This window comes from Canis lupus, chromosome 8, assembly GCF_048164855.1.
Source record: "Canis lupus baileyi chromosome 8, mCanLup2.hap1, whole genome shotgun sequence".
Taxonomy (NCBI): Eukaryota; Metazoa; Chordata; class Mammalia; order Carnivora; family Canidae; genus Canis; species Canis lupus.
In genome coordinates this window covers 34,331,183-34,450,949 of record NC_132845.1, presented here as the reverse complement: position 1 = coordinate 34,450,949, position 119,767 = coordinate 34,331,183, and the positions used below count along the sequence as shown (strand labels likewise).

Here is a 119,767-nt window from a genome sequence, read left to right as displayed (position 1 = left end):
TGAGTTCAGACTCCACTCTGTCTTACTCTGGGGCCCATGCTCCCCCACTGCAGGGCGATCCTCAGAGTTCAAAAGAAGGGTCTTTCACTGGAGGATTCAGGTCTGTGCTATACCACCTGGTAATAAGTGAGGGGAAACTGTCAGGGAAAAGTTCTCCTGACCTTTCACTTCTCTTTTTTTCTTACCTTGGCAAGAAGCTGACAAGATTTCGGACAGAATCTTAACTGACACTTTATAAACATTGTAAAGTTTAAGATGATTTTTATTGAACAGGTATAAGATTCACCTTTACATTATTACAAATACAATAAAATTTTCTTGTAAAAAAAATTTCCTGGATTTATAGTTGTACAGTAAAACAAAGAAATATATAAATATGAAGGTCATTTTCCAAGTATTAGAACAATACTAATGGAATCACTTCCATAACAATTTTTTCATAAACATTTACATGAATACGCACAAGTATATTAACTTTCAGAATAAGATGTATTTCCAAAAAACAATCAAACAATATATCCTGTGTTCCTCTGCATGGGATTTGGTCATTGACTATCAGCAAGAGAGTTCTGTTATATATGTAAGATGAACATAAACACTTGTAAATGCAGACTATATTGTCTGTGTAAATAAAAAATTTTGCCAGCTTTATCATATAGGGAGTAGCTAGAGACCACCTACATGACTATTTAAAATATACTGTGTATATATTCTCTTAAGAAAAATCACATATATAAGGTAATAATAAGGCCTTTATTCCAGAGTAGTCTTAAAACTTATATCATCCTTTATATTTTTAGAATTTATATTCTTAAACATCTCAGCTATTAAAATTATGCATAGTACCTAAGCCAACATAGAAAGGGGCATTAACAATTTCAGTTACAGTACTTGAATATATTCACAATGACGTACCATCTAAGAGAACCAACCAAGTATAATTTCTGAACTGTCTCAGTTAGACCTGTTAAAATAAAATGCAAGCCCATCATATAAGCCCAGTTCTTCCAAGCATTATTATAGAGGATTATGTAAGTGTTAGGTAGTCTAACACTTCAGAGTACTTAAATGAAGTATTTAATAGTGTTAGCTTGAGCTTGCAAAGTGGTCTAGTTGGCATGGAAATCACAGTCTAAAATTACTTCTGGAGCAATGTTTTGGCTGGAGGTTACTGAAGATTTGTTTTCCTTCTAGTAACAAATGGGCTAAGTGGTGGAACTCGATGGCTCAGAGTTTTCCTAAAAAGTGAAACAAAATAATCTAAGTTTGGGTATCATTACTCTGATGGTATTTTCCTGGAATGAGATGATGGACTTTAGGATTCTTGGTCAAGACGTTCTCAGATTTTAAGTACTAATCCACACCAGGTGGAAGCCTGCAACACTACAAAGGGGACTCAACCATCAAAATGCAAACTGGTGGCCCAGGGCTGCTGGCAGATGCCTTTACATCTGCTCTGGTCTCAGTTACCAGCTCCAGTCACGGGAAGTGTGACCTTCACAAGAAGGCTGGCTCTGATCAAGTCTCTGTATTCCCCCAAATAGGGTATTTAAGACTTCCTTATCTGACCACAAATAAATAGCTTTAATATATCATTAATCTTTGTCTAGGATAGAATTAGAAAAAGACTGTTATACATTTGTAAATTCTCCAAGACTCAGTGATTTGAAATTTGACTTTAATATTTAAAGATCAATTTATTAAGATCTAATTTTTCAAATCCAATTTCCTAAACTCCAAATGGAACCAAAAGGGTACTTAGTATTTAAAGAGCATTTTTTTTTTAAACAGCTACATGGTTAACATATAGCTACACAGTACATGCTCTAAGAAAACGCAGTAAAGGGAGACATTTATGCAAACTTTAACAAGTATTTCTAGCGGACTGTAAATAAATGTGATTGCAAAGTATGCCAATGCCACACAAAATAAAATGAATCCAGACTTGTGCTGACTTTTCCATAATCAATGTATCTATTAAAATGATTTTTTAAAATAATTCTATATCTTTTTAAATACTGAGAGCCAATCTTGTATAAAGGTATCAGGCCGAGGGCAGGCAAGGATGAGTAAGATGGACAATGCCTGGATTATGGTATCTTTTATATATCTGAAGAATGTCCTCACTGAGCCTCGCTTACAATTGTTTTTATCATTTTCAATAGCTTTTATCATTTCAAAACAGCAAAATTATTTGCAGAAGTGCTGATAAAAAATATAGCCTAGAAATAATATTTTGAAAATAGAAAAATATGTTCTTAAAACATGTCATAAATACCTCTAAACACTAGTTTCATATCTCTATTAAAAACTTTTACTTCCCCCCACCCCCCATAATATATAATGGATGGATCAACTCACTTGATAATCATAGAGAGCAAGCAAGTCTTTTCTACTTAAGCTAACATTTTCCTTAAGTGGTCAGGTAAATTTTTTTCCTCTCAAAATAAAGTAACAAAAGTATTACTAATGACTCAGAAACCCCATGTCTCAACATTCAAAAGATTCTAAAATGGGGTTTCACCTTTTTAAAAATATCTATTTGCTACAGAACTGGATTACTTTAGAATACCCAATCCTTGAAATGTTAAAGAACTAAAAACCCTAGCATGAACTACTCAAAATTTTCCAAAGCTCTACATTTGGACATTGAAATATTCTCTTAATACATTTTCCCCTTACTTTGCCAACACAAAAATACCTAGACCAAAGTTATTCTAACATATCACATTTTTTTGGGCTTAGTTGTGAAAGTAAGGTCTGGTTCTATAGAATCTGCATTTTTCTTCAGTGACTGAGTGATTCCAAGAAAACTAAAACTTGTCATATAAAACCAGAAAAACTTCCCACCTGATTAAAAAAAGATGGTCTATCTGCTGAGCTTGTTAAACTGGATCCAGATCAGATATTCTTACTTTAAAACTATACTAGATTATGTTATATTCTATTGTTTCAAAACAGCTACTGTTATACGAACGAAAAAAAATATAGTATCCCATTGTGGGGAGTTATGTCCATGTCAATAATGTCAAGCTGCTGTCCCCTGTCTTATCTGCACCTCCTTGGAATAATTTTCAGTTTCAGTAAGTCTGAACTGACACAGAAAAGGCCACTGTTTCCGATCATGCTACAATTTTCCTCCTGTCCTGAATTCTGACTCCTGAAACCAGCAGATTTATTCAGTTAGACAGCTAATAAGGTGCCTTATGGGAGCCTAACCTATTAAATATTAAACTTACTTTGAATCTCATATATAGTGCTAGTAGTTCTCCAGCTCATTTAACATTAACTAGTAACAATACGTATTGCATAATAATGGCATTACACTCATTCACATAGCTCAGACTTAAACACTTATTCCATTTATGACGGATACGTTTAGAATTAAGCATTCTACACGTTTAAATTGTATAACATTTTTCCCAAAACATGAACACCCAAACTTTATATCAAGTATTCAATCAGGAAGAGTTAATAATCAGTACAATAGTGTAGGTAGTATATAATATGGAAGGTTTCCTTAAGAGATTATAACTATCTTGACAGAATTTATAGGGTTCAAATTATTCACTTATTACTTCCCAAACATTAAAATTAAATAATTAAAGCCCAAACCTGTTGAGCACCTCTACTACAGGTTTTACACTTCAGTACTGAACTATACTCAGATGCATAGTGTTGTTTTCCCACCCGGATATTTTGAAAGAAAAAGCAGGCTTCATTATCCTGGGCTGTGACCACAGAAACTGTGTACCCCTAAAGACATGAGGCACACCACCTTGATACTATGGTTCTGATGCTTCCTTTTGGTGGGTGGGACAGGATGGTGGTGGGCACTTTCAGAGAAGAAATCAGTGTTGGCTTTCCTCTAAATCGAGGAACATGCTTCTTTCATAAAATATGTTCATTTTCTCATAAACGCTTGAATGAAGTGCCTCAACAGCTTGACCGCCCACGTCACAAGCCCCCAGGGAAACTTCAGTTTACCAGCTTGACTTCTAGCGTTTGATCACAACTTGTTCATAAGCTCCAGACCCCACTCTACAATAGGAGGGAAAAAAAAAATCAAAATCTTGAGCTGTAATGCTTGAAGTTGTTCCAGTTAACCCTGTGCTTGAAGAGATGGTGAATTAGGCATTTTCTACTAGCTTTGGTTTCCACAAGGTTTAAAGATATCACAGATAGAAAATACTTGAAATATTAAATGTTTATAAACAGTACATTGGATTAGTCTAGTCACATTTATTCCTACAATAATCTAGTACTGTTCCTAAATCTTGACCTGTGGCAAGAAGTCTTCTCTTGAAACATGTTTATATATAAATCTTAGAAATCAGTCTCATCCAAGAGTATATACTGACTGGCAATTTATCCAGGCCTTGCAGAGTTAACGGATGATCATTTTTAGGGTGTAGTGTCTTAATTTACCTTTCTAGAAAGTACAAGAATCCTTTTAGTCAACATGCCAACCCCTTTATTTTTATTTATAAAGGATTTTATTTGACAGAGAGTGAGAGCAAACATGCATAGCCATGAGCAGGGGGAGGAGCAGAGGGAGAGGGAGAGTAGGCTCCCAACTGTGGGGCTTAATCCCAGCACCCTGGGATCATGACTCAAGCTAAAAGGCCTTGGCTTAATGAGCCACCTAGGGGCCCTATGCAAATGTCTTCATATTTGGTCAGTAATGTAATTTATACTGGTGTAAAGATTTAAAGTGATTTTTTAAAAAAGATATATTCATTTATTAGAGAGAGTGTGTGTGAGAATGGGCAGAGGGGCAGAGAGAGAGGGAGAGTGAGAGAAAGAAGCAGACTCCCTGCTAAGCATGGAGACTGGATCCCATAACCCTGAGATCATGACCTGAGCAGAAATCAAGAGTTGGACACTTAACTGACTGAGCCACCCAGGTGTCCCTAAAGTGACTTGAGGAGGGGTTTATTTCCTCATTAGCTTAGTCTGGCATACTGCTGGTTGTCCCCCTAAATCTATCCTCTCCTTCTTCATGGTTGCAGCTGGCTGTAGGCTGTACAGGCTTCTCAGCTGGAGGCCACATTTCCTAAACTCCTTTGTTGACAGGTGTTGCATGTGACTAAGTTCCCCGCAAGGAACATGAATGCAGATCTTGTCAATTTCTGTTTCACTTGCTTAAAGAGAAGTTGCTTGCTCTGGACTGGTAGCCATCCAAGTTTGACAACAGGTAGGGAAGATGAAGAACAAAATGGAGGGAATCTGGGTCAGTGAATCACCTTTTGAGGCAAAGCTGTCTCATCAGCCTTGGCCATTGTATTTTGGTTATCTTTGTTATAGCAGCTTAGCCTTTGCCCTGATATTCCAGATACTGACTGACCTCTATTAACGAAATATGGAGAATACTAAAAACTTCAAATTTGCAAGCTTTGTGACTAAAACATTTTTTTAAAGATTATTTATTTATTCATGATAGAGAGAGAGAGAGAGAGAGAGAGAGAGAGAGAGAGGCAGAGACACAGGCAGAGGGAGGAGCAGGCTCCATGCAGGGAGCCTGACGTGAGACTTGATCCCGGGTCTCCAGGATCAGGCCCTGGGCTGAAGGCAGTGCTAAACTGCTGGGCCACCCAGGGATCCCCTGACTAAAACATTTAAACGAAGTACTGGCCTCATCCACATAAGGTTTGTTACTGCAGGTGTACCTACGGCCTTGGCCCTATGTTATAATGGAATGAACACACACGTTTCCTGTTTCTTCATCTGGGAGGATAAAGATTTTCTACAAGTCTATAAAAGCACAGTGTCTTTTTGATGGCAGGTGAGTTTATTTTTAGATGAGGATCCTCAAGCCCTCCTGAGTAGTCAGGAGGGGAGCTGAAGTAGTGGTGTTGCATGGAAGGGAGGGTATTATTGCTTCAAGTTATCATCAGTACCCATCTCCTCATGAGTCAAGATGCCAGGGGCTGCATTACCTGGCCATTTCACTGTGAGTATGCCCGAGATCAGTAAGACCAGAGGCAGCCACCATGACTGGTCTCTTCCCGTAATGGAATTTTAAGAGGAAATTCTAAAAAAATGGGAGTAATGTAGTGGTTACCAGCCCACTGTGGACTGAATTGGGACTTCTCAGTTGACTGCTCAGAGGCTCCTGTTCTTACAGATACATTCTGCAGAAGAAACAGGAACATCGTCAACAGAACACCAGTGACCAATCATTCATAGCTACAATCAGAATTTGAAGGAACCTTGGTGAGCACTGCCCCTGCACACTGGCTTTCAGAAGCCCTTAAACAGTTCTATTCTGGCAATGATGGAGTAACAGGATCTAGCTTTCCCTCCTGCTTTTTTTTTTTTTTTTATTTTTTATTTTTATTTATTTATGATAGTCACACACACAGAGAGAGAGAGGCAGAGACACAGGCAGAGGGAGAAGCAGGCTCCATGCACCGGGAGCCCGACGTGGGATTCGATCCCAGGTCTCCAGGATCGCGCCCTGGGCCAAAGGCAGGCGCCAAACCGCTGCGCCACCCAGGGATCCCTTTTTTAAGATTTTATTTATTCATTTGAGACAGTGGGGTGGGGGGGAGAGAGAGAGAGAGAGAGAGAAGAGAAGACAAGACATGGGAAGGGAAGGGAGAGGAGGGGAGGGGAGGAGGGGAGGGGAGGGGGAGGGCATGAGCAGGCAGAGAGTAAGAGGGAGGAGAAGCAGACTCCCCACTGAGCTGGGTGCCTGACATGTGGCTTGATTCCAGGACCTGGAGATTACAGCTTGAGCCCAAGGCAGATGCTTAACTATCTGAGCCACCCAGGCACACCGCCCACCCCTTTTTAAAAGATTTTATTTATTCATTTGAGACAGAGGGAGAGAAAGAGAGAGAAAGAGAAAGAGAGAGAGAGAGCATGATCAGGGGGAGAAGAAGAGGGAGGAGATCCCTCTAGCTCTAAATAACGAACATTTTTACAGAACATGTAAACAGTTTCACACCCTGGACAAAAGGCAGTACAGGACTGGTCCTGAGAGAAGGGAAAGCAATGAAGAAAGCCCCAAGTTTCCTTCAGGGTCTTTCCAGCCTGCAGTGCCGGGAGGGCCCAGACATAGCCAGGTGGTCTTTCTGAGTGCAGGAGTCAGAGCTCATGGAGGCTGGGGCTAGAATCTGTAGGTTAACAGAAGGAGGGGTAGAGAGAAATAATGTCTGGAAAACTTCTAAATTTGATGAAAATTGTAAACCACAGATCGAGGAAGCTCAATGAACCCCAAGCAGAATAAACACAAAGAAAAACACACCAAGGCACATCATAACCAAACTGCTAAGAACCAGTGATAAGATTTTATAAGTGGCCAGAGATGAAAGAAAAATCATATAGAGGAATAGAAACAAATGAAAGCAGACTTTTTTTGGTTAGAAACTGTCTCAAAGGCAAGCGGGGAGGGGGAACCCTGCAACTTCCGTAGGCATCGCTGAGCTGGTCAGGCTGCATCCGCTAAGCTTCAAGTGGATTACCAGGGATGTTCCTCCCCAGGTCTCCACTGCTTGTTGCTCTGTTCTCTTCATTCTCATGGGTTCCCTTTCTTAACTACGTGTGTGTGGTTCTTGTGCCTCTTCAGTGCCTGAGTAAACGATTCTAGTTTCCTCCTATGCTGCCAGTTTCTCTTTCAGAACAGATCTACTGCTAACATATTACTTCTTCTGATACACACCGACTAGTGACGGAGAGCCTATGTATCCAAGTATTGTGCTAGGCACTTCAATAGATGGTTCTCCACAATAACTCTTCAAGAGACCCTTAATGAGTGCATATTAAGTACTTAATGTTTACTGTATGCCAGATTTTGTTTTAGTCATTTACATGTGTTACCTCGCTTAATTTAAGCCTTACAACTCTTATGAGGTGGGTTCTGTTATTGTCACTATTTTGTATTTGTAGGTGAGGAGACTGAAGCAGAGAGAAGAACTTATTGAAGATGCACAGCTGATACTTGGTGGAGCTTGGAACCGAACCTGGGGATCCCAACTCCAGAGCCTGTGTTGTTAACCCCAGCAATATGTCTTTTTGGCGGCAAGTAAGAGATGTGGTTTGTCAGGATCATAGCCAAGCTGGGTCATGATGGCTAAGCCAGGAATGAAACCCATGTCTGACTGCATTGCCCATTTTCTTTTTTTTTTTTTTCTTTTTTTTAAATTTCATTTATTTATTCATGCGAGACACACAGAGAGAGAAAGGCAGAGACACAGGCAGAGGGAGAAGCAGGTTCCACGCAGGGAGCCCGACGCGGGACTCGATCCAGGACCCCAGGATCACAGCCTGAGCCAAAGGCAGACATTCAGCCACTGAGCCCCCCAGGCGTCCCCCATTCTCTTTCACCACGATACACTGTCTCTAACATTCCTCAGCCTTTCTGTGGCATATGACACTAATCATTTACTTCAACTTCTAATTATCACTTTAGGATTTCATGCATTGGGTGATGATTCTTCTAACATTCATTTGGAAAGGGAGTGGGACTCAGAATTATGAATGCCTTTATATCCTAGGTTCTAGATATTCTCTCAAATGGAAATTATTTTTCTTTCTTTGAAAACAACTATATATACACAACTAGTCTAACAATGAGAGCTGTCTGTGTCTTAGGCGCTGTGTTAAATGCTTTCTGTAAGTTATCAAACTTAATCCTCTGCAAAATCCTATGAGTTAGGTAGTATTTATCACTCCCATTTTTCAGGTGAGGAAAGTAAGCCTTATAGAGGTTATTCACATCAGTGAAGCAGATAGGGGCAGAACTCTGCCTTAGATGCTGAGCAGCCTGAAATGAGAGTAGAGGAAGCCTGTGCTTTGGGGCATTTACCATTTTGGTCCCTTTTGGTTGGAACTGTATTGTTTGCTGTTCTTCTACCTAAATAATTGCTAGAGCTTATGGAGTACATTATGTCATTTACTCTTTAAGTCAATCCTATGATTATTCCCACTTGTCACCAGGGGCAACTAAGATTCCACCAAGGTTAAGAGATTTATTGAGTCCCCAAAATGGTCTGGCTAGGATATGAATTCTTTAACTCAAAAATACATGTTCTTTCTACCATACCTATCACTGTCCTCATAAATGTTATTTTCTACCTGTCCCTGTCCTCGCTCCACTCTCCTCCCCACCTCCAAATTATGGCTAGTTTCCTAAGAACCCATTAGATAGATCACTTTCCTGCAAAGAATGATCAAACTGTACATGTGATAAAAAAGGATAATGAACTCTTGGTTGTGGTGATAGAGGCCATTTACAATGTGGCTTGGAGATTGTTGTCAACTCAGGTCCCACAGCTCCCTTCATGTGCCCCTCCTCCGAAGTACCTGTTTATTGGCAGCTCCCTAAGTAGGTTATACTATTCACAAGCAGCAAGGTATGATGGTTCAGTACCATGAATGTGTTTGGACTCAAAGAGACAGCAGTTTGAATCATTTTTTCCCCCAAATTTTTAATGATTTTTAAAAAAGATTTTATTTATTTATTTATTTACAGAGAGAGTGGGAGAGAACACAGGCAGGAGGAGTGGCCGAGGCAGAGGGAGAGGGAGAAGGGAGCCTGAGGCAGGGCTTGACATGAGCCAAGGCAGCCACTTAACCAACTGAGCCACCCAGGCGCCCCTGAATCTTGGTTTTATCACTTATTAGTTTTAAGGTTCTGGGAAAATTAACCTCTTTGTTTTCACTTTTTAAATACTAACAATAGTACTTTGTGAGTAATGAAAGAGATAATGTAAGAACTGAATGAAACACATACATGTGCATATATAAAAGCTCAATAAGTGTTATCTAAAATTTTTCTTTATTTATTATTATATGATTATATATTATGATTATTATGCCTATAAGTTCATTCTATTTGAACCTATTACCAGGAATATTTGTCTTCCTCATATCTACCTGTTAAGCCCCACTTACCTTTTAATTCTCCCCAACTCTCTTCAGGTGTCAACCTTCTAGGAAGTTTTCTCTGTGTCAGTGAGGTCCCATCTCTGTCACTCAGAGTTTCCTCTACTTCTCTGTATTATAGTACTTACTATATTACTATGAATTTTAGTTTGTCTATCTCACCTGCTAGAAAGAGTCAGATAATAAATATTTTAGGCTTTGTGGGCCATTGTGGTCTCTATTTTACTACTCAACTCTGCTACTGTAACATCAAAGCAGCCATAGAAAATATATCAATAAATAAATGCTGTCTTCCAATAAAACTATTTTTACAAAAATAGGCAGTGGGCCAACTTGGCTTACAGGCTGAATTTGCCAAACCCTATGTACTAGGAACAAAAACTAGCTGAGGGTGAACTGGGTCTGTTTTGTATCCTTACCCATGACTTGACCTAATAAATAGTTACTGAGTTTAATGAATGGATAAGTCAGTGAGAGTTAACGAAAACTATAAATTGTGCTTACATCCTCCATAAACCCCAGTTCAATATATTTTTTAATTTTTATTTATTTATTATAGTCACAGAGAGAGAGAGAGGCAGAGACACAGGCAGAGGGAGAAGCAGGCTCCATGCACCGGGAGCCTGATGTGGGATTCGATCCCGGGTCTCCAGGATCACGCCCTGGGCCAAAGGCAGGCGCCAAACCGCTGCGCCACCCAGGGATCCCCATAAACCCCAGTTCAAATTAACTATTTCCTCACAGTCTCTTTATATGTCCCTCTCTTATTTACTTATCACATCTGATTATAGGAATTTACTGTATCTTTCATATCTTTTAGACCTTGCAATGTGCTGGACACATAGGAGGTACTCAATAAAATGAGTACTGGTGGGGAAAATGAATGAGAAATTTTTTTCAGGTTCTGAGCATTAGAGAATAAAATAACTGTCTTGGACTGACCGAGGGGGCACCCTAACACAACTCTGACTTATTCTGGAACTCTACATAAATATTACACAAAAATACTGAGTATCAGGGATGCACATAAGGGCAGAGATCAGCATTCCTAATGTGTTCTGAGCACTTGTGCTCACTAAGATTTGCTGCAGTGCTGGGAATCAATGATAAGTCTGGCAGGTGTCTTTTCTTCATCTGAATCTGAACCTCATGTCTGCTTTGTTTCCTGAACTTTTTTTAGTAGGTATGTTAGAATCTTGTAGGGTGGAGAAAAGAGGAGTACAAAAAAGGTAATATTAAGTGTGTGCTGCTGAGTGGCTGTGAAACTGCTCATAACAGACAAGGTCACTGACTGAAATGCAGTTCTGCTTTGCTCTTTCTAAAATATAAGACTGAGAACCCTTTCCTTTTTTTTTTTTTTTTTTTTTTTTTTGAGAACCCTTTTCTAAACATCTTTTTTCATTGCATCTTGCCCAGTGCTCTTCTGGTCCTCTACTAATACACTCTAAAAGCACATTTAAGAACACCAACAAATAAACATATAAAAAAATTTCAAACATACTCAAGATAAGGAAAACTCAGAGTTGCAGTTCTTCTCATGGAAGCAGTATATGTGTTTTCTAGCCACAATCTAATGTAAACTTTGTAACCTTCATCTTTCACTCAAGAACATTTAAAAGAAAAAGTCAGTGTATTCTTTATTTAATAAGATATTATCAGGACCACATACCTGTTTGGAAGATGATGGCTGCCGAAGGTTGTACTTCCCCCAGGACCCACAAATAACCTCAGGCCTTCTTCTGCAATTCATATTTAAAATACTTGTTTTAGGCACACTTGTTATATTATTGTCAAATAATATTCCTATTATACTCAAAATTCATATTTCATGTTTCAGTTTCATTAATGAAATATAATTTTAAAAGCTACACGCACGTTTTCAAACAGGCAATTTAGATATCTTAATAGTTATTTCTCTTCGACTTCCTTAAAGCTTTCTTTAAAACTGAGTAAAGAAGACATCTTTTCCTATACATTTCCACAAGTAAGGTTTAATTATTTCTCTTTATAACCAGTTACATAATGAAACTAAGTCCATTGTTAACTCTTCTCTGTTCACACCAGCCTGAATAATTACACCTTTCACTGGTAGCATGTAAACTTTCAGCCTTCGTGCAAATGCTGAGGAGGGAATAAAGTATTCTATTATTCACTATCATCTTAAGATCACCACCTAACCCTCCAAATTGCACAGTGATATGAAGTACTTGTGTCTAGTTATGACACAGCAGATGTAGACATCCACCATAAGGTATATGAACATGGTGGATGTTGATGCAGACACAATAAAACCTTTCTTTAAGATTGATATTCTTAAACTAAAGTTCGTTATTCCAAATTTAAAATCCATTCCTGGAAATAAATGAGCTATGAAGTTATCCTCAGATTTTCATGGGCAATTAACTTTATTTTACACATGTCCAATAGTCAGTGTGATGTAGAGCTCCTTTCCTGCTGAGCACACGGACCACACAACCCTGGGGTGCAGACATGTATGTACATTTAATGTTATCTACGCACCTTCTGCACTGGAATCTAGGCTGAAATCTTGACTCTGTAGTATTTTCTCCACAATATCATCTGCATCCACTCTGGTGTCATCAACTCGCTTCAGCTGAGATTCTACAGAATCTTGCTTCACTGCGCATCTTTGCAAATAAGTAAAAAAAAAAAAGTTTCCTCCTTTTTCTTATGTTATGAAGACAAAGTTGTTTTTTTTTTTTTTTTCTCCCGCTTTACATGCAGACTGAAAGGATACCTGCTGAGCAGTTCTGAAGCTGTATCTTCTCTGCCGGCTGTATCAAGATTTGGTTCGGCTATTTTTTGCTCAACTTCATCACACGGTTCTAGAATGCTTTCGATTCCTGTTGATGTGCTTCCCACTGACGTGTTTCTCCTGTGGCAGAGCTCCGAGAAACTGGATGACCGGGAGTGGCATGTGCTATACCCTGCCAGAGAAGAGCGCTTTGGATAAACTATGGCTATCAACTACAGTGCAATCAAGTTTTCTTCTCCCACACCCCAGCAGTTTCAAGTAATCCTCTAGAGTCATAAATGTCAAGGGAATTCAACGGCTCCGTTAGCCTCTACCTGATACTTTCGACTGCTGGCTGGCATAGCTTGATGTTCTAGAATGACCACAGGCACCAAGTTCCTCGGGAACGGAGGCACTCTTCGCTGAAAGATCTGCAATATGTTATAATGCGATGTTACTATTACTGTTGACAAGTCAATGGTCAGTTTGTATTCTTATCTGCAGATTTTAGAAACTGCCAAGTTCATTATCCAGAAAAATTAGTTACCAAGTGAAAGAGACCCTTTTAAATTGGCACAATTAAACAACCGCTTAGCAAGAAATACAAAAAAACTTAAATACCTTAGTTTATTAAAGAAATAGGTTTTTTTTTTTTTCATAAGATTTGACAGCACTCTATCTTAAAACCATTTCGCTTCTTACGTTCAGTATTTCTCTAATAAAAATGAGTCAGATGTATTCTTATATTCACAAAATAGCCAGGTTTGGGTATGCTTTTTGAGGAAACCTTGCTCTCAGAAACCCCATCACGGCAGTAAACTAAAGAGTACTTTGTTACTTTCATGTTAGTGTTGCTAGTGCTAGGCTATAATTTGGGCAAATGTCTGTGGTTTAAATCAACACAGCATGGAGTGTAGCAGTGACAATAAAAGAATAAAAGTTCTCAGGAACTGATTATAGTATTTAGTTTCAAAGTAAATGCACCAAAAAAAAAAAAAAAAAAAAAAAAAAGCCCCCAAAGCCAACCCAGTGTCAAAGCCATTCCTAGCAGTTCCCTGATAATATGCATATTCCAGATGCCAATTATGTCTTTCCAGAATCAGGTTCCCCAGAATGCAAAACTGTGGCCATTTCCATTATCATGAAATATTTAGAAACTAGAACTGATTTTTCACGTTAGAGGCAATTGGAAGCCAACTGAGTAACACAGCAATGATAGCAGCAGTTCTATAAATGATATTGGATGCAGCCAGACCAAAAAATGCTGCCAAACAAGGAAGCTACTGGGGCGACCTAGCCCTTCTACAAAGGTTTCTCACTTCTGACAGGCCAAAAGATAGAAATCCAAACCAGCAAATCTAGTCCTGTGTTTAGGACACAAAAGTGAGCTACAGCAAGATCGAAACCCAGTATTGGCTCATATTGAGAACTATATAGGACTGACCATTTACTCCTAGAGTTGGCTCAGATTTTAATTTATCCATTTATCTATTGGTTTTCAAAATTTATTCATTCAATAATTATTTGTTTTCACCAAGTCAGGTGCCAATAGACAAGACATAGGGGGTACAAAATGCTCAGGGCACCTGGGTGGCTCGGTGGTTGAGCATCTGCCTTTGACTCAGGTGGTGATCCCGGGTTCCTGGGATGGAGTCCCACATCGGGCTCCCCAGGGGGGAGCCTGCTTCTCCCTCTGCCTATGTCTCTGCCTTTCTCTGTGTCTTTCATGAATAAATACAATCTTAAAAAAAAAAAAAACAAAATAAGGGGCAGCCTGGGTGGTTCAGTGGTTTAGCGCCGCCTTCAGCCCAGGGCCTGATCCTGGAGACCTGGGATCGAGTCCCATGTTGGGCTCCCTGCATGGGGCCTGCTTCTCCCTCTGCCTGTGTCTCTGCCTCTCTCTGTGTGTCTCTCATGAATAAATAAAATCTTTAAAAAAAATAAAAAAATAAAAAAATGCTCAGAGGTTAGAGGTAGAAGCAGTTAGAATACAATGTGGCAAGCACTAAAATACAAGCTTCAAAGGACAAGTACCCTTGAACACTACCTGGTGGTGGGGGGGGGCACAGCTTCAAAGAGGAGGTTAACTCTAGGTCTTTAACAGTGTATACGAACTCTAGCAAGACTTGGTTGGGAAAAGGATTCCTCATTTGCAGTGAGCAGACAGTCTGGTACAGTCAGAACATTGGGTAGTTGGGCAGATGACTGAAGGGAAAAGAGAGATGAACAGATGCCTGGTAGTGAGGGCTTTCTACGGGTTTAATGAAGGAAATAATTCAATGGCTTTCAGCAAGGGTGTGACATGACCAAATCTACATCCTGACAGCAGGATGAACAGTGGGTGAAGTGAAGGTTTTCAGAGTAACCCAGTTGAGAGTAAGAGGTGGTCAGCAGGCACAAGTGGCTGGGCTCGACTTGCTAGGGTAAGAAAGACAAGATGCAGGAGGAAGAGTTGGGAAGACTTGTGCCAGGTGCGCAGACCCTGAGGTGCCTGAGGACATCCATTTGCTATGCAGTGAATTTTTCCTGTGCCCCTGGCATTATGCTAGAGGTACAAAGACAAAACCTGATTGGGAAGAACCTGGAATCTAGCCGAGGAGAAAGGATCTCTGGGATCACACCCCGGGCCAAAGGCTGTGTTAAACCACTGAGCCACACAGGCTGCCCTTAGCCGAGGAGAAAGGAACAGATGGATTTCAGTATAACACGGAAGGAACATGAAGTGGGCCTTCCCAAAAAGCATTTGGTAATGTGCACCTGGAGTTTAGGAGGGAGGTCTGGAGGCAACACAGATCTGTAAACCAAAGCTTTTGATTTATATTCACTTTTACATTTATGTGATAGTTAAATCCAAGGCTATAGAGGATATTGTGCAGGGACAGTGAGTAGAGGGAACAGAACCTTGTGAAACCTCAGTATTTAAGAGGAAGGTGGAAGAAGATGAAGAGGCCTCTGAGGAGCTAGGGAAGGAAAGGTCAGAGAAGTGGGGACAAAGGGAAAAGAAGGCTTCAAGAAAGAGGCCACATCAGTTGAGAGCAGAAGAAATGCCCACAGGTGGTTTTGACAGTCATGTTACTGGAGGCATCACAAGGCAGGGCAGAAGCCAGAAGCCAGGTGGCACACGTATTTAGGGATAGACACCCAGCAGGTTCTTCCTAGAAGTCTGGCTATAATAGGTGTGAGAGAGGGGAGGGGAAGACGGGAGAAGCAGGGGAGGCAAGGCCACAGAAAGAAGAGCACAAACCCACAGAAGAGCAGTAGACAGAGGATGTAGGGTCAGTGAGTTTTGTTTGTTTGTTTTTAAATAAAGAATTCAGAATATTTAAGTACTGCAGAGGAGGAGCTAATGGAAAGGTTGAAAGTCGAAAAGGATTCACTGATCCTAAATCAGGAGATTTGTAGTCCTTATTATCTGTAAGAAACCTTATCTTTGCATATCTGGAAAGGTGGTGCAAGTGTTAATCCGCATCACTACACCCTTCTTTTTGTTCTTACAAATAAGAGCCCTCCTCACATCATATGAGAGAAGGAAGGAAACTCCTAAATCCTTTTTCTTTCAGCCAATTTAACATTTTCCCCGCCCTGTTTGGCTCCCAGAGCCCACTCTGACTGTGGCTGGGAGTGTCCCGGTGTGGCCCGGGGCCCAGCAGCATCAGTGTCCCTGGGGAACCAGGTAATGCAATTAGGCCCCAACCCTGACCCACCGAATCAATTGTCTGGCTGCAGGTTTAACGGGCGAGCACACCAGGTGAACTCTGATGTCCACTCGTGTTTGGGAACCACCGACAGACAAACGTGATCCACGGAGGAGAAGCAACATCTGACAGCTGGCTGGCGCAGTGGGCCAACTACTGTAGTATCCTGGGGCGTCTGGAGGGCCGCGGTACACAACGGGGGCGTGTGTCACTGCAACATCTAGCTCTTAATCTGTCAGGGCCTAACGTTTTAGACAAATGAAGCATTGGCTTAACCAAAAATTACATACTTAATACTGCAAAATTAAAACTCTTTCTGGCACATTTCAAGCCATCTACCCACAGAATTTTAAATGTGGGTGGGTCTCTGGGAATCTTTTAGGGTGTCTAATAGGGAAAAAACAAAACAATGAGCCACACACCCATACCTGCTATTCCAAGATGGATTTTGAGAGTCTCTCCACCTTTTCTGTCCTCTTCCAGAGATTCAGATTCACCAGCAATTGGTATAGACATCGATGTAGAAGGAGGCCTATGAGTAAATAGTTCTAAGGATCAGAACTTGATTGACAGGTGAATGAATCTGAAAGCTTCAGTGTTAAAGACTGGTCGTGAAGTCAGTACACAGCCTTAAGTAAGGTGCCTGCTTTAATGTTACCTTTTTGAGGGTGAGTGTAAGAAAAATCAACAAATACAGGAAGCCCGGGTGGCTCAGCGGTTTAGCACCGCCTTCAGCCCAGGGCCTGATCCTGGAGACCTGGGATCGAGTCCCGCATCGGGCTCCCTGCATGGGGCCTGCTTCTCCCTCTGCCTGTGTCTCTGCCTCTCTCTCTCTCTCATGAATAAATAAAATCTTAAAAAAAAATCAACAAATACTTTATGTAACAGCATCCTCAAAACTGGCATAAGATTCATGGGGGAAGAAAAGGATTTTTGCTCAACAGGAGCTGTGCGGCTAGAAAAGGGCACTGCCTTCACAGAGTCTGGGAAAGACAGGGGGGCTCTGTGTATCCCCAGCACCATCGGGTAAGATGCTTCAACCGTCAACTCTCAGAGAAGACAGGGAGGTGTCGGAGGCAGAGAAGGGCATCAAGCCCCCCGTATGTGAGGTTGGCAGAGGTTGGTGGGGGGAATACCTCATGCTTCCTGCTCCATGGCCCAAGTTCCCTTGCTGGTACCCATGGTTTTAACTTCTGCCTTCTCTGTGAACAGTTTCCTTGCCCCAGGGGGAGTCTGTAAAAAGCTCCAGTTGTATAGATTTGCTTTTTGGGCTGGATTCTCTGGGGGTAGGTGATGGATACATTTTCACTGGCTAATTCAAGGCTCCTATCTCCATGTGGAAGCTGTGAAGCAGGGAGGGGCTAGTTTGAGTTCTAACAAGAACTTTTCTTCATTTAAAAAAAGAAGACATCCCTAACCTTTTGAGGTTGATAGTCTATAAAAAACAAACAAACAAACAAACAAACAACCACACATCTTGCAGCACCTGGGTGGCTCAGTGGTTGAGCATCTGCCTTTGGCTCAGGTTGTGATCCTGAGGTCCTGGGATCAAGTCCTGCATCGGACTCCCTCTGCCTCTCTCTGTCTCTCATGAATAAATAAATTAAAAAAAAAAAAAAACAAAAACCACATCTTTCTAGAGACTATCCCTGGGTGACCTGAGATAAAATAGGAAGGTGGCTGAAGGGATCATGAAGCTAACCTACTACTGCAATCCTTTTTTTGCTTCTGTTATTCTATATTTATTGAAATTCAAAACAAACCAGCAAAGTACTGCCAAAACAGAGATAACTAAAATAAACTAGGAAAGAGTTTCCAAAATAAAGATGACCAAAAATTGGCCTGAGTATATTAGTTCTCTCTTGTTGCTGTAACACATCACCACAAACTTAGAGAACTTAACACAAATTTATTACCTTACATTTCTGTAGGTTAGAGGTCTGACATAGGTTCTACTGGACTAAAATCAAGGTGTTGGAAGGACCACATTTCTTCCTGGAGGCTTTAGGAGAGAACCTGTTCCTGTCTTTTACGACTTCCGGAGACCACCTACATTCCTTGGCTCATGGCTCCTTCTTCCATCTTCAAAGCTAGAAAGGTTGCATCTCTCTCTGACTGTTCTGTATTTCACATTTCTCTCTGACTCTGACACTCTTCCAATTACCTTTTCCCTTGGGTTATACCTCTTCCCTTTAAGGACGCTTGGGATGGTATTGGGCCCATCTGGAAAACCCAGAATAATCTCCTTATTTTTAGGTCAGCAGATTAGTACCTTAATTCCACTTGCCACCTTATTTTCCTTTGCCATTTAACCCAACATATTCACAGGTCCTGGGGATTAGGAGGTAGATATCTTTGTGATAAGGGGTGCGGGTGGGTGGGTGGACGTTAAATGCTACTCTAATGCCACACATTAAATACATCACAGTTTAATAATTTCATGATAGTTCAATTGTCATTCAGTTGCCTTAATCTACAGACTTTATCTTTTTAACCTTTATAAAACATTAAACCAGATGAAACAGTAACAAAAAAATGTAAAGCAATACAAAATTGTACATTACAATTGGTTACACAGATTCTCTCATATTTTTCCTATTCATCATCTCTTCTCAGCCTCCACTAATTACTTCTGTTTGGTCTTTGTTTTGTTTTTAATATTTTATTTATTCATGAGAGACACAGGCAGAGGGAGAAGCAGGCTCCCTGTGGAGAGCCTGATGCAGGATTCAATTCCGGGGATCGCAACCTGAGCTGAAGGCAGACACTCAACCGCTGAGCCACCTGGGGGCCCTCTGTTTGGTCTTTGTACCTCATGACCATAAGAGTCTCCTAGCTAGTCCGCCTCTCTCTACCCATGCTACTGTCACTGTGCTCTTTCTGAAGTGTGCACATGAACACGTTACTCTCTGATTTAAAACACTTCAATAGCTCCTTCCAGATAAAGTTCAAACTCCTTAGAATGGTAATACAAGGCCCTTTGCAGTCTGGTCTTGGCAACCTCTTAAATTACCAAAGGCTGGATTTTTAAATAATGTAAAACGATAGTAGAACCCTCCCCCAGCCCCACCCCGCATTTGTATTCCATAAGAAAAAGTAATATGCAAAACAAATACACTTGGAGAGTGTATTTTATCATGGATGGTGACTCATGCCCACCTGTCCTATCTTTTTAATGCCAGGTACTTTGTTTTTCCTTTCACAGGTGGCCTCATTTTCTTTTTTAAGATTTTATTTATTCATGACAGACATAGAGCGAGAGGGAGAGAGAGGCAGAGACACCGGTAGAGGGAGAAGCAGGCTCCATGCAGGGAGCCCGACATGGGACTCGATCCTGGGTCTTCAGGATCACGCCCTGGGCTGAAGGCGGCGCTAAACCGCTGAGAGGTGGCCTGATTATAGTATCTCCATCCCTCAACCTCTTTGACCTGTTTTCCAACCTTCAGAGCTCCCAGTCTGTGGCTTCTTTCTTTCTCCCCCTTATCAGTCTCCCTCTGGCTCCACTCTTTCCTGTCCAGCCTGACTTCAGGGCCACACCCCTTTTAGCAATTGACCTTCAGTTTGGTACACCTTGTTCTGCAGGTTCAAACAACTTAAAGAACCCCAATCTTTGATAGATGTTAGCCTTTTAAAAAAAATTATTTATTCATGAGAAACACAGAGAGAGAGGCAGAGACATAGGCAGAGGGAAAAGCAGGCTCCTCGCAGGGAGCCTGATGCAGGAATCAGTTCCAGAACCCCTGGATCATGACCTGAGCTGAAGGCAGACACTCAACACTGAGCCACCCAGGTACCCCAAATTTTAGCCTTCTTCATTAACTGCTCAAATACTGGGGCAACTAAGCATTATGGAGAAAATTAATTAACCATGGGGACTGATACTAAGGCAGACTTACAATTTAAAATCTTAGCTGGGGGCGCCTGTGTGGCTCATTCTGTTAAGCGACAGCCTTTGGCTCAGGTCACCAGCCTAGGGTCCTGGGATGGAGCCCTGCATGGGCCTCCCTGCGCAGCGGGGGAGCCTGCTTCTCCCTCTGCCCCTCCCCCCACTCGTGCTCTTTTTCTCTCTCACTCTCTCACAAAAACAAATAAATAAAAACCTTAAAACAAAATAATAAAAAAATAAAATCTTAGCTGGGCCTTGAAAGCTCTAAGTCTCCCTAGACAACTCAGTCGGGTCTAATAATCACTGAGTACTCATTACCCCTTTTTGTTCTGAAAATGTATTTGTATCCCTTATCAGAAAGTGTTTAATATAGCTGAATTACACAATGAAAGAGATGGGATTTCAACTTCACAGTAATGTTTAGAGTATGTGAAAAATGACCTAAATGACAATGTATTCATGTCCTGTAACAATGCCACAAACTCATGCAAGCCATTTTCTTTTCCTGGAGTGTCTTTACCTACCTCTTCTGCTGCATAATTTCCTATTCATCCTCTTAAAATTAGTTCAGTGTCACTCCCTCAGTGAAGACTTATCCTGGCTTTCAAGAAAAAGTAGTCCTCTATGCCTTGATAGCATGATGTTCTGTGTCCATCTCCCACATTATTAGTGAATCCTTCAGAGCAGGGGCTTGTCTTACTTAATTTGGTAAATGTTAGCACATAGTAGACAATGCACGAATCTTGGGACCTTGGACAAATTAGTACCTTAACCTCTGAGCCTCAAGGTCCTCACTTAAAAAACATGGATAATGCATCACAGTTGTTTCGAGAATTAAATTGGGATTTAATAGTCATTAAATCATTTTGACAAATAGTTAATTTCCTTCCTTCTAGAATCTGAATGCTCCAGAGCCCTTGCTGCTCAAGAGGATTACATCATCCCCAGATCTGCTTTACCATCAAATTGTCAGGTGCCAGGGTAGCATATAATTTCTCTCTCGAACTATCCTTTTTCTTTATTAGCACTAGTGGTTGGGCTTTCTTTTCTGCCAGTTTCATTCTTTTACAACAGTTAGTGGATATTTGATGAGTTGCAGAGAACTACAAAACGGAGTTTAGGGCAGGTAGTTAGAGGCTGACTGACCAGCTGTCTTATCCATAAATACAGGCCCTAAGGTATGAAATTTGTCTTTCAGAAAAATAATTACAAATAATTACAAATTACGTTACAGATCCTCTGCTCATAAAATATCAAAACTAGAGTTTTAAAGCTGAGAATGCTAACAACCTGCTGTCTTCTCGTTAGTTTCTCCAGTAGGTTTTTAAAAACTTTACATCATGAAAAATTCAAAGACAGACAAAAGCAGAGAGAATAGTAGAATGAAGCTTCCCAACATCTAGGTCTTATGGACAAATAGTTGTGTTAGTCAATTGCTTTGTGCTTTAGCTCCTCATCTGTAAGATGAGAACTTGGATTTTATGATACTTTTAAAACTGGCTTTGTGAAGGTCCCTTAGAGAGTTTAGGGGTAGTAAAGTACTGTATCTTTTTGCTCCTCAACAGAAAAATGTTACATACCAGGATTTATAATATTCTAGGAAAAATAAAGTCCCTGGACTAGAAAACTTCCAACATTCTTTTTAGCTCTAAAGTACTGTGATTTTACCTTTCTGATATATACTGAAATGTAATCTAATAAAAATAATTTACTTTTTATATCAGAGGTTTAAACACTTTCCTATTCAGTCCATACTCAGCAAACGCATGGAAATGTTACAGCTGCCCTTTTTCTACTGATGTGTACGATTTCAGATGTTCAGAGAAAAGAGACAATAAATATTGGGGGTTTGGTTCTCTTGAAAAATACTTTCAGGTATCCTGGGATTAGGTTTATAACGAGTTATAAACATCGTTTTCTATAAATATAAACCCTAGACTGTCAGAATTACATTCCTGGAGATAATACAGAACATAAAATGATCTATTTTTGAAACTCTCATACAGAGTTTCTGCCTCTCTGTATGTCTCTCATGAAGAAATAAATAAAATCTTAAAATTATTTTAGGGTGAAAAGAGAGCATGGGGGAAGGGGCAGAGGAGAGATAATCTCAAGGAGACTCCTTGCTAAACACAGCACCTCATGCAGGGCTTGATCTCATGACCCTGAGATCATGACCCAAGACGAAATCAAGAGTCAGACACACTCAACCCACTGAGCCACCCAGGCAGCCCTGCACATTACTATTAAAAACATGAATTTGGGGACCTGGGTGGCTCAGTCAGTTAAGTGACTGCCTTTGGCTCAGGGTCCTGGGATTAAGTCCCATGTTGGGACTCTGCTCAGTGGGGAGTCTGCTTTTCTCTTTGCCCCTCACTCCAGCTCATGCTTGTTCTCTTTCTCTCTCTCTTGCAAAAATAAATAAAAATCTCTAAAAAACCAAAAAAAAACCTATGAAGTTGATGCATAGGGAAATAATTAAGGTTTTCTTTTCTAAGTGCATTTTCTCAGATATTTAAATAATATATAATTGACTTTCTTTTTTAATTGTCTTCAGGATTGCTAATGAGCAATCCTATTGCCTCTTCCCATTCAGTTCACTCTTCTATGCTCTGAGAGGACTTTAACACATCTTTCCTCAAACCCCCACCTCCCATCTTTCCCATTCCCACCCTTCAGTGATCTTGTTTCCTATATCACTGAGAAATCAGGAGCAATTTGAAGATAGCTTCTATAGGCTCCCACTTTTCACATAACTGCATCTGAAGCCATATTCTTTGCCTTCATTCCTCTCAACAATCCAAGGACACTGTCTAGCAACTGTCCTTTTTCTCTCTGACCCACATTTCTCCTTCTCTACTGAACCATTCATATCAGTATACAAATAAGCTGTATTCTCTCCCATCTTAAAAAAACCCCAAAGACTTGACCTTGACCCCATTTCCTCTTTTTATTTGTAACTCCATTCTGTTCCTTTTTTTTTGCAACAAAATTCCTCATAAGAATTGTTTATACTGTCTCCAATTTTTCTCCTCCCAAGCCCTCTTTAACCCACCCCAATAAGGCTGCAGGCTCAGAGCATTCTACCAAAGTGCTTGTTGAAGGCACCAATGGTCTCTGTATTGCAGATCCAGAGGTCAATTCTCAATCCTCATCTGCCATGATCCACTTCCGTGGTGTGGGACAGAGCCAATTACACTCTCCTTCTTGAAACACATCTTTCACTTGGTTTTCAGGGCAGTCCTCTCCTTTGGTTCCTCCCTCCTCTCACAGTTGCTCCTTTGCTGGTTCTTCCTTGTCTCCCCAATCTCCAGCACCCTGGAGTGTCCCACTCCTCTTTATTTATACTTACTCCCTCTATGTCATTTAATCAAATCTCATGGCTTTAACTACTGTGTGCTGATGATGTCATGATTTCCAAATCTGTATCTCTAGCCTGGCCCTCCCCATTGAACTCTGTAGTGCTATATCCAACTGCCTACTTGATGTGCCTGGTTGGATGTTTAATAGGGATCTCCAACAGAGCATGTCCAACACCCAAGTTCCCAACCTCTAACCTATTCCTTTTAGAGGCTTTCTCATTTCAATAAATGAGTTACTCAGGCCCCAAACCTTGGACTACTCAAATAGCCTCCTAATTCATCTATCTGTTTCTGCCCTTGCTCCCACTGTTGTTCCTACAAATTGTCTATTCTCTATCCAGCAGCCATAAGTCAGATAATTTTATTCCCCTGCTTGAAACCCTCCAGTGGCTTTTTATTTTACTAAGTTATAAGTGGCCTCGGAGACTCTTTATCATCTGATCTCATCTCCTATCCCCCTCTTGCTTATTCTTTCTGTTCTAGACATACTAGTCTCTTGGCAGCTCCTTGGACATGCCAACACACTCCTCCCTCCAGGCCTTTACTCCTGTTTCTTCTACCTCAAATGCTCTTTCCTCAAATGTCTGCATGGCTTCCCACCCCTGTCAAGTCTCTGCTCAAATACCATCTCTGCCAAGGAAGACTTTCTTGACTACTCTATAAGACAGCAACCCTTCTCCCCACTATGTCCACCTACCCTGCATTATTTTTCTCCAAAGCACTCATTGCCATCTTTAAATTATACATTTATTTATTAGTTTGTTGTTTGTTTTCCTCTTAAGAATATATGCTCCAAGAGGTCAGAGACTCAGTCTATTTTTTTCACTGCTGTTTCTTTAGTGTCCATAACAGGACCTTACACATGGTAAGGCACGTAACAGGTATTTGTTGAAGAAATGACTAAGTCCACCAAAGTCAAATTAAAAAATTTAATTTGTATTGTTTCACCCAAAACTTGAAGATGATGAAGATGATGATGAAGATTATTTAAGATCTAGCTTAAATTAAGAGTGTGGGGGGCTCATTTAGTAAAAGCTTAATAGTAATTTCTATGTGGGTCAGGTCAGTATCTTAGGAAAAGAACCATCCCTTCACTGGTTAACAACAAAATATGAATGTAAAAATTTAAACAAAAAAATCACTATTATATTTTCAGATATTTCAGATAAATAATTCATTTACTGAGCATCAACTTACGTTTTAAAACATGGGTCACCAGACATCAGCTGCATACTGATCAAAACCTGGGTATTAGAGAAAGAAATATGATTATAAAACTTCCCTTGAGACGAGAAGCCATGTTCTGCTAATCCATGCATCCTCTACAGAACCTAGGCCAGTATTTCCTATTTAGAGATTATTAAATAAAACAATTGCTGAATTGGGTTACATCCAGTATTAAATTGCTGCTTTATACAGACACAGATTAAAAACAATTTTTTAACATTCAAACTTTGTAATGGCAAAAATTGGAGTGGGAAACATGGACATGGAGAGCAAGTGTTGTACTAGGGACAGCCCTGTGGGCACATGCTGCCCTGGTCTCGGTTCTGTCTTTCCTCCAGGTTTCCTGTGGTGCTTGCTTAAGTGTCTGGAATGTTTCTCTCCACCTTGCCATGCTGACGCTTGACGGGGTGCCTGCAGTGGCCTGTGAGAGCACAACACTTCTGGCTTTTGCTCCAGCTTTAGAATTTAAAGCTTTGCTAATGCTTTCTGAAATGCTACTGTTCTCTAGCTGCTGACTGTCTCTTAAGACTCAGCCATAGGGGGATCCCTGGGTGGCGCAGCGGTTTAGCGCCTGCCTTTGGCCCAGGGCGCGATCCTGGAGACCCGGGATCGAATCCCACATCGGGCTCCCGGTGCATGGAGCCTGCTTCTCCCTCTGCCTGTGTCTCTGCCTCTCTCTCTTTCTCTCTCTCTCTCTCTCTCTCTCTCTGTGACTATCATAAATAAAAAAAAAAAAAAAAAAAAAAAAGACTCAGCCATAGGATCTTGTTATGTTCTTTAGGGACAGATAATGATAATAGTAGTAATAATAACATTAGCAGCATTTGTGATTTGAGAATTAATTATGTGTCAGGCATAAGCTAAATGCTTTATACTGCATGATTTTATTCAGTGTTCAAAACTCTTATGAGGGACTGATCCTTTCCTTTTAAGCTCAGGAGATTAAGTGATATTTTCAAGATCAGGGAGCTATAAAGGGCAGAGCAGAGATTGGAAACTAGGACTGCATAATACTGAGACTCATGGTCTCTATGAAGAAGAGAGTATTTTTATAATGTGCATATTTTCTACCTAGTGGCTGACTTGTAGACTTTAGAGCCTCATTTCTTTACGCTAGTGCCTCCACTACTGTTTTTTTTCTCTTTGAGTGCTACACTTATTAAATGTGTGACCTGGGCCTGCCATGCTGGCATCCTTAACCCCTCCGCTTTCACAGAACTCCACAGTCTGGTTTTCCACTACATCAAAATGTACTTTTGAATATCCTGAATGTCTCAGAAGGGATGGGGATGGCACATGCAGCTTTTAAGAAATTGTGTGGGAAAGCAGAACAGAGAGAGTGGGACAGTGGCTGGAGGAGGACAGAAGTGGTTTTGTTTTATTTATTTATTTTATTTTATTTTTTTTATAAAGATATTTTTAAGATTTTATTTATTTATTCATGATAGACATAGAGAGAGAGAGAGGCAGAGACACAGGCAGAGGGAGAAGCAGGCCCCATGCAGGGAGCCCGATGCGGGACTCGACCCCGGGACTCCAGGATCGCGCCCCGGGCCAAAGGCAGGCGCTAAACCGCTGAGCCACCCAGGGATCCCGGTTTTGTTTTAAATACAGTAGATGTGGGATCCCTGGGTGGCGCAGCGGTTTGGCGCCTGCCTTTGGCCCAGGGCGCGATCCTGGAGACCCGGGATCGAATCCCACATCGGGCTCCCGGTGCATGGAGCCTGCTTCTCCCTCTGCCTGAGTCTCTGCCTCTCTCTCTCTCTGTGTGACTATCATAAATAAATAAAGATTTAAAAAAAAAATAAATACAGTAGATGTGAGTGGTGTGTGGAGATGCGAGGAGAAAAAAGGTATAAAATAGAGTATCTGAGAAACTGGGAAAGGATGCTTACAAAGGAAGTATAGTTGCTAGATGGTGGTGAGCAAGACTGTAGGAACAGCAACTGGATGGTTGTGTGATCTCTAACAATGTTCAGCAACTAGGATGCAGTCCCAGAGAGGGCAGTTGGAGTTTGAATGGGGTCAGGGATTTGCCAGGGGAGACCAATGAGGGAGATGGGTGAAGGAGCAAGGAGTATTTTTAAGCATAGGAGAATCATGGATTCTGGAATCTAAGCTGGATAAAGAGGGAAATAGAAGCAAGTGGAGGCTGGTAGAGAGTGAGAGAGCAGTAAGGTGAAGGATAGCTAAGTGAGTAGCAGAGCAAGAGAACTGGAAACATAAGAATATACTGTAGCAGAGGGGAACTCAGCTGGTGAAGTTTCTAGAGGTAAAAAAGTCTAGAGTGGCTATCGGGGAGGAATTGAGATGAATAAAAGGAAACAGTTGCTGGAGAAGGGTAGTTTAAGGAAAGGAGAGGCCTCAGGCACATAAAAGATCACCCAGAGGGGGAGAATACATAGAGAAGGCAGTCTACAAGGACAGATCACCTACCACATGGTGAAGTCACCAAAACATGATGACAGAAGGTCTGGAAAGAGAAACTGTGAGCCAGAAGCTACGTCATCAATGAGCAGGAGAGAGAGGTAACCAGATGGACAGGCGATAACAGAGCTCAGGCCGGGAGAGAATGTGAGAGCAGAATGGTGTGATCTACAAAAGAGTAAGTTATGGGGCTCCTGGGTGGCTCAGTTGGTTGAGTGTCCAATTCTTGGTTTCAGCTCAGGTCATGATCTCAGGGTTGTGAGACTGAGTCCTGTGTTGGTCTCTGTGCTCAGTGGGGGTATGCTTGAGGTTCTCTCTCTCTCTCTCCATTCTGTACCTGCCCCTGCTCATGCATGCATGTGTGACCACTCTTACTCTTTAAAATAAATAAATAAATCTAAAAAAAAAAAAAGTTTGTTGTAGGACCATGTGGGAGAGATGGTGTGAAAAGATCAAAGGGGGGCCAGAAAGAAACTACTCCAGGAGTTGGCCCTAAGGAGTGGGGTGAGGATGGGGGAGTCTGAAATTAGAAAGTCATTTCAATTTCCAATGAAAATACTATAATTCAGAGAAGGATTACCAGTCCTCTTGCACTGCAAATATGAAGAAACTGAATTTAGTGGCTTGTTAGGGGTCAGTCTAAGAATGAACAGTGCAGTCTGTTCCTCTGAGTGTGGTGCTTGGACAGCATGGAAACATGAAACAACTGCTGACCACACAGCAGAAGGTACGCATTCTGGTCTTTGCTCTGCCACCGATGACTTTAGTCAGACACTTCATTGAGTCACAGCTGCTTCATTTATTCTAAATGGAGAGAATCCACCCCATCTATCCAACACTGTTAATGTCACACAGGTATATGTAAGTGCTCTGAAATTTTTTGTTATATTTACTGAAAACAAAGTCTAGAAAGTATAGGTATAGGGTAATTCTTTGCTCCACTAACTTCTGACCATCCAGTTTTTATTCTGAATTATTTTTCTTTCTTATCATTAGATAACTTACCATCATGGGGTAACCTAACTAAAATACAGCAAAAGGTCTGTCCAGTGAGTCTTACTAGGTAAAAGGCACTTATATTTTTTCAACTGGTCTCATTTACTACCCCCAGCAACTCTGAAGTGTATGTTCTTTCTGTCACCCCCGGAACAGGAAGCTGCTGATGGTCCTTGGAAACAACAGGGTGGATGCCTAAAGTGAGCTTCAGTGTCACTTTGCTAGTTACAGGAGAGCCCAGTGACTTTTCTGCGCCCTCCACAGCTGCTTGGGAAGTCACTTTTTGAGAGCGATAAATGTGTCTAAGGTGTTCACTCATCATGTTCCTTTCTCTCAATGAGCCCTTGCTGTAGCAATTCTAGGTACTATTCCCTGAATGTTCACAGCCCCAGAAACACCTTAGGATCGCGAAGGCGAACCTCTGTTCCCTTTCACTGCTCCTGTGACTTGGGTAGCTTCTACCCCTAGATGGTGAGTGCATATTTCAGTGGCTTGGTCAGTCTATGATCTCAGGACTGATTCCCATCTTGCCCTTGACTGGATATACCTTTGCTTATTTACAGGCAGAGATTCTCATTCGTTGACATGTAAATCTCAAAACGTGCTTACTTTAAGAATGGAATTATCCTGCCTTGTATTTTTGGTATCATAGCCTTCCAGTAAGCAGCGGCGGGTGGTATTTCCTGATCCAGCAAACTCTGCCAGGTTCAGATCTGCAAAGCCCAGCTATGAAAGGAAAGGGAATCATATTAATAGAATATCTACTAGGCTTCCATCATATTCTCCTTAAAATGAACATTCGATCCATGTTCTAAACAAGTTCTCTCAAACTTCAGTCATCTGCAGTTTTGGCCATCTGAACAAGATCTGCTCTACTGGTTGCTTATTTCATGTCTTTAGATGGGCTTGTTTCTTTGTAAAAATTTATTACCTATTCTATTCTTGTCTTAAGCAATGCAATCCCTGAAATCAGATTTGATGTGCTAAATATATATATTTTTCTGTACATACTGAAATATAGAACTGTTGAAATAAAAATAATGCTTATCAAACAATTAAAATCATTGCAAGTAGCAGTGGTACTCACCCCACACCATGGGAGGAAATAACAGCAGACCAATCATGGTCATTTGCAAATTCATAAAGCACACTGATCAGACTTTCTTCTCCCTATTCTGGTTCTGGCTCCTTTCCCAGTTAACCATTGCTGACTGCAGACAGTTGCAGGTTATTAAACTCTTACTTTTCATGCAAGAAATAGAATGATTTAAGTGCATCACGTGTTTTTCTTTGGTATAAGGCTGTTCTCCTTCACCACCTTCCACAACATTTGCCCTGCTGATCACACTTAAGCTAAAACTCTCATTATGAAACCTTCTTCTCCCCTTCCCCAAAGCTGTGCCCCACAGCCACCCTCTACGCTGCTCTCCAAAAGTTCAGCTCAAACCTGTTCTTCCCTTTCGTTACTACCCAGGTTCAGTCCCCATTTTCTGCAGCTACCAAAAATTGCCCTGTAGTCTTTCCTGCGATGTTGTTCAACCCTTATTTCTCACTTCCGAGTGGTACAAGAAATATGATTTGTTTTTTTTTTTTTTTTACAAACTAAGTCTGTTCCATTTTTTTTTTTTTTTTAATTTATGATAGTCACACAGAGAGAGAGAGAGAGAGGCAGAGACAAAGGCAGAGGGAGAAGCAGGCTCCATGCACCGGGAGCCCGATGTGGGATTCGATCCCGGGTCTCCAGGATCGCGCCCTGGGCCAAAGGCAGGCGCCAAACCGCTGCGCCACCCAGGGATCCCAAGTCTATTCCATTTTACATGACTAAATGCATATGGAGTCTTTTATTATAAACAACAAAGAATGTTTTAAGTTTGCAATTAAGCATATGTCCCTGAATACCTAATAAAAAGTATTAACCATTTCTCAAACACTGCTATAATATTAAGCTGCCTGTTTTAAGATTTTAAAACACATAAACACATACTGGGCACATAAGAATGACATTCAAGATGAAGATTTTAACTACAGGCTGGAGCATTATTTTAGTAGCTTTTAACTGATACAAAGAGAATGAAAAATAAAACTTACAGGCCAGTTGAAGGGCCATGATTCCTAAACGCAATAATAAGTCAGAACATATTAGGCCACAGTGACATCTACCTAATTTTCACATGGCTCCTCTGGCCTTACTGCCTTTTAGGGGTCCAACAGATCAGAAGAAAAGTCCGGATGTATCCAGGGAAAAGCCACATCTCAATGAGCCTGTGAAGATTCATGTGGCTATTTGATCACACATCATCTGAAGGCCCTATTTCATGCATTACCCATTCCCTTTAAACCTCTAGCATACCTCCTTTTCATCCAAACTCTCTGCTGATGCTTCCTAATTCACTCAGAAGATAAAAGCAATCAAAAGAGTGCTTAACTTCCACAAGCTCTTATTGTCAGCCACACCCATTCACCTGCTTGCAGCTATACCCTGAGTACTATAAATGAACTGGCTACACTCCAATCTGACCAGACACTCCCCTCCCTCCTGCCTACTCAAGTTTGTTGCTTCAAGAATTCCTCGGTCTCTTCTGGATTCTAGTTTCCCTTCTCTACGGAGCCATTCCCATTAGCTCACAAACATGCTAGAGTTTTTACCATCTTAAAGAACAAAAGATCTTGTCTTTTGCCTCCCCACCATCATTCAATGTTCTGATACTCCTTATTAGCAGAGCCCTGATTTTATTTTTATTTATTTTTTAAAGATTTTATTTATTTATTCATTAGAGACACACAGAGACAGAGAGAGAGGCAGAGACACAGGCAGAGGGAGAAGCAGGCTCCCTGCAGGAGCCCAACGCGGGACTAGATCCCAGGACCCCAGGATCACGCCCTGGGGCAAAGGCAGGCACCAAACCGCTGAGCCACCCAGGGATCCCAGAGCCCCGATTTTATTCAAATGTCCATCCTTAGCTCATCCATGTGCAAAAGGAAAGTAACCCGACCTCTAGCTCATTGTTAAATTGTGATTAGTCTAAGCTAGCCATGCAATCCATTTCTATTGCCCACGACTGGTTTAGAAGTGGGCATATGATTCAATTGTGGCCAATGAAAGGTATGAGGAAATCCTGAGGGCTGACTAGGAAAAGCTTTCTCACTCAAAGAAAGACACACATGGAGAAGCAGCTGGGTTTTGTCATATGTGAACGTGTGGACTAAAACTCAAACCATCTGGTGACAATGAGAAGAGCTAGCCAAGAACAAAGTCATCACACAGAGAATGGAAAAATGTAAAGAGAAAAGTAACATGGGTTCTTGATGACATCCTTCAGTCAGTGGATTAACTAATCCTGGAGCAGCTCTACCTCACATCTGCAGCTCCTTGTCATACCTACTTGCTTTGTGAAATTAAACAAACAAAAAAAGTATCTCTAAGTGAAGAGGATATTCTGTTACTTGTAGCAAAGACCACCTGACACTGCAACCAAGTCCTTTTAAGGAGTTACATACTTTTTTTTTTTTTTTTTTAAGATTTTATTTATTTATTCATGAGAGACACAGAAAGAGAGGCAGAGACACAGGCAGAGGGAGAAGCAGGCTCCCTGGGGGTAACCCGATGGGGGACTCAATCCCAGGACTCTGGGATCATGCCCTGAGCCAAAGGCAGACACTCAACCACTAAGCCACCCAGGCGCCCCGGAAGTTAGGTAGACTTGATGGTTAAACTAGCGTCCTGGCTCAGGTGACTGAATTGACGGAGATACTATCAGAGACTGAAAATAAAAGAGGAGTCTGCGCATTTCTGGCAGTATTACTAATTACTTCTATTTGGCAAAAAGGTGAGCATACTCATTAGAAATTCCACATAGCTAGTAAAAGTATAAGGATAGTAGTGGTCATATATTACACAGTGCTAAGTGCGCACAGAGGAGAGGTCCTATTCCACTGGGGGGTGGGGGGAAATGGGATTGGTAATACTTCCCAGGGGAGACCGAATGAACAGATGCGATTGCTTAATGGAAACCAGAGATCATCTTCTAGCAGGGAAGCTGAAATATAAGAATAACATCCCCTAATCAGCTTTTAGAAAAAATGTGCTTATAATTTATTGCTGGATCCAACTGTTCAATCTCCAAGTTGCTTTATTTAAAAACAGCCAACTTGGGGCACGTGGGTGGCTCAGTTAGTTAAGCCTCTGACTCTTGATTTCAGCTCAGGTCACTAGGGTCGTGGGATCCGGTGCTCAGCAGGCAGTCTGCTTGTCCCTTTCCTTCTGCTCCTCCCCCACTTGCACTCTCTAAAATAAATAAATAAAATCTTAAAAAAATAAAAACACCCACTTGAATAGCAATTAGAAGAGCAAACTATTTGATTTTTAAGCTTATTTAGTGAGCGATATAAGTTCCAAAAGAGTTAAAGAACATCTACTTACCTTTGCATAAGCTTTTCCACCTTTCAGTTCCTGCCAAAGATAAAAAACACTGTAAGACTATCATATGATTAAAGATTTAAAATTAAACATATGTCAAATAATTCTGAAGTAGATATTTACATATTTACATGCTGGCAAATACTGATAGTAAATTTATAATAATCTTAAATTCAATTATTTGGCTATCCCACCTCCATCCCCCAAATTATCAGATTTTAATTTAGAATTTAACTTAAATCTGAAACAGGTAAATGGTAAGAAGACAAGCTAATTTTTCTGTTGAAGAAATTGCCAAAAAGTGTCCTTGACATATTGTAAAGAAATTAAATCACTGAAGAAGTGTTAAATTGCCTATTTACTTAGCAAGTACATGAATGACATTGTAGAAAGATTTTAAGCGTTGAAACCCCTACCCTAGAGACGACTGTTACCAATTTTTAGGAACAGTCCAAAAAATGCTATGTGTGTGTGTGTATTTCCCCCTTTACTCAAATGTACCATACTACACACACTGTTCTACGTATTTTTCTACTTTATGTATGTATCAATATAATAGCGTATTTTTTCTACTTTATATATGTATCAATAGCGTATTTTTTCTACTTTATATATGTATCAATATAATAGCGTCCATGTTAATATATAGATACATAAATACATGTAATATTGATGCATGTTAGTATAATAAAATCCCTCTTCATTAATGCAAACAAGACTGGCAAAAGTGAAAAATAATAAATATACAGCGATCTTAACATTTTATTTTATTTGAAATATATAACTGTACACTAATTTGCTAAATCTCTGGATTTAGGACACCACACAGTTGTGAGAATTAAGTGTAAAACACTCAGAACAAAGCCCAGCCCACAGTGTACTCTGTATGTGTGCCTGCCACATTATAATTAGGGTCAAAATCTCCTCTCCCTACCCACTTAAAAAAAATTAGTCTTAGGTGTACAACACAGTGATTTGACAATTCTAAACATTATGCAATATTCATTATGGTAAGTGAAGTCACCATCTGTCACCATACAATGCTATTACAATATTAGTAACTATATTCTCTATGCTGCACTTTTCATCTCTGTGACTTATTTTATAACTGGAAGTTTGTACCTCTTAATCCCCTTCACCTATATTGACCATCCCCTCATCCCCCTCCCCTCTGGTAACCACCAGTTTGTTCTCTGTATTTATGATTCTGTTTCTGATTGTTTGTTCATTCGTTTTGTTTTTTAGATTCCACATATAAGTGAAATCAAATGATATTTGTCTTTCTCTGACATTTCACTTAGCACAATACCCTGTAGGTCCATCCATGTTGTCAAAAATGGCAAGAGTTCACTCTTCTTTATAACATTTCCATCTTTAAAGTGGTGAATTTAGGGGTGCCTGGGTGGCTCAGTGGTTGAGCATCTGCCTTTGGCTCAGGGTGTGATCCTAGGGTCCTGAGATTGAGTTCTACGTTGGGTTCTCTACAGGGAGCCTGCTTCTCTCTCTGCCTGTGTCTCTGCCTCTCTCTCTGTCTCTCATGAATACATAAAATCTTTTATTTTATTTTTTAAAGATTTTATTTATTTATTCATGAGAGACACAGAGAAAGAGAGAGAGGCAGAGACACAGGCAGAGGGAGAAGCAGGCCCATGCAAGGAGCCCGACGTGGGACTTGATCCCGGGACTCTAGAATCACGCCCTGGGCCAAAGGCAGGCACGTAACCGCTGAGCCACCCAAGGATCCCCAAATAAAATCTTAAAAAAAAATAAAGTGGTGAATTTAAGCTCTCTGCTTCTCCCTGTTTGATAGTCAGCCACATCTTATAGTTCAGTACCAGCCCTGTCCTTGAGACACAATGGTAAAGGTCAGAGTAAATGGATTTGGCCTTATTGGGCACCTGGTCACCAGGGCTACTTTTACAGCCCGCAAAGTGAATATTGTCACCATCAGTGACTCCTTCATTGACCTCAACTACATGGTCAACATGTTCTGGTATAATTCTACCCACAGCAAATTAAATGGCACAGTGAAGGCTGAGAACAGGAAACTTGTCATCAATGGAAAGTCTATCTCCATCTTCCAGGAGCAAGATCCTGCCAACATCAAATGGGGTGATGCTGAGTATGTTGTGGAGTTAACTGGAGTCTTTACCATGGAGAAGGCTGGGGTTCACTTGAAGGGTGGGGTACCAAAAGGGTCATTGTCTCTGCCCCTTCTGCTGATGCCTCCATGTTTGTGATGGGCATGAACCATGAGAAGTATGACAATTCCCTCAAGATTGTCAGCAATGCCTCCTGCACTACCAACTGCTTGGCCCCTCTGGCCAAGGTCATCCTTGACAACTTTGGCACCATGGAGGGACTCATGATTCATGACTCCATGCCATCACTGTCAGCCAGAACACTGTGATGGCCAAGGGTTTGGTCAGAACATCATACTTGCTTTTACTGGTGCTGCCAAAGCTGTAGGCTAGGTCATCCTTGAGCTGAATGGGAAGCTCATTGGCATAGCCTTCTGTGTCTTCACCCTTAATGTGTCAGTCATGGATCTGACCTGCTGCCTGCAGAAAGATGCCAAATACAATGACATCAAGAAGGTGGTGAAGCAGGCATTGGAGGGTCCCCTCAAGGGCATCTTGGACTACAGTGCAACTGTCTCCTGCAACTTTAACAGTGACTCCCACTCTTTTACCTTTGATGCCTCCATTGCTCTCCAAGACCACTTTGTCAAGCTCATTTTCTGGTATGACAATGAATTTGGCTATAGCAACCTTATGGTCTACATGGTTTCCAAGGAGCAAGAGCCCCCTTGACCATCAGCCCCAGCAAGAGCAAGAAGAGAGAGGCCCTCACCTGCTGGGGAGTCCTTGTCCCAACTCATTCCCCAATACACTGAGAATCTCCTGACCTCTACACAGTTTCCATCCTAGACCTTGTGAAGAAGGGGAAGGACCAGGCTTTCGTCCTCATTTTCCCTTTGTAATGGCTCTTTAGATGACCAATAATGTCCATTTTTGTTAAAGCCCAAAGGCTGTCTCCATCTTACTTAACCCTCCAACAGCATCTTACAGGCTTGGCTACTCCACCTCCTTTCCTACATCTTTTTCTTTTCTAACCTTCCATGGTGCTGTAATTGCCTGGTTTTACTCCTGCCCCACTGGCTGCTCCTTCTTACTCTCATTTGCTGGACCTACTCCTGTATTCAACTTCTGCAGAGAGAATGCTAGTTGTACTCCAACCATCCATTCCCCTGCTCTTCAAAGTAGTAGACACCTGTATTTTTAGGTGGCCATCTGGCTATGTAAAATAATGACAATTTTCTTCTTTTTAAAAGTTTTTTAAAATTTAAATTCAACTTAAATACACTGTATTATTAATTTCAGAGGTAGAATTCAGTGACTCATCAGTTATGTACAACATCCAGTACTCATTACGTCAAGTGTCTTCCTTAATGAGCATCACTCAGTTACCCCATCCCCTCATCCACTTCCCCTCTAGCAACCCTCAGTTTGTTCCTTATAGTTAAGAGTCTTTTATGGTTTGCCTCCCTCTCTGATGTCATTTTATTTAATTTTTCCTTCCCTTCCCCTATGTTCATCTGTTTCGTTTCTTAAATTCTACATGAGTGAAATTATATGGTATTATGACATTTTCTACCTCCCTTTTGTGCCATGGCAGTGTGACTAAGATCTGGCCAAAAGGATGTAAGAACTGACACACACGAATTCTTGCTCCTCTCCTGTTAACAGTAATTCATACTACCTTGAGTGTTAGAGTGATCCAGGATTTGGTTCAGGGCCTCTTGTATTCTCTATCTACACTTTTTTCCATTCAGTTCTGTTGCCTTTTTTTTTGGATTTCATTTATTTATTCATGAGAGACATACAGAGAGGCAGAGACATAGGCAGAGGGAGAAGTAGGCTCCTCATGGGGAGCCTGATGTGGGACTCCATCCCAGAACCTGAATATCATGCCCTGAGCCGAAGGTAGATGCTCAACCACCGAGCCACCCAGGTGTCTTTTTTTTTTTTTTTTTGAGAGAGAGAGAGACTGTGAACAGGGGGAAGAGCAGAGGGAGAAGGGGAGAGAGAGAGAGAGAGAGAGAGAGAGAGAATTTTTTCTTTTTTGAGAGAGAATTCTAGGCAGGCTCCACTCAGTGCAGAGCCCTACATGGGGGTTGATCTCACAACCCTGAGATCATGACCTGCGCTGAAACAAGAATTGGACACATAAGCAACTGAGCCACCCAGGTGTCCTAATTCTGTAGCTGGTAACTCTCATGTCTCTGTCTCTAGTCTGGCTTCTGAACCTGAGTGCAGACCAGTATCTTTAAATGACTACTAGACATTCCTACTTGGTATCTCATAGAAACCTTCAAGTTAACATGGCCAAAATGGGCCTGCTGATCTCTGCTTACCAGTCCCCAAAATTATTTCACTCTGAACTTTTGCCATTTCAATAAATAGCACAATTATCAACCGATATGCTCAGGCAAAGGTCTAAGAGTTATCTTCAATTCTCTTCCCCTCATTTACATCGAATCCATTAGTGGGGGGTGACCTCCAGAAATACATCCTAAATCATACTGCCTCTGTGGTTATAGTTCCATGCTGATACAAGCTTTCCTCACCTGAACCATCCCCTCCACCTATGTGGCCTATCTGCATGCAGCGGCAAAAGTGATCTTAGAAGATCCTATCTTCCCTTAGTAAAATCCTCAAATGGATTCCAATTATAATTAGCATAAAATCCAAAGTCGTTACTGTGTCCTTTAAGGCCTTACCTGATCTAGTGCCTCCATCTCATCTCACCAAGAGCTTTCCCTCTCTGTTTTCCATATTCCACCCAGGCTGGTCTTCTGTCATTTAAACATGACAGATTTGTTGTTTATCCTAAATAGGGTTTATAATATTTTTGAATCTGTGGCTCGGTATTTTTTTCATCAGTTTTAGAAGAGTCTCAGCCACAATCTCGTTCTCCTCCTTCTAGGGCTCCAATTACAGATATGTTGTATCTTTATGCCGTTTCCCATGTCTTATGCTCTTTTTTGTATTTTCTACTTTTTTCCTGTGATTTTGTCTGGATACTTTCTTTTGTCTTACTTTCCAGTTTATTGAATCTCTCTTCAGTTTTGGTAAACCTGCTGTTAAATCCATGTGTTGAGATTTATTTTTATCTCTTTAGCTTTATTCATTTTTTAAAAAATTTTTAAAAATATTTTATTTTTTTAAGTCATCTCTATACCAAAGATGGGGCTCAAACTCACAACCTGAGATCCAGAGTTGCATGTTCTACTGACTGAGCCAGCCAGATGCCCCTCAACTATTTAGTTTTAATTAGTTATTTTCTCAGTTCTAGAATTTTTTTTTAAGATTTTATGTATTTATTCACGAGAGATACAGAGAGAGAAGCAGAGACGAAGCAGGCTCCATGCAGGGAGCCCAATGCGGGACTCGATCCCAGGACCTCAGGATCACTGCTCCAAACGAAGGCAGACGCTCAGCCACTGAACCACTCAGGCATCCCTCAGTTCTAGAATTCAATTTGCTTTTTGCTTTATAGTTTCTACTTCTCTAATAAAATTTCCCATATTGTTCACTCATTATAGTTACCGTAAAACTTTGTCTCTGATCTCCCCAAAACTTGTATCTTCCATGACTCTGTTCTTATCTACTTTCCTTTCGATTTTTGGTCATGCAGTCAAGTCTCTTGGTGTGCTTGGTAATTTTTGTGCGTGATAACTTGAAGTAATTTGAGGCTTAGAGTAACATTATTTTTCTTTACAGAAAATACACATTTGCTTCCGGCAAGCTTTGAAAGGGGCAGATACCTCCTCTAAGCAGGGGTTAAGCTGATTAGAAGCTGAGTTTCAATCTTTATACAGGCTGATCTCTATCCACTACATTCCTTCTAGGTTGAAACTCTTAGGAAGTCCCAATGAAAAGTCTGGGATGTTTCCCAAGGCCCTTCATGCTGATGGGTCCTGGACTCCAGTTCTTCTCCCTTTAGTCCTATAAAACTGCTGGGATCTCAGCTAGCTTCCTTGCCTCTCAGCCCCTGCTTTTAGCTCAGCTTTTTCTTCCTCTTCTTCTTCTTCTTTTTTTTTAAATAAGATTTTACTTATTTACTAATGAAAGACAGAGAGAGAGAGAGAGAGAGAGAGAGAGAGAGAGGCAGAGACATAGGCAGAGGGAAAAGCAGGCTCCCTTCAAGGACATCATGACCCAAGCCAAAGGCAGATGCTCAACCACTGAGCCACCCAGGTGTCCTAGCTCAGCTTCTTAACCACTGCTTGCAATTTAGCAAATGATTTGAGGGAAAAAGCAATGCCAAATATCAGGCTCAGCTCTTTATACTTCTCTTGTATATATTCTAAGCTTAAGTCTTTACTACCTTGGTGGCTTCTGATGACTTCAAGCAGCTGTTTTTAATATTTTGTCCAACTTTTCTATTGTTCTCAGAGGGAGAGGTGGTCTTTAATAAACTGGTCCATTAATTTCAGAAGTATAAATCTCCAGGTTTATTATAATCTTAAGGCTTGTTATGGATTACATTGTACATTTCTCTCCTCTGACCTCCCAAGATATTTTGAAGTCCTAATCCCTAGTACCTCAGAATGTGACCTTATTTGGAAATACATAGGTAATCTAGGTAAGAATGAGGTTCTAATCCAATATGACTGGTGCTCTCATGAAAAAAACAAAGGAGATGCGAACACAGACACACACAGAGGGAAGATCATGTGAAGACACAAAGGGAGAAGGCAGCCATGTAACTGGAGTGATGCATCTACAAGCCAAGGAATGCCTGAAGCTACCAAAAGTCAGGAGAAAGGCATGAACAGTTTCTGGAGCCTTTGGAACATGGCCCTGCTGACACCTTGATTTTGAGGACTATAAGACAATAACATCTGTGTTGTTTTAAGCCACCCAGTTTGTGGTACTTTGATATAGCACCTCTAGGAAACTAACACAGAGCCTTTTTACTTTCAGGTATGGTATGGTTATGTGCAACTTACTGGGTCATGGGGTGCCCAGATATATGGTTAAACACTACTTCTGGCTATGTCTGTGAGGGCGTTTTTGGATGAGATTAACATTTTAATCAGTCAACTGAGGAAAGCAGATTGCTTTCCTCAGTGTGGGTGGGCATCATCCAATCTGTTGAAGGCTTGAATAGAAGAAACAGGCTGAGAAAGGTTAAATTCTCTCTCTTTAACTCACTGTTTGAATTGGGACATTGGTTTTCTCCTGCTTTCAGACCAGGACTTATACCATCAGAACTCCTAATTAACTCCGGCTTTGACTTGCACTTACACCATTGGTTTCCTGGTTCTCAGGACTTTGGACACAGACTGGATCCACACCACCAGTATTCTAAGGTCACCAGCTTGCAGATGGCAGATTGTGGGAGTTCTTGGCCTCCACAACTGTGTATGCCAAATTCCTTATAACAAATCTATTTCTATATATATAGCTATGTCTCTACTCTATATTGATTCTGTTTCACTGGAGAACCTTGCCTAATACAAGGTCCTACTCCTTTAGGATAGTCTTTTCCTAGATTTTTACATGGGTGCCTCCTCTTCAAATGCTACCTTTCAGAGAAGTCTCCACTGGCCGCTCCCCCTAATTTTCTAAGATGATTTCCTCTCCCTGAGTTATTCTCTATTATCTCATTGTATTTCATATACAACACTTACAACATCCACTTATTTGGTTACATGGTTAGTCTGTCTTTCCTACCACTCTTCCTCCCAGCTCCAATCAGAAAGCAGAGTCCTTGAGGGCAGGAGCCCAATTCCAGTTCACCACTGTCCTTTCAGTGCTTAGAATAGTACCTGGCAGTTTGTAGGAACTCACCTATTTGTTAACAGGTGATGGACTGCTTCCCTGTGTCCTAGGCAACAGAGTGTATCATCAAACTTTTTGATCTTTGTTAAATTTATAGGTAAAAAAATGGTGCCTTATTTGTAGTTTTAATATACATGAGTGAGACTGAGTAATTTTTTATAGATTTGAAAGCTATTTATATTTTCCATTTTGTAAAATATATATTCTGTCCCCTGCCTATTTTTCTAAAGGGCTATTTATCTTTTCTTCTTGATTTATTTGAAGGAGCTCTTTCTATATCAAGGAAATTAGTCCTCTGACATGATGTGCAGATGTTTTCTCTTATAGCTTTGCTTAAGGTATTTTTTTGCAATGTAGAAAACGTTTATATAGAAGAGTTTTCTAATTTTTCTTTATGGGTTCTCACTTTTATTCTCATGTGGCCTTTTCTCTTTTCTCATTGGTTGAAAGATACCAAGACTGGAGTAATTCTCTTGGATCTAAAAACGTGTACCATATGGTGAAGATGGCAGAGCTGCTCTCCCAGCCCTGGACCCCTGGGCTATTACCCAAGAGAGACAGAAACTCTTATCCTGTTTAAGTCATTGCATATTTGGGTATCTGCTTCAGCAGCTTATTGTACATGCCCGAATACACTGAACCTCACAACCTGAGGAACTGGATTATTTCACATGAACTAGTCCTACCTTAAATTACAAAAAATTAGGTTTTTGGTAATAGACTCTGAGGGTTTTTTTTTTTTTTAATTTATTCATGAGAGACACAGAGAGAAAGAGGCAGAGACACAGGCAGAGGGAGACGCAGGCTCTATGCCGGGAGCCCAATGTGGGACTCGATCCCGGGTCTCCAGGATCACACCCTGGGCTGAAGGTGGTGCTAAACCACTGACACCCAGGCGTCCCAACTCTGAGCTTCTTATTATTGGCAGTTAGCTTTACTCTAAACTAATATTATAATGTTATTTATATGTTATTTATATACATACATACATATATGTATATATTATTATTATTTTTAAAGATTTTATTTATTTATTCATGAGAGAGACACACACACAGAGGCAGAGACACAGGCAGAGGGAGAAGCAGGCTCCATGTCGGGATCAGGCCCTGGGCTGAAGGCGGCGCTAAACTGCTGAGCCACCTGGGCTGCCCATATATATTATTTTTTTTTAAATTAAAATTCAAAGACTGGTCATCTTACAAAAATCATGACTAGAATTCCATTTATAAAAGTTTCAATATAAGAGCTACAGCAGCAATTAAAGCAGAAAGAGAAGAAGGTAGGATGCTTTACTTATATCTCAGTTAATGCTTCCAAATTCTGGAGAAAGCAATTATCATAACCATAGTTTGGGTGGAAAAATGGATTTTTTAGAAAGTCAGGAGAGAACTACCTAACGTCTCACAGTTAGAAAGCACGTATCTGGGACTCAAGCTCAGGTCACTACAATGACACATACACTTTCATTGCATTGTACTTAAGGGAAGCTTTGATGCAATTATTGCTGCTCCAAGTTAGACTTTTTTCTTTCTCTCTTTCTTATTTTAAAAAATTTATTCATGAGAGACACAGAGAGGCAGAGGCATAGGCAGAGGGAGAAGCAGGTTCCCTGTAGGGAGCCTGATCTGAGACTTGACGCCAGGACCCCAGGATCATGACCTGAGCAGAAAGTAGACACTCAACCACTTAGACACCCAGGTGCCCCCAAGTTAGTCCGTTCTAAAGGTCTACAATCATTAAAGGCTTAAAACCTATAAAATGTTTATATGTATTTACGCTATATCTTAACTGAGTAGATTAAGCAATGTAAGAATTTAAAATATAGCCACATACAACATGGTGCTATCTGCTCACTCAAAAAGCAAAGAAAATTAAAAATACAACTTTTTATCTCATTAAGAAGGACACAAGACTAAAATGGAAAATAACAAGGCAACGGGCTCTTGCTTTTCATTCTGAGTCCTTACCTTAATTTTCGAACAGGTACATGTATTATTTTGGTAACTTAAAAAATGTATATAAGATATAACATAAAGGTTACATTTTATTTTTTTTTCTTTTAAAGATTTTATTTATTTATTCACGAGAGACACAGAGAGAAAGGCAGAGACACAGGCAGAGGGAGAAGTAGGCTCCTCACAGGGAGCCCGATGTGGGACTTGATCCCCAGATTCAGGATCACACCCTGAGCCAAAGGCAGACACTCAACCGCTGAGCCACCCAGGCATCCCATAAAGGTTACATTTTAAAGCTAATAGTTTCATTCACCTGTAGTGGTGACAAAAGGATTCCCTCTTTTTAACTCCCCAAAAAGTAGGATCATATATTTCTACATATATTAAGTTGATCTACTTGAGATTACCATCTTTGTAGATCATTGGTAACATGCTTCAACCTAATACGTGGAAAAGAAATGATATAAAAAACAAAACACGGCCTTAGAATTAGAAAGATTTGTATTTGAGTCCCCATTTTGCCATTTCCTAGCTATGTGATTTGAGCAAGTGACAACCCCTCTGAACCTCGTTTTCCTGAAATTGCAAAAAATAATACCCATTTTCACGTTTGTTGTTAGACATAATATATGTAAAGTCCCTAAAATAATGCCTACAAAGAGAAATTTAATGAATGGCAGGATAAAGATCAGCCTCCCAAAATAATACAAATAGAGTTAATACTTAAATGTATATCAATCGATAGTGAAATAAGGTTCTTGAGTAATACTTTATAGCTTCAAATTTTCCTAAATCATATTTGTCACAGTAAATTAAATTATTGATGCAAGTGTAAAGTGGAATTACATGTAACAGTTCTAACGATGAAGTAGAGCTAAATAAAATGAGTCAGTGACTATGGAACTAATTATGGTTTCTGAAAGGGGAGACGTAATTGGCTATTTTTATACCTTCCTCACAGATACTCTGTAGATACAAGGATCCAGGATGCCTGTGGTGGCACTTGCACTCATCTTGCACATAAATGAGAACTTCTTCCTCCAGTGAACACAGTTGGCTTGTACCACTTCCCTGAAGAGGAGACAGAGAGAGAGAGAGAGAGAGAAACAATTATTATTGATGACAGGTTAAAAAAAAGTACACACACTCTTTCACTCAGGTCTATAACGCAAAAGTGATATATTAAAAGGCATGGAGAAAACAAACTTCTAACAATGTGATCTGAAAATCCCTAGAAGGGGGGATCCCTGGGTGGCACAGCGGTTTGGCGCCTGCCTTTGGCCCAGGGCGCGATCCTGGAGACCCGGGATTGAATCCCACGTCGGGCTCCTGGTGCATGGAGCCTGCTTCTCCCTCTGCCTGTGTCTCTGCCTCTCTCTCTCTCTCTCTCTCTCTGTGACTATCATAAAAAAAAAAAAATCCCTAGAAGGTTTTAATTACCCACAGAAACTCAAATTTTTAAAAAAGTGAAATTACTCATCAATTGAATCAATATAAATTGAAGCTTCACTACTCATTCATTCAGCACATAAGACATGTTTATTTTTGGTGAGCTATGTGCTAGATGTCTGAAATATGATGATAAGAATGACAGTGTTCCTAATCTTGTAGGGCTTATAGTTTACAGGTAGTATCAGAGACTATGAAATGTAAACAAATACTTATTCTGTCATTCCACTGAGCCACCCTCCTTTTTTTTTTAATTTTTAAAAGAGATTTATTTATTTACTTGAGAAAGAGAGAGAGATGGGGTACCTGGGTGGCTTAGTCAGTTAAGCATCTACCTTCAGCCCAGGTCATGATCCTAGGATCCTGGGATCGAGTCCCACATTGGGCTCCCTGCTTTGAAGGGAGCCTGTTTCTCCTTTGCCTCTGTCTCTCTCTCATGAATAGAAGAAAACAATCTTAAAGAAAGAGAGAGACAGTGTACGTGCGTGAGCAAGCGCAAGTCAGGGCAGGAGCAGAGGGAGAGAATCTCAAGCAGACACCTGGCTGAGCATGGAGCCCTTCATGAAGCTAGAGCTCATGACCCATGAGATCATGACCTGAGCCAAAATCAAGAGATGGTGGCTCAGGGTGCCTAGGTGACTTAGTGGGTTAAGCATCTACCTTTGGCTCAGGTCATGATCCTAGATTACTGGAATCAAGCCCTGCATAAGGCTCTCTGCTTCTCACTCTCCTCCCCACTCCTGCTCTTGTCCACTATCTCTGCCTCTCTCTTTCTCAAATAAATAAATAAAATCTTAAAAAAAAAGAGATGGATGCTCAACCAACTGAGCCACCCAGGTGCCCCTCGACTGTATCCAGCAAGAGTGCAATTTATTTGTATGGTTACAACATAGGCAGAATGAGCTATCTGGCAAAGAATGGATCTGGAGGTATTTGTCAGGCAACGTGAAGCATCCTCAGTAAGATACGCAGTAGCTAACGTGCATACTAAAAAATAAATGAATTTTTGAAAAAAAAAAAAAAGCAACAAATAACAATGAAAATAACAAGGAGGAAAAAATAAAATTAGAATTTAATTTTAAAAAATTGTTTCCCTCTCAACATCTTGGGGCCTTGAGACTTGATGGAGGCATCAGTCATGGCCTCTGGAGCTCCCAAAGAAGGTGTGAAGGTATACTAAAGGCTGGGCCCTTTAGGAGCACCCTCTGCTTCAAGGCACTTGGTTGTTTCTGTCACTGAGGTCACTGATGTATGACCAGGAATCACACATTTAAAACAAAAACAAAAAACAAAATCCCTGTACTTTCCTACATAAAAACTTCTGGTTGAAGATAGCCGATTGACAGCATGTATTAACTTACCTCTGCTCTCACCCCAAAACATTCTATTTAATTTTTAAGGCATCATATAGCAAGACAAAGAGAACCAGAGAGGAGACAAAATAAAAGGTCAGGAATTAACAAGTGATAATGACTTAGCAAATTAAAGAAAGCTGAACATTATGCTGGTAATGGTGAAAGCTAAGAGCAGGTATCTTAAATTAGCATTGAAACAGAACAAAAGAGGGACAAATTGCAGAAGAACTGATCGAAAACTGTTTTAGAAAGAGTCCCTCAGATCTTGCTGACCCCTGCAGAGGACAGATTTATTCTCCTGATGAGGTACAACAGAGGGATCTCTGTATTACCTGACCTGAAGGCAGGTATTGAAAATAGCACCACGGGTTTACCATATTGGGTGGGGTAGGGGGCTAGACACAGGATGAAAGATGACTTACTGAATGCTGAGACTTTTTCCCCTAACGTGGCTTCTCAGGATATATTCTTTAAGAAGATGTAAGAAGAACATTCTCCACGGAATCCAACCAGACCCAAAGAAAAGTCTATTAAGATGAATGTTGAGGGTTACAAAATGACTTCGCCAGCTCAATCTACAACCTGAATCAATGAACACTCTCCACATGCACCAACTCTCAAAGCATCTTTGACTTCTTCACAGCTAAATATGAGCAAGCACTTGAGTTAGGTCTTTCAATATGAACAAACTGAGGGGGTGCCTGGGCGGCTCAGTTGGTTAAGGGGCTGCCTTTGGCTCAGGTCATAATCTCAGGGCCCTGGGATTATGGGGGACTCAGGTCCCCTGAGTTGGGCTCCTGACTCAGCAGGGAGTCTGTTTCTCCTCCCTCTCCCTCTGTGCCTCCCCTCTGGCTCACGCTCTCTCTTGCACACACACACACTCTCTCTCAATAAATAAAACCTAAAAAAGAAAAAAAAAAGAAGAAACAGACCAAAATGAATAGCAAAAAGGAAACTTTTTAAAAAACAGAGGCTATGGTGGAAGAAAAAAAAAAAGATTCTCAGAGAGAAATTTCATCTATCATAAAAGTATAGGAAGGAATAGGATACTATAAAACAACATACAGGGAACTAAAAAGTACTCATGGAAATCAAAACTAATTGAGTTGATTTTTTTAAAATATTTTATCCATTTATTAGAGAGAGAGCAAGCACAAGCAGGGGGAGCTCTATCCCTCCACTCTACCCTTCTCTGTGGGCTTTTAGGGACTATGTCAACCAGGCTCACTTCCCCTCTGCCACTGAACGTAGTAAAGGTACAAACATCAGAAGGATGGAAGGCTGCAAAATCCTAAAACTCTGTCTTATGTTCTGCTACTTTTCACTTGTTTGTGAAATAACAATAATTCCTCAACAATACTAATTAGAGAAACTATTTATTTATTTATTTAGCTCCACGCCTAGTGTGGAACCCACTGTGAGGCTTGAATTCGAGACCTGGTGATCAAGATCTGAGCTGAGATCAAGAGTCAGATGCTTAAGTGAATGAGTCACCCAGGTGCCCTACAGAAGCACCTCTTTGGACTTTTATCTAATTTAAAACATCCTTATAAGACAGCAGCCTTTACATACCAAAAAGTATATGCTATCATTTGCACAAATGGGCAGCTTTGGCCTGAGTAACAAAAGTAAAAGAAGTCAAGTGAACTCTGTATGTGAGTGTTTCTCTAAAAAAACAAACAAGCAGGGGTGCCTGGGTAGTTCAGTCAGTTAAGCATCTCTTGGTTTCAGCTCAGATTGTGATCTCAGGGTCGTAAAATGGAGCCCTGAATTAAGGCTCCGTGCTCAGTGGGGAGTCTGCTTCTCTCTCTCTGTCCCCACCATACCCCACCCCAGCTTGTGTGTGTTCTCTGTCTCTCTCTAAAATAAATAAAAATCTTTAAAACAAACAGGAAAGGAATATTTATAGAAATAGTGATCTAGTTTGGCTAGAGAGTAGAGGAAGGCAATATTAACTCTGGTGGGCTTGGGAAGAGATTACAAAACTTAGCACCGCATCATAAATGTGGGCAGAAATTATAGTGTTGAACAGAGGTGAAGAATGTTTTCATAAAAGATGTGACATTAAATCTTAAAGGAAAAAATACATCTCCATAACCCTACGTTCCCATCATGAAAGCATATGGAAGTATAAATCTCACTGGTAAAGGTAAATATTTAGATAAATACAGAATAATGTAATATTGTAAGAATGGTGTGTAAATCACTTTTAATGCTAATATAAAAGTTAAAAGATGAAAATATTAAGAATAACTATAACCACAAAAATTTGTTAATAGATACATAATATAAAAAGAATTAAATTCTGACATCAATAACAAAGTCTGTTGGGGGACATAGAAGTGTAAAGTTTTTGTATGTAATTGAACTTAAGTTGCTATCTACTCAAAATAGACTGTTATAAGAAGTTTTACACAAGCCTCATGGTAAACACAAAGAAAAAAACCTACAACAGAAACAAACAAAGAGGGTAAAGAATCAAAGTAGATCACTATGAAAAAGCTAGCAGGTCATATAGGAGGACAGCAAGAGAGGGTGAGAAGAAAAGAACCACAAAAACTGATAGAAAACAATTAACAAAATGGCCACAGCAAGTCCTTACCTATTAACAATTACTTTAAATGTAAATGAACTAAACTCCCCAATCAAAAGGCACAGAATGGCTGAATAGGTAAAACAAAAACAAAACCCCAAATAAGACCTAACTGTACCTTAGCTGTAAGAGATTCAGTTTAGATTTAAGGACACACATAGACTGAAAATGAAGAGGTAGAGAAAGATATTCTATGCAAATGGTAACCAAAAGAGAAAAGAGGTGGCTATATTTATATCAGACAAAATGGACTTTAAGTCAAAAACAAAGACAAGGTCGTTGTTTAATGATAAAACAGTCAATTCAGTAGGAAACTATAACATTTATAAATGTGTATGTACCCAACACCAAAGTACCATCAAAGTACCTAGATACATAAAGTATCTTGGCAGATCTGAAGGAGAAATAGACAATAATATGGTAATAGTAGATTTCAATACTCCATTCACTATAATGAAAAGATCATCCAGACAAAATCAGTAAGGAAACAGTAGAACTGAACAACACTATAAAACAAATGTACCTATTCAGAGCTTTTTACCCATTAGAAGAATACACCTTTTTTTCTCAAGTGCACACGTAATATTCTTTAGGACAGATTACATGTTAGGTCACAAAAGAAACACATTTAAGAAGATCTAAATTATTACAAGTATCTTTTCCAACACAAAGAATGAAACTAGAAAATAACAATAAGAAGGTGGGAAAATTTATTAATACATGAAGACTAAACAATATAATCTTTTTTAAAAAAATATTTTTATTTATTTATTCATGAGAGATACAGAGAGAGAGGCAGAGACACAGGCAGAGGGAGAAGCAGGCTCCATGCAGGGAGCCCAATACAGGACTCCATCCCAGGCCTCTAGGATCACAACCTAGGCCAAAGGCAGACACTTAACCACTGAGCCACCCAGTTGCCTAAAAAACATACTCTTGAATAACCATGAGTTGAAGAAGAGATCGAAAGAGAATTAAAAAAAAAATATCTCAGCACAAGTGTAAACTAAAATACAACATACCATAACTTATGGATTGTAGCAAATGCAGTACTAAGAGGGGAGTTTATAACAATAAATACTTACTTCAAGAAAGAAGTTAGGGGTGCCTGGGTGGCTCAGTCAGTTAAGTGCCTTTGACTCAGCTCATGATCTCAGGGTCCTGGGATTGAACTTCAAACCAGCTCCCTGCTCAGCTGAGGATCTGTATCTACCTCCCCCTCCCCTGCCTCCATAATTCTTTATTTATTCATGAGAGACACAGAGAGAGAGACATAGGCAGAGGGAGAGAGAAGCAGGCTCCCCAAGGAGGCTGATGTGGAACTCAATTCCAGGATATCAGGATCATGCCCTGAGCCAAAGGCAGATGCTCAACCACTGAGCTCTGCCTCCCTATTTGTGCTCCTACAAAGTTCTCTCTCAAGTAAATAAATAAAATCTTAAGAAAAAAAAAAAGGATAGAACTTAAATAAACAATGTCACTTTATACCTCAAAGCTAGAAAAAGAACAAGCTAAGGCCAAAATTAGCAGAAGTTAGAAAGTTATAAAGATGAGAGCCGACATCAATCAAATAAAAATAGAAAAACAACAAAAATAAGTGCTTTTTGAAAAAAATAAACAAAATCAAGGGATTCATAGCTAGATTAAGAAAAAATAATACAAAATAAAAAATGAAAAAAGGACATTAAAACAGTTGCTTCAAAAAATAAAAAGAATCATAAGGGACTATTATTAATAAATATATTCTAACAAATGCTAGCAAACTGGATAATCCAGAAGAAATCAATAAATAAATTCCTAGAAACATACACTTACCAAAATTGAATCAAGAAGAAATAGAAAACTTGAATAAATCAGTAACAAATGAGATTGAATAAAAAATCAAAAACTTTTGAACCACCACCACTACAAAAAGCCTGGGACTAGATAGTTTCTTGGATGAATCTACCAAACACTCAAAGGACAATTAATACAGTCCTTAAACTTTTCCAAAAGACAGAAAAAGAGATCACTTTGAAATTCATTTTTTGAGGCCAGCATCACTCTGATACCAAAGTCAAAGATACCATTAAAAAAATAAAAAGTAAGAGAAAAAAGAAAACTAAAGGCCAATATCCCTGATGAACACCGATGCAAAACTTCTCAATAAAATACTGGCAAACTGAATTTCCTAACATGTTACAAGGATCATCCTATGCAAATCAGTGTGATAAACCACAGTAAAAGAATGAAAGATAAAGACTACATTTAGATAAATAAATGCTTTTTCTGCAACATCTACTCACGATAAAGACTTTCAACAAAATTAGTATAGCAGCAACTTACCTCAATAAAGACCATATATGAAAAGCCCAAGCTAACATCATAATCAGTAAGGAAAACCTGAAAGTTCTTCCTCTAAGATTTAGCATAATACACAGATGCCCTCTTTCACCAATTCTTGACAAGTATGCCAAGAAAACAATAGAAAAAGGATAGTGATGCTGGGAGAACCGGTTATTCACATTAGAAGAATGAAATTGGGCCCTTATACTATATACAAAAATCAATACAAAATGGATTTAAAAACTTAAATGTAAGACCTAAAATAGAAAGAAAAAAAAAAAAGACCTAAAATAGTAAAACTATTAGAAAAAATAGAGAAAAAGCTTCTTGATGACACTGGTCTGGGCAATGATTTTTTTGGCTATAACACTAAAACACAGGCAACAAAAGCAAAAATAGACCAGTGTGATTGCATCAAACTAAAAAGCTTCTGCAGAGCAAAGGAAATGATCAATAGAATGAAAAGGCAACTTATGAAATGGGAGAAAAATATTTTCAAAGCATATATCTGGTAAGAGGTTAATGTCTCAAATATATAAGAAACAGAAACAACTCCATGGCAAAAACCAAAATCTCCACATAACACAATTAAAAAATGAGCAAAAGACCTGAAGAGACATTTCTCAAGTGAAGATATAAGGCGAATAGGTAGAGGATTGTAATCACTAATCATTAGGGAAATGCAAATGAAAACTACAATGAGATATCACTTCACACACATTATCAAAAAGACAAGAAGTAAGTATTGGTTAGAATGTGGAATAAAAAAGAACTCTTCTACATGGTTGATGGGAATATAAACTGGTATAGCCATTATGAAAAACAGTATGGAGGTTCCTTAATAATTGAAAATAGGGTGCCTGGGTGGCTCAGCCAGTAAAGCATCTGCCTTCTGCTTAGGTCATGATTCCAGCATTGGGCTTCCTGCTCAGTGGGAAGTCTGCTTCTCCCTTTTCCCCCCTTCCCTGTGCTTGTGTGTGTACTCTCTCTCTCTCAATTAATAAGATCTTTAAAAAAAATTTAAAAATAGAATTACCATATGATCCAGCAATCCCACTACTGAGTACATAGCCAAAGGAAATGAAATTGACATTGTAAGACATTTGCACTCCCATGTTCATTGCAGCATTGATCATAATAGCTAAGATATGAATACAACCGAAGTGTTTGTCAAGGGATGACTAAAGAAATTGTGTGACACACACATACACTGAGCAATGTTATTCTGCCACAAAAAAAGGTAAATGTGATAACATGGGTGAGGATGGAAGACATTATAATAAGTGAAGTCAAACACAGAAAGACAAATACTGCATGACCTCACTTATGTGTAGAATCTAAAATAGTGGAACTCACAGAATAGGATGATGGTAGCCAGGAGTTAGAAAGTGGGGAAATGGAGATGTTGGCCAAAGGGTACAGAATTTAGTTAGGCAAGATGAATAAGTTCTGGAGATCTAACGTACAGCATGGTGACCATAGTTAACAATGCTATATTGCATATTTCAAATTTGCTAAAACACCAGATCTTAAATGTCCTCATCAGAAAAAAAAAACAGGTAATTACGTGGGGTGGTGGATATAATTAGCTTGATTGTGGTCATTTTACAATATATACATAAATCTAAACATCAAATTGCACATCTTTTTTAAAAAGATTTATTTATTTATTTGCAAGAGAGAGAGAGTGTGAGAGTGTATGCATGAGTAGGGGGAGGGGCAGAGGGAGAGGAAAGCTCAAGCAGACTCCCCAACTCCCCGTTGAGTGTGGAGAACAACACAGGCACGATCTCAGGACCCTAAGATCACGACCTGAGCTGAAATCAAGAGTTAGATGCCCAAATGACTGAGCCACCCAAGCGCCCTATCAAGTTGTACATCTTTTTAAGCATATTTAATTAATTTGTCAATTACACTTCAATAAAGCTAAAAAATAAAATCAAATATTATGGATGAATGCTTTGTGCATATTTTTGTATATATTGTACATATTTTTCATGACCTGTATAGGTGCACCCAGGGAAGCCACAAATAAGCTCAGATCTACTTGCTGGAAATTAAGACACTATCCAGACACATGAATATTGTCTCCTAAGTAGCAGACTGACATATATGCCAAGACTCTGGAACACAGGTTCTTTTTTAAAATTTTTATTTATTCATGAGAGACACAGAGAGAGGCAGAGACCCAGGCAGAGGGAGAAGCAGGCTCCCCACAGGGAGCCCGACACGGGACTTGATCCCAGGACCCTGGGATCATGACCTGAGCTGAAGGCAGATGCTCAACCCTTGAGCCACCCAGGTGCCCCTGGAACAAGTTCTTATGTGAGGATAAGAAAGTCTAATGAGCCAAGAGATCAGGTTGGGATGAACTAAGGCTATGAAAAGTGTAATTGACTCATGATGTCACACAACAAAGAATCCTTATTGGAGGAGGAACCCAGAAATGATGAAGGCAAGAAATAAGAGCCCAGCATAACACTCTGGACAATACACTGCCAACCACAGTAACCACTAGATAAATATTCACTGACTGAATGAATAGATGTCACGAATCAGTCACAAATAAGCAATCCCAGGTACCAATTCTTGCCTATGCTACTTCACAATCATTCCTAAATCAACCCCTTTTCTGGGTCTAGGACCACTACCCTAATTCAGTACCTCAAGAGGTCTTCCCTGAAATATGGCAACAGCCTCCTATTTAAATGGCCCTCACTCAAACCTACCTTCCTCATTGCTACCAGAGAGCTCCTTCTAAAATACAAATTTGATAATGTCATTCCTCTGTTAAAAATCCTCCACTGAGGGGATCCCTGGGTGGCTCAGCGGTTTAGCGCCTGCCTTTGGCCCAGGGTGCGATCCTGGAGTCCTGGGATCGAGTCCTGCGTCGGGCTCCTGGCATGGAGCCTGCTTCTCCCTCCTCCTGTGTCTCTGCCTCTCTCTCTCTCTATCATAAATAAATAAATAAATCTTAAAAAAAAAATCCTCCACTGATGGAGTGCCCGGGTGGTGCAGTCAGTTAAACACCCGACTGACTGGGTCATGGCTCAGGTCATGATCTTGAGCCCCGCATCTGGCTACCCGCTCAGCACAGAGTCTGCTTGAGATTCTCTCTCCCTCTCTCCCCATTGCTCTAAAATAAATAAATAAATCTTGAGAAAAAAATCCTTTACCACTTCCCCATATTTTGGAGGATTAACTCCAACCTACTGAACACTGTCATGATTAGGTCCCTGCCTATCTTTGGTCTCTTGACCCTTTCTGTCTCATACTGATTATCATTCCCCATTTACTTCACACTATTTCTCCTCTGTATGCCTTTGTATGCACATATGAGATTTTCTTTCCTCTGTATGCCATATACTCTCCCTTTCAACTTCCCACATTTACCAATTTAATTCTTGGTTTAGTCATTACCTGCTCTAGGAATCAAGCCCCAACCCAGCCTACAGGTGAAAGCCTGGTGTCAGGTGTGACGTGGTCTGTCTGCTTCCCTGAGTGCCTGGCTGTCTGCCGTTCTGTATCCTGGAGCACTGCCTTCCACAGAAGGGGCTGGCAAGCGCTGGCCGAGTTGGCTTCCTCCATCATTCCATTTAGTTCCCATCTCCCAGGACGTAGTCCCACTTTCCTTTTATTTCTGCTTTGTCTCCGACAGATGCTCTTATGATTACATACATTTCAAATGAACCAATATTTGCAACAAATTTTTAAAATTTATAAGCTTAAATATAGCGATGTCCTTTCTTAAAAGGAATTCAAGTAGAAATAGATAATTTAGGTAATCTTTCTGATTTTATATCATCAGAGTAATAGCCCTAGAGTATCAGACAATTTCTCTAAATAAAGAAAAAATTTTGTGTGCCCAAGGCAATTACTCAGAATTTTTTTGTGATAATCTTTAATGTGTACACATGCACGCAAATATACATGCACATCCACACAGCAGCTGCCAGAAAGCTGTCCAAAATACACAAACAAACAAAAAGTGGCAAAGCTATTTCGTGACAGTTCGTTATACTGATGGGTTACCATGGAAACAAACTCAGACTACTTGGCAACTGAGACAAAAGTCACATTAGTAATGTTTTCCGTTATGTGAGTCATTAATTTCCTATGAGTTTTATATGGTTGCTTAACCACTTTCAAGAAACAAAGTAAGAGAATAGGATTTGTGTTGATACTGTGGAAAGCCAAGTATTTCTAAGATAAATGATAAAGTTGCTGATTGTGAAATACATAAGCAAAGGACTTAAAAGAAGATAACTGTTGCTATCGCCATGGTTTATTCTTCAAGAGTAAAAAAAAAATTCTAAAAAGTCTTTAAAAATTAATATAAAAGAAAGTGAAAATTATGGATCCATTTTCTGTGACCTACTGTGCCAGCAAACTACAGTACTTAATATTCTAAGAATAACTTGCATATGTATACCCTACACATATATTTAACATTATTCCATGTCTTGGTAATTTGAAGTATTTTTAACTTTTTGGAAACAGTGATCAAAAACTGCTGTGAGGAATGCAAGCTGTTTTGCCAGACAATATTATTGCAGTGCTTGTATCCAGAGGCAGTCGGCTTGGGTTCAAATCCTGCCTCTGCTATACTTGCCACCTGTCACACTGGACACATTCCCTAACGTCTCTGCATTTCTGTTTCCTGCTCCATGAAACAGGGGTGGTAATAGTACCTACATCTCAAGAGAGTTTTTGGAAACTAGGTGAATAATTACACACAGTGTTTGGAACAGTGCCTGGTTGATAGTGGATCTCATAATAAATTTTAGAAGTTGTTTTATTAAGAATATAAGTAGTTCTAAGGCTACTGACATTTGCCCCCACCCCCCCCCCAGAGAGAAATAATGATTAAATTTATAAGTAGAGAATTTCTTCAACAATCAATGGAGGTTTCTATTTTCTAAGAGCTAGAGATTCGTGAGAAAATAAACCTTTGGGAACTGAAGCAAAATAAATATCTTAAGATTCCAAGGATAAATTAGATCTATAAAACTGTGACTTTTAATTACAACACTAAGTGTACATGAATCTCTCACGTTTGAGAGGTATTTTTAGTTTGTATAACTGGGTGGACACTACTAACATTCAGTGGAAAAAACTGAGTACAGAGGATTTTCATTCACTCATTCACTCATTCATTCATTCTGCTGGTACTGTTAGACATTGAAGGAAATTGGACAGTTTGAGGTTGAGGAGTCTGAGAGTCCCTCATTTGGAAATGTCTAGTAAGTAGATAGATATTGAGACCTAGGACTCAAAAAAGAGGACAGGGCTGAAAACATAAATGCTAAGTCCTTGTGACTTAGTGATCATTGAGATCATGGGAATGGATAAGGCCATTCAGGGACAGTGGGTAGAGAAGGAAGGGGAGAGGGCAGAGCCTGGAACTCTAGGAAACACTGATATGAAGGTATAGGAGGAGAAGGGAGCAGCAAAGGAGACCACATGGTAAATGGAGAAGCAAAGGAGATCATGTTGTCCCCAAAACTAGGGAAAGGATTGTAAAGAAAGTGTTGCCCAAGAATATCAAATGTGGCAGAGAAGTCAGGTAAGATAATGACGAAAAGGAAGCAACAATGAAGTCACTGATAACACCCACAAGTATAGTTTCAGTGCAAGGCTGAGAGTGGAAGGCAGATTACTATAGGAAGTAGAGACAGTAGTAATAAAGTAGAGAAAATGAGGGTGGAGGTGGATGGGGACTTGGGGTAGAAAGAAGATTTCAACTGACATGCAAGACTTAAGCATGTTTTGGTGCTGCCAGGAAGAACTACTAAAGAGAAAGAGTCAAATGTCTACAGATGTGAACTGTGGGTTCCACACCCAGCCCAAACTATGCATATGTATGGAGGAAAAAAATCTTCTGTCAGACGTGCAAAGACTAAGAAAACACAAAACAACAACGAAGCAAAGCAGAGCAAAAAGTGATCATTCAGGTACCCTTTCTAAATAAGACACTTGAATTACGCAAGAATAAGAAAAATGAATTAAAAGAGCTTAAGAATCAAAAAAAGGCAAGAAAGAAACCAAGTCAGTAGGTTACTTGCTCTTTCAAAAATAAAAAAGATTTTTTTTATTTATTCATGAGACACCCAGAGAGACAGAGACACAGGCAGAGGGAGAAGTAGGCTCCACTCAGGGAGCCTGACGCAGGACTCGATCCCAGGACCCGGGATCATGACCTGAGCCAAAGGCAGACACTCAACTGCTGAGCCACTCAGGTGCCCCCAAAATGCCTTACTTTTGGACAAAAGAACTTTCTTGTTCTTTCTAAATTGTCTAAAAACATGTGTAAAAATAACAGCTATAAACAGCTTCTTCTATCACATATTCTGTTAGCCAGTGCCTAGATGAGGAAATGCATGACTCCATTTTGTCTGTAAATTAAATGCCAAATTCTTCAGCTACATACTCAGCCCTCTCTGGCCTGCCCTTAAATTCTCAAATTTGATGCCCTATTATTTATCTTCACTGACTTCACTAAACTAAATTACCCACTATTCCCTACCTGGGCCCCATGTCCCTACACTACACACCAGCCTTCAGGATGCTCTCTCCCTTGGGGTGCCTTCCAAACATGCTCTGTCCTCTTCCTACCACCCAATTTCATCTACGTGGATTTAAGTCTAACTTTTTTCTGTTTTTAAAGTAGGCTCTGCACCTAGTGTGGGAGCCCAATGTGGGGCTTGAAATCACAACCCTGAGATCAAGACCTGAGCTGAGACCAAGCGTCAGATGTGTAACTAACAGAGCCACCCAGGTGCCCCTCAAGTCTAATTTTAACACTGAATGATGTGGAACAAATTACATTCCTCTATATAAGTTTCCACTTTTATGAAATGTTTTGTAGTCAGCTACAGAGTGGTAAACATGTCACCTGAATCTATAAAATGGTATAAAAACTTACTTCAGAGGTAGTTTGAAAGTTAAATATTTATTTAAGATTTTTTCATGAGAGGCACACAGAGAGAGGCAGAGACATAGGCAGAGGGAGAATCAGGCTCCCTGTTGGGACCCCAATGTGGGACTAGATCCCAGGACCCCAGGTTCATGACCTGAGCCAAAAGCAGATGCTCAACCACTGAGCCACTCAGGTGCCCAACAAAATTTTTTTTTTTGGAAAATGTTAACAATTTTATGTTTAGACACCAGCACTAGAAAATTCCCAGAAATTGCTATTGAAATGTAGTTGCAGTCTGTGAATAAGGAAATGTATAAACTTTTAACTGGAAAGAAAATGTCACTAAATGAGTTTATTTTAATGCTCTAATGATGACTCACTAGAATGAAATGAAGCAAACATGTAAGGTCCAAAATCAATACTACGGTTACTTCCTCATTTCATTAAGATAAAATAAGACTTGGGTATAAACTAGTTTCTAAGCCACAATGTTTGGAAATAGCATTTGATTAGGAAAAGCCTGAGAATTTCTTCTGAAACCAGTAAACAGATTTCAGGACAGAAAATTCTTCTTTTCTTTGAGATAACAGAAAAGGGTTCAATCATGGGTTTGTTTTAAATATTTCTATCCCTATTTTCTCTTGCACTGTTTCTTTCCCCCAACCTAGAATCATGTTTGGGTCTCAATCCTAGAAATAAATACACAAAACGATTGTTTTTTTCCTATTTTCCCCCTTTCACTTAATTCGCTTTTCTCCTTTTCATTAACAAAGTTCCCAAAAGAACACTTACACTTAAGACTTCTGCTGCTTTACCACCTGCTCACTCCCTAACCCCTTGAAACTTGGTTTGTGCTCCTATGACTATAATGAAACTACATTCTGAAGTTCACCACTGGACAGCAACACTCGAAAGAATAAAATCAGAGCACTATCCTACATCATACACAAAAATTAACTCGAACTGGATTAAAGACTTGGACATAAGACTTGAATCATAAAAATTCCAGAAGAAAACAGGTAGTAAGCTCCTTGACATAGGTCTTGACAATGATTTTTGAGGTTTGACTCCAATGATTTTTGAGGTTTGACAAAATAAAAAATAAACAAATAGCACTACATCAAACTAAGAGCAAAGGAAACCATCCACAAAATGAGAAGGCAGTCTCCTGAATAGGAGAAAATATTTGCAAATCATATATCCAATAAGGGGTTAAGATCCAAAATTAGAACTCATATAACTCAATAGTAAAAACAACAACAACAAACCCAACCTAAGAATGGACAGAGGAAATGAGGAGACATTTTTCCAAAAAGACATACAGATGACCAACAGGTACAGGAAAAGGTACTCAATACCACTAAATATTAGGGCAATGCAAATCAAAACCACGATAAGATATCACTTTGCACCTGTGAGAAAGGGTAGATTCAAAAAGACATGAAATAATAAGCACTGGTAGGGATGTGGAAAGAAGGAAATTCTTGTACACTATTGGTGGGAATGTAAATTGGTGTAGCCACTAGGGAAAACAGTATAGAGGTCCCTCAAAAAATTTAAAATAAAACTACCATATGATCTGCAATTCCACTATTGGGTTTTATAGAAAACAAAAGCAAAAATTCTTTATAATAACAAGCATTACTTACAATAGCCAAGATATGGAAACAGGCTGTCACTGACATATGAATGGATAAAGAAAATGTGGTGCATACATGCATACACACACACACACACACACACACACGCAAAATACTATTCAGCCACAAAAAAGAAGGAAATTTTGCCATCTGTGCCAACATCTATGGACCTTGAGGTCATTATAAGTGAAATAAGTCAGATAGAGAAAGACAAATACTGTATGATATCACCTTTTAAAAAAATATTTCTTTATTTCAGAGAGCAAGAGCATGACAGGGAAGGGCAGAGAGAGAGAGAGAGAGAGAGAGAGAGAGCAAATCTCGAGCAGACTCCTCACTGAGCACAGAACCAAACTTGAGGCTGCATCACACAACCCTGGGATCATGACCTGAACTGAAACCAAGAGTTAGATGCTCAACTGACTGTGGCACTCAGGCACCAATGCAGGGCTCGAACTCACGACTCTGAGATCAAGACCTAAGCTGAGATCAAGAGTCAGACGCTGAACTGACTTAGCCACTCAGGCACCCCTGTATGATCTCACCTTTATGTAGAATCTTAAAAAAACAAAAAATCCAAACCAACCTAACCCAAATTCATAGATTGAGAAAAGACTGGTAGTTGCCAAAGGGTAGGGGTAGGGTCAAGGGGTTAGAGGGTGGGTGAAACAGGAGAAGGGGGTCAAAAGATACAAACTACCAGTTATAAAATAAGTCACAAGGATATAATGTAGACTGTAGTTAATAATACTGTATTGCATATTTGAAAGTTGCTAAGAGTAGATCTTAAAAAGTTTTCATAACAAGAAAAAAATTTTTTTGTAACCATGAATGGTGGCAGACAACTTATTGCAGGGATCATTTTGTAACATATACAAGTATCAAATCATTACATTGTATATCTTTTTTTTTTTGTATATCTTAAACTAATATAACGTTACGTCAATTATGCCTCAATTAAAAAAAGGTTCACCAGGCTTGCTGATTGTCAAAGAGAGCAGCTCTTACACCACTCTGCTCTCACACTATGGCAGAGCTGGACACTCTCTCCCCTGGAGGTTTTTCCTTAGCTTCTGTGATATCATGTTCCCGAAAATTCTGCACTCATTTTCCTTAATTAGATCTTTGTCTACCAGGGTTCTATCCTCAGGCCTTTGTGTTTTGTTCTATATGCTATCTCTGGCTTTAACTGCCTGTCCATGTCCATGTGGATTATTAAAAAATCTAGTTATGCCATCCTGACTACCCTGCTCAGGTCAGACATAAACTTCCAGCTGCCTACCATACATCATCACAGACTTTGCTTGTACTTTACATTCATATGTTCATGGGAAAGAGCTCATAATGGGAAAGGGAAAACAGGACAAATATCCAAAACAGAAGAATTGTTACTTAATTTATATCCCATTCATGAAAGAAGATTATGTACGGCACTACTAAAATAACATGATAAAGTGTTTAATAGTGTGGAAAATGCTTATAATGCTCAGTAAAAAAAAAAAATCAGAATAAAAATTGTGTATGTAATTTGGCTTCAACTGTGTAAAAAATGAACTGGAAAAAATAGGAAAAATACATTTCAAAAATTTAACAGTAATTATCTCTGATGGGTAATATTTTCATCTTTGTAATTTCATGTGTTCTTATAAATTTTCTATGCTGATCTTGAATTAATTTTAGGATCAGAAAAAAGGGGGTAGTGGGTTCAAGGTCACATTGCATACAGAATTAAGATTCAGTCTTCACAGAATGGTATCCAAGGCCTGCCAAAATCCAGTCCCTGTAGTCACTACAGGGTGCTGTCCTGTAGTTCACTACAGCCCCAAACATTTTGTTCTGCTCCACTACCTAGACATGTTCTCAACACTGTCCACTTTTTAAAGATTTTATTTATTTATTTTTTAGAGGGAGGGAGAGAAAGAGAAGCCAGAGCACAAGAGCAGGAGAAGGGAGAAGCAGACTTCCCACTGAGCAGATGCTTAACCAACTGAACCACCCAGGTGCCCCAACACTGTTCACTTTTATGGTTCTGTGCTTCTGCTTATCAAGTCTTGTTTTTCTCGCCTACCCCAAAGCAGGACATTTTGACCTTGAAGACTTTTACTTCCTAAACTGTAATGCAGAGCTGGAGGACAATGCTCAAAATTTTCTCTTGGTTTAGCTAAGAAAGAAAAATTCTGTAAGTTTTTAAATCCAATCCATAATGAATAGTATTGGTATCAATAATAAGCATAAAAGTGGCTAAAGGGATGCCTCAGGGCTCAGTCTGTTAGGTACTGACCCTTGGTTTTGGCTCAGGGGATGGTTTCATGGGTCTTGAGATCAAGCCCCATCAGGGGCTCTGTGTTCAAGGTGGGGTGTCTGCTTGAAGATCTCCCTCCTTCCTCTCCCCTCACTCTTGGGCATGCATGCCTGCTCTCCCTCACAAATAAATCTAAAAAAAAAGTGGCTAAAGTAACTCACTGCCTAAAATGGTTGATTGCTTTTGACTATATTAATTCTCACAAAAATTAATTCTTAACAGTTTTATTTATTTATAGATTTTATTTATTTATTTGGGAGAAAGAGAGAGAGAGAGAGACAGCATTTGCACATGAGCTGGAGGGGAGGGACTGAAGGGGAAGGAGAGGACAAAGGAAAGAATCCCAAGTGGACTGCACAGAGCACAGAGACCAATGCAGGGCTCTATCTCACAACTCTGAGATCATGACCTGAGCTGGAACAGAGAGTCCCTATGCTTAAAAGAGGCAGCCACCCAGGCACCCCTTAACATAGTTTAGATATGTAAAATCTGATCCTGAAAAAATTGGATTTTATGAAAAAAATTGCCACTATACACATTTTAACATTATGATTAATAAAAAATAGGATATTATAATTTTTATACTTGTTTTATAATTCATGTTCATTGTAAAATATATAAAGAGAGAATAATAACCAAGGAAAATAATTTTATGAAAAATTCAAGTGAAAAGTAATAAAAATAGTTCAACTGCCTGGAATAGTGCCTGGCACATAGTAGACACACAAGTATCTGTTAAATGAGAGAATGAACTGTATAGAAAATTGTCCAAAGACTTAATTTGATTGGCTTAACAGAATTTTGTTTTTTAATTAATTAATAATGATATTATTATTTGAGAGAGAGAGAGAGCACGCACATGTAAGCATGAGCGGGGGGAGAAGGGAAAGGCAGAGAAAGAGAATCTAAAGCAGGCTGGAGCTGACACAGGGCTCAATCTCACAACCCTGAGATCATAAGCTGAGCCAAAATCAAAAGTCAGACACTTAACTGACTGAGCCACCCAGATGCGTGCGTGCGTGTGTGCATGCTATCTATCTATCTATCTATCTATCTATCTATCTATCTATCTATCTATCTAACTAATTTAAAGTGGGCTCCATGCCCAACAAAGGAATTGAACTCATGACCCTGAGATCAAGAGTTGCATGCTGTATGGACTGAGACATCCAGGCATACCAGAAAATGCTTTTTAAAAACGACTTTATTGAGATATAATTCACACACTATACGATTCATCCATTTAAAATGTAAAATTCAATGTTTTTTTTAGTGTATTCAGATTGTGAAACCACCACAATCTGTTTTAGAACATTTTTATCACCTCTGAAAGAAACCTCATCAGTAGTCACTCCACTTTTCTCTCCAACCCCTGGCCCTGGGCAACTACTAATTTACTCTCTGTCTCTATAGATTGAACTTATATGAATGTCCAGAAAGGAAATCACATAATATGCCGCTTTTTGTGATGGTTTCTTTCACTTAGCTTGAACAGTACTTCATTTTTTTATTGTTGAATGATGTTCCATTTTATGGATGTCCCACATTTATCCATTTGATCAGCTGACAGACATAGGGGTTGTTTTGAGTTTTGACTATTATGATTAAGGTTGCAATGAAAAGTCACGTATAAGTGTTTGTTTTCTCTTTCTTTTTTTTTAAGATTTTATTTTTAAGTAATCTGTACACCCAGTGTGGGACTTGAATTTACATTCAAATCAAGAGTCACATGTACCACTGATGGAACCAGCCAAGCACCCCCACAATGAGTTGTTTTCATTTCTCTTGGGTATATCAGAGGAACTGTCAGATTGTATGGAACTCTGTTTAACATCTGAGGAATTGCCAGTCTGTTTTATAAAGTGGTTGCACTAAAAAATGTCTTTCTAATGAAGATTCCGTAATAAGGTAGTGCTCTTTAAAATGGTCTTTAATGATAAAACACAATTCAAAATTATTGAAGTCAAAATATCTGACATCCTATCATCCCATTTCCCCCCTACTGGATAAATCCTACTACACTTTCAAAGCTTAGTTCACATGCTACCTCTTTTAAGGAGTTTTTCCTATTTTCTCGGTTTCCTTTCTGCTTTGAACTGCCATACAATTTTATTTGTACATTTACTGTATACTTTGTCACTCTGCCTTATATTGCATTTAACAATATATGTGTTAGTTTCTCTCACTAAAAACTGCAGGCTTCTTGATGATAAAAATTATATTTTATACCTATGTTTATAGTAACAATTAGGCTATATTATTATATATTAACACATTATTTTAATATATTAATAAATTGTTATAAAAATATAAAAGGATATATATATCATTTGAGATAATGAAAAGGGCTCATGCAGAAGATGAAACTAAATGTCCTACATAGTATTTTCATAGAATAAATTTATTAAGGTAATATGTTTAATACAATATAAACTTGAAATAATATCAATAAATGCTATTTGTTGATGAACAGATAAGATATATCTCAAGACTTACAGTATAAGCAAAAACGGCTTAAATAAGCAGAAATACAAGTAGGGAAAAAAGGGACTTGCCTAAAATTGTTAAGTAAAAATTAATTACTACATAAACCTATATCTTAATTTTATTAAATCATATTAGCTTCCACAATGACTGAATGGGCTCATCAATGCTATTGCAGAAAATTCATGGTAAAATGCTCCTGTATTATGAAATTTAAAAAGCAGAAAATATTCTTCTTAATACTAATCAACTTTACTTAAATATACTAATATGTAAATAATTGGCTTGATCTAATAAAAATTGAGGTGGGGGCTGAAACACTTATTCACTTAAAAACTGTGGTAAAGGGGCACCTGGGTGGCTCAGTCAGTTAAGCATCCAACTCTTGGTTTTGGCTCAGGTTATGATCTCAGGCTTGTGGGATCAAGCCCTGTGTTGGGCATCATGCTTAATGTGGAGTCTGCTTGAGATTCTCTCCCTCAGCCCTTCTCCCTCACTTGGTCTCTCTCAAAAAAGAAAAACCTGTGGTAAAATACACATAACATAAAATTTACTATCTTAACAATTTTTAAGTGTGAGTTCAGTAGTCTTAAATACATAACATATTGTATCAAATCTCTAAGAACTCTCTTCCTTTTATAAAAGTGAAACTCTGTATCATTAAACAATTTCCCACAGGGTATAGAACACCAAGAGTGAACCTGAATGAAAATCATGGACTTTGGCTGATAATGATGTGTTAGTGTAGGTCCATTAGTTTTAACAAACGTACCCTCTGGTGGGAGATGTGGTTAATGGGGGAGCCTGTGCATGTGTGACACAGGGGGTATATGGGAACTTTCTATACTTTCCACTCCATTTTATCGGTTTGGCAGTCCCTCAACAGAAGGAAGAACATTTATCCTCTGAAACATGGTGACAAGATTAGGGAAAGTAAAGATCAAGTCTGAGACAGAGAGAAAGAAACACAGATGATCAAGCAGAGGGCCTCCTAGGAAGTGGAAGTCGAGACACACATGACCTTGCTCTTGTACTCCTAGTAGTAGAGACAGCTGGAGCAGCTGTCTTGTATTACCTTGGCCTTAGATAGAACGCTTAATTATTTCACATCCATACTGGAAATCTTCAGGGCATTCAGTTCTATGCACACCTCTTATTGCTGTAATCCACAGGAAAAGACTAAGATGCAGGTAGGTCCTGGTCATCTAGCCTCTCGGATTCCCTGGCAGGCTCTTTCCTATTGTTCTATTCCACCTTGCTCTCATTCATTCTCCTGCTGCTGCTCTTTTTCCCAACTAATTGGACCACGTCACCTAAAACCAGATCCCAGAGGGTTAAGTAAGCTCCTACAGTCTCAACCTCTTCATGTAACAACACTCCGCTCAATGCCTAACCAAAACCACCTATCTCATGAGGACCTTATTTGTACTGAAGCCTTGTAGGAGGTGATGTTTATTTTCCACCCCCATCTTCTACAGAAGGCAGCACGAGCATTTCCCTAACTCCTCAATGTTATTTGTAGGCTATAACTCTTCTCCTTCCAAGCTTGAGGCACATAATAACATGAGGATACACTCTTCCTCTTCTAGCTAATGTCCCAATGAAGGACCTCCTTTTTCATCTCTTTTCGTCCCAACATCTGTAATCATGCTAGCTATTTTAACACCATGCAAAAGAAACAAAACCCTAAACCTCAAAAGGACCCTCAAAGCCTCAATATCCTGTTCTCTGAGCACACCTCCTACTCCAGCAACTCTGTCACAGCCTCATTCCTTTCACATGTACCACAATCACCGAGGCCTGCATCTTCTAACCAGTTTATTTTCCTAATTTATCTTCCTGGCCTGATTTCTTTCCTTATGAAGTGTGGACCCTATTAGTGACTGCTTAAATTCCTTTCTCACCAACACTCTAATTCCCTTGCATCCTTGGCCTTTCTTTCAAGCCTAAGCCTGAATCAAACCTTCTATTCCTCCCCCCCCCCCCATTTCAAATCTACAAGCATGGCTGGAGAAAAATGCATGAATATACACAGTGCTGTCACTAAAATTCATGTGTTTTTTTTTTTTTTTTTTTGAGAGAGAGCAAGCGAGCTTGGGGGAAGGGGCAGAGGGAGAGAGATATTCTTAAGTAGGCTCTATGCTCAGTACAGAGCCCGATGCAGGGCTTGATCTCACAACCCTGAGAACATGACCTGAGCTGAAATCAAGAGGCAGGATGCTTAACCGACTAAGCTACCCAAGTGCCCCTAAAATTCATGTTTTAATTTCCAATTGGTCTTTTGGCTTTGTCTTTGGTCAGCTTTCTCTCTCATCACTTATAGAAGCTTTTCTGATCTTTTATCATTATCTTCATGTTCCTTATTTCTCCCCTTTTCGTTTGCTACTGAGAAAGCTAAGGTCATCAAATAAGAATTCTCTTAAATTCCAGCCTTAAGCCAACCTACTAACTTTGCATAAGTCACTCTTCTGATTTTGGCTCTGTAGATCCTACAGTATCAAACAGTATCAAAATTAAGTCCAGACTCCTTGTAGAGACTATTCTCTCACCCTCTCTTTATGTGTCAGCAGTAATATACAATTATAGTACCACCCTTCCCCTCATCTGTGGGGGATATGTTCCAAGACTCCCAGTAGATAATACTGAACCCTAAGTGTACTATATTGTTTCCTATGCATAAATACTTATGAAAAAGTTTAATATGTAAATTAGGCACAGTAAGAGATTGAAAAAGATAATAATGAAACAGAACAATTCTAACATACCATAACAAAAGTTATGTGAATGTGGTCTCTTAAAATACTGTACTGTAAAAAATAAATAAATAAAAAAATAAAATATTGTATTGTAGTCACACCCTTCTTTTTGTGATGGTGTGAGATGATGAAATGTCTGTGATGAGTGAGGCAAATGACATAGGCATTGTGATATAGCCTTGGACTACTACTGGCCTTCTGACCATACGTCAGAAGGAGGACCATCTGTTTCCTTATGCAGTTGACCTCTGGTAACTGAAACTTCAGAAAGAGGAACCATAATAAGGGTGAAAAATCCCACACACTGGTATTCCTTACTTTCTGGAAGTCTGTGTCGTATCACTTCACATGTAGGGAAGACTTACATTAGTGCCTGCTAATTGCAAGAAATCTGAAAAGGATTTTTGCTTTTTTTTTTTTCTTTTTCTTTCTTTTTTTTTTTTTTTTTTTTTTTATAAAGCCCGCTGAGCCACCCAGGCTGCCTGGATTTTTGCTTTCATAAAAAAAGCTGTTATCACAAGGTAGATCTTTCCTAAATGTGAAGTGGTGTAATGTGAACTTTTGGAAGGGGAAGTTTGTTACTCTATGCCATTGGCTTACGAAAGATTTCATAGGAATGCTCTATGTTCTGATAGCCAGGTAAACCTATATTCAGAGTGCTCCCAGTATACACCATGCTGCTCTTCCTTGCCACTGTGTATATGTACTATTCTATCATTTCATTTCCTTCTCCAGCTAGACTTTTTTCAAAACCTTGCTAAGGAATTCTCTTTCATGAAATTCCCCTGCCCTCCACCCCCATCCCCCAAAACAAACACTTGTTTCTACCTTTTCTTGTATTTATTTTTACAACTGAAAATTTTACACTGCATGGAAATTTTCATAAAGGCAATTGAAAGAACAAATCAGGTAAAATCACTGGTAGGTAGAAACAAGAACTATAGGAATTGAGTTAGAGATAAAATCTGAGTGGGACAGTGAGGAGAAATTTCATTCATTCAACAGATAACCAACATTTATTTAGGACATCGTATGTGTAGTAAACATTGCAGGAAAGCAGTGGGTGGATTGTAGGTTGGGACAGGTACGGGCATAAAGCTGATGAAACATTTGATTTAGCTCTTGAGGAATGGCTGGAATTCGAATCAACTACAAGAATGGTGAAGAGGTGGGAAAAGGAGAGAGTACCACGGAGACAGAAACACACGAACATCTGGCTACCATAACTGACCAGTCTTGGCTAAAAAGGGAGACTTAGGAAGAGTGGTATCAGGAAATACAACTGAAAGCCTAATCATAGAATCCTGGAGTCAGAAAGAGCCATGAGAATCATCTAAGTCACCAAGCCTTCTAATAAAGGATGTCACTGACAAATGGACAGGGTACTGAGGTAGCCAATTCACTACTGAACTCTCTTCTAAATATTAGGGATTATTTTTCTTTTTCCTTTTCTGTAAAGGTTTTATTTATTCATTCATGAGAGACACACAGAGAGAGGCAGAGACACAGGCAGAGGGAGAAGCAGGCTCCATGCAGGGAGCCTGATGTAGGACTCAATCCTGGGACTCCAGGATCACGCCCTGAGCTAAAGGCAGACGATCAACCACCAAGCCACCCAGGCGTCCCTCGAGATTACTTTTCTCATGTACTGGATAGAGATATGCCTTCTTTAACACTTCCCCACTAATCTTAGGCTGTGCCCTCAGATGCACCCTGCATACGCCTATTCCCTCTTCATGGGACAGTCTTTTAAATATCTTTCATTTAATTGATTTGTGACCTTCAACAAATTATGTGCTCTTTTGAGGATCAACTGTCTCAATTCTAAAACAGTGATGTTGACAGGGGTGCCAGGGTGGCTCAGTAAGTTAAGCATCTGACTCTTGATCTCAGCTCAGGTTTTGATCTCAGGGTTGTGAGTCTGGCCCCGTGTTGGGCTCCATGCTGGGCATGGAGTCTACTTCAAACGAACAAAACAGTGTTGTGACAGAGCCTGTCTCCTGATATCTATCCTCCCCTTTTCTTTATCATAATTGAATCCTTTTCTGGGCCCGTGGACATCCAGCAAAACTATATTTCTTAACCCTTCTTGGGGCTAGATGTGGCTTTCTGCTTAAGTTCTGGTCAATGGGCTCTGGGCATTAGGGACCTCCCCTTCCCCTTCCCTTCTCTCTAGTGGCTAGAATTCAGATGTGGGGTGAACTAACAGTCCCTGTGGATGAGAACAATACCTGGGCATGACAGAGCAACAAGATAAAGCAGGGCCCCTGACAGCTTGACAGAGCAGAGCCACCACATCAGCTTGGAATTCATATAAGAGAGAAATAAACTTCTACTTCTTTTAAGTCATTTACTATTTTTTAATATATGCATTACAGCACCTAACCCAAAAGGAGGTAACACTTCTATAAAAGGGACTTTATAAGAATTAAATAAAATTAAGAATGTAAAATACACACATACATTTTTGTTTTAGTTTTTGAAGACTATCATCTTTCTCTTGAGACTCACCTCAAAATTCAAGATTCCTCAGAATCTTTTAAAAATATTTATTTATTTATTTGAGAGCAAGCGAGGGGCAGAAAGGGACAGAGAGAGAGAGAGGGAAAAGAGCAGATTCTATGCTGAGTTCAGAACCAGATGTGGGGCTCGATCTCATGACCTTGAGAACACAACCTGAGCTGAAACCAAGAGTCAGATGCTTAACCAACTCTGCACCACCCAGGCACCCCAGATTTCTCAGGGTCTTAATATATTTCTCTAGATCTCTATTTGACAGTATCTCTCAAAGGCTGATATCCCAAACTGAACATTAATGCTTTATAAGCTATGTACAACAGCATATACTTCCCCAAATGACTTCCCCATATATTTAATTTAGGGGTCTCTGTGTTATTGTCATCTTTAGCAAAGCTACAACAGATCTTCTCTACAAATACCTCTTTTCCTTTTCCTTCTTTCTTTCTTCCTTTCTTCTTTCTTGATTTTTAATTTATTCATTCATGAGAGACAGAGAGAGAGGTAGAGACATAGGTAGAGGGAGAAGCAGGCTCCCTGCAGGGAGCCCAATGTGGGACTTGATCCCAGGACCCTAGGAGCATGCCCTGAGCCAAAGGCAGATGCTCAACCACTGAGCCACCCAGGCATTCTGTATTCTTTCAATAAATATAATTATAAACTGCTTACTCTGCAAGACTTAAGTGAAATAATAGTGAATATCAACTTACTGGTATAAAATGGTATTAATATTATTTTTATAAGGCACAACTACCCAGTAATGAGATTGAGCGTTGAGGACTTCCAACTGGAATGTCACATCTTGGGGGGAAAAAAAGCATATGCATGAGTAGTTTGTTTCTCATATACAGTAATTTGGGGGGAAATCTAAAGGGACCTGTTTAGTGGTGTCACATATGGGAACCAGTTTTCTGGGTCTAGCTTTCAGAAGAAGTCATACCATATATATTTACCTACAGTTTTGTTAAAACATAAAAATGAGAAAATAGGTAACATAAAATTTGAAAGACATCAAAATTTAGCGATCAAGAGTATACTCTACCTCCTACCTCTCTGTTGCTTACTAACTGCATAACTTTCAATGCCTCTCTGTACTTCTGTTTCCTCAAGTATATGATGAAAGTAGTAACATTCATAATGTAATAACAGTAACTTCCTACTAGGGGTATTCTGAGGATATAAAGGCTTAGAAAAGTTACATGGTACCTGGGAAAAGTTACATGGTACATGGGAAAAGAGTACAAAAAACGTTAGCTACCATTATTATAATATTGTATTGTAATATGTGAATAGATGACCCCATTTCTGGTCAGGGTATAAAGAAGTCTGTGATACATACTCAATGGCGAAAAGCTGAAAGCTTTCTCCCTAAGCTAGGGAACAAGACAAGGGCAATAACACTTGTATTCCACATAGTACTGAAAGTCCTAGCCATAGCAATCAGACAAGAAATAAAAGGCATCCAAATTGGTAAGCAAGAAGTAAAATGTCACTATTTGCAGATGACATGATACTATACACAGAAAATCTTAATGATTCCACTAAAAAACTACCAGAACTGATAAATGAATTCAGTAAAATTGCAGGATACAAAATCAATATGCAGAGACCCATTGCATTTAAATACACTAATAATAAAGAAAAGAAATTAAGAAAATCCCATTTATAATTGCACCCAACAAAATAAAATACCTAGGAATAAACTTAACCAGTGAGGTGAAAGACATGTACTCTGAAAACTCTAAAACAATGATGAAAGAAATTGAAGATGATACAAACAAATGGAAAGATATTCCATGCTCATGGACGGAGAGAAAAAACACTGTTAAAACATCCATACTACACAAGGCAATCAACAGATTTAACGATCCTAAAATTTATATGGAACCACAAAAGATCCTGAATAGCCAAAGTAATTTTGAAAAGAAGAACAAAACTGGGAATATCACCCCAGATACCAGGATGTATTACAAAGCTATAGTAATCAAAACAGTATCAAGAGTAATTAAAGCCCGGATAAAAATGGACAAATCAATGGAACAGAAGAGAACCCAGAAATAAACCCATGATTATATGACCAATTAATCTTCAACAAAGGAGGCCAGAATATGCAATAGGAGAAAGTCTCTTCAACTAATGGTGTTGGTTAAATTGGACAGTTACATACAGAAGAATGAAAATGAACCACTTTCTTACACCATACACAAAAATAAACTCAAAATGGATTAAAGACCTAAATGTGAGACCTGAAACCATAAATATCCTAGAAGAGAACACAGGCAGTAATTTCTTTGATATCAACTGTAGCAACATTTTTCTAGACTGCTTCCTAAGACAAGGAAAACAAAAGCAAATATAAACTATTAGTATTACATCAAAACAAAAAGCTTCTGCACAACAAAGAAAACAATCAACCAAACAAAAGACAATGTACTGAATGGAAAAAGATATCTGCAAATAATATATCTGATAAGTGGCTAGTATCAAAAATATATAAAGAACTTACACAATTCAGTTATCCCAAATAATCCAATTAAAATGGGCAGAAGACATGAAAAGACATTTCTCCAAAGAACATACAGATAGCCAAAAGACACATGAAAAGATGCTTAACATCACTCATCATCAGGGAAATGCAAATCAAAACCACAATGAGATACCATCTCACACCTGTCAAAATGGGTAAAATAAAAAACACAAGAAACAAGTATTGGTGAGGTGTGGAGAAAAAAGAACCTTAGTGCACTGTTGGTGACAATGCAAACTGCTGCAGCCAATATGAAAGAGAGTATAGAGGTTCCTCAAAATATTAAAAATAGTACTATCACATGATCCAGTTATTGCACTACTGGGTATTTACCTAAAGAATGTGAGAACACTAATTTGAAAGGATATATGCACCCTTAGGTTTACTGCAGCTTTATTTACAATAGCCAAATTACGGAAACAGCCCAAATGTCCATCAATTGATGACTGGATAAAGAAGATGCGGTGTATGTGTGTGCTATAAAAAAAGAATGACATTTTGCCATTTGCAACAACATGGATGTATCTAGACAGTATAATGTGAAATAAGTCAGTCAGAAAAAGACAAATACTATATGATTTAACTTATATGTGGAATTTAAGAAATAAAACAAACGAACAAAGAAAAAAGAGACAAAAAAAAAAAAAAACCAAAAAAACAAAACCAAAAACCCCAGAGTCTTAAATATAGAGAACAAACTAGTGGTTACTAAGGGGAAGTGAGTGGGGAAATAGGTAAAGGGAATTAAGAGTACACTTATCATGATAAGCACTGAGTAATGTATAGAATTGTTGAAGCACTATATTCTATACCTGAAACTAATATAGCAGTATATGCTAATTACACTGGAATTTAAAAAAAAATGAGTAAAAAAAAAATTCTGTGAGTGGGGTGGTGGGAGAATCCAAGATGAGAGCCTAGGAAGATCCTGAACTCACCTCCTCCTAGAGATACACCAAATCTATAGCTACATATGAATCCTTTCTCTGATAAAGATCTAAAAACTAGATGAAGTACTCTTCACAACAAAAGGAAAAAAGAACACATCAAGATGAGTAGGAGAGGCAGAGAGATAGTCACACACACACACACACACACACACACACACAAAACTCACTTCTGGTGTGGTGACATAATAGGGAGGGATCTCCCCAGACAGACACTTCTGGAGGAGTTAGGCATTGGTGCTCCACAATGGGCAACTAGTCCCTGGGATCTGAACCATGAAGATGAGCCCACAGAATGTCTGGTGTGTAAAACCAATAGGACTGATATCTGGGGGTTCCAAAGTGTTCTAGGAAACTGAGATTCCCCTCTTGGGGGGCTCACATATAGTCCTACTCACCTTGAGACCTTATGAAAAAACAGCAGTTTAGAAAGAGGCAAGGTTCTGTGTGAGAGAGATTCATCTGCTGATCTGAGGGCACTGACCAGAGTAGAGGATGCTTCTAGAATGCTTTAGATGCTTCCCAGATATGAAGGCACTGGCAGACGCCACTGTTGCACTCTCCACACTACCTACTACCACAAGTGGGTGAGACTAGATGCGGTACCCTCTGACTGCCTTGCTGGGATGGGTTGGGTGAGCAGTCATGGCACCTGCTGAGACCAGGGAGCACAGTTGTGGAGTTCTCCTGCTCCTTAGCTAAGGTGTGCCAGCCCTGGCTGCAGACTGGTTGCAACCGTCCCCTACTCCCTGGTTGGGGCTGACAAGCGTGAGTAGTTGGGGCATCTTTCCCCTCCCAAGCCTAAAGTCAATGCATATACAGACAAGGCATTCACTCTCTTGCTACATTGCTAAATCATATGAGTCCATTAAGTCAAGACATTTTCCCACTGCTTTACTAAAGCTGGGGAACATGTCCAACCCTGACACCAAACCTTCCAGCTCCTTTACTAAAGCCAGTGGGCATGTGCCATCTATATAGCAACCTATATAGGGAACATCCATTGATTGTCTGAGCCTGGTGGCCAAGAGGACTGGTATTCTGAGCTCCACAGGACTGTAACAGTCCAAAAGACAGTTCTTGGCAGGTCACCTTGCCCTGGACACAACAAAGACAGCAGACAAAAACAGAACCCTAGTTTTCCTATAAAAAAGGCCTATTTACTTAGCCTGGAGCTTTAGTCTAAGGGACAGGCTTCATGTTTCCCACATATCTAGATATAGAAGCTAAGGAGGCATACCCAGGGATGTAAGCAGGGAAATACCATCTTTGCGCATCCTACTAGCCTTGCTACAGCTCAATGAGCCTTCCTAGATTTTTACAACTGTTGTTCAGGCGGTACTCAAGATCTCCTGGTCTGGAAGCTAATAAGCTGTGGAGGAAGTTCCACAGGATTGTATATATTTGCAAACCGTAAAAACTCCTGCCTGGCTTCCAAACTAGGTACTAAATGAGATTCCTCCCCTTGGATCCCTCACTAATAGGTCTTGGCACAACCTCAACAATAGGGGCATATCAGGACTAAATCAGGTGGCTTAGACAGTCACAAAGGTTTGAGAGACAGCCAAGAGTTAGGGCAAATTTGAATGAGAAGGATCATCACTTACACAAGGTTACTCCTTCAAGATAGAAAGGTAGCTATTTCACCTAATACACAGAAACAAACACAGAGAGTCTAGTAAAATAAAGAAACAGAGAAAAATGTTTCAAATAGAAAAACAAGACAAAAACCTCAGAAAAAGGCCTTAATGATACAGGCGTAAGTAATTCACCTGATAAAAAATTCAAAGTAAAGGCCATGAAGATGCTCACCAAACTCAGAAGAATGGGTAAACACAGTGAGAACTTCAACAAAAAGATAGAAAACAGGGGCACCTGGGTGGCTCAGTGGTTGAGGGTCTGCATTTGGCTCAGGTTGTGATCCCAGGATCCTGGGATCGAGTTCCACATCAGGCTCCTTGCAGGGAGCCTGCTTCTCCCTTTGCCTCTTTCTCTGTGTCTCTCACGAATGAATGAATGAATAAATAAATAAATAAATAAATAAATAAATAAAATCTTTTTTAAAAAAGAGATAGGAAACATAAAAAAAAAAAGTACAAACAGAAGTCACAGAGCTGAAGAACACAATAGCTGAACTGAAAAATATACCATAGGGTTTCAACAGTAGACTGGATGAAGTAGAACTATGGATTCATAAGCTAGAAGATAAGGCAATGGAACTCACTCAGACATAGCAGCAAACAGAAACAAGAATTTATTTATTTTTAAAAGATGTTATTCATTTATTTGAGATAGAGCAAGTGAGAGAGAGCATGAGCAGGGGGAGGGGCAGAGGGAGAGAGAAGTAGACTCCCCACTAAGCAGGGAGCCCCATGTGGGGCTCAATCCCAGGACCCTGGGATCATGACCTGAGCTGAAGGCAGATGCTTAACCCGTTGAGCCACCAAGATGTCCCCAGAAACAAGAATTTAAAAGGTGAAGATAATTTAAGGAATGTCTAGGACAACATCAAGTGAAATAACATTTGTATTTTAGGAGTCCCATAAGGGGAAGAAAGAGAATAAGGGGCAGAACACTTACTGGAAGAAATATGATTGAAAACTTCCCTAACCTAGGGAAGGAAACAGACGTTCAGGTCTAGGAGGCCCAGAGAGTTCCAAATACAATGGAGCCAAAGAGAGCTACCAAGATACATTATGATTAAAATGTCAGAAGTTAAAGAGAGAATCTTAAAAGCAGCAAGAGAAAAACAAAATTGTTATGTATAAGGGAAACCCCAAAAGGCTATCAGCAGAAACTTTGCAGGTCAGAAGAGAGTAGCATGGGGTATCAAAGGGCTGAAAGGAAAAAACTTCCAACCAAGAATACTCTACTTGCTAAGGTTATCATTCAGATTTGAAGGAGAGAGTTTGCCAGACAAGCAAAAGCTAAAGAAGTTCATCACTACTATGCTGGCTTTATAAGATATATTAGAGAGACTTCTTTAAGCTGAAAAGAAATGGAACTAATTAATAAGAAAACATGTGAAAGCAAAAATCTCACTGAAAAAGTAAATCTACAGTAAAGGTAGTGGATTAATAACTTATAAAGCTATTAAAAGGCTAAAGACAAGGGCAGTAAAATGAACTAAAATGACACAAAGTTAAAGGATACACAAAATAAAAAGATAAAAGGTGACACCAAAAACATACAATGTGGCAGAGGGGAATAAAAGTGTAGAGTTTTAGAACATGTTCAAAAAATTTTTTTGCTTGCAACTTAAAATAGACTGCTATATATAAGATGATATAAATGAGCCTTATGGTAACCACAAACCAAAAACTTATGGTAAATACCAAAAGAAAATGAAAAAGGAATCTAAACACAATACTAAAGAAAGTCCTCAAATCGCAAGGGAAAAAAGAGAACAAAAGAAGAGAGGAACTATATACAACCAGAAAACAATTAACAAAATGGCAGTAAGTACATAGCTATCAATAATTACTTGAAATGTAAGTGAACTAAATTCTCCAATCAAGAGACAAAGAGTGGATGATTGGCTTAAGAAATAAGACGTATCTATTTATTACTTACAAGAGACTAACTTCAAAAGAACACGCAGAGACTGAAAGTGATGGGATGGAAAACTATATTCCAGGCAAATAGAAACAAAAAGAAAGCTGGTGTAGCTATATATTGGACAAAATGAACTTTAAAATAGCTTATTTAGGGATGCCTGGGTGGCTCAGTGGTTGAGTGTCTGCCTTCGGCTTGGGGCATAATCCTGGGGTCCCGGGATCGAGTCCCACTTCGGGCTCCCTGCATGGAGTCTGCTTCTCCCTCTGCCTGTGTCTCTGCCTCTTTCTCTGTGTCTCATGAATAAATAAATAAAATCTTAAAAAAACCCAAAATAGCCTATTTATAACAAAAATGTTTAAGGGCATAGTCCAGCAAGAAGATGTAACATTTATAAATATAAATGCACCCAACATAGAAGCATCATCATATCTAAAGCAAACATTAACAGACTCGAAGAGTGAAGCTGATAGCAATACAATTATATTTTAACACCCCATATACATCAATGGATAGATCACCCAGATAGAAAATCAATAAGGAAATATTAGCCTTAAATGACACATTAGACCAGATGGACTTAATAGATATATACATCCATCTAAAAGCATCTGAATACACATTCTTCTCAAGTACACATGAAACATTCTCCAGGATCAATCACATTTTAGGCTATAAAACAAGTCGCAATAAATTCAGGAAGACTAGAATAATAGCATGTCATCTTTTCTGACCACAATGGTATGAAACTAGAAATCACAAGAAGAAAACTGGAGGGGTGCCTGGGTTGCTCAGTTGGGTAAGCCTCTGCCTTCAGCTCAGGCCATGATTTCAGGGGTTTGGGATTGAGCCCCACATCAGGCTCCCTGCTCAGTGGGGAGCCTGCTTCTCCCTTTCCCTCTGCTCTTCCCCTGGCTTGTGCTCTCTTACACACTCTCTCAGATGAAAAAGAAAACCAGAAAAACTCTAAGTACATGGAGATTAAACAGCAGGTTACCAAACAACTACCAGATCACTGAAGAAATCAAAGGAGAAATAAGAAAATACCTAAAGAAATACAACATACCAGAATCTATGTGATACAGTAAAAGTTGTTCAGAGAGGAGAAGTTCATAGCAATACCTCAAGAAATAAGAGAAATCTTAAATAAACAATTTATTTTTACACCTAAAAACTAAGAACAACAAATGAAGCCCAAAGTTAGTAGAAAGAAGAAAATAATAAAGATCAGAGTGGGGATCCCTGGGTGGCGCAGCGGTTTAGCGCCTGCCTTTGGCCCAGGGCACGATCCTGGAGATCCGGGATCGAATCCTACATTGGGCTCCTGGTGCATGGAGCCTGCTTCTCCCTCTGCCTATGTCTCTGCCTCTCTCTCTCTATCTGTGTGACTATCAGAGTGGACATAAATGAAATAGAGATTAAAAAGACAAATGGTCAGGCAGCCCCAGTGGCGCAGTGGTTTAGTGCCGCCTGCAGCCTAGGGCGTGATCCTGGAGACCCTGGATGAGTCCCACATCAGGCTCTCCGCATGGAGCCTGCTTCTCCCTCTGCCTGTGTCTCTGCCTCTCTCTCTCTCTCTCTCTGTGTCCCTATGAATAAATAAATAATCTTAAAAAAAAAAAAGACAAATGGTCAATGAAACTAAAAGCTGGTTCTTTGAAAAGGTAAATAAAATGGACAAACCATTACCTAGACTTCCCAAGAGAAAAAAAAAGATGGCTCAAATAAATAAAATCAGAAATTAAAGGGGAGGGCACTTGAGTGGCTCAGTCGATTAAGCATCTGATTCTTGATTTCTGCTCAGGTCATAATTTAGGGTGGTGGATCAAACCCCACGTTGAGCTTCACACTGGGCTTGGACCCTGCTTAAGATTCTCTCCCTCTCAGGATACCTGAGTGGCTCAGGGGTTGAGTGTCTTGGGCTCAGAGCATGATCTCAGGGTCAGGGGCTCAAGACCAGCATCGGGCTTCCTGAGGGAGCCTGCTTCTTCCTCTGCCTATGTCTCTGCCTCTCTCTCTCAATCTGTCTCTCTCATGAATAAATAAACAAAATCTTTTTTTAAATTATTTTTTATTTATTTATGATAGTCACACAGAGAGAGAGAGAGAGAGAGGCAGAGACACAGGCAGAGGGAGAAGCAGGCTCCATGCACTGGAAGCCCGATGTGGGATTGGATCCCGGGTCTCCAGGATCGCGCCCTGGGCCAAAGGCAGGCGCCAAACCACTGCGCCACCCAGGGATCCCTAAACAAAATCTTAAAAAAAATTCTCTCTCTCCCCTCCCTCTAAAAATAAATAAAATAAAAGAGGGAGAAGTTACAACTTATACCACAGAAATAGAAAGGATAATAAGCTACTATGAACAATTACATGCCAACCAATTGTAAAACATACAAGAAATGGATAAATTCCTAGAAATTGGGATCCCTGGGTGGCGCAGCGCTTTAGCGCCTGCCTTTGGCCCAGGGTGTGATCCTGGAGACCCAGGATTGAATCCCACGTCAGGCTCCCGGTGCATGGAGCCTGCTTCTCCCTCTGCCTATGTCTCTGCCTCTCTCTCTCTCTCTCTCTCTCTCTCTCTCTCACTGTGTGCCTATCATAAATAAATAAAATTAAAATAAATAAATAAATAAATAAATAAATTCCTAGAAATTCACAATCTTCTAAGACTGAATCATGAGGAAATAGAAACTGAACAGACTGAGTACTAGTAAGGAGATTAAATCAATAATCAAAAACCCCCCAACAAACAAGAGTCCAGGACCAGATGGCTTCACTGGGGAATTCCACCAAAACTTCAAAGAGTATTTAATATCCATCCTTCACAAACTCTTCAAAAACAAAAAACAAAACTTAAGAGTGAAAACTTCTAAACTCATTTTATGAAGCCAGCATTACCCTGATATCAAAATTAGACAATGACATCATAAAAAAAAAAAAAGAATTACAGGCCAATATCCCTGGTGAACATAGCTGCAAAAATGCTCACAAAATATTAGCAAACTGGATTCAACAATATATTAAAAGATCATATACCTAGATCATATGGGATTTATTTCAAGAATTCAAGGATGGTTCAACATCTGCAAATCAATAAACTTAATATACCACATCAACAAAACAAGATAAAAAGCATATAATTAGCTCAATAGATGCAGAAAAAACAATTGACAAGATTGAACATCTACTTAAGATAAAAACTCTCAACAAACTGGGTATAAAAGGAATGTACCTCAACATAATAAAGGCCATAAGTGACAAAACCACAGCTAATATTATACTCAACAGTGAAAATCTAATTTTTTTTTGGGGGGGGGAGTCAGTGGGAAAGGGAGAGAGAGAATCCTAGGTAGGCTCCATGCTCAACACCAAGCTCAATCTCATGACCCTGAGATCATGATCTGACCTGAAGTCAAGAGTCAGACAGTTAACTGACTGAGCTATCCAGGCACTCATCAACAGTGAAAATATAAAAGCTTTTCCCCTAAGATCAGGAACAAGACAAAGATGCCCACTATCTCCATTTTTATTCAAATAGCATTGGAGGCCTAGTCACAGCAATTAGGTAAGAAAAAAGAAATAAAAGGCACACAATCTGAAAATGAAGAGAAACTGTCACTGTTTGCAGATGACATGATACTATATAAGAAAACCCTAAAGACTACCAAAAAATTGTTAGAACTAAAAAATGAATTCAGTAAATCTGCAAGATGCAAAATTAACATATAAAAATCAGTTGCATTTCTATAAACCAATAATGAAGTAGTAGAAAGAGAGATCAGGGAAATAATCCCATTTATAATTGTATAAAAAAGAATAGAATACCTAACAAATAAATTTAACCAAGTACATGAGAGACTTACCTATACACTGAAAACTATAAGACATTGATGAAAGAAACTGAAGATGACATAAATGGAAAGATATTCTGGGTTCATGGACTGAAAGAATTAATGTTGTTTAAATGTCCCTACTACTGAAACAATCTATCTACATATCCAATGCAATCTCTATTAAAATTCCAATGACTTTTGTCACAGGACTAAAACAAATAATTCTAAAATTTGTATGGAACCACAAAAGACCCTGAATAGCCAAAACAATAATATTGAGAAAGAAGAACAAAGCCTAAAGTATCATACTACCTGATTTCAAACTATACTACAAAGCTGTGGTAAGCAAACACTATAACACTGACCTAAAAACAGATGCATAGGTCAGTGAAACAGAAGGGAGAGATCAGAAATACACCCATGCATATATGTTCAAATAATTTAAGACAAAAGAGGCAATTACATACAATGGGAAAACGACAGTCTCTTCAATAAACATTGTTTGGAAAACTGCACATGCAAAAAAATGAAGTTGGAGAAAACATAAATGGTAACCTATTTTACACTGGTCTTAGTCATGTTTTTTGATCTGACTCCAAAGGCAAGACAAAGCAAAAGTAAACAAATGAGACTACCTTAAACTGAAAAGCTTCTGCACAGCAAAAGTAGCTATCAACAAAATGAAAGGGCAACCTACTGAATGGGAAAAGATATTTGCAAATCATATATTCAATAAGTGGGTTAATATTCCAAATATAAAGAACTCCCACAACTCAATAATAAAAAGACAAACAATCCAATTAAAAAACAGGCAGAGATTTCATTTTTTTAAAAGATTTTATTCATTTGAGAGGGAGAAAGAGAAAGCATGAGTGGGGGAGAAGCAGAGGGAGGGGCAGACTCCTCACTTAGGGGCTTGATCCCAGGACTCTGGGATCATGATCTGAGGTGATGGCAGATGCTTAACTGATTGAGCCACACTGGCACTCCATTTCATTCTTTTTTTAATGGCTGAGTGATAATCCATTGTTTGTATGTGTGTGAACAGGGAAAATCAAAACCATAGTGAGATACCACTTTATACCTGTCAAAATAGCTATTATCAAAAAGACGAGAAATAAGTGTTGGGGAGATCATGAAGGGAATCCCTGTGTGCTGTTGGTGGGAATGTATATGGTGCAGCCACTATGGAAATTAGTATGGAGGTTCCTCAAAAAAATGAAAAATAGTACTATCATATGATCCAGCAATTCCACTATGGGCTATCTATCTGAAGAGAACAAAAATATTAATTCAACAAGATATATGTACCCCCATGTTCACAGCAACACTATTTACTCTAGCCAAGATAATGGAAACAACCTAAATGTTCACTGATGGATGAGTGGATAAAGACAATATGGTATACATAAATAATGGAATGGTATGCATATATAATAGAGTATTATTCAGTAATAAAAATGAGTGACTCCCTTGCCATTTGTGACAACATAGATGGGTCTTGTATAATAATAAGTGAAATAAGTCAGAGAAAGACAAATACCACACATTTGGTATTTCACTCATCCACCATTTCACTTACATGTTGAATCTATAAACAAAACAAAATTGAGACTCATAGGGAACAGATTCATGGTTGCCAGAAAGAAGACTAGTTGGGAGGGTATGAAATGGGTGAAGGGGATTATGTATGTGAATTACACATGAAAAAAGAATTCCTTATCATATGGTCAAACAGCATTTTCTAATACTGGTTATTTTTTATATTTGCTAATTTCATTAGTAATTTTTAAAAAGTTTTTTATTATTTATTTATTCATGAAAGAGAGAGAGTGGGGCAGAGACATAGGCAGAGGGAGAAGCAGGCTCCCCATGGAGAGCCCAATGAGGGACTCTATCCCGGGATTCCAGGATCATGCCCTGAGCTGAAGGCAGATTCTCAACCACTGAGCCACCCAGCGGTCCCAATTAGTAGTTTTTTATCTTAAAAAGTCAATTTAATGAACTAAAGGGCTAGTTGGTAATATCTATCAAGGGCATTAGAAATCTACATGCTCTTTGACTCAATAATTCCATTTCTATCTAAGTATTAACCCTAAAAAATAATAATGGATGTGCATAAAATTTGGCTATAATGATGTTTACTGTAGTGTGTTCATAAAAGTATTAATTAAAAAGATAGCATAAAGACTATTTCAAGAGAGGCATAGTTCAATAAACCATGGAAATCCATACAATGGAATGGTATGCAACTATTAAAAATTATTTTTACAAAATAATTGAGTAATTGAATATGTAGTGATATGGAAAGATACATTAAGTGAGAAAATATGTTAAGTACATTAGGATACCTTTTTGGATTTTATTTTATTTTTCTATTAATGAGAGGCACAGAGAGAGAGGCAGAGACATAGGCAGAGGGAGAAGCAGGCTCCCTGAAGGGAGCCCTATGTGGGACTTGATCCCAGGACCCCAGGATCACATCCCGAGCTGAAGGCAGACGTTCCAACTGCTGAGCCACCCAGATACCCCCTATTGTGGATTTTAAAATTATAATGTGTGTGCAGGAAGGTACAGGACAGTGTGTATGTGTGGTGCGTGTGTGTATGGATCAATAAAAACTCCCATGTTATCCATCAAAATATTATAGTGATTATTTCCAGTTGGCCCTTCATATGCAATTTTTTTTCTTTTTTCTTTTCTATTTTCTAAGTTTTTCCATAAGAACCTATATTAGTTTTATAATAAGGAAAAAAATTACTGAAAATAAGTACACAATGTGCAGGAGCTAAAATCTTGAAAACATGAAGACATATTCTGGCCAAAGAAGAAATCCCTTCAGCTTGTTTACAAAGTAGAAGATCCAATACACAGATGTGCTCATTAGCTTCCTGGACACTCCCTGAATTCACATGGTTTTTGCCACAAGCTCATGTGAAACTTAGAAAAGTATTTAGCAATGAGCACAAAAAAAGATGAACAAAAAGGGCAAATTTGGGAATCCTAAAAATACAGGAAAATTTTCTTATTCCTTTATTAAAACAGACCAGAAATGAAACCTGTTCTGACAGTCTTAACACAACTCAAAAGAGATTTAAATGCTTTTACAAAAGGAGTACGTACTTTAAAAATTTCAATAGTGTAATTTTCTTTTTTAAGGTTCAAAAATATTTTATTAGTCAATAATTTGGTTTCAGTTTATTATATTACTCTAATCATACAATGTATTTTCTGAATGTTTTATTAACTATGGTATATAAAAACCGACAATTTTAATAACACTTATTACAAATAAACACCTTCTATTCTTATTTTTTTTCTAACCTCTTCATTAAATATACCTTTCCAGCAGAAACTGGATCCTTCTAAATGAAACAAAGATTCTTTCTGACTTCTTTCCTGTCATGTCATCAAGGCATTATCATTTTATCAGCCACTTACATGAAAAACCTCCAAATTCAGGTTCTTAATAGCTCTTGCCTCAGTCACTTTAACAGATTCCTAATCTGTCTCCCCATTTCTAGTCTATCCCCACTTGGATCTGAAAAACATCAGCCTGCTAGCCAGCTTAAGTATCACTTTAACCACAATACGATGTAGTGCAAGAATCTCAAATTGACTTTTATCCTATAAGCAGCGGAAAGCAAACTATAATGGCATTCAAAGCCTTTATCTTTTGCATCTATTCAATGTGAATTCCCTCTACAGTCAGGCTGATCTATCACCAGCTCCTACTGATGATCGGTTCAAGCTGTCCTCTCACCCTCCCTTCCTTGTCAATGCAAATTCACCTTCCCAGCATGCTCAATCGAAAAGCTCATGTGGTTTTCAGTAATCATTACAGTTGCAAATAAATTCTTTACCTGCAGAATTTCAACAACACTCACATATTGTCTGACCCATTGATTAGGCACTAAATCATACTGTCAAGTAATTATACATCTCTGATCTAATTTCATGAAGTAGAGCTAATTCCCATATGGGCCTTTATATGTGTGGTGCTTCTTAGAGCCCTTGCCACACAGCTTGAAACCTGGTAAGTGCTCAGTAAATGTGTGGTGAGCAATGAATGATCTGCCTCCTTATTTTCTGTGTAAAGTCAAATATATTTCTAATTTGTGATGTACCTCTAAGGCTTTCCTCTAAAAAAATGAATTATTATTTTACATACATTCATGTATCAGGGGTCCTCAAGACCATCCCCAGTTTGAGGGATCCATTAGGAAGACTCCTAGGACTTAGCATAGTCAGACTCATGTCTAAGATGGTGGTTTTGTTTTGTGTTGTTTTTTGAGTAATCTCTACATCTAACACGGGGTTCAAACTCACAACCCTGAGTTTGAACTCTTGAGATCAAGAGTTTAATATTCTATCCCTGAACCAGCCAGTAGCCCTATGTCTAAGATTTATTATAGTGAAGGATACAACGCAGAATCAGTAAAGCTAAAAGGTCCATGGACCAAAGTCATGGGAAACCAAGTGGAAGCTTCTAAGAATCCTCTCCCAGTGGAGTCACCCACAACATAATTTCTCCAGCATCAAATTAGAACAATATATGTTATCTACCAAGGAAGCTCATTTGGGGGCTGGTCATACAGGCACCCTCCCGCTGACACAGACCAAAATTCAAGACTCCTAGAAAGTATTCAGCATAAATTACATTGTTTGTAGTCTAAGCACAGGAAACACTCTGAAATTTTACATCAGTGTAGAGAACTGGCACCATTCTCAGATGCCAGCAAAAGGTCTTACTAAGAAAAGCAGTCTTGAGTCCACTATGTTAACCCTTTTCTATGTAGTTAATTTCTTTAAAAATAAAAAAAAAAGATTTTATTTATTCATTCGTGAGAGACACAGAGAGAGAGGCAGAGACACAACACAGGCAGAGGGAGAAGCAGGCTCCATGCAGGAGTCCGATGTGGGACTCGATCCCCGGTCTCCAGGATCAGGCCCTGGGCTGAAGGCAGCACTAAACCTCTGAGCCACCCGGGCTGCCCTAATTTCATATTTTTATGGGAGAAATGTTACCGTGTTAACCATATATAAGAGGCATAGAGTGCTTTGTTTTTTTCGGGGGGGGGGTGGCAACAGGGTTTTTTATTTTAAAGATTTTTTAATTAATTAATTAATTAATTAATTAATTTATTGGGGGGGGTTGAAGCAGAGGGAGGGGACAAGCAGATTCCATGCTGAGCATGGAGCTGGACTCAGGACTCGATTTTACTACCCTGAGACCATGACTTGAGCCTTAAACAAGAATGGGACACTCCCGGTGGCTCAGCAGTTTAGCCCTGCCTTCAGGCCAGGGCGTGATCCCGGAGACCCAGGATGGAGTCCTGCGTGGGGTTCCCTGCATGGAGACTGCTTCTCCCTCTGCCTGTGTCTCTCATGAATAAATAAATAAACTCTTAAAAAAAAAAAAAAAAAGATGGGACACTTAACCAATTCAGCCACCCATGCACTCCTTATTATTTAAAAATTAAAATCTAGCATTTAATTAGAGATGCAATGCCTAGACTGGCATCCAAGAATTAAAAGTTATGCAATTTAAAAATAATTCACATGCTTTAGGTCTTTCAAGTTTTATTTCTTTTTTTCCCCTTGTAAAATGAGGTATCTTTTTCAAACCAACACTTTTGCAGTTGTCAGGATAAGTATCAACATCTTAATTGAAGCAAACCCTCTTGGGCAAGCACCTTGTCTTCCCTTTAAACGCTGACTGGGTGCTAGAGCATTGTGATAGCTGTTTTCAGTATATCATCTTACTAAACCCTCACAACAACCCTATATGGTTTCAATTTTAACCAGAAACTTTGAGAGGCTGAGTAACCCATCCTGGTGTATCATGGTAGAGTTGGGATTTAGGTTCAGATCTGTCTCATTCTAAATCCTTGCTCTCAGTTTTACACCAACCACCTCTAATAAGGCACAGGCTCCTTATTATGAAAAATTTCCCTCCAAACTGTAGGGGCTTTTGTTTGTTTGTTCAGCTATAGAGAGCACTATTCTTAACCTTTCTGATTTTCATTAAGGCCACATTTTTTGTTGGAAGAGAAAGGAGTTAAGTTTAACCCAGGATACTTTGCTGTTTCCTTTCCAACTCTTGCAAATTACAAATCAAATTATACCCCTTGCTTGTAAAAACCATTAGGAAGTTCCCCGTTCAGCACAGCACTTAATTTTCTCCTTCATCAGCATCCATCTATTTGAAATTAGGCAGACCTGTATCAAGATCTTGACATTTCACATATCAGATGTGCAGGCCTTGGGAAAGTCAAAGTTTCTGAGTCTCAGTTTATTCCACAAAATGGGAATCCCTACCTCATAGGTTTGCTGCTGTAAATGAAATAAGATAATACACTTAAAGGACCCAACCTACACGTATTTGCTGAATAAATGAGTGCCTGCATTACTGGAATGCCTGATTTCTGAGTAGGAAGCCAAATCAATAATCTGAGGGAGAAAGAGGTAAGAGAGAAGTACCCTGACCACCAGGTGTCACCACTGACCCAGAGAGCCGGTCTAACGGGCAGAAACAGGGCGTGGGACCCTGCAGCAAACAGGGTAAGGGCAGTCATTTTTATCTACGGGACATTCAAGACTTTAAGGGCTGGTACAACATTCGCGGCACCATTTTAAGTTACACGGTCCTCTTACCAGTGTGTTAAGAATGATTGTAGTGGGGCAGCCCGGGTGGCTCAGCGGTTTAGTGGCTGCCTTCGGCCCAGGGCGTGACCCTGGAGACCCAGGATGGAGACCCAGGATGGAGACCCACGCAGGGCTCCCTGCAGGGAGCCTGCTTCTCCCTCTGCCTCTGTCTCATAAATAAATAACTCTTTTAAAAAAAAGAGAATGATTGTAGTGTAATTAATTAGCGGAATAGCCAGAAAAGATCTGGAAGCACAGTTTAATATTAAAAAGTATCCTTGGCTAACTTTTCTAATTCTAAGGGTCGATAATGCTTTATACATCCTTTGCTTTGGCCAACTGGCCATTTGTGTTTTCTGGCTTCTAGAGGCTTCAGTGTTGCCACCGCAGATAATTTTCTGGCCCCAATTCCACAACTCGCTGACCTTATTTCCTTTACACTCATAGGGATGGCCGATAAAAAAGGAAGCAGAATATCTTTAGGGGGAAAAAAATCTCTGAGTCGTCAATTTAGGCAAAATAAGCATTAATGGGTAACCTCTTCCCTTGATCTCAGGAACTTAAAAATTTTGTTTAAAGAAATCTGTCAATTTCCTATTTTCTTAAGAGACCCTTACCTTAGGGTAAACCTGTCAACCTACCGAAGAGACCTCAAATGTCCAGGAAGACAATCGCCCCTGGCTTCAGTGCGCCGCCTGCCAGCGCCCCTCCCTGCGAGTGCCCGGGGCTCCGGGCAGGAGGCGGCAGGTGCGGGCCCCCCCACCCCCGGCGGCCCCTCCCCGCGGCGCAGCGCCCGCCCCCAGCGACCCCGGAGCCCGACCAGGCCCCGGGGCCTCGTCCCGGCCTTCGGAGCCCCGAGGACCGGAGCGCGGGGTCCTGCTCGGAGCCACGGCTCTCGGAACTCAAGCAGCTTCGGGTATTTTGCTTTGGTTTTAAGCAACAATTCAAGTCCCACTTTGCATTTCACAAACATGGAAATGCCTTAGGAGAAGCAGAAGCATTGTCCCCCTTCTGCCGCTGCTCCCGTTCCCGGGGAATTTGGGAGGGAAGAGCAGATGCCGGGAACCATCTGGAAGCCGGGGGGCGGGAGCCAAGCGCAGCGCGATGGGCCGGTCCGCGGAGCGCGCCGCGCGGGTCAAGAGGCTCCGGCCGGATTCCAGACGCGCCCCCGGGACGCGGGGCTCCGGGGCCGGGCGCGCGGTGCAGCCCCAGGGCGCAGGGCCCACGCGCGGGCGCCGTACCTGGGGGACTCGGCCGTGAAGCTGCCGCCGTCCAGCAGCCGCATCTTGCAGAAGAGGACCCCATTGACGACGGGCACGGAGGACAGCTCCGCCAGCTCGAAGTCCACCTTGAACTTGAACTTCTTCTTCTTCATCATCACGAGAGCCAGACGCCGGCGAGCGGGAGGCGGGGGCGGCCCCGGGGGGCGCGGGGCCCGGCGCCGCAGCCTCAGCTCTCCCGAGCCCCGGGCCCGCGCAGCCCCATGGCCGGGGCCGCGAGCTGCGCGCGGGGGCGCGGCCGGGGGGCGCCGGGGGCCGGCCGGGGCCGGGGCCGGGGCCGGGGCAGGGGCCGCCGCCGCCGCCGCCGCCTCTCGCGGCAGCTCGGACCGGAGCGCGGCGGCGCGGACCCCGCCCGCCCGCGGGGAGCGGTCGCGCTGCAGCTCGCCTGGGCGGAGGGCGCCCTCTGGGTGTGCAGCCCGCCGCGCCGTCCCCGCCGTCCCCGCCCCGGCCCCGCCGCAGCCGCCGCCGCCGCCGCCGCCCGTCTGAGCGCCGGGAGAGGCGAAGCCTGCGGACCGCCGCCGCCTCCGCGCCGCCGCCGCCGCTCCACGGGGCCCGGGGCGCCCCCAGCGGCCACCGCCCGCAGCGCACCCGGGCGGAAGCGGCGGGGCGGCGGGAGGCCGAGCGGCGGGGCCGGGCCGGGACGGTGACCCGCGACGGCAGGGAGAGCTTCCCGCCTGCCGCCCGCCGCCCGCCGCCCGCCGCGGCTGGAAAAAGACAAGCCCGACCGAAGCGGAGCTTCCTTCTACGGCTTCTTCTCGGCCTTGTTTCGGCGTCTGCTCCGCCTCCCCCCCGCGCCCCTCCCCGTCCCCTCCCCCCGTCCCCTCCCCCCGTCCCCTCCCCCGTCCCCTCCCCCTCCACTCCCCTCCCCTCTCCCCCCCACCCCGTGATTTCTGTTTTTCCGTTGGGGTTTGAGAGTCACGGGTTCATAGGGTTAATCGGAATCTTCGCGATGTTATTTTCGTCAAATTGAAATCCTAAAGCAGGAATTTCCTTTAGATGCTCTGAATTCACAAGGCTTGGAATATCAAGTGAGGACGAGGTAGGGAAAAGGAGAAGGACTAACTAACTGTGCGCTGCCGGCGGGGCTCCTCTTCCTCGTCCGTCCCGGATCGGGCCGCGCAGGAGGGCTGACGTCATAGCGGCCTTCCAGGACCGGGCTGGCGTGGCGGAGAACTGAAAAGCCTGAGAGTAAAGTCTCCCCGAGATGCACAGCAATTGCCCTCTTTCCAGAGTTAGGTATATGTTGTTGGAGTACGTGTTGCCTACTTGGTTACATAAAGTGAGCGTTTTCATACCGAGTTATTGTCCTTTTACCTCCAAGACTCCTTACCACTGATCTCTGAAAGCATGCAACTGAAGACATTCTCATTGCCAGTTCACTCCTTTATTTATGCATTCATTCCTATAAAATAGTTTTTAATCGCCTAGAACGTCAGTCGCAGGTTAGACTCAGTGATCAGAAAACAACAACAAAGACAAAGACCTGCCCTCAAGAATTCCACCATCGGGACACCCGGGTTGCTCGGTGGTTGAGCGCCTGCCTTCCGCCCGGGGCGTGACCCTGGAGACCCAGAATCGAGTCCCACCTCGGGCTCCCTGTGTGGAGCCTGCTTCTCCCTCTGCCTGGGTCTCTGCCTCTCTTTCTCTCTCTGTGTCTCTCATGAATAAATAAATACAATCTTAAAAAAAAAAAAAAGAGTTTCACCATCTACTCAGGCATATATGTAAGTCAGTCACTAAAAACCTGGCATCAAGTTGTGTTCAGAATAAGGAAGCAATTATGTCTGGAACTTAGAGGAGGAAGAAAATAGGTGAAGTTAACCTGTGTTCTGATTTTCATAAGAATGTACAGGATTTGCCTGAGGTGTTCCAGGTAGAAGAAATAGAAGACCCAGAGGCAGAGTTTAAGGATTGGGGCTGGGGGTCGATAGAGCTGGTTGCCCAGCAGGACAGGGGAGAAAAGGCAGTGAGAAGAGTTAAGGGGACTTTGGGGTTTGTAACTTGGACTATAGAGATGCATGTTAATTTTATTGGCTGCATTTTGGAGCAGGAGGAGGCAGGGTGGGAATGGAAGTTATTTGAACTGCCTATGAGATACCCAGGGGGAGAAGGGCAGCCTTAGCTCAGATGAAAGGTTAAGATTGACAACATGGGGGAATTAAAAGTATTCTCTGATGGCTGAAGCCCCAAAAGTAGATACAAATGAGTTACTCTGATGAATATTTAATGGGGAGATGGAAGAAGAGGAGTCTGTGAAGGTGCCTGAGGACAGTCAGAGAAAGAGGAGATCAAGAAAGAGAGATGGGAGAATAAAAAGAAAGAGCGATGACCCGGAAACCAAAAGTTTTAATCATTTAATATTCATAGTTATTAAGACCTATTGTGTGTCAGGCACTATGCCACTATGCTTGGGACTAGAGATAGAAATGAACAAGACACCCAGGGGCATGTGAATGGATGGAAGATGGATATGCAAACGGACCAATGAGAGTGAGAGGGAGAGAGAGAAATCCATGATCCCCAGAGAACAGAGGAAGGAGTTTCCAGAAATTGCCGCAGACCATTCCTAGAGGATTTGGACTGAAAAGAATCTATTAAATTAAAGATCTAGGAGGTCATTGGTACTATTGGCAAGAGAAGTCCTCATAAAAGGTGGTGGCAAAATTAAAATGGTCTGGGAAGTAAGTGGAAGGTAGTATTGAGGAGTGGGTGACTAAAAACTATTTTTTATGACTTTTGTCAGTGAATAAGAAGTGACAGGACGGTAGCTAGAGGAGGAGAGTTCAAGCTTTTTCAATAACATTTAGGTACCATCCAAGATTTATTGAGAGCTCGTTATGTACCAAGCACCTTAATAGGTCCTAGAGATCTGAGCTGCAGTCCCAGTTCTGTATCTTAGGGAATAGATCTAGTATTTGTATGCAGGCAGTTGCAGGACAATGTACTGCAGTACATTGCGGTACAATGTAACATTGAGTTCTATCTGTATGTGATGGTGAACAGAGGCTGCCTTGGAAGCACAGAATAACCTCTAACTAGGACAAGTAGGTTTGTGGAAGAGTTTCTGGGGTAAGTGACATTGGCACTGATGTCTGAATGATGAGAGAGGCGGTAGGGAGCAGTTTCTAGGAAGAAGCTACTGCATGTGGCTCAGAGGAAGAGAGGAAGAGAGACCCTGTCACACGAGGAAGTGAAAATAGTTCAGTCTAGTTGCACTTTACAGTGGGGTGTGGTGACAATAGGCAGCCATTGACAATTTAACACAGAGCAAAGTGAAGGGTCCTGATTTGCATTTTATAAAGATCTCCAGCTGGAGGAAGGGAGAGAGTCTAGTGCTCTCTTTTCCATCCATGGTTTACTTATTAAACACCTTGTATAAATTGAAGCCCAGGCAAGAGACAGACGTCATACTCAAAGTGTTTAAATGAAGAAAGTTCAATAAAAAATAAATAAATAAATAAATAAAAAACTCTTTAGTGAGGGCAGGGTAAGGGACCCACAGTCTGCCAGGGAGCTGAGAGGAGGAGGGATAAATATCCTGACCTCTCTCACTTCCTGCCTTCTGATCTCCTGCTGGTACATCCCATGATCTAAAGCCAGAGGGCAAAAGAACCTGGAAGATACAGTTCATAGAAGGTGGCCTCCCCCAGTACCTGGCATGAGTGGGTATTCAATAAATGTTTCTTGAAATGCTCTGAATTTACGGACCAATCCTAAGCGTTTTACCTCTCAGGTAAAACGATAAAGGTGTTAGGCATAAGCTAAGACTACTTGTGTCAGAGATTTGGTAGTTCTTATAGTCCCCTCTATATGAGAAGAAAGTTTTAAAAGTCTTCAACTAAAAGGAGAGGGCAAAAGACAATATAACTATACTGAACAACTAGAGAATAATTATATAAGTTAAAGTTTGGTTAAGCTACAAATAAAACTCAAACAACAGTGGCCTAAATATGACGGAAGCTCATTTCTCTCTTAATTAAAGTTGGCAGGTAAACAGTCCAAAGCTGGTAGGAGAATTCCATGATTATCAGGGACCTAAGCTCTGTTTTTCCATCATCCTTAACATGTGCTTTTCACTCTGTGGTCTAAGATGGGTGCTTGAGCTCCAGCACATTTCTCAATTCCAGCCAGCAAGAAGCTGGAAGGAAGAAAGATATATTCCCTCCCTTCAAGAGCACTTCCTGAAAGATGAAAACTCTACTTTTACTTAAATTCTATTGGCCGGTGGAATGTGAGCAGAAATAATGGCACTGATTCCAGGCCTGGCTCACAGAAACTACCCACACACGATCCTCCCTTTCTCCTGGTATCTGCTGGTTGGAATTTGGGGTCAAGGGAAACTTTTGAAGTTACTTGTTGAGGAGGACAGAGCCACTAAAAGCCTGGGTCCCTGTGACTGTGTCCCTTGCTCCTCCACCCCTGAACAGGAACACTTATTCTGAACTGTTAGGTGAGCAAGAAATAAATTTTACTGTGACTTTTTGAGGTATGTTTGCCCCAATAGCTAGCATTACATTAATACAGCAATTTGTTACAGAATAGGGTGCCTTCATGTAAATCTAAAATTAGGCAGGCAATAGACAACAAGGAAACTATTATTAGGAACTGGAACTGGAAACCCAGGGCAAGACATTTGGTAAAAAAAGTTTCGTGCAGAAGGCAAATAAGGTATGTACAAAGTTCATAGCTCTAGAAGAGTTTGGAAAATGAAATGTTGGTAGGTTAAGTTTACTGGCTACATTTAACAAGATATTAGAAAAATGAGATGAGCTCATGCAATAATAAGCAGGTAGGCAAGCATAAATGAAAAGGAATATAGAGATTACACAAATGTAGAGCCTCAAGGGATTGGGAAAAAAGCTCTATACTTCAAAGAATAGGAAATAAGATTGAAAAACCTGGGGTGACTGGGTGGCCCAGTTGGTTTACCATCTTCCTTTGGCTCACGTTGTGGTCTCAGGATCCTAGGATTGAGCCCCACACCTAGGGAGGGGCTCCCTGCTTGGTAGGGTGTCTGCTTGACCCTCTCCCGCTGCTCACACGCTCTCTCTCTCTCTCTCTCTCTCAAATAAGTAAAATCTTAAAAAAAAAAAAAATTGAAAAAGCTTTTGAACAACAAGGCCCAATTAAAATTCAACAATACAGCAAAGATTAGATTTAGGATGTGGCCTTCACATTAAGTCTGATAGCCGTTTGAGAGGAGAAGCATGGGGGTGAACAAGCAAAGAAATAAATTAGAGTTGAGAATTATCTCTAGGAAGAACTTTAGTGTTACCCACCTAGCAAACTGACTGGATGCAAATAAATCAGAAGTGTCTTCGTTTTTAAGGGAATGTACTACTAAAGAAACCATTTGTCTTTGTTAAAAGCTGTACTTTTTACAAGGAATTCATATTTCCCCACACCTACCTCACACTTGGGCTTAGAGGAAAAACTTTTAGAGGGTAGAGGTGGTGACCACAGAGAACAATAAACAAGTGGGGTCATTGCAGAATGTAGAAGCAAGGTTTAGCTTAGGAACCTCCCCCACTGCTAGTTCAGAGCCATCACATGTCTCCATGCAGAATTTTATCTTTGTAGTAGGCCAGTGTTTCCCTTTCTCCTCTTTCCCACCTGCAAGTATTTGTTGCATTACATTTGCATTTGTGCATTTGTGATCTAAGGGTCCATCAAGACCTGAGTCAGACTCAGCGGGGAGTCTGCTTGTCCTTCACCCTCTGCTCCTCCCCACACTCTTTCTCTAATAAATAAATAAATAAATAAATAAACAAATAAATAAATAAATAGAAAAAATCTTTTAAAAAAATGAGTCTCATGCTCTTCAGACAGAGCCAGCCACGCACCCTGGGTGAAATAGATAGTGAACGACCAAAATAGATGGACTATGGCATCGAGTGCTAGGTCATCACCAAGCATATTTTCTCTTTTTCCTGAGTACACAGATTATATTTTCCAGTCTCTTTTGCATGACTAAGTTCCAGCCAATCGAATATGTGCAGCTTCCAGGCCTGGTCCATAAAAACCTCGTGCATGTGACTCTTTCATTCTTTTTTTTTTTTTTTCTTTCATTCTTTTCTCATCTAATGTCTGAATGTTGATGTCAATTTGGTCTTAGAAGCCAGGTGCTGAAGATGAGTAAGCCTCCATCAGCCTGGGTCTTTCCATTAGCAACTTATAGCAGAGCTCCTCACTCATTCTCCCAAACCCCTGAGCAGAATATAGATCTGTGAGGTGACTGAGAAATTAACATTTAATTTTGTGGGTGTGATTTTTAAAAATTATTTTTAAAAATTGTGGTAAAATACATATAAAACTTACCATTTTAACCATTTTTAAAATATGTAATTCAGTGGTATGAAGTACATTCATATTGTTGTGCAAACATCACCATCATCCATCTATAGGACTTTTTAATCATCCCAACTGATAATGTTCATGCATTAAACCATAACTCCTGATTTCCCCTTCCCCCAGCCCCTGGACACCACCATTCTATTTTCTGTCTCTATGAATATGGCTACTCTTGTACCTCATATGAATGGAATCATTTAACACCTGTCATTCAAGCCACTGAAATATGGGATGTATTTATTGTACCAGCTAGACATACACAACTCTGTGGCTGGAACAGAATAGATCCTCAAATAAATGTTTGCTGAATAAATGAACATTCAACTACTGTAATTAACTTGAAACATTTGTTTAGGACATTATATTATATTCAATTTGTAAATTCATATTGTTTTATAGCTATAGGGTCTCTAATTTTATGTTTAATATAGATTTAGGAAATCTTTTAATTATAGTAACTTAAATTAACATTGGGAGTCCATAACATTTTTCTCCTATATGTTGTTCATTTTGGGGAAATACTGCTATATTGCATTGTTTAGAAAAAGCGTATATTCTAAAAATGTTAAATCAAATACTTGCCTTAATTTTCCATTGCCAAAAACCAAACTAGAGTTATTAAGGAATGATTATAGGAGAATGACATAGTAGGAATTTGAATAATAACATTCCTAGCCAAGCAAAAACTTTTAAATTTCACATCAAAGGAAATATGGTAGTAAAAACATATCCTCTTTCTTTGGTCTTACAGTTAAATAGGGACGTTACTGATACATAAGTACTGATATTTAGTTGTCTTAAATACTAGTTTGCCTGATGGAAGAATGAAGGCTTTCAAAGATAGAACTAGATTACTTTCTGAGGTGCCTCCATTAACTCTAAAACACTTTTTTTTTTTTTTACCTTTTTTCAAATTTCTATGGAAAGATGGCAAAATGCCTTTTTGGCTTTTAAAAACAAACACTGAATTGTACACTTTTCTACCTGAAACCGCAACATTTAGTCAACAACTTTCCAGTCAGGGCATAACTACAGTGGACGAAGATGGGTTCTTTCACTGAGCAAGTGTTATAGACTGAATGCCCTAGGCTGATAGCATTGAGGGGATCCTTAAATCCAGATTTGGTCCTTTCTTTGCCTCCTTCATGACCTAATATTAAGAAGGGAATGATTGCTTCTTCATCTCTTTTTTTTTACTTCTTCATCTCTTTATAGTTATTCTTTTTTTAAAATATTTTATTTATTTATTCATAGAGACACAGCTAGAGAGAGAGAGGCAGAAACACAGGCAGAGGGAGGAGCGGGCTCCATGCAGGGAGTCCGACGTGGGACTCGATCCAGGGTCCCCAGGATCACGCCCTGAGCTGCAGGCGGCGCTAAACCGCTGCGCCACCAGGGCTGCCCTATAGTTATTCTTATCAGGGAGAACTAGATTTCTTTTTCCAGAGAACAATAAATAATAGTTTCATAAGTAAATACATTATGGAAGTTGTAGAAAATAAGGCTCTTTCTATAAGAGCATTTTAGAAATTACTGTTGTTCTCAAAAAAAACCTGAGAAAATCTTTTAAGAATTCATACCAAACCAATCTTGAATCCTAAATCTGAATAAACTTTATTAATTTGTTGATTTTGATCCAATTTTTTTTTCAATTTAGTAAACCAAAGAAAAATGCTTTAAAGAAACAAATCTAAAAAAGCAACCACGAAATCAGAACCTATTCTATACATTTTCAAATTAAATTGGCAGAAGGCCAGGATACTATAATATTTTGTTTAGCTAGGCACCTGGAAAGCATTTTTAAAATTAGCATAGTTTTCTACTTTTACAACAGAAGTATACAGAGCTTCTCGGCACACTTTTTAAAATCTGTCATCTTTTTCCTGTTTATAAAACAGGAAATTGTAAATTGTAAATTGATCGATTACAATAGAAAAATAAAGTACCTTCTAGGCAATCATAAGACAAAGACCATACCTTCCATAATATCACCAACTCTAAGTTAGGGTTATATATAATTTGAACTCTGAAATGAATCAGTTATGATTTAACAATGATGGACATTGATTTAGGAATTCCAGGTTTTAATCCCAGTTCAGCTTTTCTTGGTTTGATTTTGAGTAAGTGACACCTTTCCTGAGCTCATTTTCTTCTGCAAAATGAGGGAAATAGTCTAGACCAGCACTGTCCAATAGATGGGAATAGTCTCTGCTCTGTTCAATATGGTAGTCACTAGCCATAGGTGGTTATCAACCACTTCGGATGCGGCTTGTATGATTAAAGAACTGAATTTTAAATTATATTTAATTCTAATTAATTTAAACAGCCATGTGTGGCTAATGGCTACCATATTGGATAGCAGAATTCTAGTCTCACCCTCACTCAGCAGACGTTTGAGTGCCTACAGTTTGCCAAGCATCAGGCTACATGGGGGTTATCACAACGTCTGTGCATTCAAGGAGTTAACATGGAGAAAAGCTAAATAAATAGTTGCTGATACATGTGGTTCAATAATCATATGCAAAAAGCATAGAAGAGGGAGTAATTGCCAGAAGGCAAATCATCTCTAAGATCCTCTCTGTTTCTAAAATTATATAAATTAAACTCAACAAATATTTACTGAGCACCTATTTTCTGTCCAGCTCATTCTTGGCTTGATTTCTGAGTACAGCATTTTCACTCAGAGATAGTAGCTAATGAATACTATCAGCGCTCTTATTTTGTAGATTCATTCATTCAGTATTTCATAGTGTTTATGTACCAAGCACTTTGCTAGACATGTATGAAAAAAATTATTTTGATGATGTTTTATTTATTTATTTTATTTATTTTTATTTATTTATTTTTTTGATGATGTTTTAAAGGTGATCTCAAATCACCTCTCAGGTCATACTTTGAGTCAATAGTGTTTCAAACGTTATTTCAACTACTTAGACATAAGTCAGCAGCATTGACTAGTATTACTAATAAAAGGGGGGGGAAATGAAAGAAGTAAGCATGTTTGTCCATTAAAAACCACTCATAAATTTCACAATAGAATATATCAGAATAAATATTTTGAGGAGATATTCCTTAGAAAAGATTATTTTATGGTGAACACACACATGAAAAAATGCTCAGCATCATTCATCAGGGAAATAGAAATCAAAACCACAATGAGATACCACCTTACACCAGTCAAAATGGCTAAAATGAACAACACAGGAAATGACAGGTGTTGGCAAGGATGTGGAGAAAAGGGAACCCTCTTGTACTGTTAGTGGGAGTGCAAACTGGTATAGTCACTCTGGAAAACAGTATGGAGGTTCATCAAAAAGTTAAAAATAAAACTACCCCATGAGCAGGCAATTGCACTATGAGGTATTTATCTAAAAGCTACAAAAATACTGATTTGAAGGGGCACGTGCACCCTAATGTTTATAGTAGCATTATCAACAACAGCCAGATCATGGAAAGAGCCCAAATGTCCAACAACTGATGAATGAAGAAGATGTGGTATATGTATACACTGGAATATTACTCAGCCATCAAAAAGAATGAAATCTTGCCATTTACAAAGATGTGGATAGAACTAGAGTGTATTATGCTAAATGCAATAAGTCAGAGAAAGACAAATATATGATTTCACTCATGTGGAATTTAAGAAACAAAACAGATGAATACAGGGGAAAGGAAGGAAAAATAAAATAAGATAAAAACAGAGGGAGGAAAAACATAAGAGACTTTTGACTATAGAGAACAAACAGGGTTGCTGGAGGGGAGTGGAGGTGGGGGAGTGGGTTAATTGGGTGATGGGTATTAAGGAGGGCACTTATGATGATCACTGGGTGTTCTACATAAGTAATGAATCACTAAATTCTACTTCTGACATTAATACTATATGTTAACTAACTTGAATTTAAATAAAATCTTGGAAAAAAAGAAAGACTATTTTATATTGGTATCTAAATATAAATATTATTTTTTTCAATGTTCCTTTTTCTTATTATTGCTGTCTAGCTACAGTATCAAGTCCAGTATTTTTCTATGCATTACATTACGTCTTTTTTTTTTCTTTTTTTAAAAGATTTTATTTATTTTTTCATGAAAGACACAGAGAGAGAGGCAGAGACAGAGGCAGAGGGAGAAACAGGCTCCATGCAGGGAGACTGATGTGGGATTCGATCCCGGGTCTTCAGGATCACACCCTGGGCTGAAGGCAGACACTCAACTGCTGAGCCACCCAAGTGTCCCACATTATGTCTTCTTTACATAAAACTTTTACTTGCCTTAAATGCCTCTTATTTATTGAATATGTACCTATTTATTTCTTCAACTATTATTTATTTAATTGACCAGTATGCAATTATTCAATTAGAGAATACAAAAGGAAGTAAGAGGTCAATCTTCTTCTTCTTTTTTTTTTTTTTTAAGATTTATTTGTTTTAGAGAATAAAAGAGAGAGAGAGACAGTGTGGGAGGGGTAGAGGGAGAGAGAATCTCAGGCAGACACCTCCCTTCCCCCACTGCAGAACCCCACTTGAGGCATCACCCCGCAGCCCTGAGATCATGACCTGAGCTGAAATCAAGAGTCAGACACCCAACCCACTGAGTCATCCAGGCACCCCAAGAGTTGAATTTTCTAAAGGATTTGAGGGTAGGGAAAATAAAACAGAAGAAAGTTGAGAGAGAGGTATTTATATATCTACCAGAGCACTTCAGGGGAGGAAGTAATTACTTCCAGATGAGACATTAAGAGAAGGTTTTGTGAAGGATGTGGCATTGAGCTGGACCTTGAGCCCTGAAGGAAGGGTAGGTCGTGCCAATGCAGAGAAGGAAGGAAAGGCCACTTCCTCCTTGAGCCAGGGCAGAGAGGCAGGAAAGCATGAAGTTAGGGAGAAGTGGCTGAGTTGAAACAAAGGAAAAAATAGCTAGGAAGAGGAGTAGAAGAAAACCAGGCTGGAAACATAGATTGTGGCCAGAACCTGGTTTTAGTTGCTAGGCTGGGTAGTCTAGACTTTATTTTGAAGACGATGAGGCATTTGAACAATGGAATAAACAATCAGATATGTTCATTAGGAACTTTGCCTTGACAGGAGTATTTAAGATATATTGGGCAAGGGCAAGGGAGAGGCTAATGGAGGCGCCAGTTAGAAGGCTAGTTATTATAGCAGCACAGACCATAGGCTCTGAATTGGGATACTAGCTGGGGCATTAAAGAGAGAGGACTCAGGAGAGGTTATGGTGAAACTAGAGTCAATAGACCCTGGAAACTTCTTGCATAAGGTGATAGAATAAGGGGAACAAGTAAAAATAAAAAAATGACCCCAATATTATGAGTCTCTGTGACAGAGAGGATGGTGGTACTTCAAGCTAATTTAGGGGATGCAGGAGGAGAAACAGATTAAGATGGATATAGAAGGGATCCCTGGGTGGCACAGCGGTTTGGCGCCTGCCTTTGGCCCAGGGCGTGATCCTGGAGACCCAGGATCGAATCCCACGTCGGGCTCCTGGTACATGGAGCCTGCTTCTCCCTCTGCCTCTCTCTCTCTCTCTCTGTGACTATCATAAAAAAAAAAAAAAAGATGGATATAGAAAATATGCTCTTGTAAGGAAGAAATATATTTATACTATATTCTGGAATTATATATATTCAATTGAAGATTGAACTGAAGCCAGTGATGAAAATGTGAAGTGCACTCTGGGACATCTTGAATTTTGCACTATGATAATAATGAGTGTCCAGGTTACTTATATTCAATGCTTTCTCCTTCATTATTTAAGTATATTTATGTTCTCAGACTGATAAATTGGACAAATGCCTCTTGTAACCTTAGCCTGACCTTCTTGGTTAGCCAAGTGTCTGAGGTATATAGATTTTTTTTTTTTTTTTTTTTTTTTTTTTACTGCATTCAAAATCTTTAACCAAGGAGATTCTTAAAATAGCAAAAGACCTTTATCTTTAACAACAAGGAAAGTGCCCATCCATGATGGGCTTGATTTAAGCTTTAAACTTACATGTTCTTTGAATACTTGAAGTCAGGGGCTTTCTAGATTTAATCTGGTATGGTTAATATAGTTCAAATAAACAGCTCAGTGATAGGTACTGCATTCAAATATAATTTCCCAGTTGAAAAGCATAATTTTTATTTGTATAATCTTTCTAAGAAGAAATATTCAGATTTCAGTAGATAGGTTAAGATTTTTTTTTTTTTTAAGGTTTTAACAATTGTTTTACTAGAGTACTTTCTAAGTGGGTAGATAGGCATGATCTGTTAAAGTGAGTCCATTTATAATACAAAATGTTCTAAGCAGGCCCTTCCTCCATATCTGTGGTTTTTAATTTTCAATGTGAAGAGAATTGTAGTAGGGATATGCAGTAAGTCTACTATTTATTCTGATGTCTTTAATGCCATATTTAACTTCACATGTTTTAAATTCTCCTCTGAATCTTAAGAGCTATCTTTATAAAAAGCTATTTTTGTTGTTGTTGTTGTTGTTTGAGAGAGAGGAAGGCCAGGACTGAAGGTACGCTGAGACATCCAGTATCATTTCCTCTCTTTGGCATGCTTCAGAATCCTAGCTAAGAAAAGATGGGAGGTGGCTTCGTGGGAACAAAAAGACTGCTTCATGCTTGGCAAGTCAGTTTGGCCAAAGAAGATTGTAGCATAATCTCATCCTGATGGTTTTACTATGAAGCAAAAAAAACTCAAAATAATAATGTGATGGTAAAAAAAAAAAAAAATGTTTTTCCAATGACATGTAGGAAAGGAAATGAAGATAAGTGCATAAATGAATTTAAAAGGAAGTTTTGCCAAAAGTATCCAGTGACTTGCTTTAATTTTTTGCTTTATGTTTAGTGCAGACTTGATTTCTTAACATGTATTTTAGTTAATCAGACATGTTCATTTGTGGAAATGTTTGTTGAGGCCTTGCACTAATGTGATAAGCCTGGGCTGGAGCGAGAGTGAGGTTGCTGCCTCCCAGATAGAAGTTATTAGTAAAAGGGGAATATAGATAGAGGTTATGTGGTACAGAAGGGGCAAGGGCACAAGGAGAGGTATTCCAGCTGTCCTTGTTGATTAGAGTGACATTTTGTATTGAAGAATACAGGTGTGCTTTGACTGAACACCATAATATGTTCCTGAAAAGTTGTGTATAAGCTCATTCTTTTGTTGTTGTTGATCGAATCTGAATATCTATGCTACATTTTCAGAATTCCTTTACTTCCATTTCTGATTGATATTTAATTGGTAGAGGTTCCTAAGACTTTAACTCTAAAGTTCTCTGCTATTTCTTACCTCTCATGGTAGTCAAGCCCTGCTTTGTTAATCCTAATACATGCTTATTGGTTATGATTTTTAAAAACTGTCTTTCTACCGTATCAATCTAAACTTTGCAAATCTGTATTTCTGTTATTCCATGTATTTGCCAGTATTATTATTCCATAATAACAGTAACTATATCTGCATTCATTGAGCACTTACTATGTAGTAGGCATTGTTTTAGTCTAAGCATCTTCATTTGTTCAAATCTCACCATTCAATGAGGTAGATATTGTTCTTTTGTTTTATAGATGAAGCTGAAACACATGGAGATTATGCAACACTCTCAAAGTTACACAATCAGTAACTGGTAAAATCCTGTTGTATCAGGGTTTCCTAACTGAGGTATACAATGGTAACTGAGTCAAACTTGGGAGGCTTAATAGAAGTGGTCCATTTCCTATTTTCTGCCTATACCCCAGTAGCTAGCACTTAGTCCCATGACTGCACCTAACTGCAAGGGAAGCTGGGAAATGTAGTCCAGTTGTATACGTAGGACGAACATAGAAATGCTTTGGTAAATAGTTAGAGTCTCTGGCCATAGGACCACAAACTGGTAAACATGCAATTATATGATTTGTGATAAATGTGATAAAATAAAATAGAGTATTTGAGTGAGAATACTGGAGTAAAGGTGGGGAAAGTCCTTTGTAGTAATGAGATAATATTTAAACTGAGACCTGAGAGGTGAGAAGACAAAGGGTGGTAGAAGAAAGAACATGCAACACGCTATAGAACATATTAAGGGGTTAGCATTTAATCCTAATGGCAGTGGAAATGCATATTAATCTTTCTAATAGGATGTTAAAACAGGACTCTCTCTGACTCACCGACTCAGCTGATTCCTTTCATTGCCCCCACATTCCAAAGTGAAGTGTTAGAGTCAGATCATTAATGGCAGAATTATGGAGAAGGTGCTAAAAACCAGTTCTGTGGATCTTTACCCCACTGCCTTGGGGATACAGAAGGGCTGAGGCTGAAGAGGCTGAGAAGCTAGTTGAGATTTAGAAGTTTTCCATGGAAAAAATCTTTCAGTGCATTTCAAGTCTTCTCTACACCCCTGGGAGACTGGTGGGACAGGTGTTCTTACTTCATGTCCTTAGTGGGGAAGGCTTTAGGGAGACAGGATGGAGAATTTGACTTGTATCCCCTGGATTCCATGGAACACAGAAATACTTGGAAAATAGTTTACTGGCATCAGAATAAAGAACTGTATTTGGAGAGTAACTATAATCCTTTCATTGGCATCTTAAAAGTGTGGAAGCCTTGATAGGAATATATGCCCAGGTTCTTTAAAATGGGATCACGCCCAGGAGGCCTTATGCCTAAACCAGACAGCCTTAGCAGAAAGAGGCTACGGATGTGCCATCAGAGGCTGAGGGTGAGGCTGAGGCTGGGGTTCCTGCATAAGTGTCCAGTTCAGGTGGAGGTTTTAGCACGTCAAGGAAGCTATAGAAAAGGGGATGCACAGGAGGATACCCCAGGTGCTCTTAAAACCCACCTTGAGAGCCGCAGTCAGCTTTAAACACGTGCCATGGCCAGAGCAGACCAGAGCTAGGTTACATGCGTGCCTGTCAAACAAGACCTACCTCTTATCTCTCTTTCTCCTCTGACCCCTCCACTCCTGGCTGACCAAAGGCCAGCTGAGAGAATGAAGATTCACTAATCCCCACAGCAAAGGCCTCCAGCCCAAGCAGTAGGAGGAAACATTAACTGCAGTAAAGTTCAAAGTTTTAACCAACACACCGGACTGGCCGTTTTTATTATTGAATTGAGGCTACTTCGTGACTAATAAGAATTTTGATTAACTGAGCCATGCCAAAAAAGTCAAGGGACTTTCCCTAGGCATTAGGAAAGAACCTTTCTGTGGAGCTGATTTGATCAGACTTTGGGGAAGGGAAGAAGAAAGCTGTTTTCAGCTCTCACCTTAAAAGAGTTTCTGTTCCTGGGTAAAGGTCACTTGTTTTAAGTAATCACACTGGCTGCTGAGTGGATATCAGACCAGAGGATGACAGGTATGAATGCAGAGTGTGAGTCAGGAGGTGATTCTGGCTTTCCCACCTCTTTAGTTGTGTGACTTTGGGTAAGTCACTGGACTCCTCTGTGCATGCTTCCTCAGAGTGGGTAAGGTAACAGAACACTGTACAGGGTTGTTGAAAGGAACAAATGAGCTAACAGGTAAGTACTTAGAGGAGTTCATGACCCAAAGTAAATATTATGAAGTATTTGTTGCTATTTTTTACTTTAAGAATTATTGTTGTAGCAGCCCAAATGAGAGAGAGTGGGGACTGAGAATATCTTTACTAGAGAGCATGAAGAGGCTCATGAGAGATCTGCAGGAAAGTAGCCTGCAACATGAGGTGCTGCGAATGAGAGCCACCCAGTTGTCATTACCAGTTTGGTGGTCATTGCCATGCCCATGGCCAAGGGGAAGACCAGGAGACAGAAGTTTGGTTACAGTGTTAAATGGGAGCATCTGAACCGGAATGCTTGATGCAAAGCAGCTCCACTGATCGAGTGTTTCCACATCCGACATGCCTGGGACCATGGCAAATCCGTGCAGCAGAACCTGGCAGAGATGGGGTTGGCTATGGACCCCAACAAGGAGGTGCCCCTCTGTAAGACAAAGGTGAGGCCATGCCAAGGAGGTGGACATGGAGGAGAGGCCTAAGATGCTTGTGCAGAAGCCCTATGTGCTAAGTGATCTAGAGGCAGAAGCCAGCCTCCCAGGAAAGAAAGGAAGCACTGTCTGGAGACCTCATTGTCTATGTGGGCTACATGGTGGAGAATCACGGGGAGGACCATAAGGCTATGGCCTGGGTTGAGAAAAATTACTATCAAGATACTCCAAAACAGATTCGGAATAAGATCAATGTTTATAAGCATTTTTACCTAGCAGAGCAGCAAGTCTTCATTGATTTTTTGCAGAATAAGATGGAGGTTGAGTGATTGGCTTATGTCTTCCCGAGGCTGAGGTCTCTCCTGGACCAGAGAAGCTGGAAGCCAGGGTTCAAGGCAAGTAGGGGCATGTGGCTAGATGAGGCTGGTCAAACCGCATGGAATCAAAAGGTTACACACATATGCACATGAACACACACACACACACACACACACACTCCCTTTACTGGGGAAGGAACTGTCTCTAAGAAGCTTCCAACGGCCCTGAAAAAAGCCAGAACCTACTGTTTTCAGAATGAGTGGTTTGTTTATATATAGTCTGTACATAATAAAACAAGGCTATTTTACTTAAAAAAAAAAAAAGGGGTGGTGGTGGTGGTGGACACCTGGGTGACTCAGTGGTTGAGCATCTGCCTTTGGCCCAGGGTGTGATCCTGGGGTCCCGGGATCGAGTCCCACATCGGGCTCCCTGCAGGGAGTCTGCTTCTCCCTCTGCCCGCGTCTCTGCCTCTCTCTCTCTCTCTGTCTCTCATGAATAAATAAATAAAATATCTTTTTTAAAAAGGAAAAGGTTCATGATATATTTTAAAATTATCGTCAATTGGATTTCGTAGATGATTGGATATGATAGAGGGAGAGAGCCAGAATTGCTCCCAGGTTTCTAGCTCGGACATCTGCATGGAATCGAGATTATTGAGATTGAGGAGGACAGGAATTGTAGACCGGCCTAATAAAGATTCCTGGTTGCTGGTGCTTTTAAAGTCTGCATTTTAATAGCATTGAAAGATTTGGGCACCACAGGAATAGTTCTTCTGAAATCGAAAGTGCTCTAAAACAAAATCACCTTCTGACACTTGCCCCCACCATTTTAGAAAATGGGGCAGAGTGGGTAGGTAATTGTGTCAATATGGTTTTACTTTCAAGAATCAAGAATGACCTCAATGGGCAATCAATCTTTCTAAAATAAACTTTGTCTGAAAAAAAAAAAGACATAATATCAACAATCCTAAAACTAGCATTGTTATCTTTGATTGATGTCCTCCCAAATTTAATTGTCCTATGTTTAATAAACTCAATAAACTACATAATAAACTTATCCAATGGGAGCTACAATATGGTTTTCATATTTTTTTTTCCAAAGCAGGTACACAAATGCGCAGATAAAATTTTAGCATTTACTGTTTTAAATGAGTTTAATGGTTTGTCACCTTACCTTTGATGTAGGTAAGCTAATCTTTATAGCAGGCTTTCCCATCCTAGTGATATACTGTGAAGATTAAGGAACCTTTTGTTCTGTGATATTAACTGTTACTGTGTTCTTCTCCACCCTGTGGGACAAGATGAGTGTTGAGAACCAGAATTCCTCTTCTGCCTGAGGTCTTGCTGATAGTGTCTTTATCAACCCCTCCAGCCTTGCTAGAAATTGGAAGAACATTAGTATCAGATGCCAGGGCTGACCAATGAATAAGTGGCTAAGGGCTTTGGCCCTTGTGTTTTGTCGAACCCTGTGTAGATAAGCATAGCCCCTCATTATCAGAACTTTCCTCCCAGTTCTTGACAGCACTGTGGAAGAAGATGCCCTGTCCTTCAGGGTCCTCTGGAAGTGAGAAGAAGCCTTCTGTGTCTAAGGTTACACCATCGACCAGGGCTGGGGCCTCATCTTGGTTTAATGATTACAGCATTCCTGTTGTAACAAACATTCTTTTAGGTAGAAGTACTAAATCTTCTGTTTAGTGACAGGTGTTTGGTTTGGCATCTTACTTTTGCTTTTGACAAACTCATAAAGAGGCAAAGCCAACTCACATGATCTAGAAAGAAGAAAAGGAAGTCAAATGCTAAAATACTAGACTAATTCTCTAGCAGGCTGATATGAGAGGAGATCTTTGCTTTCAAATAGAGACTATTTGAGATAATTGAGGAACATTTTGAAATCCATACAAGTGTATAGGAAATCAAAGTGCTGAAAACCAAATGTTTAATGTTATTTCATTTTAAAAATATTTTATTTATTTATTTAAGAGTGAGAGAGTGAGGGAGAGGGAGAGAGAATCTGAAGGACACTCTGGTGAGTGCAGAGCCAGGTATGGGGCTCCTTCCCACAGTAGTGAGATCCTGACCTGAGTCGAAACCAAGAGTTGGAGGCTTAACCAATTAAGCCACCCAGTCACCTCCCCATTTTAATTTTTGTAACCATGGTGATCAACTGGAAGCACCCACTCTGAAAATTGTCAAGGTTAGCATCATCTTGGCCTTCATGACATGGTGCTTTGGGAAACTGTTCGATATTTGTTTCTGTGCTGGAGTAAAGACTAGATCTGTTTATTCTTTATCTTCTTTTTAAATTTATTTCCCTCTTTCAATTTTTATCAAAATGATACATATATGTGGCAAAAATAAAACAGAACTGAGGAATTTATACTGAAAAATAATATCTCTCTGTCCCTACTTCTGAGTCCTACGTTCCAGAAGCAAACAACCTTCCTTTGGTAAAAAAGATTAAAATTATTTTTAATAATTACTAATTTTTACTCTTTTATTCCTTAAACTATCTCCTAAGAAGTTATAGCTGCAAGTAATCTGGTCTGCATCCTTCAAGTCTTCATTTCTATGCTTATAACAAACATATATACACACATGAGGTAAGATATACTGGGTTGTTTTTGTTTTTGTTTTTTGTTTTTTTAGAGAGCAAAAGGGAGAGAAAGAGAGAGAGCGAGAGAGGCAGAGACACAGGCAGAGGGAGAAGCAGGCCCCATGCCGGGAGCCCGATGCAGGACTCCATCCTGTGACCCTGAGATCATGTTCTGAACTGAAGGCAGATGCTCAACCCCTGAGCCATCCAGGTGTCCCTGCTTTTATATTTCTAAATAATATACCTCTAGGTTTTGTCTCAACAGACTTATCTATAATATCTCTTGATTCTTAAACTATATTCTTCATTTAATTATTACTTATTGAGTATCTACTATGATGGTAGGCACTATTCCAAGTGCTCAGTGATCAAAACAAAGATCCCAGACTCACTGACCTCTACATTCTAGTGGGAGGAGGGATGTTGAGACACATAAATTATATAGTAGACATTGACATATTTAATGGGAAAAAAAGTAGAATAAGATTAAAAGGAATTAGGAGGCAGGGAAGCAGGAGTAACACTTTTTAATTTTATTTTATTTTATTTTTAGGAGTAAAAATTTTAAACTGGGTGGTCATATTTGGCCTCAGATGTTTGAACAAAGGGAGGGAGTTATCCACATGAATATCCTTGAAGAGTATTCAGTCAGAGAATATAGCAAAGGCCTCAAAGCAGGAGTGTGCTGGCACATTCACGGATTGGCAAGGATGGTAGCATGACTGGAATGGAGTGAACAAAGGGCCCTGTGGTGGATGACGAGATCAGAGAGATAACAGAAGACGAGATGATATAAGGCCATTGGGACCAATATAAGGACTTCTCACTTTTACTCTGGGTGGAATGGGAAGCCATTGAAAGGTTTTGAGCAGAGAATAACATGGTCTGTCTTGTACTTAGAATGATTTATATAGCTTCCAGGGGTACCTTCTACCCTTCTGCCTACAATTTTCTGTCATCCATACTTCTGTTTTTGCATTTTCAAGGTTAATGCCGAGTTCATTCTTTATTGTAACCTGTCTTTCATGTGTTTTTGATAGGTCGATCCTAAAACTTAACAATCAACCCGTTTCTACGTAATTATTGTTCATAGCCAGATAATGTGCAGAAATTACATTTAAACAAAAGTAAGTCCAAGGTCATGACCACTGGGCTCCTTGAAGAAGAATGTTCTAGCATCCACATCAAGTAAATTTTCTTTCGTAATTTCAGAAATTGCTTAAAATTATGCCACATTTTAGCTGTCTTCCTTTTTTTATCATGATTTTTTTTTTCTTGTTTAGAAAGAGAGAGAAAAGGAGAGAGAGAGAGTGCTTGCACATGTGAGCAGAGGGTGGGAGCAGGGGGCAGCGGGAGAGGGAGAGAAAGTACCTTTAGCAGACTCCATACCTAGCATGGTGCCCCATGTGGAGCTCAGTCTCACAACCTTGAGATCATGACTTGAGCTGAAATCAAGAGTCGGATGCTTAACTGACTGAGCTATCCAGGTGCACCTATCATGAATTTTTAAAAATGCAATTCTTATTGTTCCCAGAGCAGCCTGGAATTTCTAACTGCCATTTTTTTTATCTTGTTGAGAAAAACAACAACAACACGTTTTCTTTACCATATCATCAATACCATCCATTCTATAGTCATTATATCTTTCGCACAGACTACATTTCATTTTTCTTCTTGACATTGTACCGGGGATCCCTGGGTGGCTCCGCGGTTCAGTGCCTGCCTTTGGTCCAGGGCGTGGTCCTGGAGTCCTGGGATCGAGTCCCCTGTTGGGCTCCCGGTGCATGGAGCCTGCTTCTCCCTCTGCCTCTCTCTCTCTCTCTCTCTCTCTCTCTCTCTATGTCTATCATGAATAAATAAATAAAATCTTAAAAAAAAAAAAAAGACATTGTACCTGAGGCCCACTGACTTCCTCTTCTGATTTAGGTTGTAAACCCTATGCACAGCCTCACCCTTGAATTGTTTTACATTAGACTCCTGAGTTCCATCTTTTTTATATTCCATATCTCCCTCTTTGTTGGTTTCCATCTCATTTCTCTGGAATATATTAAACACAATTTCAGCAGAAAACACCTGGTAGGGCACCTGGTGACTCAGTGGCTGAGGGTCTGCCTTTGGCTCAGGTCGCGATCCCGGTATCCCGGGATCGAGTCCTGCATTGGGCTTCCCACAGGGAGTCTGCTTCTCTCTCTGCCTTTCTCTCTGTGTCTCTCATGAATAAATAAAATCTTAAAAAAAAACAAACAAACATAAAAAGAAAACACAGATGGGAGAGGAAATTTCTGAGTATCTGTAAATCTGAAGACATCTTGTCGTATGCCTTCACATTGATTTATAATTTGGTAGAGCACAGAATTCTTTATTCAAATATTTTATTGCCTTTGGAACTGTGAAAGTTTGGTTCCACTATCTTTTAGGGTGAGAATTATTGACAAGCAGTTTGATGTTTACTGTTCCTTGGTAAGTGACCTTTTTTGCTCTTCTTCTCTAAAGGCTTTAAAAGATTTTCTCTCCTCGTTTTCACTGCAGTATTATTCACAATAACCAAGATGTGGAAACAACCTAAATGTCCACTGATGGATGGATGGATTAAAAAAAAAAAACAACCTAAAAAACCCAAAGACATACAATGGAGCTTTATTCAGTCATAAGAAAGAGGGAAATCCTGACACATATGACAATACGGGTGAATCCTGAGGACATTATGCTAAGGGAAGTATGCCAGTCACAGAAAGACAGACAGTGCATGATTATACTTATAATAGGTATCTAAAGTAGTCAAATTCATAGAAACAGAGAGAATGGTGGTTACCAGAGTCTGGAAGAAGGGAAAAATTGGGAGTTGGTGTTCAACAAGTATGAAGTTCTGATTGTGCAAGGTGAATAAATTCTAGAAATCTGCTGAACAACATCGTGCCTATAGTTAGAAAACCTTGTGTTTTGTGTTCTTCCACAATAAAAAATTTAATTAAGAAATCTTTTAAATTTTGGTGTTTTAAAATTTTGTGATGTTATGTCTAGATGATCTTCTTTCATTCATTTTGCTTGGCACTCATTTATCTCCTTTACTAGAAATACTTATGGCATTCCTTAACTCTGGAGGGGGGATGTATATATATATCTGTCCTATATTTATAGATCTATCTATATATGTATATAAATACATCCTCCTCCAGAGTTAGGAAATCACACACACACACACACAAACACACACACACACACACGGAAAACTTTAATTTTATGTGACATATATTATGGAGAGCTAAAAAAAATTTAAGGACTACTTATTTTCTTTTTTTTTTCCTTAACAAGATGGAATTCACTATGTGGAAGACTCTTGATCTGTGATTATTTAACCATCTTTTTTTTTTAATATAAATTAGAATGAGATCCAATGTGATTGTGATTACTGAATGAATTTGTTTGGAAAGTTATATTTTATTTGTGAATTTAAAAAGTCAGGATAACTAAACTTGACTGGTATATTCAACTTTTCACTATGTTGTTTTGTTCTTAGCAATAATGTTTGTGACCCATTGACTAACATGATAAATTTCACATGCATTTTGTTTCCCAGTGAGTTGTGTAAATTTTATTTTTGTTGAAATTGCCTGTGGAGTCAATGTTATAGTCCTCATACCACCTTTTGAGAAGGAAGTTCTGATTTTAAATTGTATCATTTCTTTCAAAATGAAAGGCAGTGCTTAAATAAGAGATTGATGACATCTTTTAAACCCTATCCTCTCTACTGTGCCTTATTAATATAATATCTGTAAGTCATTTTGAAAAATGCTATGAGGGTTTCCAATAAACCATATATTAGAATTACCTGAATTTATGTGATTTTTGCACTTGTGTATCTTTTTCTGCCATTTTTGATCCAAATTCAAGCTGCTCAACTTAACTGTGATTTTTTTTCTAAGAATATTGGTGGTGTACCATCTTTACATTACTCAGTAAACATTTTGATGAATTCATTTAGTGACTTAAAGCCTTTCATTTACTGTATGAGAATTAATCACCCATTGCTTCTAGGAAAAAAATAAAATAATAACAATATATAAATACATATAAACACATGTTTTAAAAGCTAATAATAATAAATAATAAATAATAATAAATAATAATAATAATAAAATCTTAAAAAAAAAAAAGGGAGGGGGATGCCTGGGTAGCTTAGCAGTTGAGTTTCTGCCTTTGGCTCAGGAAGTGATCCTGGGGTTCCGGAATTGAGTCCCACATTGGGCTTCCTGCGGGGAGCCTGCTTCTCCCTCTGCCTGTGTCTCTGTCTTTCTCTGTGTGTCTCTCATGAATAAATAAATTAAATCTTTTAAAAAAATAAAATAAAATCTATTTCTTTCTTCTTTTTTTTTTTTTGGTGGATATTGAATCTTTGGGACTTGTTTTATCTTTTTTTTTCTAAAGTTTTCCCTCATTTTATCTTTTGCTTTGTGTCTTAGGAGTGGTCCTAGACTTTGTTTTTGAATTCTTCCACTGATTTAAAAAATTTTCAGCAATAACATTTTTTAATTTCCAAGAAGTCTTCTTTTGGATTTTTATTTTGGTATGTGTTAGGGAAGTCAGGATGAGAGGTAAGAGCATCCAGTTGGAATTTTGTGGAAGCAATATCTTTTTAAATTTCTCTGATAATGCTAATTTAAAAATTTTACAGCTTATTTTTCTCCTCCAATAATCTCTGTTCTTTCCCTAAGATTAGTACATGTACTATTTACCTCAGTCTTTCTCTCTTATGTTGCTTATTTTCTGTCTTGTGATCTTGAGTTGCTCATCATGTTTAAGAATGTAACTGTTCCAGATAGCTTTTAGGAGTTTCTTACTGTTGTACATATAGGTCTGTCTTCCTGTGGGATGGCTCTGTGTACATGGGGGGCGGATCACTGATTATGGGAATGCCAGTTACCCAGATAAACCTCCAAATTGCAATGGCTTTACACAATAGATTTGTGTCTTATCTGTGTCATAGTACAATGCGAATGCCCCTGATTGGCAGGTGAGTTTCTTGCATGTGATAATTCAGAGGCCCCGAATTTTCTCCCCTAGTATCTCCTTGAGCCATGGTGCCTTCTGCTTTGAGCTGCCAGAAGGGTAAACAAGAAAGTGAAAAGGCACACCTACCTTCTCAAAAGCCCTGGCTGGAAGTGACACATTTCCCTTCTACTCACATTCTACTAGTTAGATGACTACACCTGAGTGCAAGAGAGACTGGAAAATGAGGTCCCTGGCTGGATACTCATTTCCCAGAAGAAGTATATCACACTGAAGAATGAGGAGCACAAGATCTTGGTGGACAGCCAGCCACTGCTTCTATAAATAGACCTAACCACTGGTTGTCTTCATTTTAGGGTAAGAATTCTGGAGCCTTTTAATTTTTTAGGGGGAAGATTTGGCGCTCAAAAGGCAAGACTAGAGAGAGCTTTACTTAGGGCGCTGGCATCCAGCCTGAGCACTCTTGGTTCTCCTCAGTTTATTCAGTTTTTTAATAACAAAAAACCTTTTTAAGGGAGGCTGGGGAAGCAGGAGTCAAATGCTTGGTGGTACTCCATGTATTAGGAATGGGAGGGGAAGGTGGGGAGTGGTGGTTGGTGTGTGGTGCAGTCATGTATTAGACATGATTTCAACTAATCCCTTGTTTTAGCCTCCCCTCTGACTCCTGCCCTCTGATGTACCTGCCAACTCTTTCTGAATCTTCTGTGGGAGACTGACCCTCTCCTACACCGAATGTCCTTCCTGTACATTCTGCACTGCTTGTTCTCTATTATCTAACCACAGGTTTTTAGCCTCCTTCCATTTTCCGCATACTGGCTTGAATCTCTCATCCACTGGCAATTCTCATTCTTTTCTCCTTATTGTTCTGGGTTTATTCTTGTGTTATCAGTAGGTCTCAGAATCTCAGAAGATAGGAAGGGAGGGAAGACAAAGCTTCCCTGTCCCCACCTTGGATTTATTGTATTGAACTTGAGGGCCTGAACTGTTTCTTGAGGAAAGTCCTGAGTTTTCTTACAGGAACCATATGAGTATTTATCTAAGAGTTTATTTATTTATTTGTTTGTTTATTTATTTATTTATTTTTAGAGAAAGAGAGGAAGAGAGAGAGGAGAGAGGGAGGGGAAAGGGTAGAGGGAGGGAGAGAGAGAATCTTAAGCAGGCTCCAGGCCCAGCGTGGAGACCAATTCAGGACTCAATCTCACAACCCTGAGATCATGACCTGAACCGAAATCAAGTCAGATGTTTAACCATTGAGCCACCAGGCATCCTTATTATTCTTTAATTTTTAAAAAAATGTAACTTTAATCTCTGCTTACTTGTTTATATTTTAATTTCAGTATGTTTAACATACAGTGTTATATTAATTTCAGGTATACAATATAATGATTCAATAATTCTACATTCTCAGAACTGATCAATGATAAGTGTACTCTTAATCCCCATCACCTATTTCACCCATTTCTCCACCCATCTCCTGTCTGGTAACCATCAGTTTGTTTTCTATAGTTAAGAAGTCTGTTTCTTGGTTTGTCTCTTCCCCTACCCCTTTGTTCGTTTATTTCTTAAATTCCACATGTGAGTGAAATCATGTGGTATGCAAATGGAAAGATTTCATTATTTTTTATGGCTGAGTAATATTATTGTATATATATGCTACTTTTTCTTTATCCATTCATCTCTCTATGGACACTTGGACTGCTTCCATAATTTGGCTATTATAAATAACGTCGCAATAAATATAGGAATGCATATATCTTTCCCAATTAGTGTTTTTGTATTCTTTGGGTAAATACCCAGGAAAGTAATTACTAGATCATATGGTAGTTCTACTTCTACTTTTTTTTTTACTTTTAATTTTTTGAAGAATCTTGTCACTGTTTTGCACAGTGGCTTGTACCAATTTGCATGAGAGTTCCTTTTTCTCCACATCCTTGCCAACACTTGTTGTTTCTTGTGTTTTTGATCTTAGCCATTCTGACAGGTGTGAGGTGCTATCTCATTGTATATTTTTTAAAATATGCAGTGGAGGGTATTATGTTGAGTGAAATTAGTCAATTGGAAAAGGACAAACATTATATGGTCTCATTCATTTGAGAAATATAAAAATTAGTGAAAGGGAATAAAGGGAAAGGAGAGAAAATGAGTGAAAATATCAGTGAGGATGACAAACACGAGAGACACCTAACTCTGGGAAATGAACAAGGGGGAGTGGAAGGGGAAATGGGCGGGGGGGGGGGGGGGGGGGCGGGGGTTGGGGTGACTGGGTGATGGGCAATGAAGGGGGCATTTGGCAGGATGATCACTGGGTGTTATGCTATATGTTGGCGAATTGAACTCCAATAAAAAAATTTAAAAAAATTTATTTATTTAAGAAATCTGTACCCTCAATGTGGGAATTGAACTCACATCCCCAAGATCAAGATTCACATGCTTTTCTGACTGAGCCAGCCAAGCAACCTTCTCATTGCAGTTTTGATTTGCATTTTCTTGATGATGATGATGTTGAGGATCTTTTCCTCTCTTGGCCATCTGTGGTCATTTGTATGTGTTCTTTACATATACAAGAATAACCCCTTTCGGGATCCCTGGGTGGCGCAGCGGTTTGGCGCCTGCCTTTGGCCCAGGGCGCGATCCTGGAGACCCGGGATCGAATCCCACATCGGGCTCCCGGTGCATGGGGCCTGCTTCTCCCTCTGCCTGTGTCTCTGCCTCTCTCTCTCTCACTGTGTGCCTATCATAAATAAATAAAAAAAATTAAAAAAAAAAAAAAAAAAAGAATAACCCCTTTGAGTACTAACCCTTTACTGGGAATGTCATATGCAAATATCTTCTCCTATTCAGTAGGTTGTCTTTTGTTTTGTTGATTGTTTCCTTTGCTGTGTAGAAACTTTTGATGTAATCCCTATAGTTTATTTTTGTTTTTGTTTCTGTTGCCCCAAGAGCATTATCTAAAAAACGTTGCTACAGTTGATGTTAGAGAAATTATTGCCTATGCTTTCTTTTATGATTTTTTAATGGTTTCAGGTCTCACAATTAGATCTTTACTCCATTTGCATTTATTTTTTTGTATGCTGTGAGAGAGTGGTCCAGTTTCATTCATTTTCATGTAGCTATCCAATTTCCCTAAAACCACTAGTTGAAAGAGACTGCCTTTTTCCCATTGATTATTCTTGTCTCCTTTATTGAAGATTGATTGACTGTAATATCATGGATTTCTGGGTTCTCTATTCTGTTCCATTGATTTATCTATTTTTGTGCCAGTACCATACTATTCTGATTACATTACTATAGCTTAATAGTATATCTTGATATCTGGGATTGTGCTACCTCCAGTTTTGTTCTTCTTTTCAAGATTATTTTGGTTATCTAGGGTCTTCTGTGGCTTTATACAAATTTTAGGATTACTCATTCTAGTTCTGTGAAAAATGCTGTTGGTATTTTGATAGGGATTGCATTAAATCTATCAACTGCTTTGTATGGTATGGACATTTCAACTATTTTTTCCTCTCAATCTGTGAACCTGGATTTTTTTTCCATTTATTTGTATCATCTTTAATTTCTTTCAATAATGTTTTATAGTTTTCAGAGTACAGGCCTTTTACCTCCTCGGTTACGTTCATTCCTAAGTATTTTATTTTTTTGGTGCAATTTTAAATGGGATTGTTTTCTTAATTTCTCTTTCTGCTGCTTCATTATTAGTGTATAAAAGTGCAACAGATTTCTGTATATTGATTTTTGTATCTAGTAGTGTTTTTGGTGGCATCCTTAGGGTTTTCTATAGATAGTATCATGTCATCTGCATATTGTGACAATTTCACTTCTTTCTTACCAATTTCAATGATCTTTCTTTCTTTCTTTCTTTCCTTTCTTTCTTTCTTTCTTTCTTTCTTTCTTTTCTTTTGATTTATTTATTTTAGAGACAGAGAACATGAGCAAGCAAGAGTAGGGGCTGGGCAGGGGTAGAGTGAGGGAGAGAGAAACCTAAGCAGACTCCCTGCTAAGCACGGAGCTCAATATCGGGCTTGATCTTAGACCCTGAGATCATGATCTGAGCTGCAATCAAGAGTCAGAACCTTAACTGACTGGGCCACCCAGGTGCCCCTTTTTCTTTTTCTTATCTGATTGCTGTGGTTAGGACTTCCAATACTATGTTGAATAAAAGTAGTGAGAGTGGATATCCTTATGTTATTCCTGATCTTAGGGGGAAAGCTCTCAGTTTTTCACCACTGAATATAATTTTAGTAGAATTTTTCATAGATGGCTTTTGTTGTGTTGAGATATGTTCTCACTAAACCTACTTTGCTGAGGGTTTTTTTTTTTATCATAAATGGATGTTGTACTTTGTCAAATGCTCTTTTTGCATCTATTGAAATGATCATATGGTTTTTAAAATCCTTTCTCTTGTTGATGTGATGTATCACATTGATTGATTTACAAGTATCAAGCCATGCTTGCATGCCCAGAATAAATTCCACTTGATCACGGAGAATGATTTTTTATGTATTGTTGGGTTCAGTTTGCTAGTATTTGGTTGAGGATTTGCATCTATGTTCACCAGATATTTTGGCCTCTAGTTCTCTTTTTTGTAGTGTCTTTGTCTCATTTTAGTAACAGGATAATGCAGGCCTCACAGAATTAATTTGGAAGCTTTCCTTCCTCTTCTAGTATTTGGAATAATTTGAGAAGAATAGATGTTAATTCTTTTTAAAAATTTTTGATAACATTCACTTCTGAAGCTATCTGGTCCTGAACTTTTATTTGTTGGGAGCTTTTTGATTACTAATTCAATTTCATTGCTGGTTTGTTCAAATTTTCTATTTCTTCCTGATTCACTTTTAGGAGGTTATATGTTTCTAGGAATTTTTTTTTGTTTGTTTCTAGGAATTTATCCATTTCTTCTAGATTGTCTAATTTATTGGCATATAATTGCTCATAATATTCTCTTATAGTTGTATTTCTGTGGTGTTTTTGTTATTTCTCCTCTTTCATTTCCAATATTATGAGCTCTTTCTCCATTTTTTCTTTTCTTTTTCCTTTTTGTTTTTGTTGGATGGTCTGGCTTAAGGTCAATCAATTCTGTTGATCTTTTCAAAGAACCAGCTCCTGGCTTCATTGACTTGTTCCATTATTTCTTTAATTTCTTTGTTTATTTCTGCTCTAATCTTTATTATTTCCTTCCTACTACTGTTTTTGGGTTTTATTTGTTATTCTTTTTTCTAGCTCCTGTAGGTGTAAGGTTAGATTGTTATTTAATATTTTTTTTGCCTGTTAAGGAAGGCCTGTATATTTATAAAATTCCCTCTTAGAACAGTTTTTGCTGTATCCCAAAGATTTTAGATCATTTTGTTTTCATTTTTGTTTGTCCCTGTGTATTTTTTGATTTCCCCCTTGATTTCCTGGTTGACCCATTCATTGTTTAGTAACATGGTGTTTAACCTCCATGTATTTGTGTTCTTTCCTGATTTTTTCTTTTTCTTTTTTTTTTATAAATATTTTATTTATCTTTTCATGACACACACACACACACACACACACACACACAGAGAGAGAGAGAGAGAGAGAGAGAGAGAGAGAGGCAGAGCATGGGCAGAGGGAGAAGCAGGCTCCTCATGGGAAGCCTGATGCAGCACTCAATCCTGGGACTCCAGACTCCGGGATCACGCTCCGAGCCAAAGGCAGACACTCAATTGCTGAGCCACTCAGGTGTCCCTCCAGATTTTTTCTTATGGTTGATTTCTAGTTTCATAGTGCTATGGTTGGAAAAGATGTAGGATATGCCTTTGATCTTTTTGAGTTTGTTGAGAAAAACTAGTTTTTCTGGGAAACTTGTATTAGTTTTGCTGGAGAGAATGTTCTTGGCTGCGGTTTTCTTCTTTCTATTTTAAAGATTTAATTAATTAATTAATTTGAGAGGGAGAGGGAGAGGGAGAGAACATGAGTGGAAGAAGGGGAGAGAGAGGGACAGCAGACTCTGGACTGAGCACAGAGCTTAATATAGGACTCAATCCCATGACCCCGAGATGATGACTTTAGCCAAACTCAAGAGTCAGATGCTCAACTCTGAGCCACCCAGGTGCCCCTGCAGGTTGTTTTCTTTCAGTACTTTCAATATATCATGCCGCTTCTTTCTGGCCTGCAAAGTGTAGCTGAAAAATCAGCTGGTAGTCTTATGGGATTTCCTTTGTATCTAACTGTTTTCTGTCCTCTTGCTTCTTTTAAAATTCTCTATCACTTTATCTCTTTATCACTTTTAACCATTTTAATTACTGTATGTCTTGGTGTGGACCTTCTTGGATGATTTTGTTCAGGGCTCCTGCCTCCTGGATCTAGATTTCTGTTTCCTTCCCCAGATTCAAGAAGTTTTCAACTATTATTTCTTTAGGAAAAATTTCCCCCCTTTTTTCTCTCTTCTACTTCTGGGATCCCTATAATGTGAATGTTACTATATTTTATGGTGTTACTGAGTTCTCTTAGTCTATTTTCATTTATTATTATTATTATTTTTCTTTCTCTAGTTTAGCTGGATTGCTTTTATTACTCTGTCCTTCGAGTTGCTAATCTGTTCTACTTCCTCTAGTCTACTATTTTTCAGTGTAGTTTTACTTGAGTTTTTCATCTCTGATTGGTTCTTTTTTATGTTTTCTATCTCTTTTTAAAGGTCGCGCTGATGTCCTCCACCCTTTTCTCAAATCCAGTGAGTATCTTTGTGAACATTACTTTATATTCTCTATCAGGCATATTACTTATCTCCATTTCATTTAGGTCTCTTGGTGTGATTTTGTCCTATTATTTCATTTGGGACATATTCCTCTGTCTCTTCTAACTTTCTGTGTCTGTATGTATTAGGAACATCAGCTACATCTCCTGCTCTTAAAGGTAGTGGCCTTATGGAAAAGAAGAGCTGTAATGCCCTGCAGTGCAATGTCTCCTGTTCACCAGAACCTGATGCTTCAGGGATATCTTCCATGTTTGTGTGTGACTTGCCGTTGTGGCTGAGCCACTTTGTCCTTCAGTCCAGTCATCTGCAATAGCTCACTTTGCTTGTTGGGGGTAGGGTTTGGTCCTTGTGTTGTCAATGGGTCAGTCTGGCGCCACCTTGGACTTGTGTGGAGTCATAGCCAGTATTTGACCGAGATGCAGTAGCACAAATTCCAGGGTGCTTTCCCTGTGTTGTCCCCCTGAGGACCTTTCATTGGTGGGAAGGGCCTGCATTTAGACCAGATTGTCTGCCTCTAGCTGGGTTCACAGTTGAAGTGGAGTGTGTGGTTATCTTCCCCTCTCCCTGGGACAGCAGTCATTTTCAAGTGGTGCTGGCCCCTGTCAGAACTGCTTTCACACTGCCAGAGTTGTGGCACAACTTCGATGAGGCTCAGGCCAAGAAAATATTGGAGGCGCAGGTCTGCAGGAGAAAGTAGGAGCAGGGCATGTGGTGCTAGCAAGGTCTGCAGTAGTCTGCTCAGAAGGAGCCATGCAGCTTCCTGGGAAAACTGCCCAGGCCTGTTTGGAGGTGATGCATTGCTGAGGCTTTTGGGGGCAGGGCTAGCTGTTAGCAAGCTAGGTGGAGAGCATTGGTGCTGTGCTGGTTCCCACAGGTGTCTATGTATCTAGGCTGAGGGACAGAGGAGGGAAACGGTGTCTGTCAGTTCTAATTCTCAGAGAAGTCTCCCAAAGATCCCTGCCCCTCCAGCATGTGCTCTGAGATTAGTTAATAAATCTTCTGTTATAGTTTGGGCATTTTCAAACTGCTGCTTCTAGGTTATATCTCAGCAGGGCTGCTTATTATGCTGTCTCTTTATGGATGGGGACTCCACTCTCTTGGCTCTCCCAGAGCCAAGCCTGCTGATTTTTAAATTTCCAGGTATTAAACCCCACTTCTCATATTCCGAGCCAAAGGCTATGGGGATTTCTCTTCCTTGTGCAGATCCCCTATACCTGGGGTGCCTTCTATGGGGTCTGGTCCTCTCCACTTTCTGCGCCG

The 119,767-nt window shown here is 39.7% G+C and overlaps 1 protein-coding gene and 1 pseudogene across 3 annotated transcripts; one reads left to right on the top strand and one right to left on the bottom strand.

Annotated features, from left to right (window-relative positions):
* Positions 1 to 241: 241 nt before the first annotated feature.
* On the bottom strand, positions 242 to 87,794 carry EEIG2 (EEIG family member 2). Of its 3 annotated transcripts, XR_012035259.1 has the most exons (12): positions 87,559 to 87,794; positions 43,418 to 43,538; positions 32,660 to 32,689; positions 28,849 to 28,965; positions 24,787 to 24,833; positions 16,770 to 16,873; positions 12,982 to 13,077; positions 12,650 to 12,839; positions 12,412 to 12,539; positions 11,561 to 11,630; positions 9,901 to 10,056; positions 242 to 4,041 (listed from the first exon to the last, which is right to left on the bottom strand). XR_012035259.1 is itself a non-coding variant. In XM_072834770.1 (11 exons), exons 1-11 carry the CDS (start codon positions 87,693 to 87,695, stop codon positions 3,999 to 4,001), a joined length of 1,083 nt encoding a protein of 360 aa, XP_072690871.1. In that variant the 5' UTR covers positions 87,696 to 87,792; the 3' UTR covers positions 242 to 3,998. The 3 variants fall into 3 exon arrangements, 2 of the variants coding, with proteins under 2 accessions (XP_072690871.1, XP_072690872.1); XM_072834770.1 differs by lacking the exon at positions 9,901 to 10,056 and having other exon boundaries at positions 87,559 to 87,792; XM_072834771.1 differs by lacking the exons at positions 9,901 to 10,056; positions 28,849 to 28,965.
* Positions 87,795 to 103,665: 15,871 nt separating this feature from the next.
* LOC140637593 (nucleolar protein 16 pseudogene) lies at positions 103,666 to 104,201 on the top strand (annotated as a pseudogene).
* Positions 104,202 to 119,767: the final 15,566 nt, after the last annotated feature.

Bases quoted from the DNA above. Each gene is read 5' to 3' on its own strand.
- EEIG2 (XM_072834770.1), bottom strand. From the start codon at position 87,695: ATGATGAAGAAGAAGAAGTTCAAGTTCAAGGTGGACTTCGAGCTGGCG. The intron at 43,539-87,558 runs GTACGGCGCCCG...TCTCCTCTTCAG, and splicing joins TTCACGGCCGAGTCCCCCAG to GGAAGTGGTACAAGCCAACT. The intron at 24,834-28,848 runs GTAAGCACGTTT...TCTAATACCCAG, and splicing joins AGGATAATTCCATTCTTAAA to GTTTTGATCAGTATGCAGCT.